General features: G+C 44.1%; 3 protein-coding genes across 7 annotated transcripts; 2 read left to right on the forward strand and 1 right to left on the reverse strand.

The window, feature by feature from the left end:
- The first annotated feature begins 15686 nt into the window (after window positions 1–15686).
- Window positions 15687–37077, forward strand: CHRNB4 (cholinergic receptor nicotinic beta 4 subunit). 2 transcript variants are annotated; one of them, XM_043986848.1, is made up of 7 exons: window positions 15687–15950; window positions 18084–18128; window positions 22519–22667; window positions 29866–29910; window positions 30688–30797; window positions 31796–32759; window positions 36472–37077. In XM_043986848.1, the coding sequence occupies exons 1-7, from the start codon at window positions 15890–15892 to the stop codon at window positions 36601–36603; spliced, it is 1506 nt and encodes a 501-aa protein (XP_043842783.1). In that variant the 5' UTR covers window positions 15687–15889; the 3' UTR covers window positions 36604–37077. The 2 variants fall into 2 exon arrangements, with proteins under 2 accessions (XP_043842783.1, XP_043842784.1); XM_043986849.1 differs by lacking the exon at window positions 18084–18128.
- A 6942-nt stretch (window positions 37078–44019) lies between these two features.
- On the forward strand, window positions 44020–73353 carry CHRNA3 (cholinergic receptor nicotinic alpha 3 subunit). 3 transcript variants are annotated; one of them, XM_043985598.1, is made up of 7 exons: window positions 44075–44158; window positions 47251–47322; window positions 48382–48521; window positions 48647–48691; window positions 55400–55509; window positions 60909–61920; window positions 71832–73353. In XM_043985598.1, exons 3-7 carry the CDS (start codon window positions 48501–48503, stop codon window positions 71958–71960), a joined length of 1317 nt encoding a protein of 438 aa, XP_043841533.1. In that variant the 5' UTR covers window positions 44075–44158; window positions 47251–47322; window positions 48382–48500; the 3' UTR covers window positions 71961–73353. The 3 variants fall into 3 exon arrangements, with proteins under 3 accessions (XP_043841532.1, XP_043841533.1, XP_043841534.1); XM_043985597.1 differs by lacking the exon at window positions 47251–47322 and having other exon boundaries at window positions 44020–44158; XM_043985599.1 differs by lacking the exon at window positions 47251–47322 and having other exon boundaries at window positions 44120–44162.
- Window positions 73354–75626: 2273 nt separating this feature from the next.
- Window positions 75627–111800, reverse strand: CHRNA5 (cholinergic receptor nicotinic alpha 5 subunit). 2 transcript variants are annotated; one of them, XM_043986097.1, is made up of 6 exons: window positions 111765–111800; window positions 88617–88768; window positions 84167–84211; window positions 80811–80920; window positions 78304–79135; window positions 75627–76210 (listed from the first exon to the last, which is right to left on the reverse strand). In XM_043986097.1, exons 3-6 carry the CDS (start codon window positions 84191–84193, stop codon window positions 76049–76051), a joined length of 1131 nt encoding a protein of 376 aa, XP_043842032.1. In that variant the 5' UTR covers window positions 84194–84211; window positions 88617–88768; window positions 111765–111800; the 3' UTR covers window positions 75627–76048. The 2 variants fall into 2 exon arrangements, with proteins under 2 accessions (XP_043842032.1, XP_043842031.1); XM_043986096.1 differs by lacking the exon at window positions 111765–111800 and adding an exon at window positions 111329–111582.
- Window positions 111801–121445: the final 9645 nt, after the last annotated feature.

Consider the following 121445-nt stretch of genomic DNA (forward strand, 5'->3'; position numbering starts at 1 on the left):
TAGTCCAAGGCATATGAGGACTGGTTGAAGAATTAGGGATGCTTAGACTGAAGAAGACTGGGGGGTGGGGAGGGGCATACGAGAGCTATCTTGGACATTGGAAGGACCGGGGTAAGATCTGTTCTGTTTGTCAGCAGATGGTAGAAGCAGAAGTTATGGGTAAAAATGACAAAGAAAGAGATTGGGGTTAGAACTTAGCAATTATAGAGCTGACCCAAAGTCCAAAGAAAGGGGCTACTTTGGAACGCAGTGGGTGTCCCTTCCTTGGAGGACTTCAAGCAGAAGCTCCAGGCTCTCATCTGGTACATCATGGCAGGGATCCCTCCTGGATTTGTCAGGTAGATTATGGTAGGGAGCTTTGCCTGTGCTGTCTCTTCCAACTCTCTCATTCCATGAGTCTGTGACTCTGAGCTCAAATTTATTGCCATCAAATTTCATCTCATTGTTCTTTGCCAGGAACCTCTTCCTTCTCTGCCTTGTTGGCTGTCAGATCCTATTAGTTTTTGTTACAGACTTGGATAAAACACTAATAGGGCTTTAATTGAAATACTTATCATGCACCCTTCCTATCAAAGGGCAGTGAGGTCATTAAGTGCTGGTGTACTTGCTGGGGCTTTGAAAGTCAGCCAGGCTGAGGCAGTGGAAGAGAGTCCCGGTGGGAGGTGCCCGGGTCTCTGAGTTCTCTGAAAGAGGGGCACATTCTCTTTCTCCGGTGATGGGAACACTGGCCCATGAGACTTCCATTGCCTAGAGAGCCAAGAGGAAGGGGAGGTTAGATAGTCAGAGATCTAATCAATGATCCCAAACCCACCACACAGAGTCAAGTCAAGTAAAGGAGCATTTGTTAACAACCCACTCTATTCCCAGCACTGTACTAAGCATACAAAGAACACAGAGAAGAGCCTGCCTTCAAGGAGCTTATAGTCTAATGGGGAAGACAATAGGCAAATAGCTATGTACAAACAAGCTCTATTTGGGGTACACTGGAGGAAAGGCGCTAGGATTAAGGGGAAATAGAAACAGCTGCTGGCAGATGGTGGGATTTTAACTGAGGAGCTAGCCAGGAGGTGGAGATGAAGAAGGAAAGCATTGCAGGCACTAGGAACCGCCACTGAAAACTCCCAGAGCTGGCTCATGGACTGCCAGGGAAAGGCTGCAATGACCGGACTTGCCTGATCAGTGCCCTCTAGCGCTGTTCCAGCAGCTAGGGTCACAGGATCCTGGCCATCTGAAGCACTTACACACTCCAACATTAAAGTTCCCACAACTCTGGGTCAGTCACATCAAGTCACAACAAAAGAGAGGAGCTAAAAATACATTGTAAGAAATAGACCCTGGTTTTCGCCCTGGGACATCCTAGCCTTGTGACCTTAGACAAGTCCCTTCCCCTCCCAGGGCCTCAGTGACTGTCGAGTGTCAATGATGCCCTCTCAGGGCTGTTCTCAGGCTTGAAGGTGACCTTTCTTCTTCCGTGTGTTTATCCTATATGTTCCTATGCATGTAGGGTGTCTCCCCCATTAGAATATACTCCTGGAGGGCAGGGACTGTTTTTGTGTTTGTCTTTCTCTGAATTCCCTTTGTCTTCCAATATCTGGCACGTAGTAAGTTCTAAATAAATATTTGCAACAAGGTGGCCCAATGGATAGAGCAATGACGTGGAGCCAGGAAGTTAAATCCTGCCCCAGCACTTAGGAGCTGTGTGACCCTGGGCAAGTCATTTGATCCTTCTCAGTCTAAGTTTCTTCATCTGTAAAAATGGGGAAATAATAGCACCTGCCTTTCAGGGTTGTTGTGAGGATCAAATGAGACAACATACCAGACCTAAAGCACTTTGCAGGCTTTAAAGTGTTAGCTATTATTGTTGTTGATTGGTTGTGAATGCAGAAGCCCCCCAGAAATTGCAAAGGACTCTGGGATTATTGTTATTGTTGTACCTGTTCAACACCATAGGGTGATACAGGCCTCACAGTCCTTGCCCTTCGGGAACTAACTCATCCTTATGTAGGGAACAAGATTCTCCTGAGAGACCTCTAGGCTACCTCCCTAATTTTAAAGATGAGAACACTGAGACCCAGGGGAGTTAAGTGACTTGCCCAAGGTCACACCAATACTAAGTATCTGAGGTAGGATCTGAACCCAAAGGCTTTTCTACTGTATCATGTTCTAAGTCTACAGGAGAATAAGGAGGAAGAGGAGGGGGAGTGAGCAAGATGAAGCTTTACAAAATCACTTCCCTAGCAGTGATTGTGAAAAGAAAGTGTTCTGTAGTCCAGATATCATTATTTCCATTTTACAGATGAGGAAACAGAAGATCAGACAAAGTGACTGTAACGATTGGCAGGTGGCCTCATTCTAATCGTTACATGACTTTCCTGTCTTTTGGATAGTACGTGATGGAGACCAATTTCTGTTGACTCCGGGTCTAGCCTTCTTCCTTTTGAAAACAGGCAAAGTAAGAGTTTCTTCATAATGGCTCGCATTAATAAAATGCTTTGAATGATAAAGATGGTAATGTTTTACACAATTGCACATATATAACCCATGTCTTATTGCTTACCATCTCAGGGAGGGGAAAGAGGAGGGAGGGAAGGATAAAATTTGGAACTCAAAACTATAAAGAAAATTTTTTATTATTTTTTTAAAGAGTTATAAAGGATTGGGGCAGCTATGTGATGTAGGGGATGGAGCACCAGCCTTGGAGTCAGGAGGACCTGAGTTCAAATCTGACCTCAGAAACACTGTGCGACCCTGAATAAGTCACTTAACCCTGAGTGCTTCCCCCCCACCTCCAAATTGAAATGTATCATCTAACAACAACCATAAAAGATAGGGTTGATATTATTATCCCTATTTTTTGGCTGAGAAAATGACTTGTCCAGGGTCATAAACCTAGTAGGGGGAGGATTTATCACTTAGCTTAATGAAGACCCTGTCCAAATCCAGACTTTTGTGGGAGTTGCTCTCTCAGACTCCAGAGAGTTTGGGGGTAAAGACAGCACCTGAGAGAGCCTTGAGAAGATGTTTGGCCTGGGTGAATTGCTGGGGCTGCTGGCACCAGACTCCTTCCACTTTCTCCCAGGCAGGCACTCTGTTCTCAGAGTATTCTATCTGGGGAACAAGGCCTATTTAGCAAAGCTTTTCCCATCTCTCCTTAGTGCCTGGAGCCTACTGGGGTAGACTGGACCAGAATGAGGTCATCGATAGCCTGTGGATTTCTGTTCTCCATGTAGGTCCTGCTTCCTGTCACCAGGAACCACTGACATAAACATGACACAATGAGCTTTGACACCCAAAGGCACACAGAGAGGGGTGGAGCCAAGGCCAGGGTCTCCTGGGTACCATTTCTAGGTTCTTTCTAGGGCCTTATGTTACATACTCAGCCAGTGTGTTAGGGAACAATGCCTCTGTTGCAAGGGAAAGAGCTCAGAACTTTCTTGATGAACTTGGACTCATGGGACCCTAGATAAGATCCTGACTCTGTCATCATTATGGCCCTGAGTCACTTAATCCACCACTCCGTGATTCAGTTTCTTCTTTAGTAAAATGAGGGGCTTAGGGCAGCTAGGTGGCACAGTGGATAGAGCACTGGGCCTGTAGTCAGGAGGACCTGAGCTCAAATCTGGCCTCAGACACTTGACACTTACTAGCTGTGTGACCCTGGGCAAGTCACTTAACCCCAATTGCCTCACACACAAAAATGAGGGTCTTAGATAAGATGACCCCAAAGGTCTCTCCCAGCTCTAAATCTGTAATCCTTTGAAACAGACCCAGAGAGAAGTCACTTGGCTGGAAGGCAAGAAATAGGTAGCTGGGCCAGGATCTTAAGCCAGATTTCTGGATGTAAAATTCAGTGCGGGCTTTCTACCTCCCAGTTGGCTACACAGGAAAATGTGATTGTGGCTGAACAAACAGACTAGAAGTCAATGACCTCTCAATTCTATTGTGCCCTGGGAAGCTGCAGAGGCACCATGGACCAAAAGTCAAGAAAACATCTCCCTTCTTTTCATTTCCCAATAGTCAGGGAGGCAGGAAGTATTTTTAAACCCTACTACAGCATGTACCAGGCACTGCGCTACGTGCCAGGGATACAGATACAAGCCAAAGGAAAAAAAAAAAGGTAGCTCCTGCCTGCAGGGCACTTATGTTCTAATGTGTCAAGGCAATACATAAAGGGAAGATGAAGAGGAGATGGGAGCAGGTACCCTTCAGGGGTATGGTGGGAAGTCCAGAGAGTCAGAAACACAGCCTGGACAGCCTGGGCCATCCCCAAAATGGAGAAACCCAAGAAAGAACTTAGAGAATAGGACCTGGCAAGTCTGACCTGTGAAGTGATTTAGAAAAGAGAGGACAGCCTCAGTATTCCCATCTGTAAAGAGGATTAATACCCAACCAAACAAGGTTGCTGAGAGAAGCAGCCTTAGAAAGGTGAGCTGTTGGGGCAACTAGGTGGCTCAGTGGATAGAGCACCGGCCCTGGATTCAGGAGGACCTAAGTTCAAATCCAGCCTCAGACACTTGACACTTACTAGCTGTGTGACCCTGGGCAAGTCACTTAACCCCAATTGCCTCAAAAAGAAAAAAAAGAAAAAAAAAGAAATGTGAGCTGTTGTGATCTCATTAAATTATGAGAAATGCCTCATTGAGTCTGAATTCTCTTTCTGGAAGCATCAAGGTTTTTAGGAACACCTTGGGTCAAGAGCGCTGTCCACATCGCTACTTCCCCCTTTATCCAGTATCCCGAAGGCTTGTTCCTTTGCACAGAGTAAATATATTATGTACAAGAAGCAGTCAGTAAATATTTAATGATTAAAAGCCATCTTCCTTAACCTGACCTTCAAGGCCCTTCACAAATCTGTCCCCAGCCAGCTCTCAACAATGAATATATTACTTTTAATTTACTTTAAGTAAATTATAGATATTTTATGTATATATTTATATGCAAATATATGTATATATACACAAATACACATGTATGTTATTGTTTTTGTTTGTCCTTTCTCAAAGAGGACCGTGACATTGGGGTGATAGCACGACTTACAGTGAATTGGATTTAAGTGAGGGAGGCCTGTGCAAGGTCACCAGCTTCATTCTCTCCTTCAGAGCCATCTGGGTCCATTGGCAAGATATACATCAGGACTACTCCAGATGACCCTGTATGTTTAAGGCAATTGGGGCTAAGTGACTTGCCCAGGGTCACACAGCTAATAAGTATCTGAGGTAAGATTTTAAGTCAGGCGCTCCTGTCTTCAGGGCCAGTGTTCTATCCACTGTGCTACCTAAACTATTTTGTATATACAATGTATATGTATATTTTATAAGCATTTATACAAAGTAAATTCTGTATAATTATATGTGTATCTGTGTGTGTATACAAGTAGTTGCCTCTTAGAATGTAAGTTCCTTGAGGAAAAAGATGGATTCATTTTAGACTTCATCACTGAGCACAGCTTTTAGGACACAGTAGATGCTTTAATACAAGTTTTTTTGTTGACTGATCCTTCTCACTGTTCACTGATATGGACCTACCTCTCTAAAAACACTGGACTCGCCTCCATCCTCAGAAACTTCCGGCCCCATTCTTTTCCTTCTCCCAGGGCTTCCCCCTTCCTGTATGATCATTTAAATCCAGCCCTTCCTCCAAGTATCAGCTTAGTCCCCCTCCACCCCCTTCTAAGAAGCCTTCCCTGTCCATCCTGCCTGTACCAAACTTTTCCCAATAATAAATTTTAGAGCACTCTCAGGTTTACAAAGCATTTTCCCTACAACAGCCCTGGAAGGAAAGCCCATGTTATTATTATTCCCATTTCACAGATGAGGAAATTGGGGCTTTAGTAACTCAGCTGTGATTATAGAGTTAGTGTTAGAATCTGCTGAAAACAGACAAGGTCAGGGCCTCTATATTCTGATTTCTTCATCGGGCCTGTCTCCCATCCAGCCCTTTTTTGGCTCTGTCTTCTCAGACTCCAGAGAATTTGTGGGCTGGGATAGAAAGTGAGGGCTATTCTTTTTGTTTTCAATTTAATTTATTTTATTTCTAATTTATGGAGTAAAGCAAGCATTTCCGTAATGTAGTATAATAAAAAAGATGATTACTCATGGAACTGCAAATCTATTATGCACATGTTATTCCTTTTAAATATATAATAAAAGTTATCATGTAAATTTCTTTGGCTTTCTTCCTACCCCACCCCCAAGAGAACCATTCTTGAGATGTTTGCCTTGGGTGAATTCCCAGGGCCACTGGCTACAGAGCCCTTCCAGTTTCTCTCAGACAGGCTCCCCAAGGATCCTCTTCCAGCAATAGTCTCTGTGTATTTATGCTCCTCAGAGCCTAGAGCCAGCAGACAGAAACTCTGGGCTCAGCCTCTGGATTTCTGTTCTCTGTGTAGGTTCTGCCCTCATCACTAGAGATCACTAGGTTTGGTCATTTGGAGATGGTTTACTTCTATGATCTTCAGCCCAGAACCCTGGAGTGGAGAATTCTAATAATTTCTTCCAGGAAAGGTATCCTTATAACAGAATATTAAACTTGGAAAGGACCTCAGAGATGCTATTATCTGTCTCATTTTACAGAGGAGAAAACTAAGGCCAGATTTGGGTCATCCAACCCGTATCCTGAATGCCAGGCAGCAGAGTTGAGGGCACTGGGCACTTAAAAGTGCACATAAAGCCTTCAACCTTCAGGTGAAATCAATGTGTAATAGAGACAAGAACACTGGATTAGGAATCAAGCCCTGAGGGTCAACTCCTGGTTCCAAACCTTGGTCTATAAGCCCCCACCAACATGGACGCCTTGTGGTCAATAGGTCCAGCAATGTGCTTGTTTCCATTAATGAGCCAGAGGATGTGATAAGTTCAAAGGAAAAAGATTTAATTCAATAGAGTAGGAAGAAAAGTAGCAGTGGAATATTCCTCCCCACAAACCTATTGCCTTCAATGTTCAATGAATCAGAGATCTCATCAATGTAGCTGTTCCCTTCAATGATATGGACCACAACCATGCCTATCCATCCTGAATGATTCTGTCCATTTCTGCCCATAAATTAGCCATGGAGGTAGTTCATAGGGAGCTACCCATGGACAAGCAAGCCATGGAACAGTGAGGTCAGCATATACATGTGCAAGGGTATGGGGACAAATTTGGCCAAAGCACAGTGGGGAGTGGCAGTTTAAACCTATAACACCACAGGACCACTGATGTCTTTGGATGATATCATCATGTTCTTTTCTGGGCCTTCTTCCCAGGGTGCTCCTTCTCCTGTACCTCTTATCCACAAGGTATTGCATTAACACTATTCCTGACTGGGGGCATTATCTCATATCTCTACTCTTTCTGGGCTGTTCTCACTGCTGCAATTACATCTTTTGATTTTTATCAATTTTTAATTGAGATTTAGCATTTCCTCCAATTATTTAAAAACATTATTCTGAGAAGGGTTCCGTAAGTTTCACTGGATTGCTAATCAGTTAGATTCTTGGGTTTTGGTTTGTTGGGTTTTGTTGTTTTTTTTTTTTTTTTTGCGGGGCAATGGGGGTTAAGTGACTTGTCCGGGGTCACAGAGCTAGTAAGTGTCAAGTGTCTGACACTGGCTTTGAACTCAGGTCCTCCTGAATCCAGGGCCAGTACTTTATCCACTGTGCCACCTAGCTGCCCCCAGTTAGATTCTTTAATTAAGGTGTTAGCCCCTGGATGAGAGAGGATGAGTTAGATATGCCACCATTTTTTACTTAACCCAGAGTCTAGATCTAGCTTCAAGTGAAAAAGCAAGACCTCAAAATCCATCTATCTGATGAGGGAAAATTGATTTTCTCTCTATCAGGTTCAAGGTGTGATGGTTCCCAGCATCTCAGTTTCAGAGGCTCAGCTTCTTTTGAACACAGACTTGTCAGTTAATTAGAGCCTGAAAGCACTTAGTCTGCCTCTTGAACATACTTCTGCCAGCAGGATCAAAGTTCTTGTACCAAAAATCCATCTGACTTAGGGTTAGAAAATCTCCTTAACACCAGTCAATTCTAGTCAAATGCTAGCTACTGAAAACCAACCCTTCCCCAAAGAATCCAGAGAAGGGCTCTATAAATAGATTTCAGAGGCTCTGTGAACTTCACTGGGAAAAATCACATCTTTATTTTTATTAACTTCTAGTTGAAAGCTAGCATTTCCTCCTACTATTTAAAACATTGTTTTAATTTCATCAGATTGCCAAACGGGTCCAGGATACAGAAAGGTTAAAACACTGGCTCTAAACCACTTGGGGAGATACATTTCAACAAACTACAAAAGGTTAGGTGGGTCTGAGGACCCCCAAATTCTCTAGGACTCTTATGAATACGAATGGTCCGAAGAAAGGCAAGTACAAAAACAAGGCTAGACAGAGCTGGCTCCAGATCCTTGGATCTAAACTCCTGCTTTTTCCCATGTCATTATGTCTGGCTACAAACTTAGCAGGCTTTGAGTCACCCTATAGTTCTGTGAATGTGAGTCTACAAGACCGGTGATGTTCCACCAAGCTGCCTACCAAGTAGATGCTCAAAGCATAGTGAAGGGTTGATGATTAGTCTATCATACGTGAGCTCACATGCTTGGCTAGAAAATGATCAGTCCATTTGGAAGCATCTGTTGTGGGCGGGGGGGGGGGGGGAGGTTTAGAGCACTGTAACCTTAATGAATGTCTACAGTATAATATGTCAGCCAAGAAAACGAATGCAATTACAGTCTTCATGAAGGAAGGCAGAGTGTACAGGCTTGGGGAGACAGTCATCTTGAAGCACTCTGCCCTGGTCAGACCATGTCTGCAGTATTTTATGTTTGGTTCTGGGGTTTAGAAAGAAGCTTGACAAGCTGTAGAAAGGCCAACAAGGGCAGCTAGGTGGTGCAGTGGATACAGCACCGGTCTTGGAGTCAGGAGTACCTGAGTTCAAATCCCGCCTCAAATACTTAACACTTATTAGCTGTGTGACCCTGGGCAAGTCATTTAACCCCAATTGCCTCACTAAAACAAAACAAAACAAAAACAAAAACAAAAAAAAAGAAAGGCCAACAAGAGGAGGGCTGCATTCTCCCTTTCTCCCTGCCCAACACCAGTCCTTCTGTCTCTGTGAGAAATGAATTGCTTGGGAGCCCTGGTGAGGCTCTTCTGGCCTGAACCAAGTCGAAGCACACTTAGTATCGCTCTGATCCAGATCACCAATAAATCCTGAGCAACAGGAGGTCTGTATAAGTCTGAGGATCCAGTGCCATGGTGTATCTCCATGATTTGCATGGTTTGTCCTTGGTGGTATACCACCAAGCATTAGGGCAGTTGTCCTCCCCACCTCACACCCCTAGCCAATGGCAGTCCAACAGTCCAAATCTCTTCCATTCCAGGGAGCGTCATGTATTCTTGTAACAGACATGAAAGTGACCGCCTCTTTGTCAGTTTCCCCACCTTTTCTAGTCTTCCTCTCCCCTGCACCCTGCTTTCCTGCCTCTTTTTGTGTTTCTCCCCCTTTAGACTGTAATCTCCTTGAAGGTAGGGGTGTCTTTGTTTTTATTTATTGTGTCTGAAGCACTTAGGATGAATGGTTCAAATGTTTATTGGATTGGACTGCTACACTCTGATAGCTAAACTGCATGCCAAGAAGCTTTTTGATTTACTCTCCTCTCTTACCTTCACATATTACTTTCTTGTCCCTATGGTACAGTGGGATGAGCTTTGGCCTGGGAGTCAGAGGACCTGGATTCAAATCCTGACCCTCTACTTGTAACCTGGAGCAAGTCCCTCAATTTTTCTCATTTATTAAATGACTCCGGGGGTTAGACTAGAAAGTTTCTGAGGATCTTTCTGGCCTTAGACCGTCTGCATATCTTGAAATCCTTTTCCTTCCAGGCTCAGCTCAGGGACTGCCTCTTCTCACAAGATGAGGTTCCCTGTTGAAAATTTTCCACTTTGTGAACTGATGTAGAGGGATGGAATTATAAAAAGGAAAACAATATATGAGACCTAGAATGAAATAAATGGACACAGAACACCACCTCCGAAAAAAGGAATTTAATGCCAAGTATATATAAAAATCAAACTTGACCCCAAAAGAAAAGAGGACTGTCTTCTATGCAGAGGTGGGAGAGTGGCACAGGTGTGGACTATTACATAAACAGTCTGACTTAACTGATAGGTTGGTTAGTTTTCCTGTACTCTGGGTTTTTATTTGTTTTTTAATTTTCTTTTTTTAGAAAATTTTTTGATGAGGCAATTGGGGTTAAGTGACTTGTCCAGGGTCACACTGCTAGTAAGTGTCAAGTGTCTGAGGTCAAATTTGAACTCAGGTCCTCCTGAATAATTTTCCTTTTTTAAAAAAAATTCTTTATAACAAAGACTGGCTTTCTAGGCAAGAGAAATGGAGAAATATATTTGAAAATAAGGGTAATGGAAAAACCAAAAGATACCAATAAAACATTTTTATAATAAACATTTTTTATTTAAAGTTTTGAGTTCCAAATTCTATCCCTCTTTCCCTCCCTTCCCTTTTCTCCTCTCTGAGTCGGGAAGCAATCATATATATATATATATATATATGTGTGTGTGTGTGTGTGTGTGTGTATGTATGTATGTATGTATATATGTGTGTGTTATACATGTGCAATTATATAAAACATTATCGTAATAGTCATTTTGTATAAGAAAACAAAAGAAAAAATGAAAGAACATGAAAAATAGCATGCTTGATAGTATGTTTCATTATTAGTCTTTTAGGATTGTCTTGGATCATTATATTGTTGAGAATAATTGTCATTCACAATTCTTCATCAAACAGTATTGCTGTCTTCTTCTGTAAAACCAATACCCAAAATCTGTAACTCTAAGGAGAATTAGCTGTGTAGTCTCTTCTGTTTTTGTCCAAAGGTCAAATACCAGCAGCTCTTCTAACTGTCCCTGCCTTCCTTCCCTGTTTCCCTCAGAACAAACTCTCCTCAGAAATACTCTCTAACTACCTCTAACACCAGAAGGGGTGGTTCTTTTTTTTTTTTTGGTCATTGGTGGTTTATTTAACACAAATAAAAATGTGCAAATTTTTACTCATTTTCTTCACTCCTCAGTCTAGTGTTTGGATTGGTAATCTTGATGGCTCTCTGAGCTGCTCTCTTAACTATGACTTTCCGATTCTTCGAGGAAACATTGTGAGCAATTTCAGCACAGTAAGATTTGTTGCACATCAGCAGCACTTCTAGCTCTTTGACGTCATGCACCAGAAACTTCCTGAATCCACTAGGTAACATGTGTTTTGTCTTCTTATTGCTTCCATAACCAATATTGGGCATCAAGATCTGGCCCTTGAATCGTCTTCGCACTCTGTTGTCTGTCTCTTGGTTTATGCCAGTTTCTCTTGATTGTGACAGATGAACTTCTTGGTCCTCTTCTTGATGATTTTGGGCTTCACAGGCGATCTGAGGGCAGGCATGGTGCTGGTGAAGAGAGAGCTTCCCCTCCTCGGGAAGTGCAGAAGAAAAGAGAGAGAGAAGGAAAAGCAAAGGGGCGGTTCTTAGCCAGGCTGAATCTCCAATTGGCTCAGCCCAAGCACATGGGCTGTCTCCATTATGATCTAGCCTGACCCACATGGGCCTGGGAAAGCTATTAGAGGAAGGCTAGTTACTTAATTTCAACAAATGTTCCCTATGGTCAGAATTCCTCTTGTTTGTTCAATTATCTCTCAAAGTACACACCCATTTTCTCCTAGGCTTTTCAAACTTATTTTTTTTTTAGTCTGACCATAATAGAGCAAAGATAGGGTTATGAAAACCCCAAATCACAATTAATTCCTTACAACACACAGTCTTGAAAACTTGAATTATTTGTTTTCACTTTCTTTGCTTTTCTTCCCTTTTTTGCTATATGATTAATACAGAAATATGCATTGCATAACTTCACATATGTAATGTGTATCCTGTTGCTTGCCCTCTCAATGCGTGGGGAAAGGGCTGGAGAGAGGAAGAGAATTGGAAATTGAAAAAAAATTAAATGAATGTTAAAAATAAATATAATTATCTTAAACTACCTTGATTATCTTGTACCATATCTCTTTTAAAAATATTTTTGTTTACCTTTTTTGGTTTTATGTCACTTATGTTTCCCACTATATTACCCCACCCATAACTTTCCAAAGAGCTATTTCTTATGATAAAAAGAAAAAAAGGGTAAGAAAATTGCCCCCCAAAATTCTAACCAATAGGTATAGTATCTAAATTTTTGAAGAAGTTGAATGAGTTACAAAAGGAAATACACAAGAAAATTATATCAGCCAGGAACCTCAACTTTCCCCTTACAGAACTAGATAACTCTAAAAAATAAAGAGGAAAGAAGTTAAGGATGTGAAAAGAATTCTTTTTTTAAAAAAGAAAAAGTTAGATATGATAGATCTCTGGAGAAAACTGAATGGAATAAAAAGGAATATACCTTTTTATCAACAGTACATGGCATCTTCAAAAAAACTGACCATGAATTTATTAGGGCATAAAAACCTCACAACCAAATGTAGAAAAGCAGAAATATTAAATGTATCCATTTCAGATCATAATGCAATAAAATTACATTCAATAATAAGCAGTGGAAAATAGATTAAAGGAGACAGCTAGATGGCACAGTGGATAAAGCACCGGCCCTGGATTTAGGAGGACCTGAGTTCAAATCCAGCCTCAGACACTTGATACTTACTAGCTGTGTGACCTTGGGCAAGTCACTTAACCCTCATTGCCCTGCAAAAAAAAAAAAGGAAAGGAAAGGAAAATAGATTAAAAATTAATTGGAAAATAAATAATCTAATCCTAAAAAATAAGTGGGTCAAAGAACAAATCATAGAAATAATCAAGGGGGCAGCTAGGTGGCACAGTGGATAAAGCACCAGCCCTGGATTCAGGAGTACCTGAGTTCAAATCCAGCCTCAGACACTTGATACTTACTAGCTGTGTGACCTTGGGCAAGTCACTTAACCCTCATTGCCCTGCAAAAAAAAAAAAAGGAAAGGAAAGGAAAATAGATTAAAAATTAATTGGAAAATAAATAATCTAATCCTAAAAAATAAGTGGGTCAAAGAACAAATCATAGAAATAATCAAGGGGGCAGCTAGGTGGCACAGTGGATAAAGCACCAGCCCTGGATTCAGGAGTACCTGAATTCAAATCCAGCCTCAGACACGACACTTACTAGCTGTGTGACCCTGGGCAAGTACGTAACCCCAATTGCCTCACCAAAAAAACCATAAATAAATAAATAATAATTTTTTTTAATGAAAGGGGTGAATTTACCACCAATGAAGAGAAAATTAAGATAATTATTAGGAGCTATTTTGCCTAATTATATACTGATAAATTTGACAATCTAAATGAAATGGATGAATATTTCCAAAAACTTAATTACCCAGATTAACAGAAGAAGTAGAATGTTTAAATAACACAATCTTAGAAAAAGAAATTGAGCAAGCCATCAATGAACTTCCTAAGAAAAAATCCGCAGGGCTAGCAAAGCAAATTCTACAAAACATTTAAAAAACAATTAATCCCAATACTACATAAACTATTTGGAAAAACAGGAAAAGTAGACGTCCTACCAAATTCCTTTTACAAATATGGTGCTGATATGTAAACCAGGAAGAACAAACACAGAAAAAGAAAATTATAGACCAATTTTGCTAATGGATATTGATACAAAAAAAAAATTTTTAAGGGCAATGAGGGTTAAGTGACTTGCCCAGGGTCACACACAAAATTTTTAATAAAATAGTAGCAAGGAGATTATAGCAACATATCCCAAGGATCATATCCTATGACCAAATGGGGTTTATACCAGGAATGCAGGGCTGGTTCCATATCAGAAAAATTTTCAGCAAAATTGTATCAATAACAAAACCAACAGGAATCATATGATTATCTAAATAGATGCAGAAAAGGCCTTTGAGAACAATTTTGAAGGCATGATTGTCTTACCTCCTTTTCCAGGCATCATCAACATCATGAGATGTGAGCTTTCTCTCTCTCTCTCTCTCTCTCTCTCTCTCTCTCTCTCTCTCTCTCTCTCTCCTTCTCTACCCCCTCTCTGTGTATATCTCTCTCTGTCTTTGTGTTTCCTTTCTTTTTTCCTCTCCTCTCCTCTCCTTTCTCTCCCTCCCCCTGCCATTATTGTAGGTCATTGTTGGCAATATCTGTAGCCTATATCTACAACTTTGGTTGTCAAGACAGTGGGTATTTAATAACCATTTGCTAAGTTGAATTGAACTTGTTTCTGCTTTTGGGGCTCCTGGGGTCTCATTGGACAAAGAAAGTACTTGATGTCATAGAAAGAGGTCTAGGCTTGAAATCAGGAGAGATCTGAGTTCAATTCCTGCCATTAACACTTGCAGCTATGCAAACACAGGAAAGTCACTGAATCCTCTGGGAACCTTGGTTTCTTCAACTATAAAATGGGTACAGTAATACCTTCATTACCTCTCTCTCAGGTATGTATGAGAACCAAACAAGATGATGTTTTTAAAGTGCTTTGTCCACCTTAAAGTGATATTGAAATTTCAAGCATTCTGCTAAAGAAAGACTTTACTTCTCTGGGAAAGAAAATTTTGGCATTGGGGAAAGTGTGATATAATGGGAAAAGCCCTGGATGTTAACCTGAACTCTGCTCTTCTTTCACTATCTTTTTGACCTTGGACAAATTGCTTAACCTCCCTGGGCCTCATTTTCCCCTTCTATAAAATGAGATGTTTGGACCAAATGATCTCTGAGATCCCTTCTAGTCCCAGGGCTTGATAATGCTATGGGGCAGTGAATGGGGAGTGAACTGAACACTTTCAACCTCCCAGGGAAAGGATCAGCAGACACAACTATGTGGGAGACCCATTTGGAAGCTGCCTTCTTTTGCGGGACAAAGTCCTTCCAACCAATCAGCACAATCTAGTGCAAAGGGGAAGGAACAAAAAACCTCTGAGTTTGGAGACAGGGCCCAAGTCTCAGCTTTAGCACTAATTAACCACAGGACCGTGGGCAAATCATTTTAACTTTTCTGAGACTCAGTTTCCCCAACTAGAAAATGGAAGTCTTGACCAATGATTTCTACTACCCTCTATTAACCTATGACTCTTCCTTCTCATCCTTGAGACACAAATGAACAGGAAAACTGACCATTCTTCCTAGTGGAAAGAGCACTGGATTTAGTTTCAGAGGACCTATATTTGAAACACCCCTGCTGCTGGGTCAGCTTGGTGACCCTAGGCAAGCCTCTTGCTCTCAGCTCCTTCTCTTTTAAGTTGAAGGGATTGGTTCTCGAACATTCTTTCCCAGGTCTAAATTCTAAAGATAATATCAGCTTTGCCCACTGGGCCAGCCACCTGCCCCATCACTCAGCTGGAGGCATGTTCTAGATGGGCGTCCAGGGCCCTTGGGATCTTAGAGCTGGTTGCTGAGCCCGCTGAGCCCGGCGGGCATCAGCTCAGGCTCAGAAGCTCTAATGGCTTGGTCCTTGTCCGCTCTCCATCCTTGCCCCCCTGGCTTCTCCCCCATATCCCCTCCAGTCCAGGACAAACCCCTGGGAGGGCTCTGATGGAATGAATCATCCCTGTGCCCAGCCAGCCTGGTGCCTCCCCTCCATACTGTCTCTCTGCTTCATTTCCCACATCCCTGAGGCTCCCCTGGTCAGCTGAACCTCTCCTCCGCCCCATCTTTCTAAAAGAGGGAGGGGTCAGAGCTCTCCTGCCAGCTGGGCTCTCTCCCGCCCGGCCCACTCAGCTGCGTCCTACCGCCCGCCGGCTTTGGGGGAGCTGCCGAGACTATCCCTCCGAGGCTCAGGGAGAGTCTGCACCCCGTGCCTGGGCAGCCGCCCCAGCTCCAGCAGCCTGTCCCAGGGAGCAGCCTCTCCTCCCCTGCTACCCCTGCCATGAGGAAGGCACCCACACTCCTCCTCCTCCTCCTTATTGTGGTTTCCCTCTTCTGCAATGGTGAGTCACCTTTGGGGGAAGCGCTCCCACCTGAGGGGAGGGGAGCCTGAGGGAAGGGGGGTCCCAGCTAGTTGGTACTAACTTACAGACTCCAGCTGTCAGCTCCCTCTGGGGGCTGTGGCTCTCTGGGAGCCTGGTTGGGCTGGAGTCAAGGTGAATGGCAGCTGGGTATTTTCCAGAATTCATTGGGACAGTAACTAGAACCTGAAAGGGATGGAGGGGGGCAGAAGTGGGGGAGAAGAGACACTGAATGGCCAGGAGTGAATCACCCAGGAGAGGGCATGCCCACTAGATCAGAGACAAAGCTTGGGAGAAACTCCAGGAGAGACCAGCTCCAGAGATTTGGGGACACATGCTCTTTCAGCCTTGGATAATAATATTTGAAATAACATTCATAATAACCACACTGTGATATGCTAATATTATACTAATAAAATAATGATAATGATAATAACTCACATTTATATAGCACTTTAAGGTTTACAAAGCACTTTACAAACATTATTTTGTTTGATCTTCCCAGCAGTCCTGTGAGATAGATGCTGTTATCATTCCTGTTTTATAGATGGGGAAACTGAGGCTTAGACAGGTGAAGAAATTTGCTCAGAGTTCACATAGCTACTAAGTGCCTGAGGCGGGATTAGAATCCTGGTTTTCTTGATTTCAGGCACAGTACTTTCTCCAGTATGTCACCTAATACAGTGGGTAATGATAACGGCAACTCATAATCCCATACTCTGGTGTTTATAAGTCAATTGTCTTACATTGATACTATAAGATCATGACCCCATCCTGCAGGACAGAGACAGAGACAGAGACAGAGACAGAGACAGAGAGAGAGAGAGAATGAGAATGATTTCTTGGTCATATACTATGTGCCAGACATTGTGAAGCTGAAAGGTGAAAGGACTTGGCCAGGGTCACACAGCTAGTAACTCTTAGAGATGGATTTGAAATCGATTAACTTCTCTTTCTAAAGTGTTTCAACGTTTACAAAGGAGTTTCTTCACAAAAATTCTTTGAGGTTAAATAGAAATTGTTTTTCCTCTGTTGGATAGAAGAGGGAATTCAGGTGAAGTGACTCACTCACAGTCCTTCAGCTAATAAGTGTAAGACCCAGGAATGGAGCCCAGGTTTCATGATGCCCAGGCAGGGACATCTCTCTCCCTTACTGCGCTGCCTCCTCAGAGGCTAAAGTAGTGAGCAGAGCTCACAAGCTGCTTGAAATAGGAAGTTATTTCTTCTCACACCCACACTCCCTGGGAGTGGGTGTTTAAGACGGTCTAGATGTTCCTATGTCCAGTAGCGGGTCAAGCAGACAGCATCCTGAAGTAGGCACCGGGCAAAGAAAAAGGAGACCGACCCTTTATCCCAGGGTTGTAAAGTTCTGGTTTGATAGAAAATCACTTAATGAAAAACCTTTTGGGGAAGCACCTCGATTCCAAGCCCGAAACTTGGAGGTGGTAGGGCCCTCAGAATACAGAGGGTCAGAGCTGGGGGGCACCTCAGACAGGAGAGCTTCCCTTCTTCCATCCTCCTCCAGGGACAGCTACCAAGTCAGGGAGAAATCCGCTCAAGTGAGGATCATTTGTGTGCATTTGTCTCTTGGGTCCTGGGGTGGGGGTGGGGGCGGAATAGAAGGGGTTGGGGTGGAGAGAATTCAGAGTCCCGCCAACACCCAATCAGAACTCCCACAGCCTTGGTCTACAAATGTATTGTACAAATGTACAATGAGAACACAGTCCTTTGAGTCTGCTTCCTTCTCTATCACATGAGGGGGGCAGACTAGGTAGGGAACCTCCAAGGTCTCTCCAGTTCGGGCATTTTCTGTTCCATGTTCTAGTGCCCTTCCCTAACTTCTAACTCCCTGTTTTGTGTTCTAAGCTCCCTTCCAGCTCTAACATTCTGCCCTGTGTTTTAAGGAGCCTTCTCACTCTGATATTCTCTCTTTTAGTTTCACAGTCTTCCCATCTCTGTGGGATCTTGGGGAATTCCCTTCCCTTCTCTCCATGGCTCGGTTTCCTTTCCCTGGAAAAGGGGAATAATAACATCAGCACTTCCTGCCTCACTTTGTCAGCCTTAAAGTACTGTTATTATTACCATTCCAAAAGAAGTTGTCCTTTCTTTTTGTAGAGAGGAATTTGTGCAGTGCTAAAGCCAGGCTCTGGAATGAGACAGGTAAGCTGGTGGGGGCCTGGGGAGTAAGCTGGTTTGCATTTAAAGGCCTCCTCCTGAGTGTATAGGTGGAGGACAGAAGGGAAACGGTGCAAAGAGTGCTGGACCTGTGATCTCTGGGACCAGAGAAGATCAAAGGTGCCCTTCCAGGTACTTTAAACCACAACTCCCAAGTTCTTTTTAGCTACTACTGACATCTAGTGGTGTCCTTTGTATGGATCAGACCAGCAAGGGGGCAGAATCAATCCCTTTTGAGGTTTGGGGTCCCCTCAGCCCTCTCAGAAGGCACTGTCCATCTGGTTCTGCCACCAGCCCCCTAAACCTAGCAAAGAAATTGTTGTGATGCTCAAAGGAAATGAAGTATGTAAAACTCAAAAGTGCTATATAAATGTTCATCGTCATAATCATAACGATTAGAATTGGTTTAGTAGGGGGCAGCTAGATGGCGCAGTGGTAAGGCGCCAGCCCTGGATTCAGGAGTACCTGAGTTCAAATCCGGTCTCAGACACTTGACACTTACTGGCTGTGTGGCCCTGGGCAAGTCACTTAACCCTCATTGCCCTGCAAAAAAAAACAAAAAAAAAAGAATTGGTTTAGTATCCAAGCCTAGAATGCTTAGAAATGCTGGGTTTAGAGTCAGAGAACCTGGACTTGGATTCCAGTCCTACTACTGTATAACCTCTGAGAGTCTGACTCTCTTTGAGACTCAGTTTCTCCACCTGAAAAATGAAGGAATTGGAGGAGATAGCCTTTTCCACCTCCAAGTCTCTGAGGGCATGTCACCCAGTAGTAATCATTCAACTCAATTCAAGCAACATTCCTTAAGTACCTACTATGTGTCAAGCACTGCATCAGGTACTATAGGACTCTATGAGCTTTTCAGAGAGCTATTCAGAAGTTCTCCCTTTCCAAATTTTCCTCTAGAAAACCTGGGGTAGAAAAAGGGGGACCTGCCTACTTCCCTTAAACTGTCATCCCTACAAGGCTCTCCTAAGGTCTTGCAAAGATCATGGGCTGCCATACATGGAAAGGTGCCTTCAGACTAGAAATTAGACCCACTTGAGCTTGCAGTGTAGATAATAATAATCTCTGGCATTTACATAGAGCTTTGAAGTCTACAAAGCACTTTACATATATTAATAAGAGCTGACATTTATACAGAGATTTAACATTGGCAAAATGCTTTATTATGACTTTTCTCACTTGAGCTTCAGTATAACCCAGCAGAAGAGGAATTTTATGGTTATTATTATCCCCATTTTACAGATAAGGAAACTGAGGCTCCAAGAGGTTAAATAAGTTGTAGTAACAGAGCAGAGTCAGGACTCTAACCTAAGTCTCTCTTGACCCCAAGGACATGCAGTGGATTTGGCTGCCCAGTCCTACCTGGGAAATGCTTCCACTGACTGTCCTGGTGGGCTCTACCACCTAGGTTAGAACCCCAGAACCAGCAAGCCCACAACAGCAACATTACACAAGTGCCAATTACCAAAAGAGAGATCAGTCTGAGGAGGCTATTGGGAAGGAGACAATGCCTTCTCTATGGCTGCCACAGAGAAAACCAAGCTGTGTTGTTAGGAAGGATCCTTTGAAGCAAAGCCACCTGATCTGGTTAGGTCACCCCAAATCAAGTCTCTGACATAAGAACCTAGGCAATGGGAGAGCCTACTTCTGTGTTGTAGAGAGAGAAGAAAGGGTGGGACAGAGTGATGGTGGCTGTGGCTGAATATTGGTCAAAGGGAGTCCAGGAAGGCCAGAGAGAGGTCAGGAAGCAGACAGGGATGAGACATCTACAGCATAGGACCTTTCACTCTATCCCACTTGGTCATAGAATTTTGAAGGTAGAAGAGACCTCAGAGGCCCTCCCGTCCAACTCATTACTTTTGGGCTGCCAACAAATATGTAAAAAAACATGTTCAGGGTGCTAGGGGGTTCTGTCCTCTAGGAGTTTATGTCTCCACCTATAGCCCCCTCTTCTGAGGTGAGTCCTTGACTAGGACCGCCATTTTAGCAAGAATTGCTGTCATGCTTACTTCTTTCCTGGCCCCACTCCTCACTCTCCTGGCCTTTCCATCTCCTCCCAGCAGTCTTATTCTCATGGAGGTACCTTTCCCCCAACTTTCTCTCCTTTTAGGCATATCTTCTCTCATTAAAATGTAAGCTCCCTTCAGGGTAAGGTCTTTTTTTTTTTTCACTTATATTTGTATTGCCAGCACTTAGCATAGTGCCTGGTGCAAAGGAATGACAATAAATTGTCTGTCCGTCTATTCATCTATCTATCTATCTATCTATCTATCTATCTATCTATCTATCTATCTATCATCTATCTCCATCCATCCATTTATCTCTATCTAGCCATCTATCCATCTCCCTATTCATCCATCTATATCTCTATCTGTCCATCCATCCAGCTAACTATACATCTGTCTAGCCATCCATCTCTCCATCACTCTATTCATCCATCTATAGCTATATCTATCCATCTATCTCTATACAACCATCTATCATCTATCTATCCATTCATCCAGCTATCTATCCATCTATCTGTCCATCCATCAATCTATGTCTAGCTAGACATTAATCCATCTGTCTATCCATTGATCCTGCTATGTATCCATCTATTTATCCAGCTATCTATCTATCTATTCATTCATCCATTATCTATTCATCTATTTATCCTTCTATCCATCTATCATCTATCTTCTGGTGAACACAAAAATGTTCAAGTGCTTATTGTGTGCTAAGCACTGAGGACACAAATATTAAAAATGAGACAGTCCCTGGCTCTCACAGAGCTTGTATCTGAACTGGGGAGATAACATGTCAGAGGGTTCGCATGCAGGGCAAATGCAACGGCTGAGAGATCTGAATGGCTCAGCAAATGGCAAGGCCCAGGGGCCACCAGGCTTCCTCAGTGGGTGAGATGGCAGTGCCCAAGAGTCTGAAGGACATATCAACAGGGCAAGTGGTAAGTAAGGGCTAGAGAACCTTCAAGGGCAGTGTGAAGGACAAGGAAAGTCTTGGTAGTCCTCCATCTTACCAGGATTGTTACATCTAAGCAGGGGAAAGGTGCCCTTCAAGGATCTCAGGCTTTTGGCCATCAGAAACCCTAGAGATGAAAAAGTTCTTAAAGATCTAGTCCAAACTCCTGCATTTTATGGACAAGAAAACTGAGTTTCAGAGAGGTAGAGTGATTTGCCCAAGGTCACACAGGCAGGACAGGGTAGACCCATGATGGAATAGGTCTTCTTATTCCAAACCCATTGTTATTTCTACTCAGTGTTGTTTCCTCCAGTTAGCTGTCACCCTTCTTGCCCACCCATGGGACAGTCCCACCCTCTCCATCCCAGGGAAATCTGGACCTGGTGATCTGCAAGTCTGGCTGACGTGAAGACTCCTCTTATTTGGGTCAGTTGTTCAGGGATGGAGACATCAAGTGTAAAGAAATACTTGGAAGAGTTCTTCAAGAGTTGATAAATATTATATCTGTTCTAAATAGTCAGCGAGTTGGAAAAAGGATGGGGAAGTATGAGAACTCTCACTGAGCTAGCTTGTTTTGGTCACCCCTCCAGCCCTACTAATCCAGTGCCTGCTTCAAAGTGTGCTCAACAAGGGACATAATTAGGGAGGGCCAACTGGGACTTTGCCCCAGGACGCTGAAATTTAGGGCATGCTAATAGTACTGGTACTCCTTCAGGTGAACAGAAACTTAGGGGCTTAGCAAGAGTAATTAGTTAAAATAGGAAACTAGTAGCTAGCAGATTCCTATTCCTTCTTCTCCTTGGTTAGTAGACTCTTCAGCAATGCTGTCTCAGACCCAGGATCTTTCCTCCCATAGGGCCTTGTGTCCCAAGGCCTGAGGTCTCTCCTCCAGGTCTGTTCTCTCCACCCTCACCATCACCATGACAAATGAATTTGATTTGAGGAAGCCATTCTTGACCTTTGCCCCATGGGATAGAATCATTAATTAACTGTTCTAAAGGCCTCTTCAGGGACCCTAATAAATCTGATCTGCATCAGCCTCTCCACCCAGCCAACTCCATTGATTCAACTCTTATCAATGATGAGTGCCTCTTGGGGACTGGGGGATACAGTTCAAAAGCAGACCATGCCTTCCAGAAGCTTACTGGGTCTAGGGGAAATCCTAGACTCAATAGGAAGGAGAATGCTCAGAGTTGTGGCTCTGTCATTGACTGGGAATGTCTGAGCCTCCATTTTCCCTTCTATAAAATGAGGGTTATAATTGCACTTTCCTCACAGGAGCATTATGAGGATGGAACGAGAATGTAAATTTTGTACCTTTTAAAGCCCTAGAGGAATGTGAGCTGTGTTGGTTGCAGGCCCAGCCTACATTGCTTTTGGACTTGTGGTATCATTGTGTACTGTTTTCTAGGGAACTGCAAAATGGCCAATGCAGAAGAGAAGCTAATGGACTTTCTTCTGAACAAGACTAGGTATAATAACTTAATCCGTCCTGCTGCCAACTTTTCCCAGTTGGTATCTATCAAGCTGCAAGTGACCCTGGCCCAGCTCATAAGTGTGGTAAGTTTGAGTTGGGCATTTGGGTCATTGTGTCTGTCGTCTGCATGTAAGGCTGGTGGGCATTTGGCAGGCAGGGATGGATGTGGGCAGAGTGGGGTGGGGTTTTTTTTAGCTGTCTAACAGGTCATGAATCCAACAAAAGGAGGCTCTTAGGAGTTTCCCTAGAGCTCCTGGGCCTGGGAAATGTTGAGTGGGGAGCACATACTGGGGAGTCTAGTCTGAGATCTTGTACTAACTAATTAGCTGTGTGACCTTGGGAAAATCATTCCAACGGTCTGGACTTAGGTTTTCTTTTCTGTCTGCAAAATGAGAAGTGACAAGATTCCCAGAGCAGTCCCTGGCACACCCTGGGGATAAAGTGATGATCTCAGAAATGTTAGCTCAGGCAGGCAGCAAATTGAACCTAGGCTACTAGGCTCTCAAAGACCAGAGTTTCCTGTCCTGGGACCCTTGGCAACTCTCCTGCCTAGAGAAGGCATCACCAGATATACTCAGGGGACATGTACAGTCATGACTGACATGACATGGTTGCTCTTGTGAGAGAGGATGTTTTCCAGACCCATTCAAAAGGGAAGGTCCCTAAGGATCCAGATACAGACATATTCACCAAATGGTCCTGACTCGCTTTATCTCCCATGTGCCTTCTTGTTCTCTGTTCAGTGCTTAGCACAGTACCTGGCATATAGTAGGCAATTCATAAATGCAAATTGACTGTCTGACCAACAGTGAGGTTAGGCTTGATCTAATAACAACACTCATTTACATAGTTCTTTTTCCTTTTCTTTTTTTTCAATAGATTTTATTGATATCTTGTGTTTTTACATTGCCTACATTTCCCCAGGCATACATCCTCCTCCCCTCTCTTAGAGAGCCATCTCTTGTAACAAAATTTTTGTTAAAAAAGAGAAAAAAGGAAAAATAAATTCTGTAGAATCAAGCAACCCATAGAAAAAAATGGACATAATATACAATATTCCACACCTGCTGACCCCCTCCCTTTTGCAAAGGAATGAAGAAAAAAGATGTCTTTTTAAAAAATTATTTTATTGTTAAAAGTCTTATTTTCAGTTCCAAATTATTTCTCTCCCTCATCCATTGAGAAGTCAAGAGACATGATACTCATTATACATATGAAGTTGTGCAAAACATTTTCAAGTTAGCCCTGTTGTCCGCCCCCTCCTCCCGCCCTGACCCAAAAAAAAAAAAAGGCAAGAAAGAAAAAGAAAGTTTAAAAATCAGCTTTGATGTGCAGTCAGGGTTCATCAGTTCTCTCTCTGGAGGTGGAGAGCATTTTTCATCATGAGTCCTTTAGAATTGTCAGGGATTACTTTATTGATCAGAAGAGCCAAGTCTTTCATAGCTGATTCTTGTTCTAATATTGCCGTTACTCGTCCAATGTTCTCCCCGAGAGGCATCTTCTCATATCTCTTCATTTGAGTCCCATTCGATCTTCATCATTTTGTTACATTCACTTTTGATTAATCTATTCATGGACCCCAGGTTTGTTTTTTTAATAATAAACATTTTTGGGGGCGGCTAGGTGGAGCAGTGGATAAAGCACCGGCCCTGGATTCAGGAGTACCTGAGTTCAAATCCGGCCTCAGACACTTGACACTTACTAGCTGTGTGACCCTGGGAAAGTCACATAATCCCCATTGTCCCGCCAAAAAAAATAAAATAATAAACATTTTTATTTATAGTTTTGAGTTCCAAATTCTGTCCCTCCTTCCTTCCCTCCTCTTCCCCCCTCCCTGAGGCAGCAATCAGATGTGGATTATACATGTGCAATTATGTAAAACATTACCAGAGTAGTTATTTTGTACAAGAAAATTAATAAAAGAAAAAAATGAAAGAAAGTGAAGAACAGCCTGCTTCAGTCTGTGTTCCATCAAAATCAGTTCTTTCTTTGGAGGTGGATAGTGTGCTTCATCATTAGTCCTTTGGGATTGTCTCAGATCACTGTATTACTGAGAGTAGTTAAGTCATTCACAGTTCTTCATCCAACACTATTGCTGTCTCTGTGCACAATGTTCTCTTGGTTCTGCTCACTTCACTATACGTCAGTTCATACAAGTCTTTCCAGGCCTTTCTAAAATCATCTGGATTGTCATTTCTTAGAGCACAATGATATTCCATCACCATCATATACCACGGTTGTTCAGCCATTCCCCAAACCAAAGGGCATTCCTTTGATTTCCAATTCTTAGCCACCACAAAAAGCTGCTATAAATATTTTTGTACAAATGGGTCTTTTTCTCTTTTGGGGGATGTCTTTGGGATAGAAACCCAGCAGTGGTATTGCTGGATCAAAGGGTATGCACAGTTCTATGGCCCTTTGGCCATAGTTCCAAATTGCTCTCCAGAATGGTTGGATCTTTTCTTTTTTGGGGGGGCAGGGCAATGAGGGTTAAGTGACTTGCCCAGGGTCACACAGCTAGTAAGTGTCAAGTGTCTGAAGCCGGATTTGAACTCAGGCCCTCCTGAATCCAGGGCCGGTGTTCTATCCACTGCACCACCTAGCTACCATGGTTGGATCTTCTCACAACTCCACCAACAGTGGATTAGCACATGGACCTCAGGTTAAGAAACCCCGATCTAATGATCAGAGAGCAGATCCCAGAATTTATACACCTCTGTGTATCACATTAATACTTGGACGTTGAGTCACATTTTCTCATGGAGTCCTATTATAATTTTGGAGATGTATTCCTGAAGAAATCATTTTGATACAAGTAAGGGAGGTAGCCTGGGATGGTGGAAGAATAAGAAGACATGAGGACATGGCTTCCCCGGGGACACAGACAACACAGGGGAATTATGGAATTACAGGATCCTAAGTTTAGACTACAGAGACCTTAGAGATCATCTAGTACAGGGCTTATTTTTTTTTCAGGGCAATGAGGGTTAAGTGACTTGCCCAGGGCCACACAGCTAGTAAGTGTCAAGTGTCTGAGGCCAGATTTAAACTCAGGTCCTCCTGACTCCAGGGCCGGGGCTTTATCCATTGTGCCACCTAGCTGCCCTTAGTTCAGGATTTCTTAAACTTCTTCCACTCACGACCCCCTTTTCACCCAAAAAATGTTTACGTGACCCTGGGTATATAGGTATAGAAAATGGGTATACATAACCTTTTACTTTTGCCAAACTTTTTGTGATCTCCACATTCAGTTTTGCAACCTACAGCTTAAGAAGCTAGGGTCTAGTCCACCCCCTGAGAGTCCAAACTGAGGTTAAGTGACTTGTCCAAGGTCACACAAGTAGGCCATGGCAAAACTAGTCCACCCTCTTTCCCATGCTATGCAGCCTTCTCTGAATAAGAATATTAGCTGACCTTTATGAAGTTCCTTAAGTTTTATACCCATTGTCTCCATGACCCTTCCAACAATCCAGTGTAATGGAGGTATTACCCCAGAGGAAGTTGCCCTGGAGCGATGAACCCTGGGGGCTGCACTGCTTTTGTTACTGAGAGGTCCCATTTTGCCTTTTTCCTCTGCCTCAGTTTCCCTCTCTGTCTCCCCATCCTCCTATCTCCCACGCATGGAGCTCATCCCCTTCAGTATAATGGCCTGTTCTGACTAACACCATCCCAGACATTGGAATTTGGGTCAGGAGCCTTGGGTTTGAGTCCCACCTCTGATACTGAAACCTCTCACTCTGACACGTTATAGAATTAGGAAAGTCACGTCACCCTTATTAATCTGAGAGTCTTCCTTGGTAAAATGGGGATGATAACTCTGATACTTAGCTGTGTGATGAGGTGTGAACCTTGGCAAGTCACTTAATGCAAAAATGATTAAGGTGCCAACTCTGTGCCAGACACCTGGTAGATGCTAGGGAAGCATGGACCAAAATGAAAGATAGTCCCTGACATTGGCTTTGAGGAAGGAGTGAACACTAACAAATAAGGAGATTAGGAAGAGTTCCTTCTCCTCTCGAGGCAGCTAGGTGGTATGTATAGTGGATAGAATAATGGACTTGGAATCAGGAAGGCCTGAATTCAAAATGGTGCCTTAACCAAACTCAGCTATGTGGTCTTAGCCTCAGTTTCCTCCTCTGTAAAATGGGAATGATCATAACACCTACCTCACAGGGTGGTAAGGATCAAATAAGATAAGTAAGTAAAATGCTTTGCAAAACTTAAAGGACTGTGCAGATGGTAGCTCTGATTGTTATGATTGAAAGGATCAAGCGAGATAATAGAGACAAAGTGCTCTCTTTAAGTCTTTTTTTTTTTTCTGGGGTGGGGCAATGGGGGTTAAGTGACTTGCCCAGAGTCACACAGCTAGTAAGTGTCAAGTGTCTGAGGCCGGATTTGAACTCAGGTCCTCCTGAATCCAGGGCCGGTGCTTTATCCACTGCGCCACCTAGCCACCTCTCTCTTTAAGTCTTAATGCTGTTGTTGAGTCATTTCAGTTGTGTCCAACTCTCTGTGACCCCATTTGGTTGTTTTTTGTGTTTTGTTTTGTTTTGTTTTTGAAAAGATACTGCCATTTCCTTCTCCAGTTTATTTGACAGGAAACTGAGGCCAATAGGGTTAAATGACTTCCCCAGGGTCACACAGCTATTAAGTGTCTGAGGCTACATTTGAATTCAGGCCTTCCTGATCCTAAGCCCAGCACTTTATCCATTTCATCTCCTACCTACCCCATAAGCCTTAAAGGGCTGTTTAAATGTTAGATACTATTAGTGAATGCTGATTTGATGTCCCTTTTGTTTTTCCCCATCAGAAAATGAAAGGGATGAACTAGATGAGTTCTAAAATCCCTCCCAACCGAGTTCCTTGCTTCAGATAATTCGGGGTCTGGGATGGGCTGCCGTGGCCTAGGACCCGCTCTGGGCAGGTAGCTGGGGTGAAGACAGACCGTGTCTCCTGCCGCTCCTGCCAATAAGTCCCAGAAATCTCGGGACACATCACAGATCACCAAAGGGCCAGTGAATTGATTGAATCTTGGAGAAAAACAGCAAGCAGTTGGCTTTCCTCTCAGTCAATTCCTAGTTTGCTGACTCAATTAAATCTTATCAGGGATGAACCGAAGGTTTGACCAGTCAGGGCTGGTGATTGGGCAACCTACATCTCAACTGAGAGCTTCAGCTTAAAGCTTATTTGGCCCAGGGGCAGAAGGCTGCAGATGCTGCCCTGACATGGCCCCATTGGCTAAGGGAGGCTTTCACAGCAGGGGCAAAGCAGTGCCCAGTGTCTTTGGCCATCATCTCTGGTAAGCTACAGTCAGTTGGGCTTCTAAAAGTGTTTGAGGGCAGAAAAACCTGCCTCCAAATTCACTTTCTCCAGCTGGAACTTGGTGTGTTCTTGAACCCTTGTGTATGAAGTGAATACCTGGAAGCTGAGTCACATTTACTCTTTGAGTTCTATTATAATTTTGGAGATATGTTCCCAAAGAAATCATTTTGATTCAAGGAAGGAAGGTGGCATGGGATGCTGGACATGAGTTCAAATCCCAGCTTATGACCTGGGTGACTGCAGACAAGTCACTTACCAGCACTGGTTCTTAAGTTTCCTTATCTGGAAAGTGAAGATGTTATACCGGATGACCTTTAGGATTCTAAGCAATAAAGGTCACTCTTAAGAATGGTAACACTCACTTACTAGCTGTGTGACCCTGGGCAAGTCACTTAACCCCAATTGCCCCGCCAAAGGTGGAGGGGAAAGAATGGTAACACTTAGAGTATAGAGGAAAAGAGCCCTCGCCTTGGAACCACAAATCCTGGCTCTTCCCCTGGCCCTGGCCCTGCCCCTGGCTGTTGGTGTGACCTTGGGCAAGTCACTAATACATTCACGTTTATATACCAGCTACTCATAATAGTATCCTCATTAAACCTTAAACGTGACCGTTGATACTTAAGAATAAAGCAAAAGAAATAATAATTTAAAATGATAATATAAAAAGTACTCACATATTAGAAAGAAATGCATGAATAATAAATGCATCACAACCCACACATAAACCTCAGCCATGCTCTTGACAATTCACTCAGGATCTCTTTTGGAGAATAGGTGCTAGGAGACACATATACTCAGGGCAGTTCACAACTTGCTTTCCTTTTTCTTTCTCAGAGACTGTTAATAAAAGGTTTTTGATGAATATAGCTTCTGTGGCAAATTGAGTCTTCCAGGGTTAAGATGAGTTGATTCATGTTGTGCTTGACTAATACTTCAGCCAAATTAATCTATCCACTGAGGGACTTCTCTGAATCTCAGCTTCCAAAGTGTTCCTCTGCTCAGCCAGACTTTATTCTTTAATAGCAACTATGATGTCTATCACTTTCAGCTTCAAACTTATATGATTTACTTCTGAAATCTGTCTTTTCCCTTTTCTCTTCTTTCTCTCATCTTTCTAGGTTCAGACTTTTGGTCCTCTCTTCAAATGAATCCATCTTATCTTATGGTTATTAATAAAATTCTTATCTTCTATCCATACTCAGATAAAGTATGTTTGTCTTAAAATCCTACAATAAGTTCTGGTAGCCATACCTCACTAGTACATAATAGCTTGTCACATTTAAAATTCAGCAACAGGGATTGTCTCACAGAAGTAAAGTGGCTTTCATAGAGTTCTTAGATGACAGTAGCAGGATTAGAAAAATCCAGCCAACACCCCTCCTACAATACCATATTGAAGAACACCCTATCCTGGTAGTTTCCTTGAAGCTAACTCCTTTCCCTGTAATCAAAAAGAAGAAGGAATCCTTTGTGTTCCCAGGAATAGAAACATAAAATCTTAGGCTTAGAACTAGAATCTCAGAGAAACCATCTAGTCTGATCTCTGCATTTTGTATATGAGAAAACAAGCAGAACAAGGTCAAGTGATTTGCCCAAGGTCACCCAAAGTGGTAAAGAGAAGCCAAGATTTTGCCATAGCTCCTTTGATGCCAAACTCAGAGTTCTTGGTAGTATGCCATGTTAAACCCTAGCCAGTGCATCCAATCCAAACCAATTTAATTCAACATTTATTAAAAGCATTCTATATGACAGCCCTTGTCGTCTGTGCTGGGTCCACAAAGGTGGAAAAATGAAAGCTCATGGAGTTTATGCCCTTAATAGGGAAGACATGACATCTACACAAACAAGACAGAATATAATGGTGCAAACCATAGGTCCAAACAAAGTAGCTAAGGCAATGTGAGGAGGGAGAGGTCACTGTGAGTTAAAGAGATGGTGACAGTTCTTTTCCCTCTTTAGAATGAACGGGAGCAAATCATGACCACCAACGTCTGGCTGAAACAGGTAGGTGGAACCAGGGCTTACAGATACCAAGGTGTCCTGGAGCAAGGAGAGGTCATGGTCAGTGGGAGGCCAGGAAAACTACAACCTGATAGAGCCAATTCATATAGTTCTCTCTCCCAGCCTCCCTCTCCCCTCTTTCCCCCAGCTTTGGACTTTCTGCTCCAGTGCCTGACTCCCTGGGGCCCTAAGTCTCCAAGCCCAGTTTTGAAATTGGGTCTAAGGTTCTGTTTGGTTCTTTGAACCATAACCTCTCTCCCTTATCCCGCTGCCCAAGCCTGTTCATTACTGCTCCCTCTAGCATGGCTCAGTCTCCATTGTCCTGCTTCCTCACATAGGGAGTAAAGACTGGACAGGTGGGTATTCCACAGCTTTCTTTCTCTGAGCCTCAGTTTCCTATCCTGTAATCCAACCAGGACATTGATTGACCATATTTTCCTCTGAGTTTATAAGTTTGTTCATATAAAATTAAATGGGGTTAGGGCTAGTATTGAACTAGAACAGGGGTTTTAAGGTGGGGGTCCATGAATTTATTTTTCAAAAATTATTCTGCTAACTGTATTTCACTATATTTGGTTTCCCATGTAATCCTCGGTATTTTATTTGATGCATTTAAAATATGATTTTGAGAAGGGGCCCATAGGCTTCACCAGACTGACTGAAAAGGTTAACAATTCTAGACTAGATGATTTCCAAAGTCCCTTACAGCTCAAACATTTTGGAATTCTGTGACCCACTCTAAATATCCGTGCCATGTCTCTCCCCACCCACCACCCTCAGGAGTGGACAGACTACCGCCTGGCTTGGAACTCATCACAGTATGAAGGGGTGAACATCCTCAGGATCCCTTCAAAGCGCATCTGGCTACCAGACATTGTGCTTTATAACAAGTGAGTGAGAGAGCTGGCACAAGGCCCAAAGCCCAAAGCAAGTATAGGAGGGTGAGTCACTGGATGGCCAGAGCGCATGGGAGCAGTTCAGTGCCAAGGGTCTCGTCTGTGCTAGAGCAGACTGGCATCATCACCTCACAGACTACCCAAGCCCCTCCCAGCTCAGAGAATTCTCAATTCTAATTCCCCTCCCGTCTCTGACATTGTGTGGCTAAGGTCTCTCTCAGCTTCGACATCCTATGGATCTAATCTCACCTTCCAATAGCTGATATTCCCATTAAGCACCAGCTTACAAGGTATTGTTTGTAAAGCAGCCTTTATCTTGGGGATCACTAAATCTGACCCTCTAATTTGAGGAAACTGAGGCTTGGAGGGGGATTGGATTGGAATGGTTTGGAGAGGAAAGGGGCTGGATGCAGTGAAATTAATTTGGAGGCCATTCCAATAGTCTAGGCAAGAGGTGATGGGGGCCTGAATTAGGGTGGCAGCTGTTTAGGCATAAGAAGGAGGAGCTGTGGAATTGGAGGGACCTGGCAGCTAATTGGACATAGGTGGTGGCGGCTGGAAGCATGGGCATGGGTGGAATGCTAGTTCTTCTTTTATGCATGCCTATGACTTTGTTCAGAAAATTGGATAACCAGAATCGTGGCTACCTCAGCAGCAATGCTGAAATTCCTAGTACACTCCTATTACATCCCACAAATTCACAGACTACTAAGTGACAGAGACAGGACTGGAATCCAGACATCCTGGTTCCAAATCCCATTCTGAAGTGCTTCCTCCTAGAAGTCCTTCCTGGTCATTAGACAAACAGCAATCAATCGGCTGGCAAGTATTGAGCAAGACTGTGCCTGCTGTGTACCTGGCGTTGTGTTAGGCACTGGGGGTACAAGCAAAAAGAAGGGATGGAGGAGAGGTGGGAAATAGAATGAGTTCTGTCTGGGACATACTGCTCACCCACACTCCCTTATCTTTTTGCTCCCCTGCCTTCTCCTCAGTGCCGACGGCACCTACGAAGTCTCTGTGTACACCAATGCTGTGGTATCCTCGAATGGTAGCATTTTCTGGTTGCCCCCAGCCATCTACAAGAGCGCCTGCAAGATTGAAGTGAAGCACTTTCCCTTTGACCAGCAGAACTGTACACTCAAGTTCCGATCCTGGACCTATGACCACACCGAGATTGACATGGTCCTCAAGACGCCCACGGCCAGCATGGACGACTTCACCCCCAGTGGAGAATGGGACATCATTGAACTCCCAGGACGGAGGACGGTCAACCCCTTGGACCCCAGCTATGTGGATGTGACTTATGATTTTATCATTAAGAGGAAGCCCCTTTTTTATACCATCAACCTCATTATTCCCTGTGTGCTCATCACATCCCTTGCTATTCTGGTGTTTTACCTGCCCTCAGACTGTGGGGAGAAGATGACACTGTGCATCTCGGTCCTGCTAGCCCTAACTGTCTTCCTCTTACTGATTTCCAAAATCGTCCCTCCGACCTCCTTGGATGTCCCCCTTATCGGCAAGTACCTCATGTTCACTATGGTGTTAGTGACATTCTCCATCGTCACCAGTGTCTGTGTCCTCAATGTGCACCACCGCTCACCCAGCACCCACACAATGGCCCCCTGGGTCAAGCTACTTTTCCTTGAGAGGTTGCCCACTTTCTTGTTCATGAAACGTCCAGAGAATAACCCCACCAGGCTCCAGTTTGACCAGCGCCGGAGGAACAGGTCCGAATCCCCCCAGCATGCCAGCACAGGCAACCTCTACAAGAATTCCATGTACTTTGTGAATCCAACCTCAGCACCAAGGACAGCAGGAGGCACTGACAGCTCTGGGGGCCAGAAGGATTTCCGCTCAAGGTCCTCCAAGAGGTATCAGCCAGAAGTGCAGGAAGCCATCGATGGCGTGAGCTTCATAGCAGACCACATGAAAAGTGACGATAGCGACCAATGTGTAAGTCAGGTCATCCCCAGGGGAAAGAATGAAGGGCGAAGATAGTCATCTCTTCTTTTCCCTGGATCTTCCCAAAGTCACTGTTGATCTCAGATGTTCACACTAGTTTATCTAGCATATAAAACCCTAGAGGCAGGAGGGATCTCAGAGACCATCTAGTCCAACCCTCTCATTTTACAGATGAGGAAACTGAGGCACAGAGAAGAGGAATGACCGACACAAAATCACACAAGTAATAGCAGAGCAGGGATTTGAACCCAGGCCCTCTGACTCTAAATTCAGCATGCTTTTCATTGGGCCAGCCTGCCTCCCTAAGTAATTCCAACTTGTGTTTCTTTCCTTCAATATTGTCCTTTTCTCAGTGATCTCTATTGAATATAAATAGTGCACACGCGCACACACGCACGCATACACAACCCACTTTGAATTCAGTGCTGTCAAACAGAAACTCATAAGAGCTGAAAATAGCTTAGTGTGGAGAAAGATGTGGCAGCTCGACTAAGTCTTATGAACAGGAACTTGTTCCAGATGTCCGCAGTCTAATTTGAAACTTAATTAGCTTGAGCACACAAGAGCAGGCTCTAATTTGCTGCCTCCCGAAAACAGGTCCATGGCATAGTAGGGTCCATTGTTCTCCATATTATAGATTCTAAGACTGTCTCTGCCACAGTTTAGTCAGGTGCATTCACATAATACCAGGCAAAGTTGTAAATGGGAATGTTTGCACTCAGGCCAAATTCAGCTGGGCATGGGGAGGATGGAAGAATGAGTGGGTAACACATGGGTCCCAGAAAAAAAACAGTACCTTGACAAGGGGATGCTAGTTGGAGCAGCCTGGGGGAGATAACTTTGGGAAGGAAACATATCCCTATGCCCCCTACAAAGTTGGCACCTTGAAGTGAAGCCCCATCACTCCATCCTAGTTACAGTTCTGATACCAAGGGCAATGCCTGCAGATCTGGTGTCCTATATAGCTTAGTCTGGCCGAGACTAGATAGCATAAGTTATAAGGGGAAGGGAAGGCCAAAGGGTAAATAAAGTAGCAACAACTGTAAGATGGTAACCACAGGATGCCTTTGGGATTATGGCATTTAGAGCACTGAGCTTTAGGGACAGAAGACCTAGGTCCCAGGCTCTCTCTGTCACTAAGTCACTTGGCTAACCTTGGGCTAATCATTTCTAGTCTTTGGACCTTGGTCTTCCCATCTATAAAGTGAGAAGATTCGTAGGTTCATAATATTTAGAGTTGGACAGGACTTTCTCATGTAGTTCAATTATCTCATTTTATCAAGAAAACTGAGGCTCTGACATTCCCTGTTCTAAGGTCCCTCTCGCTCTCTGATGTTCTCTGTTCTAAGATTGTTCCCAGTTCTGATGTTCTAGGTGGTAACATCTTTTTCCACTCTGACTTTCTATGTTCTGTGTTCTAACTCTCCTTCTACATCTGATATTCTATATTCAAAGGCCCACATCAGCTCTATGTTCTAAGGACCTTTCCAGCCCTAACCTTCTATGTTCTAAGGTCTTTTCTAGTTCTGATATTCAGTGATTAGGAAGGCAGGGGAGTACAATGGAAAAAGCATTGGTTCTGAAGTCAGGGGACCTGGGTTCAAATTCTGACTAACAACCTGGGTGTTCTTGGGCAGATCATTGGAGGCAGCTAAGCTAGGTGCTACAGTGGCCTGAAATCAGGAAGGCCTGAGTTCAAATCCAGCCCCAGATACTAGATGTGTAAGCTTCAGTAAGACACTTAACTTCTGTTGCCTTAATTTTCTCCTCTATAAAATGGGGATAATGATAGCACCGACCTTCCAGAGTTGTTGTGAGGATAAAATGAGATAATATTTGTGAAATTATAGAAATACTAGCCACCATTATTATCATCATCTAACCTTCCCAGGCCTTAGTTTCCTTACCTGTAAAATGAGAGGATTGGTCTGTATGACCTCTGAGGTCTCTTTCAGCTTCCAATCTAGGATTCTGTTATCCTAAGCAAACTTTTCCCCAAAGTATCGAGGGGAAAAGGGTCTCAGGAGATCAAGAGATGTTCAGATTATAATTCCATCATTAACCCTAGGAATATCTCCAAATGGGGAGGTTTTAAGAAGAGAATTCAGGCAGGATGATGTGTGCGTGTGCATTTGGGCATGTTTTTGCACATTTGTGCATGTGTATGCACATACGCATACATGTGTGTTTGGTTGTCTAAGTATAAGAAATAGCATCTCTTCCTGTTTATGGTGTTGACCTGGAAAGCAAACCAAGCAGTATAATTTCTAGGTGCCCTATAGAAGGAATGCAGGGTTGTATGATCCCTGTGGACACCTTTAGCTGGTCAGATCTGAAATCTTCCTTCTGGACTTGGCTAATTCTGGGATTCCAGAAGAATGGAAGTGGGAGCTGACACAAAGGACAAAGGGCCCAGAGAACGGGGTGCTCTCTGCATACCAGCAAGACTCTTTGTTTTTTAACTCAGAATATTTGTATTTTACATGGACTGACTTTTCTATCTGATACTAACATTTTCTATTTACTGATCTATTGCTGCATTTATTCAATAGAGGTTTATTAAGCAGTTGCTATAAGAACAACTTGAGGGGCAGCTAGGTGGCGCAGTGGATAGAGCACCGGCCCTCGATTCAGGAGTGCCTGAGTTCAAATCCGACCTCAGACACTTAACATTTACTAACTGTATGACCCTGGGCAAGTCATTTAACCCCAATTGCCTCACCAAAAAAAAAGAAAAGAAAAGAAAAGAAAAAAGAGAAAAAGAACAACTTGAGAGGCCTCTTTTCAAAGTGGATTGAAAGTCAGCCTAGGAGTTGGAAAGACCCCTGGATCAGCTAGGTCTTTGCCACAGCAGAAATGAGAAGACACGTTTTGACTCTAGACTTCTTGAACTAGGAGGGATTTTGGAAATCATCTAATCCAACACCCTCATTTTAAAGATGAGAATGAGGCTTAGAGAATGGAAGTAGATTACCCATGGTGACACAGGTAGGAATAGAACCAGGATTGAAACCCAGGACCCCAGCCTCTAGAACCAGTGCCTTCCTTATTATGTCACATCAATGACCTACCCAAATCTATATACTAATAAAGTGTCAGGGCTGAGACTAGAACCTAGACCTCCTGGTTCCAAACTTAGCATTTAAATGCTCTTTTCATAAACTCTCCATGGTCATTAAATAAATAGTAATTTATCAAAAGGCAAGTGTTGATTAAGAAAGTGCCTACTATGTGCCAGAGACTGGGCAAACACCAAGGTTACAAGTAGAAAGAATGAAACTATTCCTACTCTTTTGGGTGAGCGGGGCAATGAGGGTTAAATGACTTGCCCAGGGTCACACAGCTAGTAAGTGTCAAGCGTCTGAGGCTGGATTTAAACTCAGGTCCTCCTGAATCCAGGGCCAGTGCTTTATCCACTGCCCCACCTAGCTGCCCTCATTCCTACTTTCAAGGAGATTATAGTCTATAAAATAGAACTGGGAAGATTTATGCTGTGGATGCTGCTAATAATTAATCATCATAATAATAACTGACATTTCCATAGTATTTTATTATGTGCAAAGTGCTTTATATGCATTAAATAGTAATATACATTTGATAGCTTTAGTAAGAAAACATTGATCACTATCAAATTGTTAAATGCCTCTAACCACCTTTCCTTCTCTCCCCTCCTCTCATATCATTTCAACCCTTCCTTCTCCAGGTCATCGAAGACTGGAAATATGTGGCCATGGTAGTGGACAGGCTTTTTCTCTGGATATTCATCTTTGTCTGTGTCCTGGGGACTGCTGGCTTATTCCTGCCTCCTCTCTTTCAAAACTACTCTCCATCCTAGGGTCCTTGACACCTAGCCCCACTTCTTCCTGCAGACTATGTCCATCCAAAGGAGCTTTTTCCAGTAAGGACTGGGGTCTCTTAGAAGGTGACATCATTTCTGTATGGAGAGAAGAGAGAGAGGGACAAAGAGAGAGAGAGAGAGAGAGAGAGAGAGAGAGAGAGAGAGAGAGAGAGAGAGAGAGAGAGAGAGAGAGAACCTCTTTTATCTTTTGAAAGTCTACAACTTACAGTGTGCTGAAAGTCTCTGCCACACCCCCAATGAGTCCAACACTCACAACTGAAACCCAAAGGACAGAAAGTTGAGAATATCCCCCCTTCCCACTATGTCTTCTAACCCTCCCCTCACCCTTAGATCTGCACCCCTACTGTTTTATAAGAAACAATTACTAAAGATATTTCTTTCCTCTGTTTTTTACTCATATGGTGTTCAAAAGTTGCTTTGAATAGCCACAGAAACGATGGTTTATGAAATATCTGGTCTTAAGATTTTTGTTGAGTGTCTTAATAGAAACTAAATAAAGATGTGAACAGTGAATGTTTCTTTCATCTGTTATTAGAAGAAATAAAATTTGGTTGCTTGGGAGATCTTAGTAGTTGGGCTATGGGATTAGGAGAGTAGAATTAGGGGAGGGGGACACCTTAAATGGCATCTGATCCAAGCTCCTTCTAATAGCCTCCCTACAACGAAGCCAAATTTTGGGGGGAGACAATGAGGGCTAAGTGACTTGCCCAGGGTCACACAGCTAGTAAGTGTCAAGTGTCTGAGGCTGGATTTGAACTCAGGTCCTGTTGAATCCAGGGCCAGTACTTTATCCACTACGCCACCTAGCTGCACACCCCGCCCCACCCCCCCACCCCCGCCCCATCTCTGTCTCTCTCTTCTTTTTTTGGAAGTCATCTCAATTTAGCATAAAAACCTCTTACTACAGGGAGCTCATTACTTCACAAGGCAGCCCTTTCCTATTGCCAGCCAGGTCTTGTTATCAGAAATGTCATTGTACTGATGCATGTTTCACTTAACTATGAGGAAGAACTTCCTAACAAGGAGAGTTGTAGAAAACTAAAAGGTGATGCCTTGTGTGTGGGGTAGTGGATTTGCCATCATTGAAGACCTTCAAAAAGAGGTGAGGTGATCACTGCTTAGAGATTTTGTAGAAAGGATTCCAGAAGGAACAGCTGGCTCAGAAGGCACAGGATAACTCTGTAATACTATCTATGACAACTCCCTTGGGAAAAAAATCCATGGAATAATACCCCAGCCCAACACACATCCACATATCCACCCCACATGCCACATAGCAGTGAGACTAGTTTCTTGTCTTCTTGACTCATTCCTTCACTAAATATTTATTAAGCATCTATGACATAATTGGTAGAGACACAAGTAAGCCAATTTAGCTAGAACATAGAATGCATGATGGGAACAATGTGAAACAAATCTGGAAAGGGGCAATACTGTACAATACAATAATCATTTATTAAATGCCTACTAATTATTGAAGATACAAATAAGAAAGACAGTCCCTGCCCTCAAGGTGCTTACAATCTAATGGAGGTAGGCTATACACAAAAGGAAGCTTGGGAGCAGGGAGCTAGGTGGAGAGGCCACCTGGGCGGGGCATAATGTTCTGTGGAGTCCTAATGAGGCAGAGTGGCACTGATGGAAAGTGGAGAATTGGCTGAAAAGTTTAGATCCCAGCCCTCTGTAAAGGAAAGCTTGGGGTGAGTTAGTGCTTCAGCCTCTTGTCCTCCAGTCAGAGGTGACAGGAGTCTGAGGGGGTTGAGACAGAGTAAGGAGTTTGCACTTTACATGGAAAATTATTCACTAGGAAACTGATGTGGTCAGACCTGTACTTTAGGAAGATTAGTTTGTCAGCTGTGTAGAGGATTAATCAGGGGAGGGGTGAGATTGGAATTCAGGGAGAATAATTGGAAGGCTACTGCAGTAGTACAGGTAAAAGATAATCAATTATTCAATAAGCATGTATTAAGCACCAACTATGTTCCTGGTAGTATAAGACAAAAATCAAAACAATCCCTCCCCTCAAAGAGCTTAAGGTCTATTGGGAGAAACAACATTATCCATACGAACATATGCAAAATATACATGAAATAAAAATAACCAAGGTAGTGGTCACAGGAACGAGAGATGCTTCAGAGGAGGATGAAAGGGTCCAATCTGACAACTGATTGAATGAAGAATGAAGAATAAAGGATGACTCTGAGGTCAGAGACCTGGGGGAGTGGCAGGATGGTGGTACCTCAAGAGCTATGGGGAAATTAGAGTCAAGGGAGGGAAGAGAGATTTGGGAGGTCAAAGGACCCCGACGTCCTCCCCCCAGGTCTGCACCTCTTGTTTCCAACTGCCTTTTCCTCATGATGCTGAGTATGATAGCATCATTTTTGATCTATGATACCCTAAAAACCCAGGGCCAGGATGGAGGAAACTCTGAGTGAAAAGCTGCAAGTGACAGATAAGCAGCAGGTCCTGGCCATAAATTACCAAGGCTGGAGAAGGCTGTGTGTCAGGAGGAAAACATACTGAAGATTTCAGAACAGCCTCAAGCTGAAATCTACCTTGTAAACACTGGGAATCTGGACAAGAAACCTGATACAGGGGAAGCCCTAGGCTGGAATGAGTGTTTATGGTGATAATAATAATGTACCATTTATTGGTTTACAAAGCACTTTGCAAATATTATCTCAGTTAATCTTCACAATAGCTCTGGGAGATAGGTACTATTATCATACCCATTTCACAGATGAAGAAACTGAGACTGAGAGAGGTTACAAGACTTGTGCAAAGTCACACAACTATACTGCCAAGCATTCAAACTCTACTGCAGAGAGCACAACCCCCAGTGGGCTAGCCACATTGTTCAAATGCCAAATATATGCTTGCCTAAAAGACTATTTTATGGAGAAGGCAAATGCTCACATGGTGGTCAGAAAAAGTGATACAAGGACACTTGCAAGGTCTCTCTTAAGAACTTTGGAATTGAGGGGGAAGCTAGGTGGCACAGTGGATTAAGCACCGGCCCTGGATTCAGGAGGATTTAAATTTTAATCTGGTCTCAGACACTTGATACTGTGTGACCCTGGGCAAGTCATTTAACCCTCATTGCCTCCCCCCCCCCCAAAAAAAGAACTTTGGAATTGATTGCATGACATGGGAGACACTGGCACAGAACTGCCCAGCATGGAGTGCCCACATCAGAGAAGGTGCCATGCTCTATGAGCAAAGCAGAATTGAAGTAGCTCAAAAGAAATGTAAGATGTGCAGATTTAGAGAACCCAACCCAAATGTTCACATAGATTATTTGTGCCCACCTAAGGTATAGCATTCTGAGCTCAGATTGGTCTGGTCAGCCACAGTCGGACATACTGTAACTTGGCTCTAACGCAGTGATGTCATTCTGGTCCTCTTCAAGAATGAAGGACAACCACCACCACCACATTTTATATGTGTATATGCATATTCATACACATATGTATATACACATATAGTGTTTGTATAAATATGTAGCAATGTGTTGCATGTATGCATGTATATTATATGCATCGGTCTATCTGCATTGTGTGTAATGTGTATAGGTATAGGTAAATGTGTGTATACACATGTTATATTTTATGTGTATAGGCATACATGTGTGTATTGTGTGTATATATATGTATATATGTAGTGTGTGTGCACTTGGAAGGAAAGTAAGAGCTGTGCAGAAAGTGCTGGGAGTGGGGGAAGGCTGCATATGAAGTCCGAGGATCAGGGTTCCAGTCCCACCACTGCTGTTACTTCCCATGTGACTTTACCTCCCCAGCCCTCCATCTTCTCATCCTCTTTCTGAAGTCCTTTCCAGCTTCAGCTCTGGTGACCCCCTGGCTAACCCAGGCAGCTCTTTACTTGAGGACAGAGTCATCCTAAATGCCCCCTTGGGTTAGTAGAAAAGCTTCCCTTCAGAGTACTCTGCCAGCTTTCCATGTCCTCCCTCTTTTAGCTCCACATTATTGACACCATGGCGATTGCTTGGCACTCATCGGATAGCCAATGAATCCTAGCTGCCAATGGGCAGAATAACATTGCCCCCCAACAGTAGTGACAGGCATTATTCCTGTCATTTCCCACCAAAAAGTTTGATGATCTCCAAGGGGGTCTTCCTGACCTTGGCTGTTCCACAGCACGGCATCTGGCAGTCTAGTGAAATCTAGGGACCCCTCCTCAGAATGGTGTCTATTTCATAATTGAAGGAAATGTTAAAATTCATTTACAGATTAGTGAAATTCAAGATAAAATTCTTCCTCATCCAAGTTCACAGACCCCCCCCCGAAATCTAGCTCAATCTGCCTTTGGGGTGGGACTCCAGGTCAGAACTCCAAAGAGCTGTAAAGATCCATATCTAAGTTTTTATGGAGAAATAGATCAGCCAGCATTTATTAATCGCCTTCTATCTGCCAGGCACTGTGCTAGGTGCTGGGGTTAATGAGACAAAAATGAAACAAGCCCTGCTCTTCAAAAGCTTACATTTAATTGTATGTAAATAAATATGTACAGAATGGACACACACAAACACACAAATGAGGTAGCTGGGGAGGAAGGGGTAGGGAGCAGAAAAGGCTATAAACAGAAGGGGGCACCAGGCTAGAGTCTGGAGGGAAACAAGAGATTCTAAGAGGCTCAGATGAGCAGGGAGGGCAGGGAGACTTATCTTCATCCTAGGAACCATAGGGAGCCTTTGGACGGTTTGGCTTTTACTAAAAACTGAAGTTTTTTCTACTCCTTCGTCAACTTGCCCTCCTTCATGATGCCCTCAGCAGACTCAAAGTGTGCCATCTTCAGCGTGGATCCCCTCCATGTGAAATGGTCCAATCTGGCTGCTTTTATCTTTATTCTCTTCAGCACCATGTAAAGGAAAAGCTCACTAAGAGAAAAGGGAATACTAAATAACAGAAAAACCAATACCATCATGAAACACTGTCCTCTGCTCTGACAAGGGGGAAGAGGGCTAGGAGGGCAGAATATTTCATACATTGTCAGTCCCAGTCACCTCGAGGGCAGGAACTATCTTTGGCTTCTTTTTGTGTCCTACTATGTGCCAGGCACATAGTAGGCACTTAATAAATGTTTACTGATTGTCTGTATTTGGTATTTTTGCTTAACTTTTACTTTCTTACTTATGAGAGAGGGTTCAATAGGAAAGTGGGAGAATGGGAGAAAAAAGCATGATGTTTCCCAAGATAGCTTGTGTTGTGAAAACAAAAAGCATTGGTAAAAATTTATTTTAATAAATAATCATTGGAACTGAGCTGGAGAAAAGGAAGGAAGGAAGGAAAAAAGGAAGGAGGGAGGGAGGAAGGAAGGAAGGAAGGAAGGAAGGAAGGAAGGAAGGAAGGAAGGAAGGAAGGAAGGAAGGAAGGAAGGAAAAAAGGAAGGAGGGAGGGAAGATTTACTAAGTGTTTACTGTGTGTCAGGCACTGTGCTAAGTTCTGGGGATACCTCTGTGCCTGCTCTCCGGAAGCTCACCTTCTAACGAGGGAGTCCACACATAAAGTTTCAACTACCAGTCAGATGGGAAGGTCCTATGGTGCTTGGGGTACAGCAGAAAAGCACATGGTCTGGGCTCTTCTTTAGTCATTTCCACGAATAATATCCTATCAGTTTCTGAGGTTGAGCCACTTGACAAGACCAAGTACTTTAGCGTCAAGAACTCCTTCTCCATCTTCAGTAGCTGTATAGCTAAGGGGCAACTAGGTGACTCAGTGGATAGAGCACTGCCCCTGAAGTAGGGAGGACCTGAGTTCAAATGTGACCTCAGACACTTACTAGCTGTGTGCCCCTGGGCAAGTCACTTAACCCCATTGCCTCAAACATCCGGGGTCCTCTCCAGTCGTCCTGATCTATATCTTGCCACTGGACCCAGATGGCTCTGGAGTAGAGAGTGAGGCTGGTGACTCTGCACAGCCCTCCCTCACTTAAATCCAATTCAGTCCAAGTCATGACATCACCTCCTGTGTCATGGTACTCTGAGAATGAAGGAAAAACAACAACAGCTGTAGGGCCAGGCTATGTAGGGGTTGCTTCCCAGGATGATGGTTGAGGGGGGATAAGCATTTATATAGTATCTACTATGTGCCAAGCATTGTGCTCAGCACTTTACAGATTTATCCCATTTGATCCTCACAACAGCCCTGGGGGGTAGGTGCTGTTATTATCTCCATTTTTCATTTGAGGCGACTGAGGCAGACAGAAAATTAAGTGACTAGGCAAGGGTCACACAGTGTGAGGCCAGATTTTAATTCAGATCCTTCTGATTCCACTGCACCATCTGGCTGCCTCTGGGCTGGAAGCATTGCTGTTCTGGAGGTTCTTGGGCTCAGGATTCTAGGCTGCCTTCACTGGGGTCCAGAGGGAGATGGAGGTCAAGGTTTGACTTGGCCAGTACATGCACCTTCCTGTTTCTTCCCCAGAGTGCCTTGCTGCTTCAGCTAGGCTGGTTCGCCTGCCCCATGAGCGTGAGGATGATGGCAAGACTTTTGTCCACAGGAAAAGCTTCCTGGGATGATGACTGTTATGGCTGCCCTGTATGTGTATGACTGGAGTCAAGTCCTGGGATAAAGGGCCTCCTTCTCTTTACACTTCAAAGCTGAAGTCAGGCCCCAAATCAGCACAAGACCAGAGGTGTGAAGGAGAAGGGAGGTTGGCTAGCTATGCTTTTTTGAGCCCAGTGAATGAGTGGCAGTCAGACCTGGAGCCAGGCCTGGTTCTGGATCCCCCTCCCTTCCCCTTCAGTACCTCATGAGATTCCCTAGGTAGGTGGGGGTGCTGGGGGGTGCATGCACCTCCACCAGGTTGGGAGGTGGGGCAGTAGGTGGGCATCCAAAGGATGGCCCAGTCCTGGGACTCCCTGGGGCTGCCTCCCTCCTCCTCCCCTGCCAAAGGGCTGAGAATGTTAGAACTGGCAGAGATATCTCCTCCCCACGCTCCCTTCTCGGCTGCTCCCCTTTCTCCACTTCTGCCTCCTCTTTCCCTTACCCTTTATCTCCCCCTCTGCTTTACTCACCCTCTCCTTCCCTTTCCCCTTTCCTTCTCTTCCCTGGCCCCCACCTATTACTCTCATCCCTTTGCCCCTCGCCTCCTTTTTTTCTCCCCTCCCTTTTTGTCCCCCTCCCCTCCTTCCCCCTTTTCTCCTCCCCTCTTCTTTTTCATCTTTCCTCCCTTCCTCCCACTGTATTTTCCTTTTCCTTTTCCTCCTCCCCCTCCTCTTGCCTTGGTCCCTTTCTCTGCCCCCACCACCCAGTTTTAACCCTTACGGCGCCGCGTGAAGGGGGCTTCGCGGGCTGCCGCGGGGCCTCTAGAGACTCGGCTGGGGAGGGCCAGGCTGGGGCGGGGCTGGGCGGGGCGCGCAGGGCTGCAGGCTCTGGGGGAGGGCTGCAGGAGCTGAGCGCTGCCCGGGAGGACAGCAGGTGCAGGCGAACAGATTGACAGACGGACGGGACCATGGACACCGGTGGCGCGGGACTCGGCTTCCTCCTGGCCGGCCTGGCCTTCCTGCTCACAGGTGGGTGAGTCTAGGGCCCCGGGGCGGTTCCTCTGCCTCCCCGGCCCAGCCGCTCCAACCCAGGGCTTAGAGGGCAGGAGTTGGGGGGGAGGGGAACCTAGAAGGAAAACCTGGGGACGCGGCTAGGGAAAGGTCCTGAAGAACCCAATCCCGGTCGCCAGGAGAGAAGGCAGGACTTTTAGTTAGGTAGGGGGACTTGGGCTTCTGCTTCAGCCAGCTCCGGGTGCTGGTGTTCCTAATAAACGTCGAGCTTTAGTGAGAAGTCCAGAAGCCCAAGGCGGCCAGGGACTTCCAAGACTACTCATCTGCTATCTACCTGGCCACTTCAGCCTTCAAGTAACGGGACAACCCCGATCCTTCCCACACAACCCCTTCTACTCCGGGAGGGTGCTGAATGGCTGGGAAGTTTTCCCCTTACCAGAACCTACATCAGCGGCTTCCTCCCCATCTTGTTCCCAATTCGGCCCTTAGGGGGCTTAAGGAAAAGCAAACTGCCCCCTCGTTATTGGGACACCCTTTACAATACTTGCTGATCCATGCCTAGGAAACCGTGCCGCCTCCCATCCACCTCTCCTGTAGGAGGCTTGTCCTCTCCCTCCACTCTCAGCAGCCAGAGCGTTCCTCTTCCAGATTCCCTTCTATCCACGCTGTATGCGGCCTGTATGTACATAGTTATTCGCATGTTGTTTCCCTGTTCCCCCCACAAGAATAGATGTTCTATGGCAAGGACGTGGTTCTGCTTTTCTTTATATTCCCAGGGATCGGCACAGCGCCTAGGACAGAGTAGATGCCGTAAAGTGCTTGTTGACTGACTGTGTATCCGGACAGTCCCCAAAAGGAACTGAGTTGCTACATTGAAATGGTGGTCTGCAGGAGGGCGGGCACAGAGAGATAGACAGAGACAGAGACACAGAGAGAACCAAAGACAGAGACAAAGAAACAGAGAGACAGATTTGACCAAATGCTTCTTGTCTTTCCTGACCCACTTGGTAACTGGTGGAGGAGACAGTCTACTCTCATGCCCAACCTGCTTGCATCTTCTACTCCAGGCCCTGACCTTTTGCAGGATCAGGACCAGGGACAGATCATCATCAAACCCTTGTTGAGGGAATATGGTGGAAACTAGGTGAAACTAGGTGCCGCGCCCCCCCCCCCCTCCGCAAGGATCTGTCTTGGGCCATCTTCTTTTTTGTTGTTCCCTCCCCAAGTAATTTCATTCATTCCCTTGGTCCCAGTTGACACTTCTGTGTAGATACCTCTAAAATCATCCTCGACCCAGCCTGCTTGTATTTCCGGCTGCCCACCAGACATTTCTGCTTGAATGTCCTGCTGGTTGCTCATTCAATATACAGTGTGTGAACCTGCACACATCCTCTCTCCAAAACCTTACACTCCCCTCTATTTTCTCTATTTCCCCATCCTGTCTGTAACCTAGGCTCAAAATACTGTCTCCTTTTTGATTCTTTGCCATCTCTCACCGCTCACATCCAATCTGAGCCCATTTCTGTTATACCTCCCTCCATGTTATTTTCACTTCCATACACCACCAACCTAGCTCAGGCCCCATTCCCAATAGTCCACTATTGTATCCTCCCCACTGGTCTTCCTGAATTCAATTTCTTCTCCCTTGAATCTATCTTTCATTTGGTTGCCAAAGTAATCTTCATAATGTATCAGTCTGACCAAATCATTCCTCTGCTCAAAAGTCTGTCATGCCTTCCCAGTGTCTAATGAACAAACATAAATTTACAGTCCTGGCATTGAAAGCCCCCCACAGCCTGGCTCCCACCTTCCTCTCCATGCCCAGCTCAGGACTTTATATTGCCTAGCTTGGTTATTCTCCATTCTCTATTCTCTTGCTGTCCTCTCCCTATCTCTGCCTTTTCTCACACTCTTCCCACATCTGGGATGGACTCCCTTCCCACAATCCTGTGTCTCCATTTGTCAAAGCCTTCCCTTTCCTTGAAATCCAGCTTGGGCTTCCTTCCTCCATCCTTGAAACTTTCCCTGACCTGACATCTTAAAACTGTATAGAAACCCAAGTCGTTGCCAGATCATTATCACCATTCCCAGCCCCAGTGAAACAATCTCCCCAGCCCCAAATGCATGGCCGTGCATCCATATATCAAGACCCCATGATCCCCTGAATGTGGCAACTCCCTTTAGCATCATGCAGAAAAAAAGCACATGGACTCTGTAATCAGAAGCCTTGGGTTCAAATCCTGGTTTCATCCCTTATTTCTGTGTGACTTTAGGCAAATTGCTTAACTTCTCTGGCCCTCAGTTTCCTTCTCTCTAAAATGAGAGGGTTAAAAATGCTTTTTTAAATTAAAATAATAAAAATAAAATGAGAGGGTTAGACTAGACCTCTAAGGTCCAATCAATGATACGTCCACCAAGACAGATTTCTACTCATCTATAATATAGTCTTTCAGAATTGCCTGTGGCTTCAGAAGAGTTAAGTGGTTTGTCCATGGTTGCATAGCTAAGAAGTGCCAGATGCAGGACTGGAACCCAGGTCTTTTTTGACTCAAACTCCACCAGTCTGTCAGCTATCCACACTCCCTCTCTTACTCACGGCTCACATTTAATAAATAATAATTCAATTGAATGGAATGTAGTTGATAAAGATCTCAAAGACTTTAGACACAGAGAATTAAAAATGTTAGGGTTGGGGCAGCTAGGTGGCCCAGTGGATAGAGCACTGGCCCTGGAGTCAGGAGGACCTGAGTTCAAATCCGGCCTCAGACACTTGACACTTACTAGCTGTGTGACCCTGGGCAAGTCAATTAACCTCAATTGCTTCACCAAAAAAAAAGTTAGGGTTGATAGTGACATTAGAGACCATGTAGCCCAACCTCATTTTACAGATAAGGAAACCAAGGTTTAGAGAAGGTAAGAGACTTCTGGGTCACAGAGAAAATTAGTGGCAAAATTAAAATTTGTAACCCAGATCTCTTGAATCCTAGTCCTATATCCTTTACCCTTAACCATTAGGATAGTTTATGAATAGCAATCACTATTGTCATCATTTTTATTAGAAAATCACGTTACACATTTCCAAGAACCTTTGCCTCTGATGTCTTTTGCAGCTCTGAGTGTGCTTTTTATGTGATTCATTAACAAACCTCAGTTGTTTGGCTACCTGAAGAAAAGATAAGTGGGTAAGTAGCCAATGATTATATTGCAAATGAGCAAAATACGAGTACATCTTCAAGGAACTTCAGAGCCTGCAGAAGGAACAGTGGAGGTCAACTGGTCCATCCTTTGACTGAACAAGAATTCTCTTTCCCACATCCCTGAAAAGTGACCATCCAGACTCTACTGGAAGACCTCCAATGGGGTGGGACCTTGCTCCCTTCTGAGACCCTTTGGGATAGTTCTAATTATTATGAACTTTTTCCTTAGAACAACATCATATCATACAGTTTTTGTTATTCCATCCTTTATGCCTTGATCTCTCCCCCGGGGTCAGGCAGAAGAAAGTTACTTCCTCTTCTGTTTGGTGATTCTTCTAATACTTGAAGAGAGTATCACTTCCCTACTAAGTCCTATCCAGGGAAAACATTCCCAGTTCTTTAAACTGCTCTTGATATGCCATGGTTCCCAGTGTCTTTATCACTCCAGATGTCTTCCTCTGGGGACGCCTTCCAGACATTCTAGAAAGTGGAATGCAGAGTTGAACATGGTATTCCAGGTGTTGTCTGACCAGGACATAGCACTTCCCCTGTTATGGTCATTACATGTTGTATAGCAAATCCCATTAGTCTGCACACAGCTGCACGTTACACTGTTGACTCATACTCATACTGAGCTTTTGTTATTGTTGTTGTCCAGTTGTTTTCAGTCATATCTGATTCTTTGTGACCCCATTTGGGGTTTTCTTGGCAAAGACACAGGAATGGTTTGCCCTTTCCTTCTCCAGCTCATTTTACAAATGGGGAAACTGAGGCAAACAGGGCTAAGTGACTTGCCTGGGGTCACACAGCAAGCATCTGAGGTTAGATTTAAACTCATGAAAATGAGTCTTCCTGACTCCAGGCCTAGCACTCTATCCACTGCACCATCTAGCTGCCCCATATTAAGCTTGTAGTTCACTAAAACTCCCAGATCCTTTTCATGTAAACTGTAGGTTGGTTTGTCTCCTCTCTTCAGTACTTGAGCAGCTGATGCTCTTGACCGAAAATGGGAAAATATCATGGTCAGAATTTTCTTCTCCACAGGGGCTGGAGGCTCTGACGCAGAGCATCGCCTGTTCGACAGGCTGTTTGAGGACTATAATGAGATCATCCGGCCAGTGGCCAATGTGTCTGACCCAGTCATCATCCATTTTGAGGTGTCTATGTCCCAACTGGTAAAAGTGGTGAGTCCTGGGCAGTGACTTGATTTCTAAAAGGGAGAAACATGGGCAAGAGCTTTCTATCATCAGTACAAATGCAGAATTTTTCTTCCTTTTTCTTTTCTTTTTTTTTAAAATCACTTGACTAGGATGAAGTCAACCAGATTATGGAGACCAACCTCTGGCTGAAACATGTGAGTTACCAATCAATCAGTTGACACATGAACTTTATTGGGTACCTTCTAAATGTCCATCCCTGTCCTAGGTGACATCATGGGAGAGAAAAAAGTGGGCCACCTTTAAGGGTCTCATCTTATCTGAGGAGAAAGGATAAGACACAGTGAAAAAAGGTGCTAAATAAATTAGGGGTGATTGAGCCAAAAGAGTCCCCCATTTCAAGGAGCTCACTCTAATGGGGGAGACAACACAGAAACAAGTTAGTACAAACAAGAAATGTAGAAGATAAATTGGAGATCATTCACTGAGAGAATTGCATTAAGAGGGGAAGGTTCTGCTTGAATAACTCTAGTAAATGGGGAGAATAGACCATTCTCCTTGGAGACTGTTCTCATGGTTAGGAAGCTCTTCCTTAGACCCAGACAAAATCTACTTGCCTGGAAGATTAATGTTTGGTTAGAGAATGGAGGGTTTGGTGTGGGCTAGAGCAATTAAAGAAAACTTGCAGGAGAAGCTGGAACTGGAGTAGGTTCTAAAGGGTAGTCCAGACAAAAATTAAGAGAAGAGGAAAGAACCTTCCAGGGAATGTGACTAGTATGAACAAAGCTTTGCAAAAGCAGGGATGAGTGTAGCAATTAGGGGAGTATACCAGAGGGGGAAAGGGGAGGAAAAGGATAATGAGGGATTGAGTATTTCTTTGTGGCTTGTGAACAAAAGCAACTAACTGATAAACATTTTAAAGGACCTACTATGTGCCAGGCACTTGGCTGGCTTTTGGCTTGTGAATCCAGATTGATCAAGATGCATTTATTAAAACCCCTGGGCAGCTAGGTGGCCCAGTGGATAGAGCACTGGCCCTGGAGTCAGGAGTACCTGAGTTCAAATCCGGCCTCAGACATTTAACACTTACTAGCTGTGTGACCCTGGGCAAGTCACTTAACCCCAATTGCCTCACTAAAAAAAACAAAAAACAAAAAAACAAAAGACAAAACCCTACTATGTGCATATAGTTAGGTCCAGGTCAGTGCTTACTGGGCATATATGTTGGTGTCCATCTCTGGGGCAATCGATGCTCTCTTGCCCCTATAGTCCATCAGAGGTTACCTGTCTTCAGCTTACTTCACCAATAGCAGAGAAAGGACAGGAAATAATGTAACCTAAATGGCCAGGAGAGTCCATAGGCAGTGGTTCAACTTGGCTATGTATTCAACAAACATTTAATAAATATCTAATATGTTGAAGACCTTGTGGAGGTGATACAGGAATGAATAAGACACATTCCCTACCTTCTCGGAACTTGTAGTGTGGATTGGGGTTGGGGGTTGGAGGACTCTAGAGTTTGTGTTGCTTCTTAAATCTCTCTCAGAAAAATTATAAATAGAAAAGATTCTTTTTTATTTTAATTTTTGTTAATTTTTTAAATTTTATTTATTTATTTAGAATTTTATTTTCCCAAATTACATGTAAAGCACAAATTTTAACATCGATTTTTAAAACTTTATGTTCCAAATTCTCTTCCTCCCTCCCTCCCCACTCCCCTTAAGAACTCAAGCAATTCAACATAAATTATACATGTGTAGTCATGTAAAACATTTCCACATTAGTCAGGTTATGAAAGAAAATAGACAAAAAACTTTAGAAAAGGGAACTAACAAAAAAATTATGCTTCAATCTGTATTCAGATACCAACAAGTTCTTTCTCTGTAGATAGATTGCATTTTTCATAAGTCCTTCAGAGTTGACTTGGATCATTGTATTGCTGAAAAATAACTAAGTCATTCACAGCAGATCATCTTACAATATTGCTGTTATTTTGTATACCGTACATATCACTTTACATCAGCTCATGTAAATCTTTCCAGGTTAAACAGAAAAGATTCTTGCATGAAGAGAGGTCCAAATGGACAGTTTCCCCTGCTAACTTCAATTCTTTCTGACCCTAGCAATTTCCACTTACATTTCGTAGTAATCCAGTGCTTCACACAGTACCTGATGCAACGTAGGCATTTAATAAAATCTCATTGGTTTGACTTGGTCAATCCTAAAACAAAAGACAAATTTCTCCAGCAAAGTTGAACAATGGTGTGTAGTTTAAGTTTAAGTGTCTGAGTTATGTTAATATTGGAGAACCCTGGATGAAAATAGCTTCCTGAAACCAGTCGCTTTCTCCTGAGCATACTTTCAAGTAGGGTCCAACTTGCACAAAGAGGATTTCTCTTCATTGAATTAAACAAAAACATTTCCATTCTTAGTCACCGTGACCAAGAATAAGTCTCTTAGTTTCAAGATCAGGCTCTATCCCTGGAATTGATTAAAAGTCTTCTATTTAAGGAAGACAGATTGGACCTTTGATTCAAGTGAGTCCAAGGACTTCAGACTGGGGCATCATCATCCTATTATCTCAATAGTTTACAACCAGGTGAGGCATTAGCACTTTGTGCTTCCATACAGCCTGGCCAGGGGAATTAGACATGACAAAAATAGGTTTAAGATGATGCTGGATATGATAGGTGTCCTAAAAGAGGTGCCAATTGGCTTTCCATAAAGGGAGAGAACATTTCCATTTAGATGGATCAGGGAAGGTTTCCTGGAGAAAGAGGCATTTGAGCTAAGCCTTTGAGAGGGGGCCAATTTCAATAAGTTGGTGGTGAGGGGAGTGCAGAAGGCTATTCCAGATGGGAAGAATAACAAAAGATGGAAACCAGGGCTATGAATCAGAAGATCCAAACGAGAACACTTGAATTTAAATACCTTTTCTACCTTGGTGCCTTTGCCCATGCAGTTGCTGGGCTTGCAATACCCTCCCTTCCTTTGCCTGTTAAAAAATCCTCCCCAGGGGCGGCTAGGTGGTGCAGTGGATAGGCACTGGCCCTGGATTCAGGAGTACCTGAGTTCAAGTCCGGCCTCAGACACTTGACACTTACTAGCTGTGTGACCCTGGGCAAATCACTTAATCCCCATTGCCCTGCCCCCCCCAAAAAAAATCCTCCCCATCATTTAAAGCCCAGAACAAACGTCACCTCCTCCAGGAAGCTTTCCCTGATGCTTTCCACTTTTGCTCACAGCCATAAGTAGCAGTCTATATATCTTATTCAGCTCCTAGAATGTAGGCTCCTTGGGGGTAGGGATTTTGCCTTATATAAATTGTATCTTCCTGAGCACGGAATTCAGTATACTACACACAGTAGGGATGTTTATGGGATCTGAACATGTGATTTCAGCCATCCAGGGTGAGGAAACTCCCTCCACCAATGCAGGTCAGCACCCCCCAGTCTTAGGCTGCTGCCCAGAGCACTGAGAGGTTAAGAAACTTGCCCACATTCAGGATGGGTCAGAGGCAGGTTTTCTTATCTCTATCCACTACCCTATACTGCCTCTCTAGGCACACTGTACACAGTGGGAATTTACTAAATCAGTCAACCAAATTCATTAAGTGCTAAATGTGTGCCAGGCAGGCGCTAGGCTAAGAAAGGCAAAATCCTAACCCAACCCCTGCCTTCAAGGGGTTTTCATTCTAAAGAATGTTGACCCTGAACTTCCTTTGTCAGAGAGAGAAGGGGAAGTGATGGCATTTTAAACTTGGGTGCTTCATACACTCCAGTTACACGGATGCTCAAAAACACTTATTTTTGCCAAGAAACAAGATATTTTGGAAGACTTGGTTTGTCAGGGGCTGGGCGTTAATCTTTCCTTTGGTCAATGCTGACATCTAGTGGTGACATCTTGGTTTGCTGCAGGGGTGCAAATTCTATAACTCTCAAGCTTACAGTTTCAGGGGTGCCTTGATTTATGCAATTGATGTGATCCTATAAAAGTTCACAGGGGCATGGACTTCAATTGTTAAGAAACTGAGTGTAGGTCTCTTAAATTATGCTTTTTAAAAGGTTTAATTGATGTTCTTTTAAAATTTTTCAGTCTCTTCTCCCCTCCCCTCCCCTCCCCTTCCTTCTTCCCTCTCTTGTTGATTCAATAGAATCCATTCCTTTTAGAAAAAAAAGTGCAGTTCTGTATGTATCAGCTCACAGCACAGGTCAGCCCATTGGCTCTGTCTGACAATGCATATCTCATTCAGCACCTGTAGTCTGCCACCTCCCTGCTGAAATATGGGAGGTACGTCTCACAGTGGGTTCTCTGAAGCCCTTGGGCACTGCACTGATAAGAGTTCCGAGGTCTTTCTGTGTTGTTTTGCTTTACAATATGCAAATTATGTCATCATGCAACTTCCTAAAGCTGTAAGAGATTTCAGAGGCCCTTGAGTCTAACTTCTTATTTGACTGATGAGGAAACTGAGCCCCAGAGAAGGAGCATGACCTGTTTAAGGTGGCACAGGTCATAACCATCACAGGTCAGGTCTGAACCTGGCTCCTCCAACTTCTTCCTGCTTAATTAACTCTTCTTCTGTTCATAGAAGTCTTCCCAAATGTCTTGAAATTCTTCATTTCACCTCTCCTTTTCCACTAACTCTTGTCATGCTACTGGGAGTTGCTTTACATGCTCATCCAGCCTTGTGTCACAGGAAGGGCAGAGGAAGATCAGGGATCCACCTCAACTCAGCCTCTCATCAACTCCATGACCTTGGGCAAGTCACTTCCTTGTTTGGAACCTCGGTTTCATCTTCTGAAAAATTAATAGATAGTACCAAATGATCCATGAAGCTCCTTCCGGCTTTGAATGTCTGTGACTAAGTTTCTATGCATTCATTCCTCCCAATACAGAAAAAGCCAACAGCAGTATACAAGGAAAGCCTGATGCTTTAAAGGCAATAGGGGCCCCCCACTTCTCTTTTCTGTGAATTCAGCTTTTGTACACTGGGGCAGGTGTATGCAAGGCTGGAAGGGACTTGGAGGCTTCTAGACTAATCCCCTCACTTTACAGATAAGAGGGGAAGTGAATTGCCCCAAATCACATAAGCTAGTAAGCATCCGAAGTGGGTTTTGAACTCCAGAGCTAATGGTCTTCCCACTCTACCACACTGGGGCTTGGAAAGGGAGTCCATGGGGGTCATCTCCAGCCTGGACACTTGCAGTTGCCTGCTGGTGGGTCTGCCTCCCTCAAGGCTCTCTCCCTCCACTCAGGTTGAAAACTTTATCTTCGTAATGTGCAGATTTGACCATATCGAACCCCACCCCACTTCCTCATCTCCATAAACTCCAGTGGCTCCCTATCACCTCTTGGTGTGCAACACCATTCATAACTTCCCCAATCCCTTTTCCAGTCTTACTGTCACCCATGCCTGGAACACTCTTCCTCCTCATTTCTACAGTTAAAAACCCTTGGGCTTCTTTTAAGGAAGCCCCACTGGGGATGGTTAGCTCAGGGAAGAAGGGAAATACAGTAGCTCCATTAAGTCTTTGAGAGATTGTCATATGGAGGAGGGATCCGATTAGTTCTATTTGGCTGCAGACAGCAGAGCCTGGCTGGAAGAGGCTGACTTAGCCTTGATGTGAGGGCAAACTCCTGGGCAATGAGAGAATGGGTCTCCAATCTCCCTTCTCGGAGGTCTTCAAGCAGAGGCTGGATGACAAGGAATCTTATGAGGGAGATTTTTTGTCTGTGTCTGGGCTTAACTAAACAGACCCTGGGATCCCTTCCATCTCACAAATCCCTTGGTTCCCTGAGAGGCACACAGTAGGATTCTCAATCCTGGTTCCCTTCTCCCATTACGTGTCACTGAGGGAAATGTCTCAGCATGGAGCCTCTGTCTATTTGGGGCAACAGGCCCAGTCCTGATAGCCTTCCTTTTGCCACAGCCAGATCTTTGAAGATAACAGCCATACATCCAGGAAACTGGACGATTTATCCTTGCTATATTAAGGCCAGTGACATCAGTCCATAGATATTCCCTTTGGGGGGAAGGGTACTGCCCAGAGCTGCTGTCAGACAAGAAATACTGGCCTGGCCTGCTTGTGACCCCTCTGTGCCAGGCCAGGTCCCAGCTGTCCCTGCACGTTCTGAGGCTTGCTAGATTGGAAGGATTTCTCTTCCCTGAGAAGTTTGAAAAACCACAGGGCAGAAGTGCCCTTTGTCACCCTGACCCCAAGACACTCACTCAGAGCCTCGGGTCTCCTGGAGGCTGCTTCAGGAGCTGTTCCCTTAAGGCGTCCAGGCTCAGCAGGGCAATCCTAGCCCCCTCTCCCCAAAGAAGAAGAATCAATTGACAAGCATTGATTAGGCACCTACTGTTGCCAGGCATTCTGCTAGGTGCTAAAAAAGAAAAAAGAAAAGAAAAGAAACAGGCCCCTTTCTTAAGGAGCTGATGGTTTAACGGGGAAAGAAGAAGAAACATGTACACAAAAGTATGATGGGTATGCAAATCTATGCAAATCAGTTAAATACCTGCTCATTTGTGAGGGAGGGCACTAGTGACAGGGACCAGAGAAGGCTTCATGACAATGATGCTTGAGCTGATTCTTGAAGGGAAAGAGGGATTCTGAAAGATGGAGATGAGGAGGGAATGCAGTCCAGGGAATGCATGGGGGACACCACATGCAAAGGCGTGGAGGTGGGAGACGGGATAAAAATCTGACCAAGGACTGCCATATTGGTCTGCCAATAGCAATATTAAAGGGGAAGGAGAGGGAAGGTGGCACACATGTAATGTTTGGGAGAGGCAGCCATACGAACTCACAGCCCGGAAAGTCCCCATGGGATCAGAAGACCTTGAAGGAGCAGAGCCCAGTATATAATTGGATTGTTTTCATCACCATCTCTCTCCCTTGTCTCAGATCTGGAATGACTACAAGCTGAAGTGGAATCCAGCAGACTACGATGGGGCTGAGTTCATGCGTGTGCCCTCTCAGAAAATATGGAAGCCTGACATCGTACTATACAATAAGTAAGGGTGCTGTGGTCAGGGAGCATAGATTTAGAGCGGGGGGTGGGGGGTGCTCAGAGGTCATCTAGGACCACCCCTCATTTTACAGAAAAGGAAACTGAGGCTTAATGTGTGAAGTCACACAGGTGATTGGGCAGAGGAAGGATTTAATCCACGTCCCTTGACTCCAAATTCATTATCAGTCCATCAATACATCGTTATGCAATGCCTTCTACAAGGTCTGAGCAGATGGGTTCCTGACACCCACCCAAGGGCCTTGGGCTCCTGCAGGTCCCAAAGGGTCATGCCCACAGCTAAGAACACAGCCCTATGCAACAGGAGAGCTGGGCATAAGGAAGGGTCTCAGGACCCCCAGGAGACAGGAGGCCTGGGATTCAGGTCACAGTGCTGGGGCTTCCACACATGCCCAACCAAGTCATGCAGGCTCCCAGTGGTCAGAGCCCTGGGTTTGAATCCCAGCTCTCTCTTGACTCCCAGGGCAATGTTCTCAACACCACCCTACACATAATAGCTGTGTGACCCCAGGTAGATCACTTAGACACTCTGAGACTTAGAGGGCTCATCTGCAAAATGGGTGAATAATATCAGTGGTGCCCACCTATAGGTTTGTGACAAGATTCAAATGACACAGTGTATGCCAAAGAACTCTGCAGACTGTGAAGCCATATTGGGCACACGGTAAGTACTTATATGCATCTATTTGTAGAGGCGTATCCCTATGTGGATAGACATATCTTCTGTGGATCTGTACCTGTATGTGTATGCATGTATCTATTGTATATACACACATATATATGTATATAATGCATGTACATATGCATGTATACCTATATACACACATGTACATATGCATATACATACAGCTACAAATGTCACATACATAGGCTTAACCACACTCAGTGTCTGTGTGTCTGAGTATATGGCTGGCTTCAAAGTTTACAAAGCAGTTTTTATACTGGATCCCATTGGAGGGTCACAACAACCCAGAAGGAAGTAACTGGTTGGATTAGGTGACCTCTGAAATCCTTTCCAGTTATGTATGTGTGCATATGTGTATTATATATAGTATGTGTGTGTGCGCACTGCACATACATATACATACATGATACATGTGTGTGCATATTTTTAAAACTCCAGATCTATGATTGCATACACACACACACAATTTTAACTGGGTCTGGAATTTCACTGGTTTAGGGGATGACAAATGAGGTTGGCACCTACCCTCCATTTCACCATCTGGGGCATCGAGAGGTTCCATAGCTTACTAGGGCCACGTAGCCAGTATGTGTCAGAGACTTGAATCCATCTTCCTGATTCCAAAGCCAGCACTACCCACTATACTGCACTGCCCCTCAATCCTTAAAGCACCATATCAATGTCATTTAATATTACATACTAAATGACTACCACACACCCATCATTTCCCCAGGAATTCCTTCCAACTTGCAATGGGTGAATGACTTCTTTGTGGTCCCCAGAAGCTTAGAGAGAAATTTTGGATTCCAAGACCTAGTGGAAAAGAGAATCTTCTGAGAATCAGGGAGCTGGGTTCCAGATCAGACTCTGCATTAACTGCATTGCCTTGGGTAGGTCATATCCCTTCTCTTCTCGGGGCCTCAGTTTCCCCATCTGTAAAAGGAAGAGATTGGGTGACCAGCTCTGACAGGGACTATCCTGAAATGGGGAAAGGGAAGCCTGAGATGTCCCCACTCTAGCTCAGAGGCTGTAGATGTCCAGGGGGGACCTGCCTTACTCAGGCCCCTCTGGCTCTGAATCACAAGGTCACATCCCCCATTTAGAGCCAGAAGGGACCTCAGAGGCCCTCTCGTACAAGCCCCTCATTTTACAGATGAGGAAGCTGAGGCCAGAGAGGTTAGGTTACTTGCCCATGGCCACACAACTGGACAATATTTGAACCTAGGTCTTTCTGGAGCTCTGACACTCACTAGCTGTGTGACCCTGAGCCAGTCACTTAACCTTTCTGAGTCCTAAGATTCTGAGAAGTTGGCCCCATTTCTCTTCTTGGCATCATGGCCCAAATTTAGCATCAGAAGAATGACTGTCAAGTGACAACTGCTCTTTGGCCACAGCAAGCCGTGAAGCCACCTACCAGGGCCTACAAGTGTCTAATTCACACCAGGGGAGGAACACCCAGGCCCAGGAAATCAGAAACCATTAGGTACAGCCCAGTCAATGGGGGCTACCCAGCCAGCCCCTGTCCATGGTCCCCAATAGAAAGTTTGACCCGGGACAGTCTGGATTATTTCCTCCCAGAAGGGAGTCTTGACTGAGCATCCTGAGCATTTTGAGACCTTGCCAGAGACTCCATCTGGCCCTTTGTCAGCAGAAGAAAGTCCCGGCCCCGGTGCCGCCTCTCATCTGGGCCAGAACTGCCCAAGTGGGTCAGTCAGAGCCCAGACAGAGCTGACCCAGGGTCAGTCTGGGAATATGGGCCACAGGACCCTAGATCAACAGGGGAAGGAACTTCAGAGACCATCTAGTCCAATACCCTCATTTTATACAGGAGGAAACTGAGGCACAGACAGGTCAGGTGACTTAAGTAGTAATCATCAGGTATTAGATTTGAACCCAAGTCCTATGTCCCCAGATTACTCCCAGGTTTAAAGGAATATTTTGGAACAAAATCAGTAAGCCTTTTTTCACACACACACACAAAATGCTGCTATTGTGTGTATATTTTAACAACATACTTAATTTTGTACTTGATATTTTAGAGGGGGAAATAGTACAATTTCTTACAGAATGCTCAGTCATGTCACTTGGAACACCAGGGACTGGAGAACATGCTCTTGGAAGGGCTGCTCTAATCCAACCCCTCCTTTTTCTAAAGAAAAAACTGAGGGCAGCTAGGTGGTGCAGTGGATAAAGCACCAGCCCTGGATTCAAGAGGACCTGAGTTCAAATCCAGTCTCAGACACTTTACACTTACTAGCTGTGTGACCCTTGGCAAGTCACTTAACCCCCTTGCCCTGCGAAGAAGAAGAAGAAGAAGAAGAAGAAGAAGAAGAAGAAGAAGAAGAAGAAGAAGAAGAAGAAACTGAGGCTCAGAGAGGAGCCAGTGAGTCAGTGATAGAGCAGGAACTTAGAACCTGGGTGTCCTAACTCCCAATACGATGCCCTTTCCACTTCACCACAGTGACAAGCGAGTTAGTGCCCAGGGAAGGGCACCAATGGGAGACAAATACTACAGAGAACCCCCTGGATATTTAGCTAGCAACAATAATAACAACAAGAGCCATCTCACTATCAGACACCATCTCACATTCCTACAACTGTATTAAGGTTTACAAAACACTTTATGCTCAGAACAATCCTGGAACTACAGGTTCTACAGGTATCATTCCCATTTTTCAGATAAGAAAAGCAAGACCTATGGAGGTTAAGTGACTTGCCCAAGGTCACACAGCTAGGAAGTGTCAGAGGTAGACTTTGAACCCAGGTCTCTTTCAACACCAAGCCCAGATCTCCTTCTGTTCACTATAGGATACTCCCTCTCTGCAAAAAGAACAAACTTCTGTGATCCCACACTTGAAACAGTTAAACCTGAATTTAATATTAATAAAGAAATGTTATCAGGGCCATTGTTATCTTGGAGGGATGTGGGGGCCTGAAGTCAACCCTAGATGGCAGGGAGTTCAACCCTAGATAAGATCACATTGTGTGAATGTGCATGAACCACCAACCATTCTCCATCCCTACTCCTTTTTTCCATGAAGCTTCCCACTTTAATGGAGTCAACTGGTCCAAAACCCAAATATCAATCTAGTTGAATTAATTTAATTTTCATGATTATAATAATTATACTATATTGTGATTTATATATTATTATATTAATGTATTCGAATAATATAGAATAATAAATTCTCATTTCAGAGTTTTATGATGCTTTAAGATTTGCAAAATACCTACCTCACACAAGCAGCGTGGGATACAGGCAGTGTTTAAGAACTCTCAAGGATGTTGGTTGTCCTGTGTTTGGACCAATCAATCAAGAATCATTCTATTTGTACCCATGCTCTCTGATTCCTAGAACTTCACAGGTGGAAGCAGGGTGTGCTGGTATATGTTTAACAACCATCTCTTGGCAGGGGGATAGGAGCAGCAGGGCAGGGAAGATAATGTACTCAGGTCACACTTTTTTATTATTCATATTTTTCTCCATCACTTTCGTAAGTCTAGACAACCAACAAAACCACAAATCAAGCCCTGGTGTATAATGTTTGCTGATTTCTGAGATAAACGTGCTCACATTGAAAATTTAACAATCGGCTCTAGCAAGCCAGAATGAGCTGGTTCTGGCACATTCTTTGTTGGAAAGGACGTCAACGGCCATCTAGTCCAATGAATGACCCCAGAAGAATGTCCACTCCACCGCATCCCCACAAGTGACCTCCTAGCCTCTGCTCAGAGACCTGCTGCATTCCAGGCATTTCCAATGAAGCAAAATGTCTTCTAGAAGCCCTTATTTACCCAGAACCTCTGGGCAAAATAGTGCTCTGGATAACTGAGGTTTCCCAGTAGCTAAGCGCTGACCTCTTTGATCAACTAAACATGAATTGATTTAAGTCTCTATAATGCACCAGGCACCGTGTTGGGCCCTAAGGACAAGAGGAGAAAAAGAAACAGTCCTTATCCTTGGGGAGGGTTTGGGGGAAGCAACATACAAGTAAATATAATTCCCTGAATTTTTAAGAAGACACGGAACACAATGGAACAGTTTTTTCCAATGATATAGGGTTTTATTATGGATTTCAGCTTGTTGTTATTGAGTCATTTCAGCCATGTCTGACCCTTTGTGCCCCCATTTGGGACAAAGATACTGTGGTGGTTTGCCATTACCTTCTTTTTTTTTTCTTTTTGGTGAGACAATTGGGGTTAAGTGACTTGCCCGGGATCACAGAGCTAGTAAGTGTTGAGGCCGTATTTGAACTCGGGTCCTCTTGAATCCAGGGCTGGTGCTCTATCCACTGAGCCACCTAGATGCCCCACCATTACCTTCTTTAGCTCATTTTACAGATGAGGAAACTGAGGTAAACAGGGTAAGTGACTTGTCCAGGGTCACACAGCCAGTAAGTGTCTGAGGCCAGATTTGAACTCAGGAAGATGAGCCTTCCTGACTCCAGGTCTGGTGCTCTATGCACTGTGCCAATATGATTATGAAAAGACATGGAATTTTTGAGAAATTCAATCACTGAGTAAAATAAGATGTCTTCTTGACTCCAGGTTGGATACTCTATCTTCTGTGCCACCTAGCTGCCCCTATTTTTATTAAAAGCATTCAATCAAATATTTGTTCAAAATTCAAAGTAAATAAAAACTGATTGAGAGGCTGAACCACATTGTGATTCCTTCCTTTACTCCTTTTGTCCTTACAGTGCAGTTGGGGATTTCCAAGTTGACGATAAGACCAAGGCCTTGTTGAAATACACCGGAGAAGTCACCTGGATCCCTCCCGCCATCTTTAAGAGTTCCTGCAAAATAGACGTGACTTACTTCCCATTTGACTACCAAAACTGCACCATGAAGTTTGGTTCCTGGTCCTACGATAAAGCTAAAATCGACTTGGTTCTGATTGGCTCCTCTATGAACCTCAAGGACTACTGGGAAAGTGGCGAATGGGCCATCATCAATGCCCCTGGGTACAAACACGACATCAAGTACAACTGCTGTGAAGAGATTTATCCCGACATCACTTACTCTCTCTACATTCGGCGTCTGCCTTTGTTTTACACCATCAACATGATCATTCCATGCCTCCTGATCTCTTTTCTGACAGTGCTGGTGTTCTATCTGCCTTCCGACTGTGGGGAGAAAGTGACCCTCTGCATCTCGGTCCTCTTGTCCTTGACTGTCTTCCTCTTGGTGATCACCGAAACCATCCCGTCCACTTCTCTGGTCATTCCCTTGATCGGAGAGTACCTCCTGTTCACCATGATTTTTGTCACCCTGTCTATCGTCATCACCGTCTTTGTTCTCAATGTACACTACCGCACGCCCAAGACTCATACGATGCCCCAGTGGGTGAAGACCATATTCCTTAACTGGCTGCCCAAAATCATGTTCATGGCCAGGCCTGCCAGCAGCGAGGAGGCTTCCCAGAAGTCCAGGCCGTTCTCCAGTGCTGAGCTCTCCAACCTCAACTGCTTCCGGGGTACGGAGACAAAATGCTGCAAGGGGGGCTCGACTTGCCAAGATGGGACGTGTGGTGTCTGCCGCCACCAGAGGGTCAAGCTCTCCAACCTGAGCTCCAACCTCCCAAGGAGCTCCAGCTCAGAATCTGTGGATGCTGTGCTTTCCTTCTCGGTTATGTCCCCAGAAATGAAAGATGCGATTGAGAGCGTCAAATACATTGCTGAAAACATGAAGGCGCAGAATGAGGCCAAGGAGGTAAGCAGGGGCCTTTGCGGAATCTTCCCCATCGGCAACCCTTGTTAGCAATTTGTAGAGTGTAAGCGTCATGAGAGCAGGGGGTGCCTCTTAAATAAATGTTTACTGTGCTCCCCTGTCCTGCCCCATCCCTAGCCCTGAGAACAATGTTACACTGACATGTTAGGCACTGAATGTGTGAATGAACGAGTGAAAAGAATTATTATTAAGCACTTACTGTATAGCAAGTAGTGCTAAGTGCTCAGGGGAGAAATAGGAAAAGAAGGTGGCTCCTGATGTCAATGAGTTTATCGTTTAATTGGGGAAGACAACACATGTAGGCGAATTGAGCCCCGGGTAGATGGCAAGGCTCAAGAGTCCTAAGGATGCACTAAGGTGTCAGACCCACAGGAGAGGTCTACCACCATGGGAAAGAGGGAAGACTGCCATTTATAAAGCACTTTAAGGTAGTAAAAAGTACAAAGTCCCTTACAGGCATGATCTCATTTGATCCTCACAACTCTATGAGGGAGGTGCTACTGTGTCCATCTACAGATGAGAAGACTGAGGCTCAGAACAGTAAAATGACTTAGCTGGTAAGTGGTGGAGGTAGGATAGATCCTAGGAGTCTCCCAATTCCCGGTCCACTGTTCTTCCTGCTAGACCATGCTGCCCAAGGACAAAAGACCCTGAGTTTTCCATAGAAACAATGACAATAACACTGGGACAACAAGGAGAAGGCAGAATAACTCAGCTTTTATCTTGCTTCTCTTTGCTTACCCAAGGAGAATGGTCCTTTCCTACTGGGAAAGAGAGAGCAACAACATTTAATAGGGAATTGAAAGCTTCGGATAAGTGAGGACGCAGTAAGGGGGATGATAGTGATATGGTCCACAAAGTTCTTGACATGTTATTCCTCATGATCCTCACAATGCTGGGAAGTAACCCCATCTTCCCCCATCAAAGAATACACAACCCAACAGTGGATTCTCATTATGTGGGTTGTTGTGCAATAATAGAGGCGGAAGCCACCAGAGAGATGAGATGCTGAGATTCCGACTTGGTCTCTAACAAAATTCACTTGTGACCCAGTCGGTCCTTCTGCCACAAGTGACAAGTAGAAGGAGGCTTAGATGTGTCTGAAGCCCCTGGAGGATGCTTATTACCTGTGTGACACTGGAGGAAATCAGCTCATCTCTGTGATCCACAATTTTCTCAGCCATATTATTATCTCCATTATATAGTCAGTCAATAAGCGTTTGTTTTTCTTTCTTTCTTTCTTTCTTTTTTGGTGAGGCAGTTGGGGTTAAGTGACTTGCCCAGGGTCACACAGCTAGTAAGTGTCAAGTGTCTGAGGCTGGATTTGAACTCAGGTCCTCCTGAATCCAGGACCAGTGCTCTATCCACTGCGCCACCTAGCTGCCCCTCAATAACCGTTTATTAAGTGCTTACTCTGTGGCAGATGCTGTGACAGGTGCTGAGGACCCAAAGCAAGGCAAAACCACAGTCATTTCCCTCAGAGAACTAACACTCTAAGGGCAAAGCCAATGTGGCAACAATTGTATTCATATAAGATATCTACAAGTAGATGGCGGCATTAGCAGCTTGTGAGGGCTGGAGAAGTCTCCTGAGGTAGGTGATGGTGGAGATGAGTCTTGAGGGAAGTCGGAGAATCCTGGAGGCAAAGGTAAAGGGAGAGAGAATTCCAGGTGGGGAAAACAGGTAGTGTTGCATACAAGGAATAACAAATTGAACTGGGTTGAGGGATCATAGAGCAGGGAGTAGAACAGCGTTAAGTGTAAGAAGATTGTAAAGGTGGGGAGGGGTTAGCTTTGGCAGGGCTTCCCATGTCAAACAGCCTGGAGATGGGAAGAGACTTTCCAACTAACTGAGTTAACATCTGGCTCCCACACTCATTTTGCCCCCAGGTGACCCAAGTCATTTCTGGTAATCTTAAAAAATGTTTTTTTTTCTTTTTTTGCCTTCAAAATTAATTAGTTTGGGGGCACAGCTAGGTGGTGCAGTGGATAAAATACCAACCCTGGATTCAAGAGGACCCGAGTTCAAATCCAGCCTCAGACACTTGACACTTACAAGCTGTGTGACCCTGGGCAAGTCACTTAACCTTCATTCCCTGCCCCCCCCCTCCGCCCGCAATTAAGTAGTTCAACCTTAGAATGCTTAATAACAAAGAGGTGATTACTAGACTAATCCCTGTTCCTAGCACAATGTTCATAATGGATGTTTGTTTAAAAAAAAAGTCTCCTTAATGGTCTTTTGTTTGGGTGTGAAAATCAAAGAGAAATCTATTAGAACCAAGGAGATGAGAAGCTAATTAGGTCTCTTGGTTTTTCTGAGGTGTCAGCCACTAGCACTACTAAATTAGGGGGTGCTTTGTCCCACCAAAGCAATCCCAACTGATTCGGCCAATTTGTAGCCTTATGGGCATTAGGACTAATCCCTCTGCAGATGCAAGTGGGCACCTTGTCTGCAACTTCTAGTTTCAAAGAATTTTTTAGAAGCCTGAGATGAATTGAGGATCGCACAGTCAATATGTGTCATAGGTGGCACTTGAGCCCAGAACTTCCTGGCTTTGAGGTCACCTCTCTAACCATTGCCCCAAATTGTCTTTTGTAGAATACAACTAGGGAGCAGCTAGGTGGTGCAGTGAGAAAAAGCATCGATCCTTCATTCAGGAGGACCTGACTTCGGATCTGACCTCAGACACTTGACACTTACTAGCTGTGTGACCTTGGGCAAGTCACTTAACCCTCGTTGCCCCGCAAAAAATTTAAAAAAAGAAGAATGCATCAGTGTGCTCTATCCTTCTCACCTGATGCATTAAAAAAAAAAAAAAAAAAAGAATGCACCTAAAAAGTGGTTGTGGAAAGAGCCCCATCTAGTGACGGTGCTTCATATTCTGCCTTTTCAAACCTGGATCAAAGGGAATTATAATCCATACTGGTAGCAGAGGTCTCCGGGACTCTCTTCAGAGAAGGGACAGATCTTTGGCAGTAGAGCCTTGAAGACCAGCAGCAGAGCTCACCCAGTTCCCAAGTAGCTCACATTTGTCTTGTCTTGTCACAGAGAGTCACCCCCACAGTATGGATGTTATCCCCAATTTACAGATGAGAAAACAAATTTAAAGAGGGTGGTGATGTCCATTTGTACTAGAGATGTTATAGTGCAACAGATAGAGCTGGGCCCTGGGTCCAGATCCCATCTCTGACCCTTAGCATCAGTGCCTCTGGTACCCAGCTAGCTGCTTCACTGGTCATTGAGAGGCTCACACACGGTAACAAACAAGAAGAGCTTTGCCAACATTGACAGTGTTAGGTGGTTATCAGTCCTCACTCCATGGACTTGTATGCACAGACACAGGTCAATGCCATGCCAGCCTTTTCCTACATAACCATATCCCTTCTCCAAGCCACTGACTACTCCCCACTACTGAATGAAAACTCAGAGCCAAAAAGCCCCTCAGAGACCAGCATTCCTCACTTTACAGGCTGAGCTGCCCCGAGCTGGGGAGCTGGTTTATCCAAGCTCACACTGCTCACGGATTGTACAGCTGGAATTCAAACCCGGGTTTCCTACCCCCCCCAAACTCCCAATCAACGCTCCCCCCCCCACAAGGTTTTTTCTACACACCCAGCTGGTTTCCAGAGTTTTCTGTGATTGGTTATTTGCCAGGTTTGGGTCTTGAAAAATTACTTTCAAATTTGTGGATGGAACTCTCTTGCATCCATCTCATCTGCACTTCTATTTATATCCATGTGTTAGAAACAATTTTCTTTTCTTTTTGATCAAATTATCTCATGGTTTGTCTGTTTTATTAATTTTTATTAGAGGCAGCTGGTAGAATAATGGATAGCATGTTGGGCCTGGAGTCAGGAAGACCTGAGTTCAAATTTGACCTCCGATACTTACCAGCTGCATGGCCCTGGGAAAGTCACTGAACCTCTGTTTGCCTCAGTTTCCTTAACTGATCAAATGAAATAATATTTATAAAAAGCACTTAGCACAATGTCTGGCACATAGTAGGAGCTATATAAATAATTATTCTTTTCCTTCCCTCCCTTTTTTTTTTTTTTAAGTGAGGCAATTGGGGTTAAGTGACTTGCCCAGGGTCACACAGCTAGTAAGTGTTAAGTGTCTGAGGCTGGATTTGAAGTCAGGTACTCCTGACTCCAGGGCCAGTGCTCTATCCACTGCGCCACCTAGCTGCCCCTTTCCCTCCCTTTTAAAAAAAATCAGATCCTAATTTAATTAATTTAGTGGGGTTTTGTTTTTAATTGTGGTTATCTTTTGATCTTCAGAATGTCTATTTTTGTGTATGTTTCTGTTGTTTTGATTTGTTGTTTTTTCTAGGTATTTTTAGTGTCATGACCTATTCATTGAGCTCATTTTCTTTCTTCTTCTTTTTTTTGTTGGGTATTTAGAGATACAAATTTGCCCTCACATTTCTTAAACTAGATTATCTGGGTAGGGTGTTCCTTTTGACTTCAGTGGGAGATATCTGCTTGTTAGAACTTGGGGGGACTATGGAAGAGATGAGAAATAGGCCAATTGTTCATCTGAAAGATAATGGTAAATAATGGCATTCAACAAGCATTTATAAAAGCACCTAACATGTGTCAGTCCCTGGGGATACAAAGACAAAAAATAAATAGTCCCTGCCCTCAGAGAGCTTGCTTCCTACTGGCATAATAATAGGCACAAGATATGGTTTAGAGGCATGGTGACAAATTCATGTAGAAATTTAGAAAACTACAAATTAACATTATCTGTGTTGTAGTGCGCTTTTATTTTAAGCATTTCCTGATTGCATTATTAAATAGTTCTGGCAGCACGCAGGAGTTTTGCAGCCAGTAGACTTGGAGTTTGATACCTCTGGTTTGGGCAACTCTGGACCAGGAAATTCCTACCCCTGCAGACCAGTACTTCCTCTGAAATTTAGTATTAGAGTGGACTGGGACAATGAGAGTTTGAGTCAAAGGCAGAAATTGAACCTAGCTCTCTATCCACTATATCTTGTTGCCTCAACAAAATACAAGATTCAGTTTCAGTCATGTCCAATTCTTTATGACCCCATTTGGGGTTTTCTTGGCAGAGATACTGGAAGGGTTTGTCACTTCATTCTCCAGTTCATTTTACAGATTGGGAAACTGAGGCAAACAAGGTTAAGTGACTTGCCCAGGGTCACACAGCTAGTGAGTATCTGAGGCCAGATTTGAACTCAGGTAGATGAGTTCCTGACTCCAGGCCCGGAGCTCTATACACTGTAGTACCTGCCCCAAATATAAGATACATAAAAAGTAATGGAGGGAGAGCACTGGACTGGGGGAGTCAGGATTTGAACCCAGGGTCTTGACTGCAAATTCTCCACTATTTAAGATCATAGATCAAAAATAGCTTTCAGGAAAAAAAAAAGTTTGGCCCTTTCTCTAAATTATCTTGTAGCCACTAAAGCAGATAATTAGGCCTATCCAGCTATTAAGCCTGAGGCCCAGAGGAAGCAAAAGAACTCAATTTGGGGCAGACTAGAAGGCTCATCCTCCTTTCATTATACAACTAATTGAATCCCTCAGTTGCACATTCCGCTGCTGGGATGGAATGACTTCTTTAAATCCTGTTGTTTCCTAAGTTTGCCCCTCTTCCATTCTGTATCTGTTCCTTCTGCCTTGTCTAATTAAAGTACCATTGACTTCCTCCTCTAATTTCAAGTGTTGAGTCAACGCTGGATCAGGCCCAATTAGCCGAGCTCTCTGCGGGCTTCCATTTTACTCTCATTAATTCCTATTCCTGACTCAGTATATGAGCAGTACATTCTTGAATGTGAAAGTGACTCAAGGGATGGGAAGGTCATAGCAGGTGGAGAGGAATAACCTGTCCTTACAACATCAATGAACTTTGCCATGGCCCAGTCCTACCATTTGGGCATGACTTTGTTTCCAGATTTTGTTTATAAGGACATGTTATTTTACTGGTGATCCACTGATACTCCCTTTGAGGAAACTCTAACCCAGGGGATCTGGGCTCCACGAACCCCCTCAGGGGTCCATGTATAGATCTGGAGACTGTCAATTTTTTTCTGGGTGGGGCAATGGGGGTTAAGTGACTTGCCCAGGGTCACACAGCTAGTAAGTGTCAAGTGTCTGAGGTCGGATTTGAACTCAGGTCCTCCTGACTCCAGGGCCAGTGCTTTATCCATTGTGCCACCTAGCTGCCCCCTCAATTTGTTTTTATAAGACATTTTGATAAGTGTTATTTCAATAGAATTGGATTTCTTTGTATTTTACTTTATGCATTTACCCTTATTCTGAGAATGGGGGCAGAGGTGTCCCAGACTAATAAAAGAGAAGATGACATCAGATAAGGTTAAGAACACCAATTCTGACCAGTGTAAATCAGTACTGTAACCTGGAGTCAGAGCCCAAGAGGCTAAAGACTTGCCCAGGGTCAAAGGCCTTTTTTATATGTATCTGATACTCAGCTGAGAAGAAAGCAGTTCCAAGTTTATCGGACTCATTGTTGTTTCAGATCATAGCTGAAATGTCTACTCCAGCAAAATCTAGATCCTTTTGTCTAATGGAGGCTCTGAATGGGAAGCTTTGGAGACCAGTTAAATCCTGCAGGATAGTCAGAGGAAGAGGCAGAGGCTGTCAACACAGGAGAGGACTAGTTAACATCCCTATTAGATCTAGAAGGCGGGTTGCTGACAACAGAAATATTCAATTCAGTTTGACAAACATATATATATTTTAACCAACATGTCTTATTGATGCCTTTTGCCTTCATATTATGGTCATTGCTGGAGGAGGGGGAAAAAACCCAAATCACTTTCCTCCCCACTCCAGATTGACCCTCCCTTTGGGAAAAAGAGAAAAATAGTTATGCAAAATTATCCCACACAGGGTTGGCATTTGCCTGCACTAGGAAGCCCCACCTGTCTTCCCTGAATGGGGAGGTGTCCTTCATTGCTGTCCTCTAGAATCAAGCACTGCTTTTTTCAATTACCCAATATACACGATGAATTATCATCTCTGAGTAGTTTCCTCAGGTCTATACATCCAGCCCTAGTCTCTCCTGAGCGTCACATCATCCCATCACTGCCTTTTGAACACCTTGGGTTGGATGTCCCGTAAGGATCTCAAACTCAACAGATCCAAAACAGAACTCATTGTCTTTTCTTAGAGGCAGCTAGATGGTACAGTGGATAGAACACTATGCCTGCTGTCAGAAAGACTTGAGTTCAAATCTGGCCTCAGATACTTACTAGCTGTATAACCCTAGGCAAGTCACTTAACCTGTTTGCTGCAGTTTCCACAACTGAAATGGAGGCAATAACAGCTCCTACTTTCCAGGGTTGTTGTGAGCATCAAGTAAGATAAAATTGGTTAAGTGCTGAGCTGGCACACAGTAAGAGCTATATAAATGCTAGCTGCTTTCATCATCATCATCACCACCATCATCATCATCATCATTAGCAGGGCAATGAAGGTTAAGTGACTCGCCCAGGGTCACACAGCTAGTAAGTGTCAAGTGTCTGAGGCTGGATTTGAATTCAGGTCCTCTTGAATCCAGGGCCAGTGCTCTATCCACTGCGCCACCTAGCTGCCTCCTGCTTTCATCATTATTATTATTTCCCACAAACCCGTCTCACTTCCCAGTTTCCCTTTTATTCCCTATGGAACTGCCCAGTCACCCAGGTCCACAACATAGGTGCCATCCTCAATTCTTCATTCTCGCTCATCCCACAGGTCTGATCTATTGCCAAATCATACTGGATCCATCCTCCCAACATCTCTTAGATGCATCTCCTCTCCGCTCACACAGCCGCCCCCAGCGCCTCTCACTTGGACTGTTGTGATATCCTAATCCATCTCCCTGTATCAAGGCCATCCCCTGCTCCAGTTCATCCCATTCAGCTGCCAAAGTGATTGTCCTAAATCAGTCTGATCATGTCTTTAAGCTCCAGTGGCTTCCTATGACCCCTAGGATCAAACATAACATCCTTTGGCATTTAAAACCTGGCCTCAGGGCAGCTAGGTGGCACAGTGGATAGAGCACCAGCCCTGGATTCAGGAGGACCTGAGTTCAAATCCGGCCTCAGACACTTGACACTAGCTGTGTGACCCTGGGAAAGTCACTTAACCCCAATTGCCACACACACACACACACACACCCTGGCCTCCACCTACCTTTACGGTTTTTGTGGACCTTTTTCCCCTCCACACACGACATGATCCAGCTCTATTGGCTAGCTCCCTGGTGCTCACACCAACTCTCCATCTCCTACCTCCACACCTTTGTCTCCATGGCTGGAAGGCTCTCCCTCCCTTAGTTTTCCTGGCTTCCTTCAAGGCTAAGCTCTAATGTCACCTTCTCCAGGGGGCCTTTTGTGGTCCCTCCCACTGCTAGTGTCTCCCCTCCAAGATCACCCTCTGTTCTGTCTGTCTTTTCTAGTCATTTAAACATTGCTTCCCCCTTAGAATGTAAGCTTCTTGAGGGTAGGGCTTGCTTAGCACAGTACCTGCCACATAGTAAGTGCTTAATAAATATTTGTTGACTGACAAAGTGAAGATGTTACTAAAAGTAAACATTGCTTCTTTTTTAAAAAATCTTATTATTGATAACTTTGGGGGGGGGGGTTATATCACCTCTGTTTCTGTATGCACTCCAGACCTTCCCCACCCAGCAAGCTATTCCATGTAAAAGCTTTAACAGAAAAAGCAGTTTCACAAACCCAACCAACACATTAACCATATCTGGAAATATATTCCCCACCCATAGTTCCTCATTTCTGAAAAGATGGAAGGGAGGAAGATTTTCTCAACTCTTCTGCAGGACCAAACTTGGTTAACTTCCTGTTTCCAAACATTTCTTCTTAATAAATCTTCTGCTGTCTACAGATCCCTATGCTTACCACTGGGGAATATAGTTCGGCTATGTCATAGTTCGTGCCTTCATGAAGCTTACAGTCTAGGGAGGGATATGACAAATATCTAAATACCACAATATAAAATGATTGATTCGTGACAATTGCATAAAGGTGGGGTGTAGCAGGAACAATGTCCTAATCCCTACCCCCGGGGAAGTTAGGCTAGCTTTTCTTTAAAAGGCATCGAGGGCTTAAACCATTGACATCACCTCATCCCCTGCGTACAAAGCAAACAGGAGGGGACTCTGGTGCTTGATGGCTGGATCAGGATGGGTATCTCAAAGGAACTGCTCAGATGAATAAACTCGAGGTGTCTTCAATGCCTTTCCATGTTCCTGCTATAGTTGAGTAAACCTTTTTTTCTTAACTACTCAATGGGGGCAGCTAGGTGGCGAAGTGGATAGAGCACTGGCCCTGGATTCAGGAGTACCAGATCCAGCCTCAGACACTTGACACTTACTAGCTGTATGATCTTGGGCAAGTCACTTAACCCTCATTGCCCAACCAAAAAAAAAAAAAAAACTGCTCGATGACCTATGAGTGTCACATTTTTGTAGTAAATAGAGAGCTGGACTTGGAATCAGAAAGACCTGAGTTCAAATCTATCCTCAGACACTATGACCCTGGGCAAGTCACCTAACCTCTGTCTGCCTTAGTTTCCTCATCTGTAAAAAAGGGATAGTAATAGCATCTGGCTCCCAGGGTTGTTCTGAGAACTGAATAACATTTGCAAAGCACTTTGCAAACCTTATGTTGCTATATAAATGCTAACTATTATTAATATGAAACCCAAATGACCAGGATCAGACCAGACCAGACCAGGGTACAAAGTGTTATGTGAAATCCAAAGGGGGAAAAGTCATGACTTGATGGGGGAAGGGAAGAGAGATCAAGGAAGGCTCACAGGAGGAAGGGGACATTTGCGTCTTGAATTTTGAGGCTAAACTGAGTTTCTTTTGGTCTTCCTGTTTGCACTTGTGTTTTTCAGATTCAGGATGATTGGAAATATGTCGCCATGGTTATCGACCGCATTTTCCTGTGGGTTTTCATTCTGGTCTGCATTTTAGGAACAGCAGGACTGTTCTTGCAACCTCTGATGACTGGGGATGAGGTGTAGCAGCAGGGCAACACAGATCAGGAAGGTCGCTCTGACGCTCCCTGCCAAAGCTTAACCTGCCACTGTTCATTGCCCTCTATCTTTCTTTAAAGGAATAGGTGTCGCCCTGGGTGCCAATGTAATCCACACCCCTCCTTTGTGTTTGACTAGTAAACTTTCCTTTTTAACTTACCCACTTAATACCTTCACACCACTTTCACCCAGGAATGCACCAAGCAAGAAGACAGTGTATTGACATGTTTATCCCTTATGACAGTGTGGATAGCCAAATTTTATAAATGATGAAACATGGGGGAAATAACAAATAAAAACTGGAAAGCCTAATTCTTCTACGTGGGAGCTATGTATACTCAGCGTAATTCAATTAAGTATTAAGTGAAAAACACTGGGGGTACAAGGATGAAAAAGCAGTTTCCATCTTCAAAGAGCTTACCTTTTAGTAGGGGGCCAAGTTATGTGCATAAATAAACAAAGGATCAGAGATAGAGACCCAAAAGGGGTTTAGGCAATAACAAATCACAGATTTAAAGCTGGAAAGGATCTATGCGTCCAACCCTCACTGAACAATAAACAAACAAAAATCCCCAGAGTAAATGCTCTTTATAGTCTTACAAATTTCCTGGGGCACAGAGCTTGAGTGACTTGTCCAGGGTCAGTCAGGTAGTGTTTGAGGTTCCCTGGCATCCAGGGAGGTTACCTGGAAAGAGGCTTAAAGGATGAGAGTACAGATCTTGCCACTTACTACATCAATTTCCTTCTCTGTAAAATGAAGGATTTGGACAAGACATCTCTGTGGTCTTTTCAGCTCTGAGTCTACAATTCTCTCATTTAAAACAAGGAACAAAGGGGAATATTTGGTGGGATAAGAACTGAATACAGCCCCCCGCCTTTGCTGGTATTAATCAATCAACCAATCTTCCACCTCGACAGGAATTTTTTAAGCTTCTCTCAGGTTCTAGCCCCTACATCTGTTTGGTGCTGGCGATTAGACCACGATGGGCCTATCCCTACCTTCAGGAAGCTTACATTTTCCATGAGGGCCTTCATAAGGGAGAACTGTTGTATATGGAAATTCACATCCATGAAACAGATTACACCAGGAGCAATTATTCACTTTCCCAAAAGGTCCTATTTGATTCAACAAGCATTCTGTTAGCATCTCATGTGTGCATTTCAAAAACGCTTTATCTTAGGATTCCTTCTTTTCTGTAAATGAATTGCAAGCTTATTTAGAAAAAGATTTGCTCCACAAACACTCCATTCACCCAAGAAATGTCAGGAATTTCCCTTTTGTCCAAAGTGGAGTTCAGCTCTGCTTTTTTTACACAACTCCTTTCCTGCCAAAAACAATTCAAATGTTTCTTAACTGTTTGGGGGCTGAACTCTCCTTGGAGGGCAGAAGTTTTTGACCTGGGCCAGGTAGCCCTTGAACTGAGATGGAAAAAAAAAAAAATATATATATATATATATATGTGTGTGTGTGTGTGTGTGTGTGTGTGTGTGTGTGTGTGTGTAATCCCTAACCTCTTTTTGAAATTTAGCAGTTCCTTCTATTACTTAAAAACAGGATTCTGAGAAAGGCTCCATCGGATTGCTACAGGAGTCCATCTCACACACACACACACACACACACACACACACACACACACACACACACACACACACACACACACGCGCGCGCGCGTCAAGAACCCCTATAGTAGGGAGAGCTTATGCCTCCCATCATACCTAGAATTGTCAAACCTAATAGGATTCACTGACCTTTAGAAAAAGTGCTTATTAATATCAGGAGGAGGAAATGGCATCTAGTACTATTATCAGAGGGTGCACCTGGTCCCACTTTAAACCCTCCTAGACCTCCATCTTGAATGTAAAAAGAAAACTAACGATCCAGAAGGACCAAATTAATCTTTTCTTTCCCCGAGGAATTAAAGTCTGTTTTCCTGTGCACAAATAAAACATGCAAAACTACAGAAAATAAGTGATTCGCTTCTCCATTTTTCAAGAGGCACATTTCTATGAATTTTATTTGTACTTGAAACATTTTAAAGCCACAGAGGGTGGGGAAGCCATTAAGAGTTCCAGGCATGTCTGTGCTAAACTGTTCCAATATGCCCATGGTTCTGTGATCTCAAAGATTTGAATAATCCCTCCAGCGATGCAGATGGGAACCCATCTGTTCCTGCCCATCCCATGGTATTCTGCTCCAAGTCTTGCCTCCAATACTTATTAAGTGTGGATGTTACTTAATGCCCCTGGGCCTCAGTTTCCTTTTCTGTAAAGGAAGGCAGCTGAAGTCCCTTCCTGACCTTCCTGCTCGAGGGCTGCGATCCTATGTGAATGGAGACACAGACTCTTCTAAAATATTAGAGTCAGCTAAGCAAGAGACTAGTTAAGCCAGTCTGGCATCACGGCCATCTAATGGGATTTTCTAAAGTATCTACTGACTATAAAATGCAAGTTACCTAGGCATGGGACCTGCCCTCCAAAGGTGGTTAACTTGCAGAATAGATACCTCAGCCCAAGTTGGGCTTCCCGGTAGTCATCTAAATTCGGTAATTTAAAATGGAAAGAAAGATCGCTAACCTTCTTGCCTGTTTGTTCCTTTAGTCATGAATGTATGTTTAGAATGGTTATTGACCATAAGTTTGTAATCAAGTGCATCACACCAAGAGAGGCAACTGCATATCTCCTCTTGCCTAAGTTAGTCTGGGATTTTCGAGAATGAGAGGCCAGAGCAGATTTAGTATTGCTACACTCACACGCTGTTGTTGTTGTTCAGTCATGTCTAACTCTCTGTGACCCCATCTGGGATTTTCTTGGCAAAGACCCTGGAGTGGTTTGCCATTTCCTTCTCCAACTCCTTTTACAGATGAGGAAACTGAAGCAACCAAGGTTAAGTGACTTGTCCAGGGTCACACGACTAGTAATCTGAAATCAGATTTGAACTCAGGAAGATGAGTCTTCCTGACTCCAGGCCTGGTGTCCTATCCACTGCATCATGTGAGTTTTTGGCAAACCAGAGCCAGGCTTTATGGTAGCATGTATCTAAACACTTTAACACTTTTATGATTTTATGGTGAAAGAATGGGATCCCATTTATGGTGAACTGAGAAGGGTAGAAATAATTAATAAAATAAATGATTGGCTAAAGCATCTCAAGAGGAAAACTCTAAGGGAATTTCCAATCAGCCACACACAAAAGAAATCTTCATTTTTAAAGACTAAGAAGCAGCACAGTCTTCATTTATAATTTTACATAAATGAAAACATTATATATTTAACACAACATAATACAAAATGAAAAAATGGAGATTATATACAAGGTGAAGACAGCATAAAATTAAAATTTGGATCACATCACCCAGGGCAGAGCATTTCAAACTAATGTTAAACCTTAAATCTCTGTGTAAATGTGAGTTGTTGTTCTAAATAAAATCGGCATTCTTCAATAATGTCAAGAGGAGAACCTCTAAAAAGCCCTCTGTGTTATTCGTCATAAACTCGCATAGCTAAGGAAGATGTGTGGGCAGCTATGTGAAGTGGATGGAGCGCTGGGTTTGGAATCTGGAAGACTCATCTTCATGAATTCACTTGCTGGCTGTGTGACCCCAGGCAAGTTATTTAACCCTGTTTGTCTCAGCTCCTCATCTCTAAAATGGGCTGGAGAAGGAAATGGCAAACCCCTTCAATATCTTTGCCAAGAAAACCCAAATGGGGTCACAAAGAGTAGGACATAACTGAAACAACTCAACAACAACAAAGGAAGATGCACTGGGTCATTGATCAATGATACAGTTTGGAGAGCAGTTTCTAATCCCAGATAGCATTTCAAAATGCCATTATTCAAACAACACACTTTGGGGGGCTACATGATTTCTGCAGGTTGGTCCCATTAGAGACAATCTCTTAGAGAAAGCCAGTTCCCAAGGTTTAGGATCTATAGTGAGTATCAGGATGCCCGCCTCATTTTAAAATTTAAGCATGATTTATTCTGTTTTATTTCTTTGTGATTGCCAAAGAAGGCTTTGGGAGATCCCAAATACCTTTTTTGGGATAATCCTGTCTAGACCATCCTTGAGACAGCATCACTTATTTGTATTCCCAATATGATTCGGTATGGGGATGTTGGCCCATTTATAAATAACAGGAACGAAAAGCCCAAGTGATCCAATTATTGAAACCAGAAGAAAAGTCCATAAAAACATCCGGTCGAGCACTTGGGCTATGAATTTCCAGTCTTCGACAACCTAATATGATAAAAAAGAAAACCAAAACACACATGAAACACCTACTTTCTTCATATTGACCAAATTTCACAAATTCTCAAATATTTGATAATTTACAATTTCTATTTTATTAACCTATTTTAATTTTATAAAAGGACACAAAAGTGCCCTATACCATGTGTTATAAGAGATACTGGCGAGTGACTCCATCACTTGGGCCTTGGGCCATCTCCTCTCACTGTATCCCCAAGCTCTGGCTTCATCTACTGCATTCCAGAAAAATGGGATCCCAGAATATCAGAGATGGAAGAGACATTCAGAAATCATCAAATTCAAGACCCTCAGAATAAATAATAGCGGTTAGTAAGAGCACTTTCAGGTTTGCAAAGCTCTCTCATTTGATCTTCATCTTATAGAGGCTGACGGGGACAATGACTTCTGGACACCTGTCTGGAATCTGGAGCAGAGTCCAGAACCCTGGGCTCCTGGCTGTTAACCAAGTGCTATCTTTGATCTTCCATGCTGCTGCCCCATCTCCATGCCTTTGCACAGGCTGTCTATCCTCTATGCTTGGGCTAGAATCTCTCCTAACCTGCACCTGAGAGTTCTTCATGTCCTTCAAAGCTTAATTCAAGCACCACTTGCTAAATGAAACATTTCCTGAGGCCCTCCACTGCTACTGCTTTCCCATCACCCAAAATTCTCTTGAGTTGGTTTTACATTTCCTTGCAACCCTTCTTTTTGATGTCTAACAGGGAGACTAGGGAGACTTAACTGTCTCTTTAAGATTTAAATGAATGTTGGAAATGAAACTTCCATAGTCTCTGTAAGACAGACATTTGAAATGGGTTAGTTATATCCCCTTAATGTGGGTTGGAGTAGGTGGTCTCTAAAGTCCCCTCCAGTTCTAAATCCATGATCCTATGTATATATACTGTCTCTTCTGGTCTTCTCGAATCCAGGACCAGTGCTTTATCCACTGAGCCACCTAGCTGCCCCAATGCTGTCTCTTCTGATAGAATGTAAGCTCTGAAGTTAGGGACTGTTGGGTCGGTGCCTGGCACATTTGTTGGCATCAATACTTGTTGGCTGATTGATTCCTTTTTCATTCAAGTTCATATTCTAACTTTTGTGTGTATATACAAAATCTGGCCTCAGACACTTACTAGCTGTGTGACCCTGGGTAAGTCACTTAATTCTGTTTGCCTCAGTTTCTTCATCTGTAAAATGAGCTGGAGAAGGAAATGGGAAACCACTCCAGGATCTTTGCCAAGAAAACCCCAAATGGGGTCACAAAAAAGTGGGACAGATTGAAAAACAACAAAAAAACAACAAAAAAACAACAACTGGTGCTTAATAAATGTTTGCTTATTGACTTGCTACTATGTATCTGCTGATTTAGCCAGGAAGGTGTTTCTACTATTCCCCAACATGTGGTATGTGCTTAGATTCCCTCTGCTTACAGCATTCTTCCTCTTCTCTCATGTAGCCTAAATTCTCTATGTCCTTAAAATTAGGTATTCAATATATAATTATGTATTATGCTTATATAGTATATATTATGTACAAATTCTACATATATCAAAAGAGAAATGGCATGACCTAAAGGATAGAGAGCTGGAGTCAGAGCTAGGAAGACCTGGGTTCAAATTCTGCCTCTAACTCCTAATGGCTAAATGACTTTGCACAAGTTATTTAACCTCTCAGCACTGTAGACAACTTGCTAAGTTGTTGAGGAGGTTCCAACCTCCATCACATAGACTTTCTTCATTGGGGAGTTTCTTAAACCAATGAAATCACAGGGTTAGGCTCTCTCTAGCCATGATTTTTAAAGAGTCTACAGCCTCTATACCTTTCCTGAGCTGTTATAGCCCAGAATAATCACCTCATTGGTGGTGTACAGAAGCATTTGATTTAGAGTCAGAAGCCCTACATTTGAGTCCTAGCTCTATCATTATGTGTCCCTGCTGTGTGACCATGGACAAGTCATTTATCCTGAAAATAATTTGGGTCACCATTGAACTTCAACTAGAAAGCTTGGGAGGAATAAAGCAGAAACAGTACTTTATCTCCATCTTAAATTAAGTTTAACAGAACAAGACACCTGGACAGACCTCACGGACGTCATTCTCTTTCATGACATGCCTCGTGATGTAGCGGATAGAATCAAGAGCAGCCTCCAAGGTGTTCCGAGAAGATCTGGAGCCATTGATTTTGTCCGTTTCCTCCTTGTGGGTAAAGTACCGATCTACATGGCTTCTCATGCAAAGGAGCTTGGGAAGCTGATGAAGAAAGATTTTGCGGACCCAAGGTGCCATGGGATTGTGTGTGGAGGAGGAGCGATGGTTAATGTTGATTGCGAAGACAGTCACCATGATTGACAATGTCACAAAAATCATAGTAAAGACTAGGTACTCTCCAATTAGCGGGATGACTTTAGAAGATGATGGGATGATCTCTTCAATAACTAGGAGGAAGACAGTCAAGGATACAAGCACTGAAGTGCAGAGGCAGATCTTTTCCCCTTCGTTGGAAGGAAGATAGAAGACGAGCACAGTTAAAAATGAGAGCCCAATGCAGGGTATGATGAGGAAAAGGGTATAAAAGAGAGGCAAACGCTTAATTACAAATGAGTAAGTCACGTAGGGATACCAGCAACATCCATCTGTTCTGTTCCCCTTGATTCCAGTGGCACTCACTATTTCCCATTCTCCATTATCAAAGAAGTCTCTTTTGTCTACATCATAATCCTCCAATACTAAATCCACCTGAGACCCATCGTATGTCCATGAACCAAATTTCATAGAACAGTTTTGTAGATCAAATGGGAAAAAAGTAACATCTATGGTGCAAGAACTTTTGTAGTTGGCTGGTGGGGTCCAGGCCACAGTGCCATCATATCTTACGACTGTTTTTGTGCTGGTTCCTTCAAAGCGTCCATCTGCACTGAAACAACACACACACACACACACACACACACACACACACATGAACATACACACATATTAGTCATGTAGGAAAACAAACAACCCAAACAATTATCTTACAGGTAGTTGGGGTTTTTTTGTTTGTCTCAAACATGCAAGTACTAGAATTTTACTAGTGCTAGAAAAACTGCCTTTTATCATTTAATGACTTAAATATATAATTTTAGTCATTATGAAAATCCCATTCATGTGCAGCATGATGTAATAGAAAGAAAACCAGACTATACCACTACTAGGCATGTAATATATTGCAGAGAGGTCAAAGATAGTGGGTAGCGACCCATATGTACAAAAAAAATTTTTTAGCAGCACTTTTAGTTGTCGCGAAGAATTGGGAACTAAGGTGCCTATGAATTAGGGAATGGCTGAACAAGTGAAAGTAGTGGAATATGATTTCCCTGTAAGAATAGGGACAGAATTTAGAGAACCCTTAAAGGACTTTTATGAACTGATGCAGAGAAAAATTAGTAGAATTAGAATAATATACATAACTAGTATAATATACATGTAAAGGAAAACAACTTTGGAAGTCTAATAAACTCCAATTAATCCAGTAACCAGGCATCACCTAAGAAGAGTGATGACAAAACATCCTTCTCCACTTTTTTGCAGAGAGGTGGTAGACTAGATCTGAGGAATCAGACTTACATGTTCAGACAGAGCCAATGAGGTAACTTATTTCACTTGAATATACTTATTAACTATAAGAGTTTCTATTGGGGAAAATGGTAAGGAACAAGTGCACAAGGAAAGGAGGGAGGGCAAGGCAGAGGGAGGGAAGGAAGAAAGAATGGAAGGAAATAAGGGAGGGAGAGAGGGAGGGAGTAAAGGAGAGAAAGAAGGAGAAAAGGAAGGAAGGAAAAAGAGAGGGAGGGAAGGAAGAAAATAAGGAAGGAAGGAAAAAATGAAGGAAGGTAGGGAGGAAAAAAGAAAGGAAGAGAGGAAAGGAGGAAGGAAAAAAGGAATGAAGGAAGGAAGGAAGGGAGGGAGGAAAAAAGGAAGGAAGGAAGGAAAAAGGAAGGAAGGAAGGAAGGAAGGAAGGAAGGAAGGAAGGAAGGAAGGAAGGAAGGAAGGAAGGAAGGAAGGAAGGAAGGAAGGAAGGAAGGAAAACTTAGACCTAGATCTTCCTCATTATGCCTCACACTCTATTCATTATACTATGCTCCTTCCCAGCCTCAGAGATTTCAAAAGATCATTTATCCAGAGCTGGAAGGGACCACAAAGGTCATCTGATCCCTTCATTTTACAGATGAGCAAGCTGAAGCCCAGAAAAGTTAGATATCTCTCCCAAGGTCACACAGGTAATATGTCACAGAGTTAGGATTTGAACCCAGGACGTCTGTTTCCAAAGCCAGTGCCCTTCTAAAAGCAGAGAAAGAGACTCCTAGGACAGGCATTGTGGCCGAGGCTCTAAGCACACAACGCCTGCTCCATATGACAGAAATATGAGATAACACAGGACATTTTCATTTGCACTATAATAGAAAAGGACAAGATGAGGTCCAGAAGGAATGTGATTAGATCCCTTGGCTCTATAAATCTGCACGTGGTTGAAGAGGGGAGGCAGTGACGAATATTTAGGCAGCCTGCTTTTATTCTACAAACATAAATCACACTAATGGTATCACTCTTACTTGTCAAACAATACTATGTCTGGAGTCCAGATGGAGTCTGAGGGGACGCGGATGGCTTTGATTCCAGCGTAGTCATCAGGGTTCCATCTTAATTTTACATCAACCCATTCCTTAAAAATAAAGAACACTGCAGGGCATCAGGAAGACTCGATATCTAAAAAGGCTGGCAGGCAGGACAGGCAATCACGTATTCATTCAACAGAAATTTATTAAGAAGCTCGATTTGGATGAGACCCTTCTAGGCAGTGGGCCTGACAGACACAACACAGGCCCTGTTCTCAAAGAGCTTTACAACTCAATTATTTACAATTCCATGAATAAATAGTGATAAAAGGAAGCCTGAGATAAGTGCAAAGGAGAAATTAAGGCACAGTGTTATGAGAAATCTGAGTAAGAACACTTTTACCTGGTGGAGGAGGGGGAGGGGGGAATAGGGCAGGAAAGGCTCCACAGGACTCAGTTCTTTCTTGCAAGACCACAAACTAGGGGCAGCTAGGTGGTACAGTGGATAGAGCACTGACCCCGGAGTCAGAAAGACCTGAGTTCAAATCCCGCCTCAGACACTTAACACTTACTAGCTGTGTGACCCTGGGCAAGTCACTTAACCCCAATTGCCTCACCAAAAAAAAAAAAAAAACAAAAAAAAACCACACACTTCCACCCCCATGTTTAAAGCCCAGGGCCACCACTTTCTTACCTTCTCAGATCCTGCCCACAACACTCTTAGCTGGCAGGGGCTAGAGATTGGTTTGACCCACCTACTCCTAACACCTGCAGCTATAGTCCCCAAGAAGCACAAGGGAGCGGGAGCCTGACAGAATATCCAAGCCAGGTGCTAGGGAGCTCTGCCTAGACCCTGTTCCACCTGAGTCTACAGAGGGATCCTGGGCAACACTGGGTCTGGGCACCACAGCCATGATGAGCATATCCATAAATGGAGACAGTCGCTCATTTGTCCCCTTCATTCCCTGTCATTGCATGTGACTGGTGCCCTCCTGTCCTTATACAGGCTTCCTAGTCACACCTGACAAAACGTCATTTCAAGGATGCTAGATGGGTCTGAAGTTTGGAATGCCTTGATGTGATTTTTTTTGGATTGGATCCAATATGTAATTGATATAAAGAACTCCCAGTGAAGAAATACCCTCTGCCAATGAAGGCTACCACCTACTGTGCCAATTGTAGTCTCAGAGAGTTGCCAATGGTCACACAACCAACAGGTGCAGGAGACAGGACTTGAACTCAAATCTTCTTGATGTCTTCTTATTTCACTACTCTGAGCTGCCTCTCTCTGTCTCCGTCTCTCCCCACTTCTCCCTCTTTCTCCATCTCTGTCTCTTCTCTCTCTTTCTGCCTCTGTTTTTGTCTTTCTCTGTCTCTCCAACTGTCAGTCTGTCTCTCCTGTTCCCTTTCTCTCTCTCTCTCTCTCTCTCTCTCTCTCTCTCTCCCAGGCTGGAAGTACACTGGCCACTTATGGACCCAATGCTAATGATGGTCAGCATGGAAGCCCACTTCTCCAACCTGGGCCGGTTCACCCCTCCTCAAAGCCTGGTGGTTTTCCACTCCCAGGGCTCACCACGTGGTACCACTCTTAGTTCAGACATCAGTCAGCTTTAGCCCAACGGCATCTCAGAACTCATGAACTCAAGCTATCCACTAACCTCAATCTCCCCAGCAGCAGGGACTACAGGTAGGTTCTAGCACACCCAGCCTTTCTGATCTCCCGGGAATAAAAGTGACAAGTAACTCAATGGGCAACGGAAAGGCACCTAATCGTCACAAGTAGACTATGGCACATTCCCAACAATGGCAAGTGCTAGAAATGTCCCAGACTCCACCGCTGATTAGGAAAAGAAAGCAGACAAGTCAAGGCGCAAAGGAAAAGAGATACCAGGTGGCCAGTCCGAATACAATCCTGGTGCACTCAGGATATTGAAAGACCTCCAGCACATGGGACAGCTCAGATCCTCTGTGGGTGATTTAAAGAAAGACAAGGGGGGCAGCTAGGTGGCGCAGTGGATAAAGCACCGGCCCTGGAGTCAGGAGTACCTGAGTTCAAATCCGACCTTAGACACTTAATACTTACTAGCTGTGTGACCCTGGGCAAGTCACTTAACCCCAGTTGCCTCACCAAAAAAAAAAAAAAGAAAGACAAGGGTGAAAATTACACAGGATGAAGTGTGGAAAGGTTGCAATCTATACTAGAGAACACCCATGCCTAGGGAGTGCGGGGTCCTTTACAGCAGCTGGGTTTTCCCATGACCACTACAATTTTCTAACTGTCCCCACACTTTAGTGTGATTGGGGGTGGGGATGGGGGAGCATGACATAGTGGTAAGCATGAAAGAATGACCTAGTAAACAGAAAACCAGCCTGGGAGCCAGAAAGACTTGGGGCCCAAGTCTTACTCTGACCCATCCTGGCCATGTGACCCCCAGTAAGGCATAATCTCTGGGCACTTTGGTCAACACTGAGACGAGATGTTACAGAGAAGGTGCCAACCTGCGTCTGATGAGGGGACTTTCTCGATCAGTGAAATCAAGTCCAGTCCTTATCCCTACAGACAAGCTGGAAAGTATCTGGAGTAGGACCAAAGAGGATGGGGAAGGGCTTTGAGTTCATTCTAACCAAGGGGCAGTTGGAGGATATGACAATGGTCAGTGTGGAGAAGAGACAGCCTAGGGAGGATGCGATAAATATCTTTGAAAGGCTGTTGCCTTGACAGGGGATTAGCTTACTCCCAGGATGCAGAGCTAGAACCAACGACTGGAAGCAAATTTGGGCTTGATATCAAGACACTTCTCCTAATGACTGGAGCAATCCAAATGTGCAGACTCAGGACATAGTGGGGGGCCCCTTACTTGTGGGTCTTCAAGAAGGGGCTATATGACCACTTGTCATTAGGGGAGTCTTATTCAGGTACAGGCTGGGCTCAGTGACCTCCAGGGTACCTTTGGGATCTGAGATTCTGCCACTGTTCTGTAAGCTAGCTTTCCCCACCAAGGACCTGTTGGAGCCGGAGGCTGGGGACGGTCACGAGGAAAACAAAGGGGAGACGAAGAGAGAATCAGCAGAGGGGAGCACTCTCTGCTGGCTGGTGGAAACTGCTGGAGGTGGTTAAGAAAAAACAGAAACTCAGTGAGGGGTGAGGAAGAGGGAGGGTGACAGAGCAACCCACAGACACAGAAGAGGGGACCATCCTTGCTCAGTTTAGGTCACCTTCATCCTCCTCTGTCAAACTCAAACTCAGCACCATCACACGCAGTCCTCCCTCAGGGACCTTCCCCTCTGCCCCTCAAGAAGCACCCATGTGGAGGGCCGAGGTGTCTCCCTAGGGCTCGGAGTACTGCACGTACCTGTTTCAACCACACATTTGTGGTCATTAACTGATTCTTCTCATCCTGTACAAGGGAAGTAAAAAAAAAAAACAGACTATTTCAATGATCATTGTCATATTTGGGGTTTTTTACTTCTTTGCTAAACTATCCCTGCCCCTTTAGAAGAACCCAAATGTCTCTTTCCTCTCCCTCCCCCTCTCTTTTCCCCTTTCTCATTCTCTTTCCCCCCCCCCGTCCCCCCTCACTTCTTACCTTCTTTCCTTTGCTCTGTCTATATTCCCCTCCTCCTCCCCCTCTCTCTGGCTCTGTCCCTGTCTCCATCCCTCTACCACCTGTTCTACCTCCCTCTATCCTTACCCTCTCCCCTTCTCTTCCCCCTCTTCCATCCTCCAACAGGCAGAATTTAGAGGGGGAAATATTGGAAGAGAAGTTCAGAGCTCTTTCTAGTCTGGTCTCACTCACTCGGCTGAACCTCTAAGTGACTTTTTGTGTACCAGATCTCCATGAACCCATAATTTTTACTGAATACATACCATGTACTGAGCACTAAGTTAAGCACTAGGGACCCAAAGAACTCTAAGGTTATAGTCCCTGCCCTGATGGTAGAATTTACAGTATTTGGCAATAGACTAGATAGATGGTAAGCTCCTCGAGGGCAGGGACTCTCTTTTGTCTCTTGGTATCCATCCTCAGTGCTTAGCACAGTGCCTGGCACAGAGAAGGTGCTTAATAAATGTTTATTGAGGGGGCAGCTAGATGCCGCAGTGGATAAAGCACCAGCCTTGGATTCAGGAGGACCTGAGTTCAAATCTGGCCTCAGACCCTTGACACTTACTAGCTGTGTGACCCTGGGCAAGTCACTTAATCCCCATTGCCCTGCCCAGATAGATAGATAGATAGATAGATAGATAGATAGATAGATAGATAGATAAGTGGCTTCTCTCCTGTTTATTCCCTTAAGGCAGTAATCTGATTTGTTTCAACCCCATTCTGTGATAAAGGGAGAGCATGAACAGAAATAGTGGGTAATTTTGGAGGACGGTAAACTCTGAAGTGCTCAAACAGCCTGGGGTAATTCTGTGTGGAGGAAACAGGGGAAAGGGTGGCAGTGAGGGTATTTAAAACCCAGCTTCAGCCCTCCCCCTGTAAAGTTTCTCTGAAGTACAGAAGAGACCCCTCCATTCACATTCCTCAATGCAGCACAGTAAAGTTGCCTCATGCTGCTGGTCTAGACGTGACAAAGTTGCTGGGGACACACCCGAACAGTGCAGGGGCCCAACACAAGATGAACTGATAAGAAGAGAGGGGATGGGTGGCACAAAAGTCAAGAGAAAAAATTGAGAAGGCCAGCCCCCAAGCAAAAAAAACAAAAACAAGCCATTAGACTCATAAGGGAAGATAGAAAATGAGCAAGCAAACTAGAAAGGACTACAACGCAATGAATAAATATGATGCGGTTATGGAAAATCCCCAGTGAAGAAGTAAGAAAGACAATAGAAACACATTTTATTGGGACCTCCAGAAATATCACCAGCAAGAAACTACTGAACATTTCAGAAGAGAAATAAAATGTACCGTGTGCTTTAGCAAAAACCTGGACAGAACAGTCCCTCCCCTCAGGGAGGTTACCTTCCACTGGCAGTTGGGGAGTGGAGGGGACAATGCTGAATGTGCCACATGTACATAAATGATGTAATTTGAGGACAGAGCATTAACAATTGGGGGATCAGAGAAAGCCCCCCAAAGGAAGGGGCACCCCTAACCTGAGCCTCGATGGGTAATGGCATCTTAGAGTCAGTGAAGAAGGGGGTACATTGCAGGGTTGGGGGCAGCTTGTACAAATGCATGGAGGTTGGGGATGGAATGCCATGTCTGGGGAATGCCTAACACTCCAGTTTCACTAGAGTGCTGAAAGGCTAGTAATGAGAAAACCTAGTGAGGCAGGGTTAGAAAGGGGGCAAGGCTTTAAAGGCAGGTTGAAGAATTTGTATCTTATCCTGGAGGCCATGAGGAGCCACGGAAGGCTTTTGGAGTAGAGGGGTGATGTGCTCAGCCCTGTGCCTGCTTCCTCTCCGTCATTTCCTAAAGAGCTCACCTCCATTCTCAAGAATGGAGTTGCCTTTATACTAGAGACTCTCAAAATCCATCTTCTTATTTCCCACTGCCTACTGGACATTCCTCTGGAAGGCTCCATCACCCCCTCCAGCTGGACATGTCCAAGGCCCAGACCATTTACACCCTCGCCCCATCTTCCCTAGTCAACCAGGTGTGCAGCCTTGGGGCCATCTCTGCCTTAACATCATCACAGAGAAGGGAGCTTCAAAGATCAATGCCTCCACCCACTCCACCCACAGCTAGGGAATCTGAGGCCCAGAGAGAAGTGACTTGCCAAAGGTCAGACAGCTAATAAATGGCCAAGCCAGAACTTGAACTTGGGCCATGTGACTCTGAGCCAGAGGTGCTCTCTCCATGGTACTATACTGACCCTTCTCCTGCCTCCTTAACATGACAGTCAAATGCTATTCAGTGTTATTGGTCTCCTATTAACTGGTCTTCCCAGCTCTAGTCTCTCCCTATTCCACTCGTTGTCACCTTTCCCTCATCGGAATGTAAGCTTCTTGAGGGCAAGGACTGTCTTCTCTTTCTCTCCATCCCCAGCACTTAGCCCAGTGTCTAGTACATATTTGGGCAGCTAGGAGGTACAGTGGATAGAGCACAGGGCCTGGAGTCAGGTGGACTCATCTTTTTTAGTTTAAATCTGGCCTCAGACACTTACTAGCTGTGTGACCCTGGGGACTCGCTTAACTCTGCCTCAGTTTCCTCCTCTGTCAAATAAGCTGGAGAAGGAAATGGGAAACCACTCCAGGATCTTTGCCAAGAAAACCCCAAATGGGGTCAGGAAGAGTGGGACATGATTGAAAAACAACAGAATGACAACAACTGGTGCTTAATAAATGCTTGCTGACTTGCTACTATGTATCTGCTGATTTAGGCAGGCAGGTGTGTCTACTGTCCCCCAATACCTGATATGTGCTTAGATTGCCTTTGCTCACAGCATTCTTCCTCTTCTCTCATGTAGCCTAAATTCTCTATGTCCTTCAAGGCTCTGCTCAAATACCATCTCCTCCATGAAGCCTTCCCTGACAAAAAACACTCACCAATCTTTCCCAACTCTGCATGTCCACAGTCTTTTAGTGTTTGTATCAAATAACCTACTAGATGAAGCCACACAGAGTTATGGGTAGAGGACTAGACCTGGGTTCAGCTCCCATTTCTAACACTTACCAGCTTCATGAATGGAGGCAAGTCACTTAACTTTTCCCTTCCTCAGTCTCCTCATCTGTGAAATGGGGATGATAATAGCACCTGCTCCATAGGGTTGGTGTGAGGATCACATGAGATAATATTTGTGAATATTGTTTCTGTTTCATGTATGCATACACAGGGTCTCCCCAACTAGATAACAAGTTTCTTTGGGACAGATACTATGTAACATCTTTGGTACCCACTTACCTCACCTCTACCTTATTGACAATTCTAACCATGCAATATGCACATGCTGATTGATGGACTTAAAAGTCAAAACAACAAAAAACTTCTATGAAATGGGAACATGAGAAAATTAGGTTAAAAGGAAGAATTTCCAGGCAAAAAGAGATCCACTTTAGAATGCATTCTCAAGGCATCTTGAAGGATCCTCCCTCGGGAAATTCAACATAAATTCTCACCTTTCTGTGATGATATAAGGGTGATATTGTTCAAAGGTGTGAGTTTCCATTTATCATAAAACATTTAATGATCCTGAGTTTAACAAAAGTTTTACTAGGCCTAAGGGAAGAATTCTCTGAACAAAGTGGCTTGAGGAAAGGGAAGAGGCTTGTTTTCCGTGTTTAATCCCCCAGTAAAAAAAAAAAAAAAGTCATTCGATAGGTTTTGTTTATGGCACATCAATAGTACAATGTAGTGGTTAGAACACCAGCATTAAAGTCAGGAAGACCTGGGTTCAAATCCTACTTCCAATATAAGCTTTGTGACCACAGGCAAGTCATTTAACCTCTAAGTCTCATTTTTATCCTCTATAAAACAGGGTTAAAAACACCTGTAAGAGAGACCACAGAAGATTGTTATGTGGCTCAAATGAGATAATATCTACAAGGAGCTTTGCAAGCTTTAAAGGTCTCAATAAATGTTGGCTAATATTTGTATTATATATACAAGTACCAATTTGCATATAATTATCCCCATCATGCAAGAAACCAACATGGTGTAGTGGGCTAGAGACCCAGCTCCACTCTTTAGCCAAGTTCATTCAAATTCTCATTCCCATTTTACAGGTTGGGAAACTGAGGTTCTAACAACATACCACTCACTTCACAGGGTCATGCTGAGATAATGTACATGCAGCGCTTTGTAAGCATAATAAACATTAGAAATATTAATTAGTATCATTATCTATACATACACATACCACATCCACCAACTGAGAGATTGCAAGGCCAAACTTTATTTTTATTTTGTCATTCAGGTGTTTCACTGGACGAACCCATCTTTCGTAGTCTTGAAACAAGTTCTTAAACAAACGATCTTCACATTTTGCCTCAAAGGATGGTTCTGATGTCCCTGAAATAACAAAGACAAAGAAATCAGCATCTGCCATCTTGACTCCCTTCTCCCTTCTGTATACTCACACTTAAAAAAAAAAAGTTTACAGCATCAATAACCTAAATGTAACCTAGGATGAGAGATGCTGTGGCAACATGCATGGACAGGGAGTCAGTAGGACCTAGGTTCGAATCCCATCCCTGACCCATACTGGATGTGTGACCCCAGACGCTTGCTACCTCTGGCTACTCCCTAAGATTATATCTAAGTGGCTGATCATCTGTGTGGAGAATGTGGGTTCCCTTTCTCAAAGTTACCTATACCAACTAGAGTCATGGGTCCCAACTAGAAACAAAAATCACAGGATAATAACCAAAAAAAATTTTTTAAGAAGCTATTTTAAAAGTACAGAAGCAAAGACTTGGGGGGAAAAGAAATAATATCTTTAACACTATAATGTTTGCAAAGGGTAGAGGCCTCCAAACTAATTTGTGAGGTAGCTTGTGCAGGTATTATCTCTCTCATCTTACCCATGAGGAAACAGACCAAGAAATTTTTTTGTAGTCACACAGCTACTAAGTGCCCCAAGGCCTCTTGACTCCAAATTCTGCATTCTTTTCTCTATATCATGCAGCTGTTTAGATGGTGGGTTTGGGGGCTTTGGAGGGAGGTAGTGGTATAAAAGTTTATTAAGTTCATAATTTTTTAAAAAGTAATTCAAGATGGAGAAAAGAATTTAATGAAAAGAGCTTTGAACTCAACATTCATTTTCAAGCCCTGGAAAATAACCAAAGTTGGAATGAAAGAGGCCCAGTGTGTAATTTTCAATAAATTCAGCCCCACTGAATAGCTCCAGAAATTAAGAGCTGGCTTTCCCAATTTTCTCCTTAGCACTGTATCTTCCATTCCTTTGGGAAGTCAAGTTGATTATGCAAACTATAACTGCTGCCAAAGCCACAATGTCTTGGACATCTGCCTGCAGGAAGCTGGCACGCACACATATCTGCCCCTAACCAGAAAGTTCCACAGGGCTGTTGTTTCAGCATTTTCTTCAACCTGGGGAAGATGCCTCTGAGAATCTATATCCAAACTTTAAGAGGCACTCTAGCACAGACAGCACAAATTTCTTCTGATGTGGTCATGATAGATGAAGTTTGTTTGTTTCTAATGTGGCATGTAATATGGCGGTCATATCATGATCGGATGTCTTTCTGTAGTCACGCCAGAGATTAGTTAGAGAAAAAGCAATGTCAACTTCAAAGAGAGGATAAGGAAGAAAAGACGACTGTCTATAACCACAACAGCTTTAACCAGGCCAGTTCAAACATGTTGGAAATGCTGAAAAATGGGAAATGGAAAAAGGTAAAGATATTGACCTTGTGATTACCCTTTACCACAGATGTTTAACCGATGGAAAGCAGATAGTATACTGAGGAGGCTAGCAGAGCCCAGATATCCCCTTAGCCAGTGAACAAACACCTCATCTCCTTGCTAAGTAGAGTGGCAGGGCAGCCAATAGCAGCATGGGTTTAGAACACAAACTCATCCTCAGTAGGATCACCCCAAGAAACAGTGAAAAACAGTGGAAGTAAAAATAAGTTTAGGGGGCAGCTAGGTGGCATAGTGGATAAAGTACCAGCCCTGGATTCAGAAGGACCTGAGTTCAAATCTGGCCTCAGATACTTGACACTTACTAGCTGTGTGACCTTGGGCAAGTCACTTAACCCTCATTGCCCTGCAAAAAAAAAAAAAGTTTGCATAAAGCTCAGTGTGAGACCCCAACATACAGGAACCAGACTTTGGATTCCATTGGCATGGGGGCTCCTCCATCAATGTGGATTAGCACTTTTTCTTCAGTTTATACTCTTAGAAATTTGCCTGGGTCACTGAGTCATTAAGTGACTTGCCTAGGATCATATACACATACAGTCAGTAGGTGTCAGAGGTAAAGACAGAGTCTTTCTGACTCTGAGGCCAGCTTTCTATCTACTATTCCCCAGTGCTTCTCATCATCTCAAGAGCACTCACAAATGAAGCTTGTAGGAGGTCAACAAATGGATGACATGGTACAGATTTACTAAAATTTCTACAATCATCTATTTTCCTCAACAATAACAGTGGAACCAACTTTCAGACCACAGTTTGGAGCCACCTGCGTTTTGCCACAGGGCACTAACATATGGGGGAAACAGTTTCTTCTCACAGGCATTTCTATGCCTGGAATGCTCTGTTCCTTTGCCTAGCCCTCACTACAGAATCCTATGACTGTAGCTCTCCTTCCCCAGAATCTGTCCAACCCTTCCACCTCCACAAGGGCTTAAGCAAGTTTCCACCCTGGAGGACAGGCTACTCCCTTTCCTGACGCACTTGTACCTGGATCTGGATTGTCCTCTCTGCCACCAATGTGGCCGCCATCACCCTTCCTCTGTGCCAAGTGAAAGTGTTTCTAGCTTCTAACCCTAACACCTCAGTCTCCAGTGTGTTATGTGAGGAAGCAAAAAGGCACTTAAGGAGACAAAATTGGGGAGAATCACTGAACCAGACCAAGTATGTATCATGGAAATCCATTCTAGAGGAGACTCGATTCTTTTTTTTTTTTTTTTAGTGAGGCAATTGGGGTTAAGTGACTTGCCCAGGGTCACACAGCTAGTAAGTGTTAAGTGTCTGAGGCCGGATTTGAACTCAGGTCCTCCTGACTCCAGGGCCGGTGCTCTATCCACTGCGCCATCTAGCTGCCCCTAGAGGAGACTCAATTCTGAAAGCACTGAGGGATTGTTTTATAAGATCTCTCAAGGAGGGGGAAAGAGAATATGTACAGAAAAATCACTCACAATATCACTACTCAAAAAACAACAAAAAGATGACCTAAGGGGTACCAATCATTACTGACTCATACGACTACTTTCTCATCATTTCAAAATCTTTTTTTTGGTTGAGCAATGAGGGTTAAGTGACTTGCCCGGGGTCACACAGCAAATAAGTGTCAAGTGTCTGAGGCTGGATTTGAACTCAGGTCCTCCTGAATCCAGGACCGGTGCTTTACCCACTGTGCCACCCAGCTGCCCTGATTTTAAAATATTCTTGAGAATGATGGCAAGATAGGGGCAGCTAGGTGGCACAGTGGGTAAAGCACCAGTCCTGGATTCAGGAGGACCTGAGTTCAAATGTGACCTCAGACACTTGACACTTACTAGCTGTTTGACCCTAGGCAAGTCACTTAACCCCAATTGCCTCATTCACCAAAAAAGAAAAAAAAAAGGAAAGAAGGAAAGAAGGAAGGGAGGAAAGAGGAAGAAAAGAAGGAAGCAAGGAAAGGAGGGAGGAAGGAAACAAGTATTTTTAACTGCTTACTATGTGCCAGACACTGTGCTAAGTACTTTATAATTATTATCTTATTTTATCTTTACAACAAACCTAGGAGGTAAGTGCTGTTATTATCCCAATTTTACAGATGAGAGTTAGCTTGGCTAGTGTGTGTTTAAGACTAGATTTGACCTCAGGTCTTCCTGACTCCAGGCTCAGGGCTCTGGTCACTGTACCACCCACCTGCCTCATATCCCAAAGTATCCTTGATCAAATGAGATAATACATGTATTTTGCTCATCTTAAAGCAATATGTAAAAGTTTGTTGTTTTTGTTTGGTTGTTTCAGTCATGTCTAACTTTTCCTGACTCCATTTGGGGGTTTCTTGGAAAAGATACTGGAGTAGTCTGCCGTTTCCTTCTCCAGCTCCTTTTTCAGATATGAAAACTGAGGCAAACAGGGTTAAATGACTTGTTCAGGTCTACATGGTCAGACACAGCAAGTGCCTGAGGCCAGATTTGAACTCAGGGAAATAAGTCTTCCTGACTATCCATCGTGCCACCTAGTTATTAGCTGCTATTCTTGATGGAAGTGGGAAAAAGGCAGCTTTCATAATTTTCTAGAGACGTCCATACTTCCCTAGTCATGAAACTGACTGAAAAGTTCAGAGGATACAAGGTCCCAGAGTCACAACTAGGGCAAGGTGACTGAGGCTTTGAGAGCCCTAAAACTTAGAGGGTGCTGAAAACATATTCTGTCTTTCATCAGCCTAGAATCAACTGCCTCCATTTTGTTGTCTGTGTGACTTGGGACAAGTCACTCAACCTGTCTGTGACTCAGTTTCTTCATCTGTCAAAAAAAAGGGTAGAGTGTACACTATGTCTTCATCTCTAAATCTATGATTCTACAAAACAAAGAATAATTATTTAAGACAGGAGGCTACCAGACAACAGGCTTATTTTCCTCCTGATCGCCATCAGCATCCTGCAGTCCCTCCCAAGTAAATTTGTATTAAAAGTGTATTTCGTTACTATTGTGCTATAAGAAACGATGAGCAGGAGGATTTCAGAGAAACCTGGAAGGACTTACATGAACTGATGCTGAGTGAGAAGAGCAGAATCAGGAGAACATTGTACACAGTATCAACAACACTGTGTGTTGATCGACTGTGATAGACTTGACTTCTCAGCAATACAATGGTCCAAGATACTTCCAAATGACTCATGATAGAAAATGCTCTCCAAATCCAGAAAAAAAAGAACTATGGAATCTAGATGCAGATTGAACCATACTGTCTCTATTTTCTTGTTTTTCTTTTTTAAGGTTTTTCCTTTTTGCTCTGATTCTTCTTGCACAGCATGGCTAATGCAGAAATATGTTTGGTGTGGTTGTACATATATAGCCTATATCAGATTGCTTGCTGTCTTGGGGAGGGGGGGAGGGAGGGGAAGGGGGGAGACGGAGCAAAAGTTGAAACTGGAAATCATATAAAGGCAAATATTGCAAACTATCTCTACATGTAACTGGAAAATAATAAAATACTTATATGGGGGAAAAGTGTATTTCATGCAGTTTGCTCCAAATGCTTAAATTGTTGCTAGCAGCACTGCAGAATCCTTCAGGGCTCGCTCTTTGCTGATTACAGAAAAGCCTTTGGCTCAGAAGGGCTGAACACAGGTGGGGTTGATTTATGCTGCCTATTCTGGTTCACGCCCATCCTACTACCTACAGCTAGTCTCAGCCTGTGTCAGCCTGAGGGAATCAGTTTACCTGAGCCTGCTGCTTAAGCAGCTGCCAGGTAATGGGGCTTACATCTTGAAGCACTGGGGTGATATCTGCGGCTGTCACCCGCTACTCTGAGCACATCTGGCAGGATTAGGAGCCATGGGGTCCTCTGAGGAGTTACAGTGGGGAGAACTCAATCACCAGCTAGCATCCTGAGGAGGTTTAACAATAACCACCATCACCACCTAAAAACCTTACGTGATGCTATGGAAAGAACAGTGACCTTGGAATCAGGACACCCGGGTTCAGCTCAAACCCCTGATGCTTCTTACAGGTATGACCCAGGGCAAGTCATGTTGGATGGTAAGCTCCTTGAGGACAGGGTCTTTTGCCCCTTTTTTAAATATCCCGGCCCTTAGCACAATATGTGGCACATACTAGGAGCTTAATAAATGTGACTTAGTTTTCTGAGCCTCATTCCCTCATCTGTAAAAGGGGAAAATACCACTTACACTACCCCTCTTACAGTAGTGTTGTGAGAAAGAACTGTGTAAACTAGAAAACACTAGAAAATTAAGTTATCATCACTATTATTATTACTATTATATATTATCAACACTATTACACCATACAAGGGGATGCAGAGATAGACTGGCATATAGCTAAGGGCACTGGACTTGGAGTCAGGAGGGCATAGGTTCAAGTCCTACTGCAGACCCTTCCCAGCTTTGTGACCCTGGACAAGAAATTTAACAATGACCTGAGCCTCAGTTTCCACCTCTTTAAAAAGGGCTAATAGAACTGTGGAGTATAGATGCTGATTGAACCATACTATTTCTTTTGTTTTGGGTGCTGTTGGTTTTTTTTTCTATTTTGAGGTTTTGCATTACTGCTCTGATTTTTTCTCTTATAACAGGATTAATGCAGAAATAGGATTAATGTTATTATGTGTATATATATATGTGTGTATAGATATCTATATGTATATGTATATAGATATATAGATATAACCTATATCAGATTACCTGCTGTCTAGGGGAGGGGGGAGGGAGGGGAGGGAGGGAGAAAAATCTGAAATTGTAAAGCTTGTATAAACAAAAGTTGAGAACTATCTTTACATGTAACGGAAAAAATAAAATACCTTATATGTTAAAAAAAAAAAGGGCTAATAATAGCACCTACCTCCCAGGGTTGTTGTGAGGATCAAATGAGATGATGTTTACACAGTGTTTTGCAAGCTTTCAAATGCCATATAAACGTGAGCTATTATTATGAAGTGCAAGACACCGTTAATAACTGCCCCAGGGAAGACTTCAAGGTCAGACTGATCTCCTTGAGCTGTCAGTATTCTAAGTCATCTCCCTTCTGCATGAAAACAATACCTAGATTTTCTTATCCAAGACCAAGGGGAGGGGGAGGTTGGACTACACATGCAATTTCATTGTATAGGGAGTTATAGATGGTATAGGGAGTTGTCTATGAGGAAGGAAGCAAACAAGCACTGATTAAGCACTTGTGCAGTTGTTTGCAGTTGTGTCCGACTCTTATGACCCCATGTGAAATTTTCTTGGCGAAGATAATGAAGTGGTTTGCCATTTCCTTCTCTGGATAATTTTACAGATGAGGAAACTGAGGCAAAACAGGGTTAAGTGACTTGCCCAGGGTCACACAGCTAATTAGAGTCTGAGGCCAGATGTGAATTCACAAAGATGAGTCATCCTGATTCCAAGCCCAGTGCTCTATCCAGTGTAACACCTAGCTGCCCTATCCCCACTTTACAGATAAGTAAACTGTGGCTCAGAGAGTTTAGTGATCTATCCAGAATCACACAGCTAGTCAGTCTCAGAGGCAGAACCTGAACTCAGGTCTTCCTAATATCAAGTCCAATAATAGATCCATGCAACTATGGTGCCTCTCATATGTGGCAAGTATTTCTTGCTACCGTTAGAATCAAACTTTCCTAGAAACTGTTATTGAAATCTAATGCTGGGGCAGCTAGGTGGTGCAGTGGATAAAGCACCAGCCCTGCATTCAGGAGGACCTGAGCTCAAATCTGGCCTCAGATACTTGACATTTACTAGCTGTGTGACCCTAGGCAAGTCACTTAACCCCCATTGCCCTGCAAAAGAGAGAGAGAGAGAGAGAGAGAGAGAGAGAGAGAGAGAGAGAGAGAGAGAGAGAGAAATCTATGTTGGTTTATTATGAAAAACTTTCCGTGTTTAAGACGTTTTAAGCACCTCCCCCCACCCCCCCAAAAAAGGTTTGATTCACTCTATTTTATATTACTAGGCTTGAGATCATGATTCTTTCCTTCATCCCTCCATCAAAAAACAATTTTAAATTCCGGATCTAGAAGCTCTTAAAATATACTTAAAGCCTACTGGGAAACTTTGGGGTAACCAGGACGTGTGGTCCATTAAAAGATTCCAAGATAATCCCTCAGTCATTACTTTCTGAGAGTTCATGCTGAAACAGACATGCGGTATTAGGCCTTGTTGACGCCTGACCCATCATGGCATTTGGACAGGCCAACCAGGCACCTGGCCTGTCAAGGTGGAATGAGTTTCTCCTCTGTTGGAAAGGCAATAAGATGAGATGGTAATACCAGTCTTGAAACAGACAGTGAACATCCTGAGCTAGCTTCTAATGAAGTGTCCCTAAGGGACGTCATCAAGGACATTTGGGATCTGAAGAGAAGGCAGGCACAGCTAGGTTACAGCAATAAAGGATTGCATGATAATCACCAACTTGCTTGGTACCAGTACTCGTGGAAGATTCAAGGAACAAGAGGAAGAAATATAGCCAATGGATCCTCTATGGAGATTTCACAGAAAGACATGAAGCAGATCTGGACCAGATGAGAGGGTGTGGATGGTGGAAGAAGCTGATGAGACGAGGGATTCACTGGAACACAGATAAACAAGGCAGCCTACTAGGAGGCTGGCCACAGTGTCTAACCGTGTTCCTTAGATGACCACGTGGTACTTACATTCTAACAAGGATGCACAGAGAACGAAACCTTGGGTCAGGCTACTAAGGAGAGAAGAGAAGGTTACAAACAGTCATGGAAGAATGAAAGGATTTCCATGTAGTGGTGAGGACTCAGTTGATATTAGGTAGTGTGAGCTGACAAGGGACCAGTCTGTGTGGCTGTGTGGCTTCCTCCAGAGGCACAGGAGGCTTCCTTCACAGTGGAACAGTAGGAGTAAAAAAGGCAGATGGAGGGGATGATCTAGGGTGGAGGATTAGCAAGGATTTATGGGCAATCGGGCAAGCAAGCAAAGGTGAAGGATCAACTGGCCCTGAATTTGTCAATTATAAGGTTGAGTTGGTGAAGGGAGAAAAAAGTAAGGCCAGACTGGGGGTGAGGGCTGGGAATAGGCAGGGATGGAGGCCAAGAAGTCATGGGGAGGGTGAAGAATAAATCTGAGAGGAGTACGGTGGCAAGGAGCTGAGGATTAGAGAGGGGAATTCAAGATCATGGCCCTGAATGGAGAGTTCAGCTACCCAACCAATAGACTGGGTACACAGGACTGAGCTCATGTCTGGGTACATGGGGGGGGGGAACAGTGAGATCCCTGAGCCCCTGTCAGTCCCAGCAGCAGCTGCCTGGTAGAGGAATAAAGTGTGCAGAGCATAGGCTCATAATATCTCGGATCTAGAATTGGAAAGGACCTCAGAAGCCGTCTAACCCAATCTCTTCATTTTACAGATAAGGAAACTGAGGCCACAGAGGTAAAGTGCTGTGTCTACAGTCATAACAGGAGTAAGCATCACAAGATTCGAACCCAGGTCCTCTGACTCCAGTGACAATGTTCTTTCCATTATACCAAGGTGAACATTTCCTCCAAGAGCTAAAAGACCTCTTTTTATGGAGGTGGTAGAAAGTCCAGTGAAGTAACCTAGGACCCCCTGACATTTCGATTCCATTTCATGACACACATTATCTCACTGATTCTCAGAATGATCTCGTGAGCACTATAGCCTGTCCTATCCCCACTCTACAAAGAAGCAAACTGAGGCTCAGACAGGTATTGCTCAGGGTCACACAGAGATAGGAAGTGTCTGAAAGGAGATTCAAGTCCAGGACTTTCTGTCTCCAAGTCCAGCCCTCTACCATGATGCTTCTGACTAAATCAATAGGCATTTATTAAGCACCTGCTCCAACACAAAGACAAAAGTGCAACAGCCGGGCCCCAGAGGAGTTTGCCATTATATCCAAGATGCAAACATTAGACGTTATCATCTTCGGTCACTTTTCTTCTATAGCATAGGGGTTCTTAACCAGGAGCCCATGGATAATGGGGGAGGGGAGTTGTGAACTTTTAATTATTTGATAATGGTTTCAACAAAATCGGTTTCCTTTGTAATCCTAAGTATTTCATTTTAGGTATTTAAAAACATTATTCTGCAGCTTCCCCAGCCTGACAAAGGGCCTATGACACAAAAAAAGTTGAAGACCCACCTCCCCACTCTGCCTAATTTCCTCCCCATCAGCAATCCTTTGGGGGCTCTTTAAATTTAAATGATAGCAAGAAAAAGAACAGGCCATAAACATTCATTTTGCAAATGGAAGGAAACACAGGCCCCATATCTATCTATCAAGCTTATTTCCAACATGACCAAGAAATGCATTTACTCTTTTAAGAGCTTTTAAATTGAATGCAGAAGTTTCCTGTATTTCATGATTTTCATTATGTTTTCTATTGATTTTTTTTTTTACCCAGAATTATAGGATGAAGTTTCTCGGCAGCTGATCTGGTGTAGCCAGCTTAATTTGACATCCGGCCCTGTCAAACTCCCAGAATGCTTACAGTAAGAAACTCACCGTAGGCTGTGTTAAATTTAGGTCTAGTCAATAATTCTCTTATAGAGGATAGAATACTTCATGTGGGCTGGAGAGTAAGGACGAGGGATGAGGGAGGGCATCAGATCACAGAAAGGTCCAAAGTGAGGTGGCAGACTCATTCTTTGGGGTCATAAAATATGTCTGCAATTTGTTCCAGTTTTCCGTATCCTGTGGGATTGGAACAGAACTCTTTCAAATTCCTTCTTTAAAATCTATTTCTCTTCATGAATGTCTTTCACTATTAGGATATTCATGGTCACAGAGCCATAGGATTTTAGAGTGGTGAATCAGAAAGAACACTGGCATCGGAGGATGTGAGTTCATATCCTGCCCCGGCCACCAACTTGCCTATATAACCCTGTCAAATCACTTAACCTGTCTGGGTCACAGTTTCCTCATTTGTAAAAATGGGAGGATTGGGTTAGAGGAGCTCTAAGGTCACAGAATCAGAGATTTAGAGCAGAAAGGGGAACTAGTCCAATCCCCTCATTTTACAGAGAAGGAAACCAACCAGGGCCAGGTGTGGTTAAGCAACGCTCAGGTCAGGAAGAGAGAAAGAGGCAGAGGAAAGGTCCCAAACTGGGACCTCTTCTTTCCACCATATCAAGTCATTCCATCTAGGGCCTGGGAAGTAAACCAGGAGTTTTAAAACGGCAGGAAGAAAACCATTTGCAAAGCGCCTCCTTTGAACAGGAGCCTGGAAGGGGCTTTCTCCTCACCCCAACTTTGTAGAATCCTGAGGGGGAGCTGCCTCCTACAGGAATTCTTTCTTGATTCCCCTGAGTTATGAGCAATCTCTACCTCTAGCAATTACTTTGTATCTCCAGCGAGGGGGGCATCCTTTGAGCACATCTCATCGCGTAGCTACTTTATATCTATGTATCTGTGTACATGTTGTATTCCACACACCCGGCTTTAATCAAGGATAAAGGGCATGCTCATCAAATTTGCAAAACGACCCAAGGAGGGGGACAAACTGGACGCTTGAATCCTGATCCAAAAATATCTTGACAGTCTGTGGCACTGGGCTGAATGTAATAAGATGAAATCCAATTGGCTTCAAATGTCAATTTCCTAAGCACAAGATGCGGGAGCCAGGGTGAGACCACAGTTTATAGAGTAATCGCCACAGCTGGGATTTCCGGAGCACTTTCAGCTTTGAAAAGCACTTGACAGATATTCTCTCATATTATCCTCACAACCTTTTGACTTGGGTGCTCTTTTACAGAGAAGAAGACTGGGAAAAACAGAGGGCTGGGTAATTTGCCCAGGGTCACATAGCTAACAAGAGTCAGAGGTGGGATTTGAACTGGGGTCTGCCTTACTCCAGCTCCAGCTCTCTATTCACTGAGCCAACCACCTTCTTGTATTTGAAAAATATCTCAGGGTTTTAGTAGACTACAAGCTGTGTTATGGTAGCCAAAAGAAAACACAAAAACTAGTGTAAACTTGGGCTGCATGAAGAAAGGCAGAGCTTAAATATGGAAATGTGTTTTACATGACTTCACATGAATAACTGATATCATATTGCCTACCTTATCAATGGGGGGAGGGGCTCAAAGGAGGGAGAGAATTGGGAACTTAAATTTTTTAAGAATATCAAAAATTTAGGGGGCAGCTAGGTGGTACAGTGCATAAAGCACTGGCCCTGGATTCAAGAACCCTGAGTTCAAATCCGGCCTCAGATACTTGGCACTTACTAGCTGTGTGACCTTGGGCAAGTCACTTAACCCCAATTAACTCACTAAAAATAAATAAATAGATGCATGGTTTTATCTGAAAAAGATACCACCATAGCTTTTTTTTTGGGGGGGGGGGGAAACAGGGCAATGAGGGTTAAGTGACTTGCCCAGGGTCACACAGCTAGTATGTGTCAAGTGTCTAAGGGCTGGTGCTTTATCCACTGTGCCACCTAGCTGCCCCCACCATAGCTTTTAATAATAAGTCCCTAGTCCCTACTCTACCCTAGTCAGACTGCACCTGAAGTCCTGTGTTCAGGTCTAGGCACCACCGTTTAGGATGGACATTGGTAAACTGGAGACCATCTAGAGGAAGGCATCTGAAAGAACTAGGGACGCTTGGGTCGTCAAGCCAATGAGCATTTATTTAGCACCCACTGTGTACTAGCTTAACTTCAAGAAAAGAAGATTCCGAGGCAGCAGGATGGTCAGGTTTCAAGTGTCCAAAGGGCTGTGCTGTAGGAAAGGGATAAGATTTATTCTTCGGGGCCCTAGGGGGCAGACTTCCAAGCAATGGACAGAAGTTGCAAAGAGGCAAGTTTCAGTTTGGGATCAGGAAAGAATCTCCTAACAACAGGGATGGGCAGGCTAGGTGGTACAGAGGATGGAATGTCAAGAAGACTTGTGTTCAAATTTGGTCTTTGACATTCACTCGCTGCATGACCCTGGCCAAATCACTTCACCCTGCTTGCCTCAGTTTCCTCATCTGTAAACTGAACTGGAGAAGGAAATAACAAACCGCTTCAGGATCTTTGCCAAGAAAACCCCAAAAGGGCTCACAGAGAGTCAAACACAACTATAAAACAACTCAACAACAATAGGAATAGCCAAACTAGAAAGGGGGTGTCTTAGGAGGTAGTGGCTTCCTTTTCATTCAAGGGCTTCAAGCAAAGACTGGGTGGACATGTAACTTGTGTGTTTTTGCAGGGATTCCTTTTTTCCAGGATGAATTGGAGTGGATCACCGGGGAGGTCCTTCTAACTCTGAAATGCTGTGATTCTCTCATTCCAACTGGTGAATTACTGATCTACACCTTTATCCATGCTATCAATAAAAACTGTTAAGTAAGACAAGGAAAAAATATTGGAGTTAACAGAAATCTCTCTTACCCTAAAATAGGTCTTTAAAAATATCCCTTGGGGCGGCTAGGTGGCGCAGTGGATAAAGCACCGGCCCTGGATTCAGGAGGACCTGAGTTCAAATCCAGCCTCAGACACTTGACACTTACTAGCTGTGTGACCCTGGGCAAGTCACTTAACCCCCATTGCCCCGCAAAAAATATATATATATATATCCCTTAATCGGAAGAATGTCCCAGGTGGTTGAATAACTTCAATAATTTTGATTGAAAATTACTGAAAACCAGACCCAAACTGTATAGACACACCTGCCTCCCAAACACCGACAAGGCAAATTAGAACTATGCTAGGTAACAGGGGCAACTAAAATAATTTCATCTTCAAATCTAATTGTAAAAATTGTGAAATTAATCGATCATGAAGCAGTTCTGTAGCCTCTTGGATGTGAGCAAACAAGAAGTAATGACAGCTGATTATACGTGCATTTCAAGGTTCGTTCATATGGTGCTTTGAAGATTTTAGGCATGAAAATTGTATTGAAAACCATGCCTTTCCCATAGCCCTGACCTTCACAGACAGAACCGTTTACTCTCCTTCCCCCACACACATAGACTTTTTTTTCTCTGAACTACCCGACCCTCAGCTGTCTTTACCATACTTTTTAATGATTCATTTCCAGCCTCCCTCACTGAAATCCTACCCATCCTTTAAGAGTTCAAATGTTATCACTCTGCCATGAAGCCATCTTTAATCTGCTCCCCCCAGTAAGTAAATTATAATCTATCCTTAACACCTCACATAGCAGTTATGAATCATAGGGAGGCATCCTAATGCCATGGAAAAAAAGACACTGCACGGGGAAATGAGAGGGCCTGGGTTCAAATCTTGGCTGTGCCCTTTTCTACTTGTATGACCTTGAACAAGTCACTAGACTTCTTGGGACCTCAGAACTCTTCATTTGTAAATAAACAAATGAATGAATAAACTAATTAATTAAAACCTAAAACCTACAAATAAAGGAGTTGACTCGATCAGGGCTTCTTAAACTTTTCCCACTCGTGACCCCTTTTTGCCCAGGAAATGTTTATGGGACCCCAGGTAAATAAGCATATAAAATAGATATACATGACTTTTATTGTTGCCAAGTTTTTCATGACCCCTACATTCAGTCATATGACCCCATAGGGGGTCGAGGCCCACAGTTTAAGAAGCTTTGGACTACTAAAGCCCCTCCCAGCTTGGAATCTGACCACCAGGCTGCTGTGCCTCACCCTCTGCCTCCAACCAAGCCTTCCCGCTGCAGCGATGAGGCCCTGGGCTCCTAATGATCGGGTATTCACTCTATGCTGTGGAGGTCTTAGATCCAGGACATTCCATTCTCTCATGACGCTGCTTTCTCCCGGTTCTCCTATCTGTCTGACCTCTCCTCAGTCTCCTTGGCTGAATCTTCATCCAGATTAAGCCTCCAAGGCTCTGGCTTGGGGGAAAGGGTGAAGGGTGAGGAAATAAGCATTCATATAGCACCTCCTTGGGTCATGCTCAGTGCTAAGCACTTTTGACAAATATCTCACAACCACCGCAGGAAGTAGGCACGGTTACTATTCCCATTTTACAGATGGGTAAACAAAGGTTAACTGTCTAGCCTAGGGTCATCGATGTTTGTCATGACTTGCAGTGAATTGGATTCAAGCAAGGGAGGGCTGTGCAAGGTCACCAACCTCTCTCCTCCAGAGCCATCTAGGTCCGGTGGCAGAATATACATCAGGATGACTGGAGATAGCCGTGTGTGTGTGTGTGTGTGTGTGTGTGTGTGTGTGTGTGTGTGTGGTTTTTTAAAAAGGCATTTGAGGTTAAGTGACTTGCCCAAGGTCACACAGCCAGTAAATGTCTGAGGTGAGATTTGAACTTGGGTCCTCCTGACTTCAGGCTGGCTGCCCCTCTCAGGGTCATAGAGCTAATAAAACCCTGAGGTTACATTTGACCCTAGGCCCAGATCTCTGTGCACTATGGAGTCCCCTAGCTGCCACCTAAGTCTTGGGGCCTCTTCTCTCTTTACATTCTCCCATTGGGTGATCTCATCACCTCCCATGGGTTCAATGATCATCTCTGTGCTGATGATTCCCAGTTTCATATAACCAACCTTGATCTCTCTCCTGAGCTTTGTCCCATTGGAATCCCAAACTTGACACATCCAAAATACAACCCCATTACCTTTTCTCCTAAACTCTCCCCCCGCTCCCCACATTCCTATTACCATCCAGGGCACCACCATCCTCCCAGATACCCAGGCTCACGACCTAGGTGTCATCCTTGCCTCCTGGCTCATACTCACCCCACATAACTATTCTCTTGTCATTTCTACCTGAGCATCATCTCTCTGACCTCTCTGCCCACTCACACAGCTCCCACCATTGCGCAGAAGTCATCTGGTTGGTCCCTCTGCCTCAGCTTCCTGGTCTGATCTGGCCCAGTGGCCGAAGTGACTGTACTAAAGCCCGGGTCTAGCCCTGTCACACACAGACACCCCCTACTCAATAAACTCCAGTGGCTCCCCATTGCGCAAGACCAAATGTCAAATGCCCTTGGCCCCTCCTGCCCGTCCCGTCATCTTACGCTCTGCTCCCCATCTCATCCTCTGTGATCCAGCAACAAGCAGCCTTCTCTTTTCTTCACACGTGACCCTCACTCTCCAGACCCCACAGGTTTTTGCTGGCTACTGCACACCCCCACGCCCGGAATGCTCGCCTCCTCTGACCCCACCTTCCTTCTGGATTCGGCTCTAATTGTACCTTCTGCGGGAGGCTCTTTCTAGTCCCTGGTCTCCCCCACTGCTACTCTTTCTCCTCTGAAATGACTTTGTTCTCTCCCCCATTGGAGGGCAGGGTCAAAGCCATTCTGTGTGTCCCCAGGGCTTACCACAGCGGCTGGCATGTAGGGAACGATTATGGAATGCTTGGTGATTGGCCGTTTTGCAGCATGCTGCTGCATACAACTTGCCCACATGCTGGAAGAGAGATTTGAACCCTGGATCTTTGACCTCCTCAGTCCACTCTACCTACCATGCTGCCTCTGCTTATAATTCATTTTCTTAAATGTGGGTCCTAATGATGATTAGGTCATGGCTTAAATGTTTTGTATTCCCTACATGCGCCTGGTTAAGATACATGCTTTAATAGGGAAATAATTAATCCCTTGGGCCCTCTTTCTATGACTCATTGCCTTTCTATCAGCCCGTTAAGTCTGGAAGCTGGTAGACAAGAGATTTAATTTTTCTGGAGAATAACTCACTGCAAACCATAAGGCACAATAGATTAAGAAAAAAAAAAGGAAGGAAGCTTTACTTGAAAATCATCTAATTTGAGAGTTGAAAGGAATCTGAGAATTAATCCAATAAATGGTTTGCCCAAAGTTACCCAGCTCCCTAGCAGCAGAGCTGGGCTTAGAACCTAGGGCTCTTTTGTGCCTCCAGATATGGATACAGGCAGGCAAGCAATAAAGATTTATTGAGAACCTACTATGTGCCAAGCACTGGGATCAGCAGATACGAAGGCAAAAGACAGCCCCGACCCAAGGAGTTCATAATCTAAGAAGGGAGACGACGTGCAAACAACTCTGCACAAATGAGCTGTAGATGGGGTAAATGGGAGAGAATACACCAAGAGAGGGCACTAGGATTGGGAAGGAATGGGGCAGGCTTCCTGTAGAATTGGGGGTTTAAGTTGGGACTTGAAGGAAGTCAGGAGACAGGGATGAGGAAGGAGAACATTCCAGGCATAGGGTTCGGCCAGGAACAGTGCCAGGAGTCAGGAGATGGAGTGTCTTGTTTGAGGAGCAGCCAGAACACCAAAGAGTATGTGTGTGTATGTGGGGTAGTTGTAAAGTATAAGAAGGCTGGAAAGGAGGGCAGCTGGGTGGTGCAGTGGATAAAAGCAACAGCCCTGGATTCAGGAGGACCTGAGTTCAAATCCAACCTCAGACACTTGACACTCACTAGGTGTGTGACCCTGGGCAAATCACTTAACCCTCATTGCCCCAGGGGAAAAAACAAGACTGGAAAGAAATGGAGAGAGGATGGCTAGGTTATGAAGGGCTTCAAACACCAAACAGAGGATTTAAATTGGATCCTAGAAGTGATATGGAGACCCTAGAGTTTTTTGAGTAGAAAGGTATGACACAGTTGGATCTGCACTTTAGGAAAATAGTTTTGGTGACTGAATGGAGGATTGGCTGTAGTGGTGAGAGACTTGAGGCAGGCAGACCCACCAGAAGCTAGTGTAATAGTCCAGGCATGCAGTGGAGAGAACGTGTACCAGCGTGATGGTAGTAGCAGAGGAGAGAAGAGAGTGTATTTGAGAGATATTAGAAAGGTAAAATAGACAAACCTTTCCAAAGGATTGGATATGGTGGGTAAGAGAGAGTGAGGAGCTAAGGGTGACCCCTAGGTTAGACTGGGAGGACAGTGGTGGCCTTTAGAGTAATAGAGAAACTTGGAAGGGGGAAGGTTTGTAGGGAAAGAATATGAATTCGCTTTTGGACATGTTGAGTTTATGATTATCTAGAGGACATCCACTTTGAGATGCCCAAAAGGCAGATGGAAATACAAGACTGGAAGTAAGCAAAGAGGCGAGGGCTACAGAAGTAGATCTGGGAATCATTGGGACAGAAACGATTATTGAATCCATGGGAGCTGATGAGATCACCAAGTCAAGAGGTATTGAGGGAGAAGACAAGAGGGTCCAGGACAGAGTCTTGGGGGTCACCCATATTTAATGGGTATAACCTAGATAAAGATTCAGCAAAGGAGACTGAGGAGGAACGTATGATGCTATATTTAATAAACAGTCAACTCCATTAGTCCTCTTTGGATCATCATGACTTGGATCATTAGGTTGGATGTCTGCCTACTGAAGAGATCTTCAGAACTAATTTTTTTTGTTTGTTTTTTGGGAGGGGCAATGAGGGTTAAGTGACTTGCCCAGGGTCAAGTGTCTGAGGCTGAATTTGAACTCAGGTACTCCTGATTCCAAGGCCAGTGCTTTATCCACTGTGCCATGTAGCTGCTCCCTTCAGAACTAATTTTTGAAAAACAGTAGCTCCCATTCAACAGTATGTCCTGATGGACAGAATGATCTACTTGGAGTCAGTCCACAAGCATTTCTTAAGCACTTGCTATATTCTAGGAACTGTGCTAAGTGCTGGGGATAGAAAGAAAGACAAAAAAATACAGTCCCTATCCTCAAGGAACTCACATTCTAACGGGGGAGATGGCATGCAAAAAATTACACACACACACACACAAAATGGAAGGTAGTTCCAGAGGGAAGACAATAACAGTCTGGAGGGAAGAGGGGAGAGGGGAATACTGGGAAGGGCCTTAGGAAGAGGTGAGATTGTAATTGAGTCTTAGGGAAAGCCAGAGATGCTTGAAGGTGGGGATGAGGAGAGAGCATTCCAGGCATGGGAAACAGCCAATGCAAAGGCATGGAATGTCAGGCAATTTTCTTTCACTCTAAGATAGATTGGATGCAGTCTTGCATTGGAGGAAGGAGCTCCCACACTCACCCAAATCATGGGTGCTCAATATGCTGGCCCCACAAGATGAATTTCAGCTTTTAAATACTTGATACAAAGGTTTATTTCATGAAATTCTCATGATTTCTTTCATAATAGAGTGAGAGGTCATTTAACTAAAACACAAATCAGTAGAAAAAGTTACCAACAGCAAAATACAGACCAAGCATATGCAAAAAGCTTTGCTAAAAAATCTTGCAACTTCAGCTTCTCAGACAAAACTTGCTGCTCAAAAATATGAATGCACTCATTAGGATCCACTAGGATTATCATTTGGTATTTTTATTTAAAACTTACTGCTGATGTTTTATATTGCTGTCGCTGAATTGTGTTCAAAATGGTCCCTTTGTGTCCTCTGGTATAATAAAGAGCTGTGGATTTTTAGAGCCAGTGGGCCTGGATTTGAATCCCAGCTCTATTGCTTACTCCCAGTGTGAGCAATTCCCTTCCCCTCTCTGGGCCCCAATTTATTCCTCTGTAAAATTGGAGGATTAGGCTAAATCAGGAGTTTTTAACCTGTGCTCTATGAACTCATTTTAAAAAATATTTTGCTAACTGTATTTCCTTTGCATTTTATGTATATTTTATTTTGTGTGTTTAAAAACATTTCTTCTGAGAAGGGAGAGGTTCACAGGCTTCATCAGACGACCAAAGAGGTCCATGACCCAAAAAAGTTTATGAACTCCTGGACAAGGTGATCTCCAAGTTCACCGTCAGCTCTGATATTTGACCATCCCATATTTGCTTCAGTCTGATTTATGCCTGGTTTTGTTTTTTTTGTTTCTGTTTTTGTTTTTTTGGCTGCTTCCCACACTAGCTCCAGCAAGGAAAAGTAAAACATGTCCTGATGCTAAATAGACCCCTGAACCTAATGACCTGTTATGTTCACGTGCATACTTTGTAAATCACAATAAAGGGGGCAGCTAGGTGGCACAGTGGATAGAGTACCAGTCCTGGAGTCAGGAAGACCTGAGTTCAAATCTGACCTCAAACACTTGAAATTTACTAGCTGTGTGACCCTGGGCAAGTCACTTAACCCCAACTCACACACACACACACACACACACACACACACACGAAATGTAAATCACCATTTACAAAAAAATAATAATAATCACTTTTAACCACTGAAATATTAATGAAATCTACCTCATTTCTGCATTTAGGTCTTCCATGACACTTGGCCTTATGAATAACAACACTACTACTCTTCCTTTGAGCCTTGTCCTGACACAGGTATGACCCTGAGCTCTTGAAGACTCTCATGACAGAGCACATGCTTTGGAAGGTCCTACTCAGCTGAGCTAGAAGGCTTTGAGTGCAGGTGAACTCTGCATACATCATCTGAGAACCAGTCCGGCTAAATTTAGAAGGGCTTCTCCCCCGAGGGCCAGCCACCAGGTGATGAATTGTTTTGGCCACAACTCATTAAGGTGTCTACTAATGCATAGAGGAGTTTTCACTCTATATTCATGAATTCAATTCAGTTCCACAGCTAATGAGTATCTACTATTCGCCTGACACTGTGCTAAGTGCTGAGGTACAAAGACAAAAGAAAAATCGATCCCTGCCCTCAAGAAGTTTACATTCTACTGAAACTAGGGGAGGGCGGACATAGATAATTAAATACAAAATAGATGCAAAACCAACAAGGGTGAAATCACAGTTTCTCAAAGCTCTGAAATAGGTAAGGCTTTTTTCTTTTTCTTTTTTCCTTTTGCTGGGTAATGAGTGCCCAGTGAGTTAAGTGACTTGCCCAAGGTCACACAGCTAGTAAATGTCAAGTGTCTGAGGCCAGATTTGAACTCAGGTCCTCCTAACTCCATGCTTTATCCACTGTACCACCTAGCTGCCCCCAAGGCTTTTTTCTATGCCTAAAACTTTTAGAAACCATAGTCCCCTTCTCCCAGGAAAATGATCCACCCACCTCTGGAACCCTAGCCTGAACTTGTTATCCCAGTTGGTGTGTCAGGGAATGATTGAAAACTCACCTTACCAATGATATCCAGCTGGTCCCAGACCATGCTCCATAACCCATTCACTCCCTACACTCTGTTGGGTATACACCTCATGCCCAGCCCCCACAGAATTGGCTGCCCTATCGCTCTATTCCCTAGGCCTAAGACTCTACAGACAAAAACTCCGAAGGCAAGCGACTTGAAGGGAGGGACTGTCTCACTTTTGTTTTCGTTTTAATCCCTAGTGCTTGGCACTTAGTAGGCATTTTAAATTTTATTCATTTATCCAAATGTTATAGTGTACAGTTGTACCATGCCTCGTTGTTGTCTCTCCCAAACGCATCCTTGGCCAGGTTGTCAGTGTTGTTCTCCTTGCTGAACTAATGAGAAGCCTGAGAAAGCGACGGCAAATGAGATTAGAATTCCATGTCCTGACAGAGATCCATTGCTCAGGCAGGGAAATGGTGCCCAAAGGGATAATAGGATTGTGATGTTGGATACAGTCAAACACCCTTTATATCTTCCGTTCAAGAAACAAGATTTTAAAAATGAATACTCCGCGTCCAGATAAAATGTTAACCTTGTACCCATTTCAAAGACCTGATTCGAGTTTCCAGCTCCTTCTCCAAACACAGAAAGAGAATTTAGAAGTTCTGGAGGGGAAATCAAAGCAGAAAACACAGTCTACAAATTACTACAAATAACAGGTCAGGTAATAACAGACCCTCTCCTAGATTGAAAAAGTTATACTTAAGGACATACGCAGATATTTCGATTGCTTGTACCTTGCAGACAAAAAAAGAAATTGACCTTTCTTTGCATTTTAAACACAAAGTCCCTAGATTTTTTAAATCCCTAATTAAAGCATTACAGTAATTAAAGTGTCATAGCAATTAACAAAATGAAACCCTAAGCCAAGTCACCAAGGTGGAAAAAAGGAAAAAAGTCATTCCAGCAGTTTCTACTCTCTTAAAATCCCTCCTTAGCCTCTCCTTAAAAAAAAAAAAAATCAATGCAACCGATCCTATTTTGCAGTTTTTACACAAAGCTACTTTTTTCTCTGTACATGTACATTTTAGTGAATACTTGTACATAGACATGGGGAAAGCAGAAAAGTAAGTTTATGTATTTATATTTTTATATTATATATTTGTATATTTAGCCAAAAGAGCTTTGGGGGTCACAAGACCAAGGCTGAGGTCCCAGCTCTGATGATGTTCTGACCTTGCTTGTTGAGTAAGTCATTTTGATTCCCTGGGGTTGTTTCTTTTTCTGCAAAACGGTACTAATAATATTTGCACGACTTCATAGGGTTGTGGCAAATTATATAAATGTGAGCTGTCACATATGTGTGTGAGTACATACACCTGCGTATTTATGCAAACCAGTATGGCCAGACAAAGTCAGCTACTGCTCCTCAGCCCCTCCCCTGATGCCTCATCATGGCTGGAGGTGACCCGGGGTTCGCTATGGGCCATATTAGTTTGCTATCTCACAGAGAGAAAATCTCCCAGGATGAGCTGGGTGTGCTGTCTGTCCTTCCTCTGAGGACCCATCTAGCTAAGTAAGTTCTGAGGGGGTCATCGCTAGTTTCAGGGTGACAAAGCTGGAGACCAGATCAACTCTTTGAAGAGAGTCTGTGAAAACCCAGAGGTATTTCTTTCCAAGTGCCTCAATGGAGGGAGTCCACAACCCAAGGAGCTCCCAAATCGTTGAAGCATGGAAACGTTAACACACGTGCAGAAACTTGTACTTAGAAAAAGCAAACGCATCATCCAGATCGTTTGTATCCAAAGAGACACAAACACATTATCCAGAAATCTCTATCTCCCCCGCCCCCAAGCCAGAGGATGCTGGCACGAGGTACGAATGACACAGAACAACTCATTCCGGAGGTGCAGAACAAGGTTCTCTTTGAGAGCCTCCCACCCGGGAACCTCTGCCTTCTCTCAAGGACTACGTAAAGCTGCTGTTTTAACACGTTCTCCTCGCACCTGTCCCATCTTTCTACCCAGCTCCTCGGGTGCCCTCTCCCTCGCATCCCTACCCCAACCCTATCCACCCCAGCTCCCCTCCTAGGTCCTGAGCTGTTATTTGAACACAAGTCCCTCCCTCTCCCCTCAACTGCCCCCGCCCTCGACTCGCCCACCCCTGCGTCTCTTCTCCCTACCGGTCCCAGACCCAGTCCCCGGGTCCCGCATCTCCCTCACGCACAACATCCCCCAGACCCTGTTCCGCATCCTCACCGCCCCAGGTACTACATCTACTCCCCCACGCCCAGCACCTCTCCTCCCCCACGTCTCTAGCCCGGTCGCCCACCGTCCCTGCCCCGGACCCCTCCCTCTCGCTCTCACCAGTCCACGCAGCGCTGACCAGGGCGCCGGCCTGAGCCAGCAACAGCAGCTGGAGGAGGAAGAGGAGCAGGCGGCGGGGGCAGCGGCTGCTGGGGGCGAGGGCGGAGGGGTGAGCAGAGAGGAGCTGCCCCACTGCAGCCATGTCCCCGGTCCTCCCGGGGAGAGTCCCGAAGGCGTACGGAGGCTGAAAGAGGCGGCCAGGTAGGGAGCGCTCAGCGCGGCGTCCAGCTAGTTCCCACTGCAAGCCCGACTCCGGACCGGACCCAGCCAAGCCCCGCCTCCCAACCAGCCACTCCCCCCGACAGCCACGCCCAGAGTCCAAGCCGCATCTTAGCCCCATCCGGAAGTACCCCACTGGGCCCCCGCCCCACTTAGCCGCGGATTCCTATAGAGCCTCTCCCCGCTCAGCCTCCTCCGTGCCCAGCAGTGTACGAACCTCCCCAATACCTGCCCAAACCTCTTCGCCAGCACTCATCCCCTCTGCCACCCCACCTTTCCTCAGTGACGATCCCTTCAGCCTGCCCCATCCCTCGGTTTCCCGTCCCCTTTTAGTGCTCCCGCCCAGTCAGCCTCCAGACCACGCCTTCACCCCAAATCCCAATCACCACCCCAGGGGCGGGGACCTGGGGAGGGACTCTCAATACTGGGCACGTGTGAGGGGGCAGACAAAAAATAGTTACTTTTCACAGTCAGTCAATTAATATTTATTAAGCGTCTACTATGTGTCGAGCACTGTGCTAAACGCTGGGGATACAAAAATAGAGAAAAGTCAGTCGCTGCCCCTCAAGGAACTGAAAATCCAGGCGGGGAGACAGCAAGCAAGCAAATATGTCCCAACTATATAGAGGATAATTAAGAGGGGGGAGGCATTAGAACGAAGAGGGGTTTGGGAAGGCTTCCTGTAAGAGGTGGAATTTGAGTTGGGACTTAAAGGAAGCCAGGAAGGGAGATGGAGATAACAAAGGGAACAGCCAGAGAGAATGGCCAAAGTCAAGGGATGGGATGATTGTTCGTGGGACACCCAGAACGGCAGTGTCACAGAGTACATGTGGGGACGGGGGGGGGGGGGGGTTGCAGCCAGCTGACGCTGCAGTGGGGAAAGCACCGGTCCTGGATTCAGGAGGACCTGAGTTCAAATCCGACCTCAGACACTTGACACTTCCTAGCTGTGTGACCCTGGGCAAGTCACTTAACCCTCCTTGCCTCGCCCCCCCCCCAAAAAAGAGTACCTGTAGGGGAATGAGGAGCAAGAGGAGTGGAAAGGCAGAAGGGGGACCAGGGTGAGAAGGGCTTTTGCATGTGATCCCCTAGCCAGGCAGGATCAGAATCCTGCCTCTCCCTCCCAGGGCACAGGACTTTGCATGTGTCTGCTGGCCCTTCCTCCAGCCACCCCAGCGCCACATCCGGACGGTGTCCCTCTTCTGTACTTTCCTGTACTTGTGATGCTTCTGTTTGTCCCGGGGAGCCCGGCTCGCCTTTGTGTTCTGGCCTTTTTGCTTGTGCTCCGATATTTTTCTCTTTGTCTACTTACATTTTGAATGGTTGCATGGATTTAGAACAGGAGGGCAGCTTAGTGCCCGTTCGGTCCGATCCTGTCAGCTGCCAGGGGAGCACATTTAGGCGTTTTCTTTGCATTCAAGATTCTGTAGCTAAAGCTGCTTTTGCCTTGGTTGAACGGTAGTTCATATTTATTAATAGAGTGTTAGCTTAAACATAAATGTTGGTCTCCCTTGTCTCCAGAGAGAGGCAGTGGGCTTTGGGTTCAGGTACTGTTAGACATTGTTGATGTGTTGGTTTTTATTCCTCACAAAGAAGTGTTCTTTTGGGGTGAAGGGGTATATCCAAAAATTACCGTAGGGTCAAAAACAAAAGACATCGTTAGAAGATTAAAAATATAGAAGGGAATCGAAAGGATCTTGGCTCTAGAATCAGAAAGGTCCTGAGTTCTGATCCCAACACTGTCACTTCCTATCTGTGTGACAAGCAAATCACTCCAGCCCTAGGCTTGAAAAGTCTCCCCTAATTCTATTTTTTTTTTGTATCTCAAGTTGGCAAAAAAATGTTTGTTGAGTGAATATATGAAAGAATGAATTATCCCTCCTCCAAAGTCTCTCTCAAGTGCCTCAACTTAGTGAGGTAGTGACTGTTCCTCCTCAAGGGCTTTGCCAGGAGATCAGAGATTCTAGCATGTCCTTATTTCAAAAGCTTCAATGAAGGGTTCCTGGACTTTTTGCCCATGAGAGGGCAGAAAAAAGCTCCCATCCAGAATACTGATCACTAGAAGACAGGCTTTCTGGCTTTGGCATCCCATGTAGGTTACACTAAATTGTGGAGGAGTCACAAAAGAAATCACAGATTCTGCCTCCTTTATGGAAATACTGTCCAGATGTCAGAATGTAAAGCTATGTCCTGGAAAGAACATCAGGACCAGGAGTTAGAAGATGTGGGTTTTAATCTTGTCCCTGTGAAGAAAGACAGGGATTCTGTGAGGGTGGAGGTGGAGGGCAGTGAGGGGGGAGTACATTGCAGGCATGGGGGAGGGGGGTGGCCAATGCCAAGGTATGAGAGATGGAGTGTCCCATGTGTGAGGAATAGAGGGAAGGCCAATTTGGCTGGATCCAAAGTCCATGGGAAGGGGGGAAATGTGCAATGGGTCTGGAAAGATAGTTTGGGGCCATGCTGTGAAAGACTTTAGAAGCTAAAGAGAGGAGTTTATATTTAATAAGTCACTTAACCTCCCAGTGTTCCACACTCTAAATTACAGAGGAAGTCCCTGCATTGACAAGAATCATAGGTTCAGACCAAAAACTAAAGCTACTGCAGTCTTGGTGCTCACCCACAGAGACTTTAGGCCAAGTCACTTTCCATTTGGAGCTCAGCTGATCCAGTTCTAACATGAGGGGATTAAACCAGGTGCCCCAAAAGGCCCCTTCCAGTTCTGTCATTCTCTGATATCAGCAGGGATGACACGCAGCTCCTTCAGATGGCTAGGTAATCCCAGCACTCTATTATCATCAATTAACATTTATAAATATCACTGACTCCATCTGTCGCTGATGCTTAGCAACTTGGGCAGTGATTCTCGGTTGCCAGCTAGAAACCTCTTTCTAAATCTCCATAGGTCCTTGATTCTGCTGCTACTGTTCATAATTGATTAGAGAGGTCTATTTGGCAGAAGCGACACTGACAAATTCTCTCTGAACTTCACAGACTTCTCATAGGAGAGCCTTCCAAGGCTGACTCTTCTCAGTCCTTCTTGGAGAACTTTAAGCCAACAGACTTTTGGAAAAGCAAACTTTTTGGTTTTTCTGACTGCAAAGAATCTGAGTAACATGGAAACCATTTGCAATGATCTAGTTCCAAGCACAGCCATGAAAATAGAAATAATGGCCAACAGAGCCAACTTCTATAAATAGCTAGAGGTCTTATGAAGGTCATATCGATGCCAAAGCCAAGAATGAACCAGTTGTTGGTGCTGCTGGAGGACTCTGAGACCTCCCTCTCCTATGCAAGCCCCAATCATATGAACAACTGTCTTTGCATAATGTGTAGCATGCAAATCAATAAATAAATATAACAAGTTCCCCAGGGAAAGGGGAAATTACAAATGCAAAAAAAAAAAGGTATATATTTAGGTTGGAGTTCTCGTATCTGGCCCTGAGAGGCAATGTGGTGCAACAGAAAGGATGGAATGTGGAGTCAAAGAACCTGGGTTCAAATCCCACCTCCTACTTGTGTGACCTTGGGCAAGTCATTTTACTTCTTTGCTTCTCAGTTTCCTCATCCGTAAAAGGGCAGTTGGGCTTAATGACATCTAAGGAATCTTCTAGCCATAAGTCATAGGTTCTTAGTCTGAAGTCAGTGAACTTATTTTTTAAAAATATTTGTTAGGGGCAGCTAGGTGGCAGTGGATAAAGCACCAGTCCTGGATTCAGGAGGACCTGAGTTCAAATCCAACCTCAGACAGTTGACACTTCCTAGCTGTGTAACCCTGGGCAAGTCACTTAACCATCATTGCCCTGCAAAAAAAAAAGATAACTGTATTTCACTATAATTGATTTCCTTTGTAATCCTATGTATTTTACTTTGGTGGTGGTGGTTGGTTCTTTGTCCAGTCTATCTCTTCCTGGCCCCATTTGGGGTTTTCTTGGCAAAGATAAAGGAGTGGCTTGCTATTTCCTTCTTCAGCTCATTTTGTAGATGAGGAAACTGAGGTAATCTTGGTTAAGTGACTCGCTCAGGGTCACCCAGCTAGTAAATGTCTGAGGCCGAATTTCAACTCAGGAAGATGAGTCTTCTTGAACCCAGGCCCGGTGCTCTGTGCACCATGGTGCCGCCTAGCTGTGCATTTTACTTTATGCAATTGAAAGCGTGATTCTGAACCAGCTTCACGGAACTGCCAGTGGGCTCCAGGACACAAAAAGGTTAAGAACCTCTTCTATAAATTGGCGAGCTCTGCGGGCAATGCTGGGGCGTCGCCAGCAGATCAGTTAAGTTTTCAGTGTGAGCATTCGCGCTTCGAATAGGAATGCTACAAAGCAGGGCTTTCTTGTTTCGTTGATCGTCTGTGTTTAAGCCAAAAATGTAGAAAATGGTGACAATGCTGCTGAAACTTAAAGGCGTGTCCTGCGTGTATGTATTTCCCCCAGAGAACCCACTGTTAATCATTTACCGGCACACTTCTAAGAAGGTCCTCCCCTCCAGCCCTTCTCCGATGCCTTGCTGGGAGTGCAGTGGGGGCGGAGAGGGGTCCCTGAAGGCTCTCCCAGACAAGCACACGTTCCCGTAGGTCCTATTGATTTAATTTAGCATTTATTAAACACTTTCTTTACTCGGAGCACTGAACTGGGGGTACAAAGCGATGAAACCAGCACAGAGTCGAAGACCACAGAGTGCAGTACATACCTGAACCAGCCTGCTCTCAAGTGGCTGCCATTCTATTGCGAGATATGACATGTATAAAAAAACCCTATAATTCAATGCATCTACGCAGCTTGAGTGTTGAACTTCGCGTCAGAAGCGCCCGACGTTCACTAACTGTGTCACGCTGGGCGAGTCGCTTAAACATTGCCTTAGTTTCCTCATGGAGATAATGATAGCACCTACTTCATAGAATTGTTGTGAGGACCAAAAGAAACAATAATATTTGCAAGGCACTTTTCAAAACTTAAAGAACTGTATGAAGGAGAGCTATTATTAAGGTGCTCCAGATCAAAGCATTGAGTGTTCATTGTAAGTCTGATCATTGTTCTCTAACTAGTTGTTCCTATGAAAACCCAATTCACAAAGGGATGGAGTTGAGCCAGAGGGTGGCTCAACTAGGAAACGTTTAACCAGCAGGTGGCACTACAGGGCTGTTAACAGCCTCCAGGTCGCCAGGCCATGGCTGTACATGGAACCAGGTGTTGGCCTTTGGTAGAACCAGTAGGCAATGTAGGGGGTTCATTAGAGAGAGTTAAGAATGGGTTTGGGAGGGGGAAGCTAGGTGGCACAGTGGATGAAGCACTGGTCCTGGATTTAGGAAGACCTGAGTTCAAATCCAGCCTCAGACTCTTGATACTTACTAACTGTGTGACCCTGGGCAAGTCACTTAACCTTTAATTCCCTGCAAGAAAAAAGGGGGGGAAAAAGAATGGGTTTGGGAGCAGGACAGCAACCAAAGTAGACGATGGATCAAGGGTCAGGGAGACTCAGAGGGGGTAGATATGGCAGACATGGGTGATGAATAGTGCTAGACAAGAGATTAGAGTGTTGAGCCAAGCTAGTGGGCAACTGGGGACAGCAGGTACTAGTCAAGGAAATGATCCCAAGAGGACTCTGCTGCCCAAAGAGGCAGAAGATTTGCCCTTTCAAGTCCATATTTGTTATTCTCTGATGACAATGGGAAGATAGAAGCTAAGGTTCGAAAGAACTGGTTCCTCTCCACAAGGTGAGTCTTGAGTGATAGGTAACTATTGAAGGTATAATGTGAAAGGAGGGAAGAAAATGGAGATGAGGAATAACTTTTAAATTTTATTTTAAATAAATGTATTTATTGCATATACCTCAACAAGGAGGTCAAAGATAGACAGGAAGATGCCACTGGCACCAAGATGTTGATAGCAGCACTTTTTTGTGACAGTAAAGAATTGAAAAGAAAGTTGAGGGGGCAGCTAGGCAGCGCAGTGGATAGAGCACTAGCCCTGAATTCAGGAAGACCTGAATTCAAATTGGGCCTCAGACACTTGACATTTACTAGCTGTGTGACCCTGGGCAAGTCACTTGATCTTCATTGCCCTGAGAAAAAAAAAAAGAAGAAGAAAGTCGATTCTCATCCATTGGAGAATGTCTAAACCAATTGAGGTGCATGAATATAATGGAATTTTACTTACAAGAACCAATAGGAAGAATTCAGAGAAGCAAGCAAAGACTTTACTGAACTGATGCAGAGTGAAGTAAACAGGAAAACAGTATACACAATGACTACAGTAACATGAATGGTAAAAACAAAACTGAATTCTAATTATAATGGACTATTGTTGTTCATTTCAAGTTGTCACCCCAACTCTTTGTGACCTCATTTGGTGTTGGGTATTGTTTTTTGGGCAAAGACACTAGAGGGGTCTGACATTTTCTCCTCCAATCCATTTTAGAGATGAGGAAACTGAGGAAAACAAGGTTAAGTTCCTTTCCCAGGGTCACACAGCTAATAAGTTTCCGAGGCTGGATTTTAACTCAGGTTCCTGACTCCCGGCTTGGTACTCTATCTGGCTGCCATCTGGCTGCGCTATCTTAGCCTAGTTTAGCCAATATAGAGAAGAGATGAAAAATGTACCCCATATCATCTCTGCAAAAGTGAGGGGCTATGGGTGTGGAACATTGCATATGCTATCAGACTCACTCCCACTTCCCTCTCCTAATTCAGGTCAGCACCTTTTCTGCAATTTATGATCTTAGAAAATTGCCCAGAGGTTAAGTAACTTGCTCAGGATCACGAGTCTATATTTGTCAGAAATGGGACCAAACACCAGGTCTTTCTGGCTTCAGGGTCCACCCTCTAGCCACATTATTCCAAGTTCCATCCTCCTGATTATTTCAAAAAGAGTTTGGAGTAAAATAGGGCACATGGGGAGGGAATCAGGCCAGATGACATTACATTCCAAGTCAGAAATAAACAGAGCTAACAGCGAGCGGGCATTGCGGTCCCATGAGTTGTCATTCACTTCAGTGATGTTATTTGCTTTGTGTAATGGGGTCAACTGAGCTAAACTGGGAGTAATGAAGAACCCTCCTACCCCCATTCCTGATGTTCCATCTCAAGCTTCTGCTGTTCCTTAAGAATAAATTCTGCATGAAGTCAGGGGCCTGTGAGATGAAAGCCCAACTGGAAAGCTTAATTTAAGATAAGAATTTGGAATCCTTTTCATGAGGCCAGTCTTTCCCCAGTACTAAAACCCAACCTTTTTTTTTTTTTTAATTTAAAAAACCCAACAATCTTTTCCTGGTAAGGCTGTGAGCCATGTAATACCAGTGTTGTTAGGCAGATAGAGGTCCAGAACAGGGGGAGGGCCCTGTTTGGGGAGGGAAGAAGAAGAGGGATCTGTGTGGCCATGAAGGTATGAAGGTGATATAGAAACAGAAGATACAGATGGAGAGAGAGAGAGAGAGAGAGAGAGAGAGAGAGAGAGAGAGAGAGAGAGAGAGAGAGAGGGAGAGAGGGAGAAAGGGAGAGAGGGAGAGGGAGAGGGAGAGAGAGAGAAACAAATACACTGATGTGTTTGGCCTTTATGGGCTATGACTCCTGATGTAATGTTGAAACCAAGAGGAAGTATGTTGAGTGGGCCCCTGTTCAGAATGTATCGGCAGACCTTGCTAGACAAGAGTCACACATTGGAGTATCTAAGAATAGAAGGTGTACACTTATGAAGCCAAAATGAAATGTGTTTTTCACCAAGTAAAGCAAAGAAACAAAGAAGTGAATATTTAAAAGGTGTTCATATCAACTTCTTCCAAAAGGCTGTAAAAAGTCCAGTAGAGTTGTTACAATGGAAGTGGACACAGCAATCAAAATGTTAAAGAGCTTGGCAATATTTTTATCTGGACAGCTCTAAGAAAGGAAACTAATTTGTTTTTTATTAGCTTTCAGCAACAAAACACAACCCCATGAAATAAGGTTCGATGGAGCCTATGGACAGTCAAGTATATCAACCAGCTGCCCCAAAACATATTCATCACAAATGCCATCCCTCTGCCACGGTCGAGCAATAACAACAAACTCTCTTGCAGTGAATGACCAGAAATAAAACCAGGCTCAATCTTCATTGCTGCCAAGTTTTCCATTACAGAACCAGTGATTGCTAGAGAAATCTAATTGTGAGAGGGAAAAAAAAAAAAAAACACAAGTAAATCACGAGAGGAGAATAATTTATGCCAAGTCCTAGCCAGTAATAAGAAAGCTCAACATAAAAGAAACCAAACTTATTTATTATGATTTTATTATTTAAAATATTAGAAAATCACTCCTGGGTACAGATGCTGGGACACTGTGCCCACTTCCTCCCTCACTGAGGGTCCTACTTGCTCTGGTCCCAGGTGCATGGTTCAGCCTGAGTTCAGTCCTGGAGGAGCTTGACCTGTCATGAGAGAGGGGCTATCAGCGGTGTGCTGGAGCCAGCTCATTGTAATTTGGGAGAGCATATTGCTACAAAGTGATGAAAGAATGGAAATGATGAGACCAGTTCAGATGGTATTGCAATTGTCCAGGTGGAGGGTAATAAAGAGGAAACCAGCTAAGATGGCGGCAGCGGAGGAAGTAGTCCAGCCCAATTAACTACCTCAAAAATGATAGAAGGATGCCCTGCACATGGTAGTGAATGGGAAACTGAAGGAGAAACCAGAGTTTCTTTCCAACCCAACATCACAAATTCAACCTAAAGGCAAGTGACCAGGGCAGGAACTATGGGTAAAGGGTGGGTTGGTATCACAGAAAGTACAGGGTGTGGATTCCCAGAGCTGATCTTAGACTCAACCCTAGCCCAGGCCAGTCGCTAAGGGCCTAGAGCACAGACTCGGTCAGCACTGACTCGATGACCAGAGCCCCCAGTGAGGGGTCACCCTGAGCAAATCATGAACCACAGTCCCCTACCCAGGAACACAGCACAAGCAGATCTCCCAGATGGGCCACATTCACAGACTCAGTCCTGAAAGACTGCCCAGCTAGGCCAGTAACATTTGATTGGCCAGAACAGATTGCATGGACAAGATAAAGAACTATCATGAGGAGAGGGGATGCCCAAGACACAATCCAGAAGAGGGGAATAACTAATTCCAAAATACTCACAAGCAAAACCTCAAAGAAAAATACATTTTGGCCATAAGATCAGTTAGACCTTTTGAGAAGAAATGATGCAAAAGTTGTTTTTAAAAATAGTTTTAAAGTGGTATTGCAAAAGAAATGAGAACAATAGAGGAAAGAAGAATGACAATGAGAACTATGGAGGAGAGACCTAGGAAGAAAAAAATTGGCTTCATGCAGAAGTACAAAACTTTATCCTGAAAATTAGAATGGAGCAAACTGAAGTTAGTGACTCCTTGAGATAAGAAATATTAAAATAAAGTCAAAAAATTGAAAAAGAAAAGAAAATGCAAGGTATCTCATATTAAAAACTGACCTGGGAAACAGAACAAGGAGAAATTATTTAAAAATCATTGGACTACCTGAAATTTATGGCCAGAAAAAAGAGTCTAGATATCATATTTCAAGAAATAATGAAGGAAAACTACCCACATCTCTTAGAACTAGAGGGCAAGGTGAAAATAGGAAGAATTGATTAGTCACCTCCTAAAAGAAACCCCCCAATTAAAAATCCTAGGAATGTCATAGCCAATACTTGGAGCTTCCAGGTCAAAGAGAAATGTTGTAAGGAGCCAAAAAGAAAGAGAAAACACAGGTGGGCTCACACAAGATTTGGCAACTACCAAAGTAAAGGAACAGAGAGCATGGAATACAACATTACAAAAGGCAAAAGATATGGGATTACAATCAAGGATAACTTACCTAGCAAAACTGAGTATATCCTACAGGGGGAAAAATGGACCTTTATGAAAATGAGGACTTCCAAACATTCCTGATGAAAAA

This window comes from Dromiciops gliroides, chromosome 2, assembly GCF_019393635.1.
Source record: "Dromiciops gliroides isolate mDroGli1 chromosome 2, mDroGli1.pri, whole genome shotgun sequence".
NCBI classification, from domain to species: Eukaryota; Metazoa; Chordata; class Mammalia; order Microbiotheria; family Microbiotheriidae; genus Dromiciops; species Dromiciops gliroides.

Bases quoted from the DNA above. Each gene is read 5' to 3' on its own strand.
- CHRNB4 (XM_043986848.1), top strand. From the start codon at position 15,890: ATGAGGAAGGCACCCACACTCCTCCTCCTCCTCCTTATTGTGGTTTCC. The intron at 18,129-22,518 runs GTAAGCTGGTGG...ACTGTTTTCTAG, and splicing joins CAGGCTCTGGAATGAGACAG to GGAACTGCAAAATGGCCAAT. The intron at 32,760-36,471 runs GTAAGTCAGGTC...TTCCTTCTCCAG, and splicing joins GTGACGATAGCGACCAATGT to GTCATCGAAGACTGGAAATA.
- CHRNA3 (XM_043985597.1), top strand. From the start codon at position 44,098: ATGGACACCGGTGGCGCGGGACTCGGCTTCCTCCTGGCCGGCCTGGCC. The intron at 55,510-60,908 runs GTAAGGGTGCTG...TTGTCCTTACAG, and splicing joins GACATCGTACTATACAATAA to TGCAGTTGGGGATTTCCAAG. The intron at 61,921-71,831 runs GTAAGCAGGGGC...TGTGTTTTTCAG, and splicing joins CGCAGAATGAGGCCAAGGAG to ATTCAGGATGATTGGAAATA.
- CHRNA5 (XM_043986096.1), bottom strand. From the start codon at position 111,470: ATGGCTGCAGTGGGGCAGCTCCTCTCTGCTCACCCCTCCGCCCTCGCC. The intron at 88,769-111,328 runs GTGAGAGCGAGA...TTGTTATTTCAG, and splicing joins GGTCAGCGCTGCGTGGACTG to GGACATCAGAACCATCCTTT. The intron at 79,136-80,810 runs GTAAGAGTGATA...GTGTTGTTTCAG, and splicing joins GACATAGTATTGTTTGACAA to TGCAGATGGACGCTTTGAAG.